The following is a 144,179-nucleotide window of genomic DNA, read 5'->3' as shown; positions in this document are numbered from 1 at the left end:
GGACAGTGAAGCCCCCGGAGGTGGATGTGGGGGGCACATACTGTCTCCATATTAATGTCTATGGATGTAGATGAGGACAGAGAAGCCCCCGGAGGAGGATGTGGGGGGCACATACTTTCTCCATATTAATGTCTATGGATGTAGATGAGGACAGAGAAGCCCCCGGAGGTGGATGTGGGGGGCACATACTATCTCCATATTAATGTCTATGGATGTAGATGAGGACAGAGAAGCCCCCGGAGGTGGATGTGGGGGGCACATACTGTCTCCATATTAATGTCTATGGATGTAGATGAGGACAGAGAAGCCCCCGGAGGTGGATGTGAGGGGCACATACTTTCTCCATATTAATGTCTATGGATGTAGATGAGGACAGAGAAGCCCCCGGAGGTGGATGTGGGGGGCACATACTGTCTCCATATTAATGTCTATGGATGTAGATGAGGACAGAGAAGCCCCCGGAGGAGGATGTGAGGGGCACATACTTTCTCCATATTAATGTCTATGGATGTAGATGAGGACAGAGAAGCCCCCGGAGGTGGATGTGAGGGGCACATACTTTCTCCATATTAATGTCTATGGATGTAGATGAGGACAGAGAAGCCCCCGGAGGTGGATGTGGGGGGCACATACTTTCTCCATATTAATGTCTATGGATGTAGATGAGGACAGAGAAGCCCCCGGAGGTGGATGTGGGGGGCACATACTTTCTCCATATTAATGTCTATGGATGTAGATGAGGACAGTGAAGCCCCCGGAGGTGGATGTGAGGGGCACATACTTTCTCCATATTAATGTCTATGGATGTAGATGAGGACAGTGAAGCCCCCGGAGGAGGATGTGGGGGGCACATACTTTCTCCATATTAATGTCTATGGATGTAGATGAGGACAGAGAAGCCCCCGGAGGTGGATGTGGGGGGCACATACTTTCTCCATATTAATGTCTATGGATGTAGATGAGGACAGAGAAGCCCCCGGAGGAGGATGTGGGGGGCACATACTTTCTCCATATTAATGTCTATGGATGTAGATGAGGACAGTGAAGCCCCCGGAGGAGGATGTGGGGGGCACATACTTTCTCCATATTAATGTCTATGGATGTAGATGAGGACAGAGAAGCCCCCGGAGGAGGATGTGGGGGGCACATACTTTCTCCATATTAATGTCTATGGATGTAGATGAGGACAGAGAAGCCCCCGGAGGAGGATGTGGGGGGCACATACTTTCTCCATATTAATGTCTATGGATGTAGATGAGGACAGAGAAGCCCCCGGAGGAGGATGTGGGGGGCACATACTTTCTCCATATTAATGTCTATGGATGTAGATGAGGACAGTGAAGCCCCCGGAGGAGGATGTGGGGGGCACATACTTTCTCCATATTAATGTCTATGGATGTAGATGAGGACAGTGAAGCCCCCGGAGGAGGATGTGGGGGGCACATACTTTCTCCATATTAATGTCTATGGATGTAGATGAGGACAGTGAAGCCCCCGGAGGAGGATGTGGGGGGCACATACTTTCTCCATATTAATGTCTATGGAGGTAGATGAGGACAGTGAAGCCCCCGGAGGAGGATGTGGGGGGCACATACTTTCTCCATATTAATGTCTATGGATGTAGATGAGGACAGAGAAGCCCCCGGAGGAGGATGTGGGGGGCACATACTTTCTCCATATTAATGTCTATGGATGTAGATGAGGACAGTGAAGCCCCCGGAGGAGGATGTGGGGGGCACATACTTTCTCCATATTAATGTCTATGGATGTAGATGAGGACAGTGAAGCCCCCGGAGGAGGATGTGGGGGGCACATACTGTCTCCATATTAATGTCTATGGATGTAGATGAGGACAGTGAAGCCCCCGGAGGAGGATGTGGGGGGCACATACTTTCTCCATATTAATGTCTATGGATGTAGATGAGGACAGAGAAGCCCCCGGAGGAGGATGTGGGGGGCACATACTTTCTCCATATTAATGTCTATGGATGTAGATGAGGACAGTGAAGCCCCCGGAGGAGGATGTGGGGGGCACATACTGTCTCCATATTAATGTCTATGGATGTAGATGAGGACAGTGAAGCCCCCGGAGGAGGATGTGGGGGGCACATACTTTCTCCATATTAATATCTATGGATGTAGATGAGGACAGTGAAGCCCCCGGAGGAGGATGTGGGGGGCACATACTGTCTCCATATTAATGTCTATGGATGTAGATGAGGACAGTGAAGCCCCCGGAGGAGGATGTGGGGGGCACATACTTTCTCCATATTAATGTCTATGGATGTAGATGAGGACAGTGAAGCCCCCGGAGGAGGATGTGGGGGGCACATACTGTCTCCATATTAATGTCTATGGATGTAGATGAGGACAGTGAAGCCCCCGGAGGAGGATGTGGGGGGCACATACTTTCTCCATATTAATATCTATGGATGTAGATGAGGACAGTGAAGCCCCCGGAGGAGGATGTGGGGGGCACATACTGTCTCCATATTAATGTCTATGGATGTAGATGAGGATAGTGAAGCCCCCGGAGGAGGATGTGGGGGGCATATACTTTCTCCATATTAATGTCTATGGATGTAGATGAGGACAGAGAAGCCCCCGGAGGTGGATGTGGGGGGCACATACTTTCTCCATATTAATGTCTATGGATGTAGATGAGGACAGTGAAGCCCCCGGAGGTGGATGTGGGGGGCACATACTGTCTCCATATTAATGTCTATAGATGTAGATGAGGACAGAGAAGCCCCCGGAGGAGGATGTGGGGGGCACATACTGTCTCCATATTAATGTCTATGGATGTAGATGAGGACAGAGAAGCCCCCGGAGGAGGATGTGGGGGGCACATACTGTCTCCATATTAATGTCTATGGATGTAGATGAGGACAGTGAAGCCCCCGGAGGTGGATGTGTGGGGCACATACTTTCTCCATATTAATGTCTATGGATGTAGATGAGGACAGTGAAGCCCCCGGAGGAGGATGTGGGGGGCACATACTTTCTCCATATTAATGTCTATGGATGTAGATGAGGACAGTGAAGCCCCCGGAGGTGGATGTGAGGGGCACATACTGTCTCCATATTAATGTCTATGGATGTAGATGAGGACAGAGAAGCCCCCGGAGGTGGATGTGGGGGGCACATACTTTCTCCATGTTAATGTCTATGGATGTAGATGAGGACAGTGAAGCCCCCGGAGGAGGATGTGGGGGGCACATACTTTCTCCATATTAATGTCTATGGATGTAGATGAGGACAGTGAAGCCCCCGGAGGAGGATGTGGGGGGCACATACTGTCTCCATATTAATGTCTATGGATGTAGATGAGGACAGTGAAGCCCCAGGAGGAGGATGTGGGGGGCACATACATTCTCCATATTAATGTCTATGGAGATGTAGATGAGGACAGTGAAGCCCCCGGAGGTGGATGTGGGGGGCACATACTGTCTCCATATTAATGTCTATGGATGTAGATGAGGACAGAGAAGCCCCCGGAGGAGGATGTGGGGGGCACATACATTCTCCATATTAATGTCTATGGAGATGTAGATGAGGACAGTGAAGCCCCCGGAGGTGGATGTGAGGGGCACATACTGTCTCCATATTAATGTCTATGGATGTAGATGAGGACAGAGAAGCCCCCGGAGGAGGATGTGGGGGGCACATACTGTCTCCATATTAATGTCTATGGATGTAGATGAGGACAGAGAAGCCCCCGGAGGTGGATGTGGGGGGCACATACTGTCTCCATATTAATGTCTATGGATGTAGATGAGGACAGTGAAGCCCCAGGAGGAGGATGTGGGGGGCACATACTGTCTCCATATTAATGTCTATGGATGTAGATGAGGACAGAGAAGCCCCCGGAGGAGGATGTGGGGGGCACATACATTCTCCATATTAATGTCTATGGAGATGTAGATGAGGACAGTGAAGCCCCCGGAGGAGGATGTGGGGGGCACATACTGTCTCCATATTAATGTCTATGGATGTAGATGAGGACAGAGAAGCCCCCGGAGGTGGATGTGGGGGGCACATACTGTCTCCATATTAATGTCTATGGATGTAGATGAGGACAGTGAAGCCCCAGGAGGAGGATGTGGGGGGCACATACTGTCTCCATATTAATGTCTATGGATGTAGATGAGGACAGAGAAGCCCCCGGAGGAGGATGTGGGGGGCACATACATTCTCCATATTAATGTCTATGGAGATGTAGATGAGGACAGTGAAGCCCCCGGAGGTGGATGTGGGGGGCACATACTTTCTCCATATTAATGTCTATGGATGTAGATGAGGACAGTGAAGCCCCAGGAGGAGGATGTGGGGGGCACATACTGTCTCCATATTAATGTCTATGGATGTAGATGAGGACAGAGAAGCCCCCGGAGGAGGATGTGGGGGGCACATACATTCTCCATATTAATGTCTATGGAGATGTAGATGAGGACAGTGAAGCCCCCGGAGGTGGATGTGGGGGGCACATACTTTCTCCATATTAATGTCTATGGATGTAGATGAGGACAGAGAAGCCCCCGGAGGAGGATGTGGGGGGCACATACTGTCTCCATATTAATGTCTATGGATGTAGATGAGGACAGTGAAGCCCCCGGAGGTGGATGTGGGGGGCACATACTTTCTCCATATTAATGTCTATGGATGTAGATGAGGACAGTGAAGCCCCCGGAGGTGGATGTGGGGGGCACATACTTTCTCCATATTAATGTCTATGGATGTAGATGAGGACAGTGAAGCCCCCGGTGGAGGATGTGGGGGGCACATACTGTCTCCATATTAATGTCTATGGATGTAGATGAGGACAGAGAAGCCCCCGGAGGAGGATGTGGGGGGCACATACTGTCTCCATATTAATGTCTATGGATGTAGATGAGGACAGAGAAGCCCCCGGAGGAGGATGTGGGGGGCACATACTTTCTCCATATTAATGTCTATGGATGTAGATGGGGACAGAGAAGCCCCCGGAGGAGGATGTGGGGGGCACATACTTTCTCCATATTAATGTCTATGGATGTAGATGAGGACAGTGAAGCCCCCGGAGGTGGATGTGGGGGGCACATACTTTCTCCATATTAATGTCTATGGATGTAGATGGGGACAGAGAAGCCCCCGGAGGTGGATGTGGGGGGCACATACTTTCTCCATATTAATGTCTATGGATGTAGATGAGGACAGTGAAGCCCCCGGAGGTGGATGTGGGGGGCACATACTGTCTCCATATTAATGTCTATGGATGTAGATGAGGACAGTGAAGCCCCCGGAGGAGGATGTGGGGGGCACATACTTTCTCCATATTAATGTCTATGGATGTAGATGAGGACAGAGAAGCCCCCGGAGGAGGATGTGGGGGGCACATACTTTCTCCATATTAATGTCTATGGATGTAGATGGGGACAGAGAAGCCCCCGGAGGAGGATGTGGGGGGCACATACTGTCTCCATATTAATGTCTATGGATGTAGATGAGGACAGTGAAGCCCCCGGAGGTGGATGTGGGGGGCACATACTTTCTCCATATTAATGTCTATGGATGTAGATGAGGACAGTGAAGCCCCCGGAGGTGGATGTGGGGGGCACATACTTTCTCCATATTAATGTCTATGGATGTAGATGAGGACAGAGAAGCCCCCGGAGGTGGATGTGGGGGGCACATACTGTCTCCATATTAATGTCTATGGATGTAGATGAGGACAGTGAAGCCCCCGGAGGTGGATGTGGGGGGCACATACTTTCTCCATATTAATGTCTATGGATGTAGATGAGGACAGTGATGCCCCCGGAGGTGGATGTGGGGGGCACATACTTTCTCCATATTAATGTCTATGGATGTAGATGAGGACAGAGAAGCCCCCGGAGGAGGATGTGGGGGGCACATACTTTCTCCATATTAATGTCTATGGATGTAGATGAGGACAGTGAAGCCCCCGGAGGTGGATGTGGGGGGCACATACTTTCTCCATATTAATGTCTATGGATGTAGATGAGGACAGAGAAGCCCCCGGAGGAGGATGTGGGGGGCACATACTGTCTCCATATTAATGTCTATGGAGATGTAGATGAGGACAGTGAAGCCCCCGGAGGAGGATGTGGGGGGCACATACTTCCTCCATATTAATGTCTATGGAGATGTAGATGAGGACAGTGAAGCCCCCGGAGGAGGATGTGGGGGGCACATACTGTCTCCATATTAATGTCTATGGATGTAGATGAGGACAGAGAAGCCCCCGGAGGAGGATGTGGGGGGCACATACTTTCTCCATATTAATGTCTATGGATGTAGATGAGGACAGTGAAGCCCCCGGAGGAGGATGTGGGGGGCACATACTGTCTCCATATTAATGTCTATGGATGTAGATGAGGACAGAGAAGCCCCCGGAGGAGGATGTGGGGGGCACATACTTTCTCCATATTAATGTCTATGGATGTAGATGAGGACAGTGAAGCCCCCGGAGGAGGATGTGGGGGGCACACACTTTCTCCATATTAATGTCTATGGATGTAGATGAGGACAGTGAAGCCCCCCGGAGGAGGATGTGGGGGGCACATACTTTCTCCATATTAATGTCTATGGATGTAGATGAGGACAGAGAAGCCCCCGGAGGAGGATGTGGGGGGCACATACTTTCTCCATATTAATGTCTATGGATGTAGATGAGGACAGTGAAGCCCCCGGAGGAGGATGTGGGGGGCACATACTGTCTCCATATTAATGTCTATGGATGTAGATGAGGACAGAGAAGCCCCCGGAGGAGGATGTGGGGGGCACATACTTTCTCCATATTAATGTCTATGGATGTAGATGAGGACAGTGAAGCCCCCGGAGGAGGATGTGGGGGGCACATACTGTCTCCATATTAATGTCTATGGATGTAGATGAGGACAGAGAAGCCCCCGGAGGTGGATGTGGGGGGCACATACTTTCTCCATATTAATGTCTATGGATGTAGATGAGGACAGTGAAGCCCCCGGAGGTGGATGTGGGGGGCACATACTGTCTCCATATTAATGTCTATGGATGTAGATGAGGACAGAGAAGCCCCCGGAGGAGGATGTGGGGGGCACATACTGTCTCCATATTAATGTCTATGGATGTAGATGAGGACAGTGAAGCCCCCGGAGGAGGATGTGGGGGGCACATACTGTCGCCATATTAATGTCTATGGATGTAGATGAGGACAGAGAAGCCCCCGGAGGTGGATGTGGGGGGCACATACTGTCTCCATATTAATGTCTATGGAGGTAGATGAGGACAGAGAAGCCCCCGGAGGAGGATGTGGGGGGCACATACTGTCTCCATATTAATGTCTATGGATGTAGATGAGGACAGAGAAGCCCCCGGAGGTGGATGTGGGGGGCACATACTTTCTCCATATTAATGTCTATGGATGTAGATGAGGACAGAGAAGCCCCCGGAGGAGGATGTGGGGGGCACATACTGTCTCCATATTAATGTCTATGGATGTAGATGAGGACAGAGAAGCCCCCGGAGGAGGATGTGGAGGGCACATACTGTCTCCATATTAATGTCTATGGATGTAGATGAGGACAGAGAAGCCCCCGGAGGTGGATGTGGGGGGCACATACTTTCTCCATATTAATGTCTATGGAGGTAGATGAGGACAGAGAAGCCCCCGGAGGTGGATGTGGGGGGCACATACTTTCTCCATATTAATGTCTATGGATGTAGATGAGGACAGTGAAGCCCCCGGAGGTGGATGTGGGGGGCACATACTGTCTCCATATTAATGTCTATGGAGATGTAGATGAGGACAGTGAAGCCCCCGGAGGTGGATGTGGGGGGCACATACTTTCTCCATATTAATGTCTATGGATGTAGATGAGGACAGAGAAGCCCCCGGAGGAGGATGTGGGGGGCACATACTTTCTCCATATTAATGTCTATGGAGATGTAGATGAGGACAGTGAAGCCCCCGGAGGTGGATGTGGGGGGCACATACTTTCTCCATATTAATGTCTATGGAGGTAGATGAGGACAGTGAAGCCCCCGGAGGAGGATGTGGGGGGCACATACTGTCTCCATATTAATGTCTATGGATGTAGATGAGGACAGTGAAGCCCCCGGAGGAGGATGTGGGGGGCACATACTGTCTCCATATTAATGTCTATGGATGTAGATGAGGACAGAGAAGCCCCCGGAGGAGGATGTGGGGGGCACATACTGTCTCCATATTAATGTCTATGGATGTAGATGAGGACAGTGAAGCCCCCGGAGGAGGATGTGGGGGGCACATACTGTCTCCATATTAATGTCTATGGATGTAGATGAGGACAGAGAAGCCCCCGGAGGAGGATGTGGGGGGCACATACTTTCTCCATATTAATGTCTATGGATGTAGATGAGGACAGTGAAGCCCCCGGAGGAGGATGTGGGGGGCACATACTGTCTCCATATTAATGTCTATAGATGTAGATGAGGACAGTGAAGCCCCCGGAGGAGGATGTGGGGGGCACATACTTTCTCCATATTAATGTCTATGGGTGTAGATGAGGACAGTGAAGCCCCCGGAGGAGGATGTGGGGGGCACATACTTTCTCCATATTAATGTCTATGGATGTAGATGAGGACAGAGAAGCCCCCGGAGGAGGATGTGGGGGGCACATACTTTCTCCATATTAATGTCTATGGATGTAGAGGACAGAGAAGCCCCCGGAGGAGGATGTGGGGGGCACATACTTTCTCCATATTAATGTCTATGGATGTAGATGAGGACAGTGAAGCCCCCGGAGGTGGATGTGGGGGGCACATACTGTCTCCATATTAATGTCTATGGATGTAGATGAGGACAGTGAAGCCCCCGGAGGTGGATGTGGGGGGCACATACTTTCTCCATATTAATGTCTATGGATGTAGATGAGGACAGTGAAGCCCCCGGAGGAGGATGTGGGGGGCACATACTGTCTCCATATTAATGTCTATGGATGTAGATGAGGACAGTGAAGCCCCCGGAGGAGGATGTGGGGGGCACATACTTTCTCCATATTAATGTCTATGGATGTAGATGAGGACAGAGAAGCCCCTGGAGGAGGATGTGGGGGGCACATACTGTCTCCATATTAATGTCTATAGATGTAGATGAGGACAGAGAAGCCCCCGGAGGAGGATGTGGGGGGCACATACTTTCTCCATATTAATGTCTATGGATGTAGATGAGGACAGTGAAGCCCCCGGAGGAGGATGTGGGGGCACATACTTTCTCCATATTAATGTCTATGGATGTAGATGAGGACAGTGAAGCCCCCGGAGGAGGATGTGGGGGGCACATACTGTCTCCATATTAATGTCTATGGATGTAGATGAGGACAGTGAAGCCCCCGGAGGAGGATGTGGGGGGCACATACTTTCTCCATATTAATGTCTATGGATGTAGAGGACAGAGAAGCCCCCGGAGGAGGATGTGGGGGGCACATACTGTCTCCATATTAATGTCTATGGATGTAGATGAGGACAGTGAAGCCCCCGGAGGTGGATGTGGGGGCACATACTTTCTCCATATTAATGTCTATGGATGTAGATGAGGACAGAGAAGCCCCCGGAGGTGGATGTGGGGGGCACATACTTTCTCCATATTAATGTCTATGGATGTAGATGAGGACAGTGAAGCCCCCGGAGGAGGATGTGGGGGGCACATACTGTCTCCATATTAATGTCTATAGATGTAGATGAGGACAGTGAAGCCCCCGGAGGAGGATGTGGGGGGCACATACTTTCTCCATATTAATGTCTATGGGTGTAGATGAGGACAGTGAAGCCCCCGGAGGAGGATGTGGGGGGCACATACTTTCTCCATATTAATGTCTATGGATGTAGATGAGGACAGAGAAGCCCCCGGAGGAGGATGTGGGGGGCACATACTTTCTCCATATTAATGTCTATGGATGTAGATGAGGACAGTGAAGCCCCCGGAGGAGGATGTGGGGGGCACATACTGTCTCCATATTAATGTCTATGGATGTAGATGAGGACAGTGAAGCCCCCGGAGGAGGATGTGGGGGGCACATACTTTCTCCATATTAATGTCTATGGATGTAGAGGACAGAGAAGCCCCCGGAGGAGGATGTGGGGGCACATACTTTCTCCATATTAATGTCTATGGATGTAGATGAGGACAGAGAAGCCCCTGGAGGAGGATGTGGGGGGCACATACTGTCTCCATATTAATGTCTATAGATGTAGATGAGGACAGAGAAGCCCCCGGAGGAGGATGTGGGGGGCACATACTTTCTCCATATTAATGTCTATGGATGTAGATGAGGACAGTGAAGCCCCCGGAGGAGGATGTGGGGGCACATACTTTCTCCATATTAATGTCTATGGATGTAGATGAGGACAGTGAAGCCCCCGGAGGTGGATGTGGGGGGCACATACTGTCTCCATATTAATGTCTATGGATGTAGATGAGGACAGTGAAGCCCCCGGAGGAGGATGTGGGGGGCACATACTGTCTCCATATTAATGTCTATGGATGTAGATGAGGACAGAGAAGCCCCCGGAGGAGGATGTGGGGGGCACATACTTTCTCCATATTAATGTCTATGGATGTAGATGAGGACAGAGAAGCCCCCGGAGGAGGATGTGGGGGGCACATACTTTCTCCATATTAATGTCTATGGATGTAGATGAGGTCAGAGAAGCCCCCGGAGGAGGATGTGTGGGGCACATACTTTCTCCATATTAATTTATATGGATGTACATGAGGACAGTGAAGCCCCCGGAGGTGGATGTGGGGGTCACATACTTTCTCCATATTAATGTCTATGGATGTAGATGAGGACAGAGAAGCCCCCGGAGGTGGATGTGGGGGGCACATACTTTCTCCATATTAATGTCTATGGATGTAGATGAGGACAGTGAAGCCCCCGGAGGTGGATGTGGGGGGCACATACTTTCTCCATATTAATGTCTATGGATGTAGATGAGGACAGTGAAGCCCCCGGAGGTGGATGTGGGGGGCACATACTTTCTCCATATTAATGTCTATGGATGTAGATGAGGACAGAGAAGCCCCCGGAGGAGGATGTGGGGGGCACATACTGTCTCCATATTAATGTCTATGGATGTAGATGAGGACAGAGAAGCCCCCGGAGGAGGATGTGGGGGGCACATACTGTCTCCATATTAATGTCTATGGATGTAGATGAGGACAGTGAAGCCCCCGGAGGTGGATGTGGGGGGCACATACTTTCTCCATATTAATGTCTATGGATGTAGATGAGGACAGTGAAGCCCCCGGAGGTGGATGTGGGGGGCACATACTTTCTCCATATTAATGTCTATGGATGTAGATGAGGACAGAGAAGCCCCCGGAGGAGGATGTGGGGGGCACATACTGTCTCCATATTAATGTCTATGGAGATGTAGATGAGGACAGTGAAGCCCCCGGAGGAGGATGTGGGGGGCACATACTTCCTCCATATTAATGTCTATGGAGATGTAGATGAGGACAGTGAAGCCCCCGGAGGAGGATGTGGGGGGCACATACTGTCTCCATATTAATGTCTATGGATGTAGATGAGGACAGAGAAGCCCCCGGAGGAGGATGTGGGGGGCACATACTTTCTCCATATTAATGTCTATGGATGTAGATGAGGACAGTGAAGCCCCCGGAGGAGGATGTGGGGGGCACATACTGTCTCCATATTAATGTCTATGGATGTAGATGAGGACAGAGAAGCCCCCGGAGGAGGATGTGGGGGGCACATACTTTCTCCATATTAATGTCTATGAATGTAGATGAGGACAGAGAAGCCCCCGGAGGAGGATGTGGGGGGCACATACTTTCTCCATATTAATGTCTATGGATGTAGATGAGGACAGTGAAGCCCCCGGAGGAGGATGTGGGGGGCACATACTGTCTCCATATTAATGTCTATGGATGTAGATGAGGACAGAGAAGCCCCCGGAGGAGGATGTGGGGGGCACATACTTTCTCCATATTAATGTCTATGGATGTAGATGAGGACAGTGAAGCCCCCGGAGGAGGATGTGGGGGGCACATACTGTCTCCATATTAATGTCTATGGATGTAGATGAGGACAGAGAAGCCCCCGGAGGTGGATGTGGGGGGCACATACTTTCTCCATATTAATGTCTATGGATGTAGATGAGGACAGTGAAGCCCCCGGAGGTGGATGTGGGGGGCACATACTGTCTCCATATTAATGTCTATGGATGTAGATGAGGACAGAGAAGCCCCCGGAGGAGGATGTGGGGGGCACATACTGTCTCCATATTAATGTCTATGGATGTAGATGAGGACAGTGAAGCCCCCGGAGGAGGATGTGGGGGGCACATACTGTCACCATATTAATGTCTATGGATGTAGATGAGGACAGAGAAGCCCCCGGAGGAGGATGTGGGGGGCACATACTTTCTCCATATTAATGTCTATGGATGTAGATGAGGACAGTGAAGCCCCCGGAGGTGGATGTGGGGGGCACATACTTTCTCCATATTAATGTCTATGGATGTAGATGAGGACAGTGAAGCCCCCGGAGGAGGATGTGGGGGGCACATACTGTCACCATATTAATGTCTATGGATGTAGATGAGGACAGAGAAGCCCCCGGAGGTGGATGTGGGGGGCACATACTGTCTCCATATTAATGTCTATGGAGGTAGATGAGGACAGAGAAGCCCCCGGAGGAGGATGTGGGGGGCACATACTGTCTCCATATTAATGTCTATGGATGTAGATGAGGACAGAGAAGCCCCCGGAGGTGGATGTGGGGGGCACATACTTTCTCCATATTAATGTCTATGGATGTAGATGAGGACAGAGAAGCCCCCGGAGGAGGATGTGGGGGGCACATACTGTCTCCATATTAATGTCTATGGATGTAGATGAGGACAGAGAAGCCCCCGGAGGAGGATGTGGAGGGCACATACTGTCTCCATATTAATGTCTATGGATGTAGATGAGGACAGAGAAGCCCCCGGAGGTGGATGTGGGGGGCACATACTTTCTCCATATTAATGTCTATGGATGTAGATAAGGACAGAGAAGCCCCCGGAGGTGGATGTGGGGGGCACATACTTTCTCCATATTAATGTCTATGGATGTAGATGAGGACAGTGAAGCCCCCGGAGGTGGATGTGGGGGGCACATACTGTCTCCATATTAATGTCTATGGAGATGTAGATGAGGACAGTGAAGCCCCCGGAGGTGGATGTGGGGGGCACATACTTTCTCCATATTAATGTCTATAGATGTAGATGAGGACAGTGAAGCCCCCGGAGGAGGATGTGGGGGGCACATACTTTCTCCATATTAATGTCTATGGATGTAGATGAGGACAGAGAAGCCCCCGGAGGAGGATGTGGGGGGCACATACTTTCTCCATATTAATGTCTATGGAGATGTAGATGAGGACAGTGAAGCCCCCGGAGGTGGATGTGGGGGGCACATACTTTCTCCATATTAATGTCTATAGATGTAGATGAGGACAGTGAAGCCCCCGGAGGAGGATGTGGGGGGCACATACTTTCTCCATATTAATGTCTATGGATGTAGATGAGGACAGAGAAGCCCCCGGAGGAGGATGTGGGGGGCACATACTTTCTCCATATTAATGTCTATAGATGTAGATGAGGACAGTGAAGCCCCCGGAGGTGGATGTGGGGGGCACATACTTTCTCCATATTAATGTCTATGGAGGTAGATGAGGACAGTGAAGCCCCCGGAGGTGGATGTGGGGGGCACATACTTTCTCCATATTAATGTCTATGGAGGTAGATGAGGACAGTGAAGCCCCCGGAGGAGGATGTGGGGGGCACATACTGTCTCCATATTAATGTCTATGGATGTAGATGAGGACAGAGAAGCCCCCGGAGGAGGATGTGGGGGGCACATACTGTCTCCATATTAATGTCTATGGATGTAGATGAGGACAGAGAAGCCCCCGGAGGAGGATGTGGGGGGCACATACTTTCTCCATATTAATGTCTATGGATGTAGATGAGGACAGTGAAGCCCCCGGAGGAGGATGTGGGGGGCACATACTGTCTCCATATTAATGTCTATGGATGTAGATGAGGACAGTGAAGCCCCCGGAGGAGGATGTGGGGGGCACATACTTTCTCCATATTAATGTCTATGGATGTAGATGAGGACAGTGAAGCCCCCGGAGGAGGATGTGGGGGGCACATACTGTCTCCATATTAATGTCTATGGATGTAGATGAGGACAGAGAAGCCCCCGGAGGAGGATGTGGGGGGCACATACTTTCTCCATATTAATGTCTATGGATGTAGATGAGGACAGTGAAGCCCCCGGAGGAGGATGTGGGGGGCACATACTTTCTCCATATTAATGTCTATGGATGTAGATGAGGACAGTGAAGCCCCCGGAGGAGGATGTGGGGGGCACATACTGTCTCCATATTAATGTCTATAGATGTAGATGAGGACAGTGAAGCCCCCGGAGGAGGATGTGGGGGGCACATACTTTCTCCATATTAATGTCTATGGGTGTAGATGAGGACAGTGAAGCCCCCGGAGGAGGATGTGGGGGGCACATACTTTCTCCATATTAATGTCTATGGATGTAGATGAGGACAGAGAAGCCCCCGGAGGAGGATGTGGGGGGCACATACTTTCTCCATATTAATGTCTATGGATGTAGAGGACAGAGAAGCCCCCGGAGGAGGATGTGGGGGCACATACTTTCTCCATATTAATGTCTATGGATGTAGATGAGGACAGTGAAGCCCCCGGAGGTGGATGTGGGGGGCACATACTGTCTCCATATTAATGTCTATGGATGTAGATGAGGACAGTGAAGCCCCCGGAGGTGGATGTGGGGGGCACATACTTTCTCCATATTAATGTCTATGGATGTAGATGAGGACAGTGAAGCCCCCGGAGGAGGATGTGGGGGGCACATACTGTCTCCATATTAATGTCTATGGATGTAGATGAGGACAGTGAAGCCCCCGGAGGAGGATGTGGGGGGCACATACTTTCTCCATATTAATGTCTATGGATGTAGATGAGGACAGAGAAGCCCCTGGAGGAGGATGTGGGGGGCACATACTGTCTCCATATTAATGTCTATAGATGTAGATGAGGACAGAGAAGCCCCCGGAGGAGGATGTGGGGGGCACATACTGTCTCCATATTAATGTCTATAGATGTAGATGAGGACAGAGAAGCCCCCGGAGGAGGATGTGGGGGGCACATACTTTCTCCATATTAATGTCTATGGATGTAGATGAGGACAGTGAAGCCCCCGGAGGAGGATGTGGGGGCACATACTTTCTCCATATTAATGTCTATGGATGTAGATGAGGACAGTGAAGCCCCCGGAGGAGGATGTGGGGGGCACATACTGTCTCCATATTAATGTCTATGGATGTAGATGAGGACAGTGAAGCCCCCGGAGGAGGATGTGGGGGGCACATACTTTCTCCATATTAATGTCTATGGATGTAGAGGACAGAGAAGCCCCCGGAGGAGGATGTGGGGGGCACATACTGTCTCCATATTAATGTCTATGGATGTAGATGAGGACAGTGAAGCCCCCGGAGGTGGATGTGGGGGCACATACTTTCTCCATATTAATGTCTATGGATGTAGATGAGGACAGAGAAGCCCCCGGAGGTGGATGTGGGGGGCACATACTTTCTCCATATTAATGTCTATGGATGTAGATGAGGACAGTGAAGCCCCCGGAGGAGGATGTGGGGGGCACATACTGTCTCCATATTAATGTCTATAGATGTAGATGAGGACAGTGAAGCCCCCGGAGGAGGATGTGGGGGGCACATACTTTCTCCATATTAATGTCTATGGGTGTAGATGAGGACAGTGAAGCCCCCGGAGGAGGATGTGGGGGGCACATACTTTCTCCATATTAATGTCTATGGATGTAGATGAGGACAGAGAAGCCCCCGGAGGAGGATGTGGGGGGCACATACTTTCTCCATATTAATGTCTATGGATGTAGATGAGGACAGTGAAGCCCCCGGAGGAGGATGTGGGGGGCACATACTGTCTCCATATTAATGTCTATGGATGTAGATGAGGACAGTGAAGCCCCCGGAGGAGGATGTGGGGGGCACATACTTTCTCCATATTAATGTCTATGGATGTAGAGGACAGAGAAGCCCCCGGAGGAGGATGTGGGGGCACATACTTTCTCCATATTAATGTCTATGGATGTAGATGAGGACAGAGAAGCCCCTGGAGGAGGATGTGGGGGGCACATACTGTCTCCATATTAATGTCTATAGATGTAGATGAGGACAGAGAAGCCCCCGGAGGAGGATGTGGGGGGCACATACTTTCTCCATATTAATGTCTATGGATGTAGATGAGGACAGTGAAGCCCCCGGAGGAGGATGTGGGGGCACATACTTTCTCCATATTAATGTCTATGGATGTAGATGAGGACAGTGAAGCCCCCGGAGGTGGATGTGGGGGGCACATACTGTCTCCATATTAATGTCTATGGATGTAGATGAGGACAGTGAAGCCCCCGGAGGAGGATGTGGGGGGCACATACTTTCTCCATATTAATGTCTATGGATGTAGAGGACAGAGAAGCCCCCGGAGGAGGATGTGGGGGCACATACTTTCTCCATATTAATGTCTATGGATGTAGATGAGGACAGTGAAGCCCCCGGAGGAGGATGTGGGGGGCACATACTGTCTCCATATTAATGTCTATGGATGTAGATGAGGACAGAGAAGCCCCCGGAGGAGGATGTGGGGGGCACATACTTTCTCCATATTAATGTCTATGGATGTAGATGAGGACAGAGAAGCCCCCGGAGGAGGATGTGGGGGGCACATACTTTCTCCATATTAATGTCTATGGATGTAGATGAGGTCAGAGAAGCCCCCGGAGGAGGATGTGGGGGGCACATACTTTCTCCATATTAATTTATATGGATGTACATGAGGACAGTGAAGCCCCCGGAGGTGGATGTGGGGGTCACATACTTTCTCCATATTAATGTCTATGGATGTAGATGAGGACAGTGAAGCCCCCGGAGGAGGATGTGGGGGGCACATACTTTCTCCATATTAATGTCTATGGATGTAGATGAGGACAGAGAAGCCCCCGGAGGTGGATGTGGGGGGCACATACTTTCTCCATATTAATGTCTATGGATGTAGATGAGGACAGAGAAGCCCCCGGAGGTGGATGTGGGGGGCACATACTGTCTCCATATTAATGTCTATGGATGTAGATGAGGACAGAGAAGCCCCCGGAGGTGGATGTGGGGGGCACATACTTGTATTATTGTTACATGTCAAAGGTGCAACCAGTTTTGACAGCATAAAAACTGTACACGGAGTCACACATGAAACCTTCAAAGATGCGGCATTAGCTCTTGGCTTACTATTTGATGATAGTCTGTGGAGAAATACATTACTTGATGCCAGTATTCTCAACATGCCAGCAGAGCTACGTGACATGTTTGCCTACATTTGTATTTTTGGTCCTCCAGCTAAACCTCGGGACTTATGGGATGAATTTAAGGAACACTTTGTAGAAGACTACTGCCATGCATACCACTCCGACACTCTGGAGTGTGTCAATTGTGAAGGCTATGCTATGACAGATGTCCAACATGTTCTTAAAGCTCATGGCAAAACTTATATTGATTTTAATTTGCCACGTCCAGTCAAGAAACAACACCTCCTCCCACAGTATGATAAAGATTATGAGTTATCAGCAGCTGCTGAAATGAAAGCTACTCTAAATGAGGACCAACTTTTTGCTTTTGATGCTATCACTCAAGCTTTAGAAGACACTAATTCTACAGCAAAGTGTTTTTTCCTTGATGGTCCTGGTGGCAGCGGAAAAACGTACCTATATCATCTATTCCTACATCAGCTAAGAGGACAAGGAGACATTGTGTCACCTGCTGCCACTACTGGAATTGCCGCCAACTTGCTACAAGGTGGACGAACCATTCATTCTCTTTATGGGATTCCAATTCCTGTGAATGAAACATCTGTTTCCAGGATTAAGAATGATACCGATGCAGCAAAAGATTTGCACAGCACTAAACTTTTTATTATTGATGAGTGCACAATGCTATCCAAATATGCATTGCATGTCATTGATAGAGTTTTACGTGATGTCATGACTAGGGTTGAGCGACCTTGACTTTTTTAGGGTCGAGCCGGGTTTCGCGAAACCCGACTATCTCAAAAGTCGAGTCGAGTGAAATCGGCCGATTATGGCGAAAAGTCGAGGATCGACCGTGTTAAATATTAATTATTCTTATTTTTATTCTGTATCGAGCACATGGTTTCTTGCTGACACTATCAAAAGCTATTTCTGTGTATGTAGCTCAGAGTATAAGTTAACTCCATATACAGAAGACACGTGATCAGTGTTGAACATATATAAACGTCTCTTAGGAGGGGGTGGGGGCTTTTTGTCACGTGGGACGGTCACCTCCCTTCCTTCACCATCATTCTCCATGGACATGGGACAAGACACGAGGAACAACAGCTGTTAGCTACTCCATGCCATGATGACTTCAGACTTCACACAGACAGATGACTTTTACCATTCTACCTTTTAAAGATGAGTAACAGGAGAAGCGCTGATATCTACACATGGACACTCTGTTTGTAATTGTTTCATCTACCTTTTATGTTTTTGCTGCGATGGTGGATAACTTAATAAACCACTATACTTTCGTCAGAATATCATGACATTTTTCTTTTAAGAATAACGCACCTGGTTAAGTCTTGATTAGATATTTTTGCTCAATAACGATTTTTAACATTGGCCTAGCCAGCCAGTTTTGATTTTTTGTGCTATTTTTGCGTGAATTTCCTTCTTCTTGCACACGGGGGAAGACAGAAGAGTTCCGCTAGATTGTGCAAGTATTCAGGAATTCCACTTCAAAACTTCAAGTCACAAAGAACTCATACAAGAACCTACGAATTACGAAGACTTTAACAGGTGTCAGACGGATTGACAGCAAGCACTGGTAGTGCTGAAGATAGATGTGCTAAAAATAGCCGTGCTGAAGTCCGGAGCCCAGCGTTGTAAAAGCAAAGGGATTACAAGCTGAGATTTCAAGGTAAGACAAATGGATTTGATAAATTCATATGCTAAATCAAGTCAGATAGAATTTGTAAGTTTGTACGGATCTAGCTTAGAAATATTTTGGTCTAATTTATTTCAAGAATGTATAATCGAGAATTTGAAATTAGATTCTAAGCTAATATCTAGGAAAAAAAAAAAAAGAGCAACTGAAAAATATTTTACATATGGTGTATGTATTTAATGAGTTTGTCATAGAGAAGTCCAAAAAAGACAGTGTAGAAAGAATTTCTAAGGAAATGGAAATTAATGATGTTCCCAAGATTGACTGTAATGAGAAGAGTGAGGAAGATGTGACACACGTGTGTGTGGCCAACCAAGGTGACATTGACGTGTCACATGATGAAAAACAAGGTGGAGGAAGTGTAGGAGAAAATGACAAAGATGATCTACGAGGGACAGATGTACCATTGCCATTAAAAATAGACGACTGAGAGGCCCAACTCCAAACTAAATCTAAAAAAATCTTGCTAAAATTATGCAAAATCAAATCTATGAAGTACGAAGAAAATTACATATTTGTTACAAACCCTATGAAAAGATTCAGGAGTCTATCAAAGAAATTCCTCTGAAAGGGTTAAATGCTGAAGGCTCAGATCTCTCTGAGATGTCGGAAATTGACAGATGGAAGCAGGTGAGTATCCCAGGGGGAGCTCAGTTGAACACTCCATTAACACAGCTCTTCAAAGAGTCCATAGGGTTAAAGTTACATTTTGGGATAGGAATTGGCTAAAAATGTAATTATATATTATGATGAGTTATACAATGTATTATTTATTAATGTAATTATTTTATTCAATATAATTCTGCAGTTACATATATTAATATAATATACAGTAAATACTGTAGAATATTTGTATAAATAGAGATTATATTAACTGCATTTTTTTATATATATATAGTGAAATAATTAAAATTTACTCTAGTAATAATATTTAGAATTATATTTTAATACATTTATTAAGTATATACATATGTATAAGACATTTACATTATTTTGTTTTTAAATAAATATGAAATTAACCTTTATCCTTCATTTTCCCTTAGAATTTTACTTTCAAAGCGAGGATTGAACAAAAAATACCTGTTTCATGAATTTACGTCTTATTCACACAGGAAGCTATATTAACTGCATGATATATATATATATATTTAACACTTAAAAATAAATAATATATCTAATAACCTAAAAATGTGTGTACTACATGTTTTTCTGTAACATTATGTTTTTTTCCACTGCATGGTGCATGACGTGACAGCTGTGAGTTAAGGAATATCATATAGCCTTGTTTTTTAATTTTAGGAATTTTCCTCAGCCTTTACATGCAAATGGATTCCTGTACCGAAATAGCATTGGAACATTCATCTCGGGTTTCTTGTAAATGGAGGAGTCTTTTCTATAGGTTAAAACATAGTGTTAGATAATATTTGGGGAATATTCAAAGGAATATTAGAATACTAAATTTAATAGATTACAATGCGCATTGATTGATAATTAGGATACAATATTTTGGGTTAATATACATGTTTTTTATTTTTTGTATGTGAAATATACATTGTGAACGTCTATGTGTGTCACCGTCTGAGTGACAGATGACAGAAGTGCATGGGCAGCTGCTAAGAGTGAACCTAATGCTAAGTGTGTAATGCAAGAGTGACCAGAGCGTGGTATGTGGAATGTGGAATGTGTATGCACAGTTTGACAGAGGCCTCAGTCATGATTCATGGTATGTCAAAAAAAAAAAAAAAAAAAACAACAACTTTGTGTTTAATTTAATAATAGCATTCAGTTAAATTATTAGAATATTAAGATATATTTAAATATTATTATTCAACATATATTTCTTTAGTTATTATTATTTAATAAGTACAATAACACATCAATATGGTTTATCAAGAAAACCTACATTTAGAATAACATTTCCCAAATGACAATTTTTTTCATATTCAGTGTTTTTTTATGGTTACATAGATGAGTACACATCTTCAAACAAATATATGACACAAGTTGTATGACAGTTATAAAAATAATGATTTTTCACTTGGGTTTTTACAAATTAATTTTTTCATAAAATAATATTTTTTGATATTAAGGGGGAAATGTGTTTTTGATCTTGATCACATCATCACATTTCATCAATACCTCTTCTTTACACATTTTAATAAAGAAATATTAATAAGGTATTATTGGGTACAATAACAATAAATATTATAAAAGTCATTTTTTTCCTCTAATGAAGGGTATTATATGCAAAGCTGCATAATTTCAATATTTTGGTAATCCAAGGTTATGACAACATCTACATGAGGAAGTATTAACCCCTTTACCCCCAAGGGTGGTTTGCACGTTAATGACCGGGCCAATTTTTACAATTCTGACCACTGTCCCTTTATGAGGTTATAACTCTGGAACGCTTCAATGGATCCTGGTGATTCTGACATTGTTTTCTCGTGACATATTGTACTTCATGACAATGGTAAAAATTATTTGATAGTACCTGCGTTTATTTGTGAAAAAAACGGAAATTTGGCGAAAATTATGAAAATTTCGCAATTTTCCAACTTTGAATTTTTATGCAATTAAATCACAGAGATATGTCACACAAAATACTTAATAAATAACATTTCCCACATGTCTACTTTACATCAGCACAATTTTGGAAACAAAATTTTTTTTTGTTAGGGAGTTATAAGGGTTAAAAGTTGACCAGCAATTTCTCATTTCTACAACACCATTTTATTTTAGGGACCACATCTCATTTGAAGTCATTTTGAGGGGTCTATATGATAGAAAATACCCAAGTGTGACACCATTCTAAAAACTACACCCCTCAAGGTGCTCAAAACCATATTCAAGAAGTTTATTAACCCTTCTGGTGCTTCACAGGAATTTTTTGAATGTTTAAATAAAAATGAACATTTAACTTTTTTTCACAAAAAATTTAATTCAGCTCCAATTTGTTTTATTTTACCAAGGGTAACAGGAGAAAATGGACCCCAAACATTGTTGTACAATTTGTCCTGAGTATGCCAATACCCCACATGTGGGGGTAAACCACTGTTTGGGCGCATGGCAGAGCTCGGAAGCGAAGGAGTGCCATTTGACTTTCAATGCAAAATTGACTGGAATTGAGATGGGACGCCATGTTTCGTTTGGAGAGCCCCTGATGTGGCTAAACATTGAAACCCCCCACAAGTGACACCATTTTGGAAAGTAGACCCCCTAAGGAACTTATCTAGAGGTGTGGTGAGCACTTTGACCCAACAAGTGCTTCACAGAAGTTTATAATGCAGAACCATAAAAATAAAAAATCATATTTTTTCACAAAAATTATCTTTTCGCCCCCAATTTTTTATTTTCCCAAGGGTAAGAGAAGAAATTGGACCCCAAAATTTGTTGTACAATTTGTCCTGAGTCCGCTGATAGCCCATATGTGGGGGTAAACCACTGTTTGGGCGGATGGGAGAGCTCGGAAGGGAAGGAGCGCCGTTTGACTTTTCAATGCAAAATTGACAGGAATTGAGATGGGACCTCATGTTGCGTTTGAAGAGCCACTGATGTGCCTAAACATTGAAACCCCCCACAAGTGACACCATTTTGGAAAGTAGACCCCCTAAGGAACTTATCTAGAGGTGTGGTGAGCACTTTGACCCACCAAGTGCTTCACAGAAGTTTATAATGTAGAACCGTAAAAATAAAAAATCATATTTTTTCACAAAAATTATCTTTTTGCCCCCAATTTTTTATTTTCCCAAGGGTAAGTGAAGAAATTGGACCCCAAAACTTGTTGTACAATTTGTCCTGAGTACGCTGATACCCCATATGTGGGGGTAAACCACTGTTTGGGTGGATGGGAGAGCTCGGAAGGGAAGGAGCGCCGTTTGACTTTTCAAAGCAAAATTGACAGGAATTGAGATGGGACGCCATGTTGCGTTTGAAGAGCCACTGATGTGCCTAAACATTGAAACCCCCCACAAATGACACCATTTTGGAAAGTAGACCCCCTAAGGAACTTATCTAGAGGTGTGGTGAGCACTTTGACCCACCAAGTGCTTCACAGAAGTTTATAATGCAGAGCCGTAAAAATAAAACAAAATTTTTTTCCCACAAAAATTATTTTTTTAGCCCCCAGTTTTGTATTTTCCTGAGGGTAACAGGAGAAATTGGACCCCAAAATTTGTTGCCCAATTTGTCCTGAGTGCGATGATACCCCATATGTGGGGGGAACCACTGTTTGGGCACATGGGAGGGCTCAGAAGGGAAGGAGTGCCATTTGAATGCAGACTTAGATGGAATGGTCTGCAGGTGTCACATTGCGTTTGCAGAGCCCCTAATGTACCTAAACAGTAGAAACCCCCCACAAGTGACACCATTTTGGAAAGTAGACCCCCTTAGGAACTTATCTAGATGTGTGCTGAGCGCTTTGACCCACCAAGGGCTTCACAGAAGTTTATAATGGAGAGCCATAAAAATAAAACAAAAATTTTTTCCCACAAAAATTATTTTTAGCCCCCAGTTTTGTATTTTCCCGAGGGTAACAGGAGAAATTCGACCCCACAATTTGTTGTCCAATTTGTCCTGAGTGCGCTGATACCCCATATGTGGGGGGGAACCACTGTTTGGGCGCATGGGAGGGCTCGGAAGGGAAGGAGCGCCATTTGGAATGAGGACTTAGATGGAATGGTCTGCAGGTGTCACATTGCATTTGCAGAGCCCCTAATGTACCTAAACAGTAGAAACCTCCCACAAGTAACATAGTAACATAGTAACATAGTTAGTAAGGCCGAAAAAAGACATTTGTCCATCCAGTTCAGCCTATATTCCATCATAATAAATACCCAGATCTACGTCCTTCTACAGAACCTAATAATTGTATGATACAATATTGTTCTGCTCCAGGAAGACATCCAGGCCTCTCTTGAACCCCTCGACTGAGTTCGCCATCACCACCTCCTCAGGCAAGCAATTCCAGATTCTCACTGCCCTAACAGTAAAGAATCCTCTTCTATGTTGGTGGAAAAACCTTCTCTCCTCCAGACGCAAAGAATGCCCCCTTGTGCCCGTCACCTTCCTTGGTATAAACAGATCCTCAGCGAGATATTTGTATTGTCCCCTTATATACTTATACATGGTTATTAGATCGCCCCTCAGTCGTCTTTTTTCTAGACTAAATAATCCTAATTTCGCTAATCTATCTGGGTATTGTAGTTCTCCCATCCCCTTTATTAATTTTGTTGCCCTCCTTTGTACTCTCTCTAGTTCCATTATATCCTTCCTGAGCACCGGTGCCCAAAACTGGACACAGTGACACCATTTTGGAAACTAGACCCCCTAAGGAACTCATCTAGATGTGTTGTGATAGCTTTGAACCCCCAAGTGTTTCACTACAGTTTGTAACGCAGAGCCGTGAAAATTAAAAAAAAAAATCTTTCCCCCCAAAATTATTTTTTAGCCCCCAGTTTTGTATTTTCCCGAGGGTAAGAGGAGAAATTCGACCCCAAAAGTTGTTGTCCAATTTGTCCTGAGTACGCTGATACCCCGTATGTTGGGGGAAACCACCGTTTGAGCGCATGGCAGAGCTCGGAAGGGAAGGTGCGCCATTTGGAATGCAGACTTAGATGGAATGGTCTGCAGACGTCACATTGCATTTGCAGAACCCCTAATGTACCTAAACAGTAGAAACCCCCCACAAGTGACCCCATATTGGAAACTAGACCCCCCAGGGAACTAATCTAGATGTGTTGTGAGAACTTTGAACCCCCAAGTGTTTCACTACAGTTTATAACGCAGAGCCGTGAAAATAAATAATCTTTTTTTTTCCCACAAAAAATATGTTTTAGCCCCGAGTTTTGTATTTTCCCAAGGGTAACAGGAGAAATTGGACCCCAAAAGTTGTTGTCCTATTTGTCCTGAGTACGCTGATACCCCATATGTTGGGGTAAACCCCTGTTTGGGCACACGGGAGAGCTCGGAAGGGAAGAAGCACTGTTTTACTTTTTCAACGCAGAATTGGCTGGAATTGAGATCGGACGCCATGTCGCGTTTGGAGAGCCCCTGATGTGCCTAAACAGTGGAAACCCCCCAATTATAACTGAAACCCTAATCCAAACACATCCCTAACCCTAATCCCAACAGTAACCCTAACCACACCTCTAACCCTGACACACCCCTAACCCTAATCCCAACCCTATTCCCAACCGTAAATGTAATCTAAACCCTAACTGTAACTTTAGCCCCAACCCAAACTGTAGCCCTAGCCCTAACCCTAGCCCTAACCCTAACCCTAGCCCTAGCCCTAACCCTAGCCCTAACCCTAGCCCTAACCCTAACCCTAGCCCTAACCCTAACCCTAGCCCTAACCCTAGCCCTAACCCTAGCCCTAACCCTAGCCCTAACCCTAACCCTAGCCCTAACCCTAGCCCTAACCCTAGCCCTAACCCTAGCCCTAACCCTAACCCTAGCCCTAACCCTAGCCCTAACCCTAGCCCTAACCCTAGCCCTAGCCCTAACCCTAGCCCTAACTCTAACCCTAGCCCTAATGGGAAAATGGAAATAAATACATTTTTTAAATTTTTCCCTAACTAAGGGGGTGATGAAGGGGGGTTTGATTTACTTTTATAGCGGGTTTTTTAGCGGATTTTTATGATTGGCAGCCGTCACACACTGAAAGACGCTTTTTATTGCAAAAAATATTTTTTGCGTTACCACATTTTGAGAGCTATAATTTTTCTATATTTTGGTCCACAGAGTCATGTGAGGTCTTGTTTTTTGCGGGACGAGTTGATGTTTTTATTGGTAACATTTTCGGGCACGTGACATTTTTTAATCGCTTTTTATTCCGATTTTTGTGAGGCAGAATGACCAAAAACCAGCTATTCATGAATTTCTTTTGGGGGAGGCGTTTATACCGTTCCGCGTTTGGTAAAATTGATGAAGCAGTTTTATTCTTCGGGTCAGTACGATTACAGCGATACCTCATTTATATCATTTTTTTATGTTTTGGCGCTTTTATACGATAAAAACTATTTTATAGAAAAAATAATTATTTTTGCATCACTTTATTCTCAGGACTATAACTTTTTTATTTTTTTGCTGATGATGCTGTATGGCGGCTCGTTTTTTGCGGGACAAGATGACGCTTTCAGCGGTACCATGGTTAGTTATATCTGTCTTTTTGATCACGTGTTATTCCACTTTTTGTTTGGCGATATGATAATAAAGCGTTGTTTTTTGCCTCGTTTTTTTTTTTTTTTTCTTACGGTGTTTACTGAAGGGGTTAACTAGTGGGCCAGTTTTATAGGTCGGGCCGTTACGGACGCGGCGATACTAAATATGTGTACTTTTATTGTTTTTTTTTTATTATTTAGATAAAGAAATGTATTTATGGGAATAATATTTTTTTTTTTTTTTCATTATTTTGGAATATTTTTTTTTATTTTTTTTACACATTTGAAATTTTTTTTTTTTACTTTTTTACTTTGTCCCAGGGGGGGACATCACAGATCAGTGATCTGACAGTTTGCACAGCACTCTGTCAGATCACTGATCTGATAGGAGTGCAGGCTGCTTCACAGTGCCTGCTCTGAGCAGGCTCTGTGAAGCCACCTCCCTCCCTGGAGGACCCGGATCCGTGGCCATCTTGGATCCGGGGCTGGAGGGAGCAGGGAGGGAGGTGAGACCCTCGCAGCAACGCGATCACATCGCGTTGCTGCGGGGGGCTCAGGGAAGCCCGCAGGGAGCCCCCTCCCTGTGCGGTGCTTCCCTGTACCGCCGGCACATCGCGATCATCTTTGATCGCGGTGTGCCGGGGGTTAATGTGCCGGGGGCGGTCCGTGACCGCTCCTGGCACATAGTGCCGGATGTCAGCTGCGATAAACAGCTGACACCCGGCCGCGATCGGCGGCGCTCCCCCCGTGAGCGCTGCCGATCGCATATGACGTACTATTGCGTCCTTGGGAAGTAAAGCCCACCCCACATGGACGCAATGGTACGTCTAATGGCAGAAAGGGGTTAAGGGAATGTATTACTGAGACATAATCTCAGCATTTGTCATCAACATATAAAGGCCTTATTCTTATTTTTATTCTCATTTTTGTTTTTAATTTTTCATTTTTTTTCATCAACAATTTTTATTTTATTTTTCATTCTTATTTTTCATCAAGGAAAAATCAATATTTAATAGAGTAATGTCTACAAGCATATTGCTTTATCAAATATAATGATCATATGGTTTCATTATATAAGAAATGTTTCAATCCTGAGTTAAATACAACAATTCTTTCACTCATTCATTCATTTATTCATATATATATTCTTATTTTGGTTCATGGCTATACATACTTACATATTATTGGTCTACTGAACATAAATTAATAAAGTTTTAATACTAAATATCAGCACTTGTTACATAAAAGACACACTGACATCTATGGGTTCAAAAAGAAATTACACCTATGACATAAAAATGTCCAATCACATGAAGAATATGGTTAATAATATACTATCATTTATTATTATTATTTTATTTTCCAAATATAAATTCCATTTTAATATCATTTAATAATTATATGGATATTATTGATTGCTATGGTATGCTGTGATATTATAAGTTAGGGAAATTACCAGATTTGGTATAGAATAGGGAATGAAGACTTCAATCAAGATACTAAAGACGTTAATAAAGATTTTATATTTTTCTAAATTCAATTGATTCTTAAAAGTTACAAGAAGGAAAGCCGTTATCCAGAAGTTCCACAAGGTAACAATGCTATGATTTCTGAGTAATAATAGACTGTGTCAAATACAATTCATGTCACCATTCACAACTACAGCATCCATCACTGACAACTGAGTACAGTATCAAAGATGAACAGTGTTATTACGTTCCAGTGGTTTCCTATCACCTATAAGACTTCCATGAAAGCTGGTGAACACTCAGGTAATTGTCAGGACGCTACAACCCTGACATGTGTCCTGTGCACTAAGGACTGGTTATGGTGCTATGTTTGGCAAGGAAGAGTCAATGTAACCCTTGCTGTGCTGACCAAAGACGTCACACCTGTCCCAAGACCAATGCGGACGATATGAGGATTCCAGATGATTTCCAAGGCGAGCCAATGTAAGTCCAGGTCTCTAAAAGTGACACTGCACAGATATTAAAGCTACATTTCATCTATGAACTTTGTTTTCTTATCAACATTTGAATTTATGGACTTTGATTGACACATGACACACAGTCTCTACATATCTACATGCTATCATCTATTTCAAAAGACATATTAAAGATTGTTTAAAAGAACCAAGAAGACATCAATATGAAGACCAGATGACATCAGACCTGAGATGCTTCAAGTAGATATAGGGAAGTATAATTATATATTTTATATGAATATTAGTCACGGCCTACCATAACATGAATTTACATATCATTGAGAACATATAACAATATTATTATTGATATTATTTATTACATCATTTTGCCAAAGAAGAAAGAAGATTTTATTAATATTTTAATTTGAGGGTTCCAATCAATGTCTGTCACCCTCAAAAGGGGGAATTGTTAAATATTAATTATTCTTATTTTTATTCTGTATCGAGCACATGGTTTCTTGCTGACACTATCAAAAGCTATTTCTGTGTATGTAGCTCAGAGTATAAGTTAACTCCATATACAGAAGACACGTGATCAGTGTTGAACATATATAAACGTCTCTTAGGAGGGTGGGGGGCTCTTTGTCACGTGGGACGGTCACCTCCCTTCCTTCACCATCATTCTCCATGGACATGGGACAAGACACGAGGAACAACAGCTGTTAGCTACTCCATGCCATGATGACTTCAGACTTCACACAGACAGATGACTTCTACCTTTTAAAGATGAGTAACAGGAGAAGCGCTGATATCTACACATGGACACTCTGTTTGTAATTGTTTCATCTACCTTTTATGTTTTTGCTGCGATGGTGGATAACTCAATAAACCACTATACTTTCGTCAGAATATCATGACATTTTTCTTTTAAGAATAACGCACCTGGTTAAGTCTTGATTAGATATTTTTGCTCAATAACGATTTTTAACAGACCGAAACACGAAACCCAATGCAAATCCAATGGGAATTTTTTTTTTTTTTTTTTCTTTTCTCTCTCTCTCTCTCCACGCCCCTAAGACCTATGTCATCACTCTGCCCACGCCCCTTCATTGGCTGAAAAAAATGGCGCCAAGCGCGTCATACGAAACGCGACTTTGGCGCGAAAGTCGCGTACCGCATGGCCGACCCCACACAGGGATCGGGTCGGGTTTCATGAAATCCGACTTTGCCAAAAGTCGGCGACTTTTGAAAATGAACGATCCGTTTCGCTCAACCCTAGTCATGACAACAAATGTAGCTCACAAAGAAAAAACACCGTTTGGAGGTAAAGTGATTGTTTTTGGAGGCGACTTTAGACAATGTCTTCCTGTCATCCCTCATGTGACAAGAACTGATGTTGTAGAGAGCTGTATAAAATATTCACAACACTGGCAACATTTTACTCGCCTGCCACTTATTAACAACATGCGCTCCATTGATCCTCACTACAGCAGTTGGTGGCTTCAACTGGGAAATGGTGAACTATCTAATGAACATAACCTTGGAGATGATGTCATTGAAATTCCTCCAGACATGGTATGTACTGGCTCTTTAATAATTTAAATTTTTGGAGATAATCTTTGTATTGATGTGAATGACACCGAAAGTATAAATACAGCTGCATCTCGTGCAATTTTATGTCCAAAAAATGAGGACGTTGAGAAAGTCAATTCCCAAGTCATGGATTTATTGATAGGTGACTATACTGAATATATCAGTGATGATTCCATCGATCCTGATGAAGCTGATGACCTCGATCAATACCCACTTGAGTTTTTGAATTCACTAACACCAACTGGTATGCCTTCACATCGGCTGAAACTTAAAATTGGCACCATTGTCATGTTATTACGTAATGTGAACACGAACAAAGGTCTCTGCAATGGTACGCGGCTCATTGTCACTGCCTTACATGCCAATATCATACTGGCGAAAGTAATTAGTGGGTCAGCAGCAGGAAATGTGGTATTCATTCCACGAATTGATTTGTGTCCATCAGAGACTGGATTACCTTTTAAATTAAGACGGAGACAATTTCCCATCAAGCCCGCATTTGCAATGACCATAAATAAATCTCAAGGCCAGACCCTCCATCGAGTTGGCATTTATCTACCAGAACCTGCTTTTGCCCGTGGTCAATTGTATGTTGCTTTTTCCAGGGTGAAGCAATGTTGCAATGTGAGGGTTAAAGTGGTTAATACACCACTTCAAGGACAATTATTGGCTGATAGTACTAAAGTCTTCACACGTAATATTGTGTGCAAAAATATTTTAGTTTAAACTTAATTTTCTTTTCTTTCATTATTCAGTTTTTCTAATAACATAGACAGCAATAGGCAAATTCTATGTGTAGAGATAAGGAAAAAAAAAAAAAAATGAGTGTAGCCATAGACATATAGATTTTAAGTACTTATGTAGGAAATACGTATATAACATACGTACTCATTAGCATATAGGGTTAATAACTCTATATCATATCTACATAAATTTAGAAATATGATATATCAATGCATATTTTTATAGGTAAGTAGAAGACACATTAAGTACAAGATGTAAGATGTGTATCCTTCAAATGCCTGTATTTGGTGATAGGAACCTGTATTTGAAGCTCCAGCAAGTATAGCTGCTGACAGATTTCATTTTGTTTTTAAAAAGGGTGAGGTTTTTGTGAACAGGTAAGAGACGGGTGGGATGGCTGTTCACACACATCTCTATCTCCAGGTGTGTTCTGTACATAGAAATAGATATATAGATAGGTACATTTTTAGATAGATAGGGAAAGAATAGAGATTTTGCTTTCACATCAACATTTTTCTGCTATTTGGAGAATTTATGGTGGAAAAAATGGGTATTATACCTACCGATAATTGGGTTTCCAGGAGTCCATCCTGACAGCACGCTGGAGGACGTCCTCCTCCTCCTTGCAGGGACAGGAAACACAACACGAGAGGTTAAAAGGTCCCACTCCACCCCCTTTCCCTCAGTGATTTGACAAGTACCACACCAAGGATAGGTATACTTTGCAAAAAGAAAAATTTTTTATTTACCAACATATACAGCATATGAAAATAGAAACCATTGGGGGGGAAATAACAGTGCTGTCAGGATGGACTCCTGGAAACCGAATTATCGGTAGGTATAATACCCATTTTCCAGGACGTCCCCCTGACAGCACGCTGGAGAATACCAAAGAAACCTCCTCTAGGGTGGGACGACTGCATGGAGAACTTTTCTCCCAAAAGACGTTTGATGGGCTGCTAACACATCCAATTTATAATGCCTGCAGAAAGTATCTACTCTGGCCCATGTAGCTGCTTTACAAATCTGATCTAGGGATGCCCCTGCCCGTTCGGCCCATGAAGCCGAAACCGCTCTAGTAGAATGTGCTTTAATCCCTACTGGACAATCTACCCCTTCTGATAAGTAGGCTTTTGAGATTATAGACGTGATCCATCTCGCTATTGAAGTTTTGGAAGCTTTTTTACCTCTATTTTTACCCCCGAACAAAATGAACAGATTAGAATCCTTTCTCCAAGAACTAGTGGCTTCTAGATAGTCTAAGACCGCCTGTCTGACATCTAGGGAGTGTGACGCCTGTTCTTTCTCATTGGAAGGGTTGTCACAAAAAGAGGGTAAGATTATCTCCTGATCTCGATTTTTTGCAGACGCTATCTTGGGAATAAAGGTTGGATCTAATTTTAGTATTATATGGTCTTCTCGGACCTGAAGGTAAGGGTCTTTAACTGAAAGAGCCTGAATCTCGCCTATGCGTTTAGCTGTTGTAATTGCTACTAAAAAGGCTGTTTTCCAGGTACGTAGAGAAATAGGCATGCCTTTTCTAAGAGTATAGGGATCTTTACATAGGGCCCTGAGAACTAAATTTAAATCCCAAGAAGGAACTAGTTGTCTCAAGGTGGGACGTAATCTCTGGGTGGCCTTCACAAATCTAATTATCCACGGGTGGGAGGCCAATGGATAATCCAAGAAGGTACTAAGAGCTGAAATCTGAACCTTAAGAGTACTTGGACTAAGCCCCCTGTCAAAACCAGATTGTAGAAAATTCAAGACTCTAGGAACATCCAAGGCTCCCGACATCCCGACCGACCTGCCACTTTCTGTACAAAACTTCTTCCAAATCTTGTGGTAGATGGCTATAGTCACAGGTTTCCTGCTAGCCTGGATGGTTGAAATTACTTTATCAGACAGACCTTTGGCTTTTAACATGTCCCTCTCAGGATCCATGCCGATAGATGTAATCTCTCCGGGAGTTGATGTAATACCGGCCCCTGATGGATGATGTCCTTCCATAACGGGAGTCTGATAGGATCTTCCAACGTCATGGTTCCCAACAGTGGAAACCAACTTCTTCTTGGCCAGTATGGCACAATTGTTATTACTGTTGCTCGATCCTCTTGAATTTTTCTGAGCACAACTGGGATAAGTGCTATTGGAGGAAAAGCATAAGACAGAGGTTCGTTCCATGTCTGACTCAGAGCGTCGACCGCTTCCGGAAAGTCTGAGGGGTTGAGGGAATAAAATCTGGGAACCTTCAAATTTTTTCTTGTGGCGAACAAGTCTATCCCGGGAGTTCCCCAACGATGGCATAGAATTTGAAAGATTCCTTGATTCAGTTCCCACTCTGTTGGAGAAACATTTCTTCTGCTCAGGTAATCGGCTAGAATATTTTGAGATCCCTCTAGATGTACCGCTGTTATTGACAGGATCGTGTTTTCTGACCAGGTAAAAATTCTTCGTGCTAGATCTTGAAGATGCTTGTGTCTGGAACCTCCCTGATGTCTCAAAAAAGATACTGCTGTTACGTTGTCCGATAGTATCTTTACGTGTCTGTTCCTTAAACGGAGACGATTTCTTCTGAGAGCTTCCCAGACTGCATACAATTCTCTGTAGTTTGAAGACATCCGACTGATCTCTTCTGGCCACTCCCCTTGGAAAAAACTTCCTTCCAAGTGAGCTCCCCATCCCCACTGACTTGCGTCCGTGGTGACTACCACACAAGGAGTAGCAATCCAAGGAACACCCACTCTTAGGTTGTGGTCTTGAGTCCACCATAGTAACGACTTTCTTACACTTATTGATACTCGTATCTTTCTGTCCAGGGATGAGCGACGACGATCCCATACCTTGAGAACTTGTTCCTGTAGTAGCCTTGAGTGTGCCTGAGCCCACCTGACACAAGGGATGCAAGCTGTCATCTTCCCCAAAATCTTCATGGCTGACCTTATTGTAACCGGACCTTTTAGGAATTCTAATATCATCTTCTTTATCGAGATCCGCTTGTTTTCTGGCAAAAAGGATTGTCTGTTTGTAGAGTCCAGGAGTACTCCCAGAAATATTTTTCGGGATTCTGGTTTTAGATGTGACTTTTCCCGGTTTACCACCCATCCTAGGTGTTCCAATACCGATACGACCCGATCTCTGTGTCTTAGTAGTATGTCTTCCGTTCTTGCCACTACGAGAAAATCGTCTAAGTATGGAACTATAGTTATGCCTTGGTTTCTTAGGTAAGCCACCACCTCTGCTACCAACTTCGTGAAAATCCTTGGAGCCGATGCTAGACCAAAGGGAAGACATTGAAACTGGAAGTGGCAGGTTTGGTCCGGGAATCTCACCGAGAACCTCAGCAGATCCTGAGATGAGGGATGTATTGGAACCTGATAATACGCACTCTTCAGGTCAAGAGTGCACATCATCGAGTCTTTGCTTATCAGATGAACAGTTGACCTTATGGACTCCATCCTGAATCTCTTGTACCTTACATACAAATTTAGAGGTTTTAAGTTTATTATCGTACGGGATTCTCCTGACACTTTTGGGATTGAAAACAGAGACGAATAGTGACCTGAGCCTATTTCGGAAGAGGGAACCCGAATTATGACCTGGGAGTTGAATAGCTTTTGAAGGTCTGAGTACATAGGAGAATTTGTGGCTACCACCGTTGGAGCAATACATCTCTGTGGTACGCGGGAACTTAGTTCTATTTTGTAACCCTCTGCAATTATAGATAGTACATAACTTGTCTGAAATCAGACTCTAAGGTTCTAGAAAAAGACTTAATCTCCCGCCTATCCTTATGGCGTCATTGTCTTCTCGATCTATAACTTGAACCAAAAAGGGAACTTCTTCCCTTCCTGTTCTGAGAAAAGGAACCTCTGAAGGACCCTCTGCTAGGTCTCCATTGATCTCTATACTCAGGCTGCCTGCGGGGGGGAGGGGAAGGAGGGAAAGGTCTCTTCCGAAAGGGCAGAAACTTTTTAGGTTTATCTTCAGGGAAACCTTTTTTATTATCTGAAGCAGATTTCAAAATGTCATCCAGAGCCTGGCCAAATATTCTGGAACCCGTAAAAGGAATGGCGCATAACTTATTTTTTGATGCGTTATACCCCGACCAAGATCTAAGCCAAATGGCCCTACGGGTCGCATTTGACAAAGAACTATTTCTGGCTGCAAATCTAACTGACTCAGCTGAAGTGTCTGCCATGAAAGCCGTGGCTGACTTTATGATAGGCAAGGAGGCAATTATATCTGCCCGCGGAGTTTTGTTAATTAAATGTTCTTCTAATTGTTCCATCCATAGAAACATGGATCTTGCTACTGACGTAGCTGCGATGTTAGTCTTTATCAGAGCTGCTGAGGTTTCCCAAGCTCGACGTAACAGGATATCTGCCTTGCGATCCATAGCATCCTTGAGACTCGAAGAATCCTCAAAGGGGATGGATGTCTTCTTTGTAACCTTAGCTATGGGCACATCTACTTTCGGAATCTCTTCCCAAATCTTGATTTCTTCAGGGTTAAATGGTAGACGGTTTTTAAATTCACGTGACATCACCAATTTTCGCTCCGCATCCTTCCACTCTTGAGCAATCATCAGACGAATGTGTTCGCTCACCGGAAATACAGTCTGTTCCTGATGTGTGAGACCTCCAAACATCTGGTCTTGTCGCGATCTCAGTCGTGGCTCTTCCTTTATCTGCATAGTATCTCTTACAGCTTGAACCAGCTGCTCCGTGTCCTCAACTGGAAAATAGTACTTTCTTCCTTGCTCTTGCTCTTCCCTTGGCAATTCTCCTTCTTCTTGATCAGAATTTCTAATTTCCAATTCTTCTTCTGAAGAGCCGTACAGGTCCCTCTGGTCTGGATCACTTCTGAGTCTCTTACGGGCCGGGCCCGGACTGGACGGACCGCCCTGAGACATAGATGCCAAAGAATTCTGGACCTCTTCCCGGATTAGGCTTCTCATTTCTGATAATAACGAAGGTTGTTCTTCTCTGACTATTTTAGAGATACAAGAGGTACAGAGAGCTTTATTGTACGCCTCTGGGAGCTTCATACTACTGTCGGGGTCGTCACGACAATACCCTTCATCCACCAGTCATTCCAAATCAGAATAAAAGCATGTTGGTACCGGATAAGAATGAGTCAGACACAATGCTGGTTCAAACTCATTGCATGCTCGTGTGTAACGTCACAGCAACAACTGAACTTTATTTCCTAAAACACAATATTACATGGTCCATTGGGGGAAGGTGTGCAGAGGGCGGGGTTAGGCGGGGGTTAAGCAATGTATCTAGTATTCAGTCCTTCTGATTGGCTCTGACATCATCTGATGAATCTTTCTTTGTCCACATCTTGTTAAGTTTCGAATTCCAGAAAAATGATACTTGTCCTTCTGGAATGTGCAACTTGTTCCTTCAGCCTGAAAGTGGGGCAAAGGTGAATACTGGCAGCCATCTTAAATACAATTAAATTTGCATTGGCAAGCGAAGGGGAAAAACTTATTGTTTCACAGCATAAGAATATATAAAAGTACAAAAGTGTATAAAGACATATATTTTTACCTTGACAATCCCCCCTAAACACTAAGTTTTTCCCTAAAAAGAAAGATCCTTTGAGACTGTCCATGTGATGGGGAAAGGGGAGGTGGATTTCTTCATCCAGACACCTCAGAAGCTCTCCCCTTGTGAGAGGCCTCCAGGCAGCTGAACCCTTCACTAGCTTCACATGGAGTTCTCCCGCTGTCCCTAAACTAACTCTCTTTGCATCATCTGAGAGTAGTGGGTTTTGTCTATCTTCTTGAGGGGGACATACTTGGGGATCTCCCCTGGATCAGTGCCATCGTACTCTAGTGGGTCTACTTCTTGGTTGAGGAAGGTGCCAGTCGGAGTTGCCTCAGTGATAACCTTTTTATACAGGGGAATAACACAACAGAGGATTATCGATCCAACTACAAGAAAAGCAATCAGTATTAGACAAGCTTGTTGAAGGAATCCTTTGAGCCCACCCAACCAACCGGAAAAGAAAGATGTGTCTACTCCAGCATTAGTTTTTAATTCTGCTGCTAACCCATTTATCTTTTTAAGAGCTATCATGGTCTTTCCATTTACCCCAGAGTTCTGAGGGATATAGGTACAACACTCCTCTCCCACCATCCCACAGACTCTTCCTTCCTCAGCTAAGATCATATCAAGGGATAGTCTGTTTTGGAGGGTCATTCTAGTATTAGGGCTCAATTCCTCAACTATACCCTGGAAAGCATCACAGGTGAAATTGACAAACCTTTGTTCACTGTAATATATGTAATTGATCCCATCAACATTTTTATTAATCTGCACTTGTGGATTAAAGAAGCAAAGCCAGCATAAATCTGGTTCTGGGCTTTAAATTGGTCAGGCACCCCCCTTGGCACTCCAATAGCATCGACATATACCAATGGATCTTCTTCATAACTCATGTGGAGCTGATCGAGACTTCTCCTCTTTCTGGTATATTCATCAGGTGTCTCCGGATCCCAAGGTAAAATCTTGAACTGCATGGCTAGTTTAACAAGGGTGCATTGACCTATCCAGGTATTAGGCAACCTAGGATGGAGCTTACCATCTCCACATAACCAATAAATGTCGTACATATACTGTGTATGATTATCTAGCAAGTCAGTATCTAGGGAACTGTTCCCTTTGCAGAAACCTGTCTCGAAGACCCCTACTGGTGTACCTGTAGTGTCGTGGGAATTATAGCAGGTATAATTATCAGCTAATACGGTTATCCCCCCTGGGACCTTTAGTTTGGGTTCTTCATGAATTAGTGGGACATAATCTGAGCAATCAGTGGACTTTAGACCCTTCAACAGATTCATAACACAGGCAGTGGTATTGTCATCAGGAAAAAAACAATGCATATGTGTATAGATGTGTATTCGCTGCAGCACAAGCAATACATCCTACAGAGATATTCTGGACTCGTACATTGTATCTTACTAACCATAAATTTGTCCTTGGGGCTGTTTGTGTTTCTATGGAGAAAACTTCTTGCCAACTAAGACCTGGAATGGGGATTACTTCGTTAACTATATTTTGCAAACGTTCACCTGGGCCTGTTTTAGCTGTATTGGTAACGGGGGCCTTGGTTGGTCTGAAGCTAATATCCTGGAGCTGTATATGGCTTAAATTCCCATAGTATCCGATACTATTAAACACATTATGAAAATATCTTCCCAGCACAATTGTTATCTCTGGTAACACATATATAATACTGGATAATTCCCTCTACCACCCGCTGAGTCTCGGGGCACTTGACTACATCGCAGAAATCAAATCTCCAGATATTTACCGGGGCCATTAGATTTACCCAGAGAATAGTGGCACCGGAATTCTTATTTACAATAGGGGCCGAGGAGGTAGGGGTGAGGATGGCCCCCAGCCTCAGGACCAAAAACAACAGCAACATTTTCCTTCGATCATCACTATGAGTAAGCGCTGGTCCGGTCTCTTTTACAGTATGAAGCGTGGATTCAGGTGCTCTTTCCTTCAAGTTTTATTGACATAGCTTTTCACGACCATAAGACCACCAGGCTTCAAATTGTGACAAATATCGGTTTCTGTTGAATCTGGAAGGGAAAAAGAAACTAAAACATGGGTGTTAGCAACATTTTTACTAAGCTGAATAACATATTGAACAGCACGGTAAGTTTCTTCTGACAACTACTGAGACTGAAAATTTACAACTGAGAACCTAGCACCAAACAATATCTCATATGGGGACAGGCCATGTTTTGCCTTAGGGGTAGTACGAATGTGTAAGAGCCCTGGCCATGGAGCCGTAGTCTCCTGCATCACTTTGGTCAATTGTCCCTTCAGTGTACCATTCAGCCTCTTAACTTTCCTACTGGATTGTGGATAGTATGGAGGGCTACAGTGGATCCAAGCATTGTCAGAACCTCCTGATACACATGAGAAGGAAAGGCCGGGTCTTGGTCACTTTCAACAACTTCTGGAACACCATATCTGCATATAACTTCCATCACCAGTTTCTTTGCTGTGGTCTTTGTAGTCTCGTTGGTAACGGGGAATGCTTCTGGCCAAGGGGAGAGCTTTTGGCCAATTGGAGAACATATCGACAACCACCAGACAATATTCATACCTTCCAGACTTCGGCAACGTGATGAGGTCCACCTGGAGCCTTTGGAAAGGATAGTCGGGCTTAGCAAGATACTTCGGGGGTACACGTTGAAGTTGACCGGGATTGCAGATCTGACAGATACCTCGATATGTGGGCCCATGCGCCCACGTGGCAATAGCAGGGTACATCCGCTTAGGGAGACACACAAGTTGGTCCTTTTTCCAGCGACCATTGTCCATACGTGCTCCATCAGCTTTCCACTGCTTCACTTCTTCCTTTGGAGATATTCTCTGCATCGTCATTAAGCGGTCTTGCGGGGTCCGGCAGAAAACCTCAGTCTGGCATAGATCATCAGGTTCCTGTAGAGTCAGTGTTTCTTGTAACTGTTTACGCTGAGAGCGTGTGGTCACCATAGCTGGTATGGTCAGTTCAACGGGTAGGAGAGCAGTGGCTTTTGCTTGCATATCCGCACAGGCGTTACCAACAGTCTGTGGCCTGTTCCATAGTACCGTGCTCCCTAACTTTGATAATGGCCACCTGGGTAGGTAATTCGATTGAGTCCATGAGGGTTTTAACAGCTTCAACATTCTTCACTGAGTCCCGGAGTAGTAACAAATCCTCGATTGGTCCATAGAGCTCCGAAATCATGAGCAATACCAAATGCATACTGTGAGTCCGTGTATATTAGCCCGCCTGTCTTTGGCTTGTGCTGACAGGGAGGGAGGGAGTGCAGCTCCGTGCACTACAGTGTCTTCCGTAGTAACAGCGTATCCTGTGTGGAGTCTGCCAAAATCATCAGCATATCTTGAACAGTCTTTCAGGGCTTTGTAGAGAAATTGCATTATGCGGGATGTGTCCGGTATCTACTGACAACAATAAGTACATAGTCCAAGGAAACGCTGGAGCTCAGTCTCATCCTTTGTAGCTGACGGCTATTTTTCTTTCTTCTGTGAGGTGTCTGGCACCCTGAAGGAGACAGTGACCCAAAAATATCACTTGACCAAGGCAGAACCGAAGTTTCAAGGCCGAAACCCGACAGTTCAGATCTGCCAGATACTTGCGAAAACTAACAGTGGCAACAATGGCTTCCTGCTCTGTCTGTGCACACAACAAAAAAAAAAAAAAAAAAAATTACCCACATACTGAAGCAGCATAACATAAGGATATTCTAACTGCCAGGGTTAGAGACACTATCCCCCCTATTTTTTTTTTTTTTTTTTATAACACATCTCATTATACTCATCTACATAGGGGTTATATAACATAAATACCATCTGACCATCATCTTGGCTCACCAACTCTCTAGGTATGCTCAGGTGCACTTATACGTCCATCATATTATCTTTGTCTGTAAATTGGGAAAGGTTTGTTCTCAGGGTCAGCCAATTATTTTAGCGTAGCTAGCTAGTCAGAGGGCTTTCAGGAATAATACTCCTGTATCTGTCTTACACTACCTGATGTGGTTGGTTCTCTGGCGGTGGGGGTGACTAGATGACCGGTTGGGGGTGACATGACATGCTGGTCTACAGCTCCTTCCCAAAAGGATTACTGTCAGCCTACTCCCAAAGTTAATGTCCCCACTACCCACAATCCTGTGTCAGCTTTTTATATCACTACATGTGATCTTATCTGGACAGGAATCAGTGTAATTCACTTAGATTGGGTTGCAGCACAGATTATACAAGTATTTCTCCAGTCTGGGTTTGTCTGACCGCAATATTTACAAATCCATCTGTCTTGTCTTGGTCTGAAAATCAACATGGCGAGAGAGATTTCCAGACACAGGGTTAAAATGAATATTGGAATATGAGACTAGATTTGTGTAAGGGAGGGGGGAGCTGGAGCTGAAGTCTTCTGCTTCTTGGGCCACTGATAAGGAAGCGAGCTGCGAGTTGTGTCCTTGAAGCTGCGAGGGGAGGGGGACTAGAGAGCGAGTGAAGATCGCTGCAGCTGCTGATACAGACTGGGTTAAGTTCTTCTGGAAACTTTGGCCCCCCTTTCTCTGGCCGGCAGCACAAAGAGGAGAAGTCAGAAAAACAATTTGCGCAGGGGTTCACCCCTCCCATCGGCTTTAAACACAGAAATAAGAATTTACAGCATTCCTCAACACAAAATAAAACAATAACACATCTATTTGACTCCCCCCTCCCATGGGGTGTTTTGGAAAACCACAGTGACCGAATACAGCAATTCTCAGACTCAATTAATTTCTACAAAACCTTCACACAATTCATATACCAAAACACCTTAGAAAAACCAATGATTGAGGTATTTTATAGCCAAACACGGGCTCTGCATCTCTTTCCTCTCCATCAACCTTTTTGCTCGTTCTTTAAATTTTGCGCAACTCGCAGATGAGCTTGCACTTGTTCTAACAGTCCTTTCTCTTTCAACATTCTTGACTACCTTCTTGCCCTCCCGTGACTCCACTATTGTCTTGACTTCCACAGCATCCTCATCTAACCTGTGGGGCACGGACTTCTTCTTTAAGAGACGTAACATGACTCACAGAATACTACGCCCTTCTGCAGTAGGCCGCTGACAGCGACAGCAACACTTGTGTCCTAACACGGAGCCTCGTGCTCCACGTGTTATGAATAAAGAGCCTCGCGCTCAATATTTTTCCCTAACCTGAACACCAGTGATTACAGTCTGCCCTGTCACGATATTCTAAACGTTGGGAGGCTGTCTCCTAGTGAGAGCCCTCCACTGTGTTTCTGGTGGTCCCCCTCTTGGGACGTCTTAATTACCGATATGTGCAAGTGTGTGCAAGTATTTCTGGTGGTCCCCCTCTTGGGACGTCTTAATTACCGATATGTGCAAGTGTGTGCAAGTGTTTCTGGTGGTCCCCCTCTTGGGACGTCTTAATTACCGATGTATGTGCGTGCAATATCACAGAGGCTACGTCTCCTATCCCAATCCACAAACTTCTCAATCTTTCACTCTATCACTACTAGGCAACAGTCACGGGTAGGGTGGTTGAATGGAGTACAATGACCGGTGGAGGAGGTGTGGTGTACACGAGGACGCGCAGAGTGCGACGTCTCTCAGTTGCTGGTTCGAAGCGTGGCATGGGATCGCGCTCGGTCTCACCACTCGACCGGTCACTCCCCAGACCCAAGGAGACCACAGACTAACCAATAATGGCTGAAACACTAGCAAGTGTGACACATACATAGTATGTGATCTCCACTTACCGTGTTTGGAGGGTGATCAGTCCTCGAGGTCAGCCACTACGGGTGTCGTCCACGGACGTCCAGGCATGGGTCCAGGGGGTCTCGGATCGCGGGCCACGCCCCACGTTGGTTGCGCCAAATTGTCGGGGTCGTCACGACAATACCCTTCATCCACCAGTCATTCCAAATCAGAATCAAAGCATGTTGGTACCGGATAAGAATGAGTCAGACACAATGCTGGTTCAAACTCATTGCATGCTCGTGTGTAACGTCACAGCAACAACTGAACTTTATTTCCTAAAACACAATATTACATGGTCCATTGGGGGAAGGTGTGCAGAGGGCGGGGTTAGGCGGGGGTTAAGCAATGTATCTAGTATTCAGTCCTGATTGGCTCTGACATCATCTGATGAATCTTTCTTTGTCCACATCTTGTTAAGTTTCGAATTCCAGAAAAATGTTACTTGTCCTTCTGGAATGTGCAACTTGTTCCTTCAGCCTGAAAGTGGGGCAAAGGTGAATACTGGCAGCCATCTTAAATACAATTAAATTTGCATTGGCAAGCGAAGGGGAAAAACTTATTGTTTCACAGCATAAGAATATATAAAAGTACAAAAGTGTATAAAGACATATATTTTTACCTTGACACTACATACGGAGCACCTCTTAGATTTTGAAGATGCCTTTCCAGTCTTCTTTGACAGAGGAAGGGAAGTCTGGGTAGTCTCCTTATCCTAAATATAAGCATAGGCACTGCTCAGTGTACTGCAGATGAGTATGTTACTTTGTGCTCTGCGCACTTACCCCCGCTTCCTCACTTCTGACCTCCATATCTTCTGTTGAGAGATACACAGAGTAAGTGTGTAATCTCTATCAATCACATAAAGGATATAGCAGCTTCTGCTGCACTCACCCTTTGTCTCCGGCATCCGAAACGGTTCAATATGCTGGCCGGTTCGGACTATCCGTGTCTCGCCGCCACCTCTGTACAATCAAGGATTGCGCCTTCTCCTCTTTCCCATAGAGGAATGCAGGGCGCCCCATTGCAGTACCTCCGGTCTTACATACATGCTTCCGCGTTCCACCTGGTGGAACGCACGCCGAATGCGTACCTCCCCCCGGATGTGACGTCACCTTACCTTACGACGCCCCCGGAAGTACTGCCTGCGTCCTACTCCCGCGTTCCACCTCGTGGAACGCAACAGTCACCGGACCTCTCTGACATGCGGCGCCTCTTGCTGGTCTGGCGCCCGAGCCGAGAGCCTCCCACCGGGAGGAAGCGGCTCTTACCCAGGAGCTCGTCCGCTCAACTGGTCTCTGGACAGAGGGACTCCCCACCGGGAAGTTTCTGCCTTGGGCCATCCTCGCGGGGAAAAGATATTGGCACCGCCGCACGATCCCCCGGGCCCTCCGGACTTGGTAAGCTTCACGCTGCGCTGCTCTCGTGTGTCCCTCCATGCAGGGACAGGAAAAACACTGAGGGAAAGGGGGTGGAGTGGGACCTTTTAACCTCTCGTGTTGTGTTTCCTGTCCCTGCAAGGAGGAGGAGGACGTCCTCCAGCGTGCTGTCAGGGGGACGTCCTGGAAAAGGCTATTTCTGCACTTCCTGCCTAAGGGCTGACCCACGCCACTCTTGCTGTTAGTTGCATGCAATGTATACGGAATTTGTACTTCACTTGCGGCAGGTGCAGCACATGTGGTTTCTGCTGTTTTCGCCACAAAATCTCCACTTACCAGTGTTTTTGTTGTGGCTGCATTTAATGCAATTGCCGAAGCCGCGTTTGCTGCATTTACTGCAAGTTAACTCCAAGCTTCATACATTGCATGGCACTTGCTGAAAGTGTGTTGTAGGTCAGTTCTTTGGTGCCAAGTGTGGAAGTTGTATTGTTTTTAACATTACTTCTGCAAATATCAGAAACATGCAGATGTGAAAGAGGTCTGAGTATTAAGAAATAGGAATCAGTTAGTTAGGACCCATCAGTTCAAAGGCTACCGTGATGTGGTTGATGGGCATGCTTATATTAGCCCATCGGTGTACTACGAACGTTGATTTCTTAAATTTTACACTTCTGTAAAAATAAACACAAAAAATTTGGGTACACAAAAAGGCTTTTATTTCTGTTGTACCTATTAGAATTATTTAAAATGAAGGCTTAGCTAAGCCCAAGAGATGATTAAAAACGTTTCATACCAACCCATCAGATGTAAAATTACTGTGAAAATACCTGATGGGCACACAAGTATGCGCCAGTATGGGTACTAAGAGCCTTTCCACATAATAATGAAATATTTTAAAATGTCATAGAACATACCAATATACATAGTTATTGATACATATTATTTATTATTTACATTATTGTTCTTAAGCAAAGAACCGTTGTTGTGGCATTTGCCACAACACGCAAAGTTGTCGTCTGATGTCTTTCATCCCTCCCCTCATAAGCATGTTCATGGATCCTGTGTAACTGTACCTTAAATAACAAGAATTGTCAAGAGCTGGTGAGTGCAGCCATTTTTTGTTCTTTCTTACTATTATTTATTAATTGTATTATTCTTACATTTGAATAAATAAAGTATATATGGATTCTAGACTCCCGATTCTTTAGAATCGGGCTGCCATCTAGTATACAGGTCCTTCTCAAAAAATTAGCATATAGTGTTAAATTTCATTATTTACCATAATGTAAAGATTACAATTAAACTTTCATATATTATAGATTCATTATCCACCAACTGAAATTTGTCAGGTCTTTTATTGTTTTAATACTGATGATTTTGGCATACAACTCCTGATAACCCAAAAAACCTGTCTCAATAAATTAGCATATTTCACCCATCCAATCAAATAAAAGTGTTTTTTAATAACAAACAAAAAAACCAACAAATAATAATGTTCAGTTATGCACTCAATACTTGGTGGGGAATCCTTTGGCAGAAATGACTGCTTCAATGCGGCGTGGCATGGAGGCAATCAGCCTGTGACACTGCTGAGAGGTTATGGAGGCCCAGGATGCTTCAATAGCGGCCTTAAGCTCATCCAGAGTGTTGGGTCTTGCGTCTCTCAACTTTCTCTTCACAATATCCCACAGACTCTCTATGGGGTTCAGGTCAGGAGAGTTGGCAGGCCAATTGAGCACAGTAATACCATGGTCAGTAAACCATTTACCAGTGGTTTTGGCACTGTGAGCAGGTGCCAGGTCGTGCTGAAAAATGAAATCTTCATCTCCATAAAGCATTTCAGCCGATGGAAGCATGAAGTGCTCCAAAATCTCCTGATAGCTAGCTGCATTGACCCTGCCCTTGATGAAACACAGTGGACCAACACCAGCAGCTGACATGGCACCCCACACCATCACTGACTGTGGGTACTTGACACTGGACTTCAGGCATTTTGGCATTTCCTTCTCCCCAGTCTTCCTCCAGACTCTGGCACCTTGATTTCCGAATGACATGCAAAATTTGTAATCATTACATTATGGTAAATAATGAAATTTAACACTATATGCTAATTTTTTGAGAAAGACCTGTAATATAAGGGTCTCTGCCTCTACAGCATGCTGCTCTCATGTGGGGGAGCAGATTCCATTTAAATAACTGTTGTCGCTGGTGTCCAGAGTCCTGTAGCTGCGGAGCTGAGCTGGTGATTGCACCTTGTATGCAGCAGCAAGTACAGGCAATAGCAGCTCCTCTGTGTTCTCCCTGTGGCCCCAAATCTGCAACACACTGAGCACCGGACGGGAAGATGAAGATCACTGCAGGGTGAGAACAGAGGCGGCCGAGGCTGTGTGCACCTGTAACAGCACGGAGGTGAACCGCTGCCCCCTGTCTGTGGTGTGTGAGCATTACACCGACCACTGTGACCGGGAACTGCCTCCGATTCACATCTCACACTGCCCCCTGGTGGAAGAGCGAGAGTGTAGTGAAATATGGAGATGTATGACCAGCAGTAACTTAGCATCTGTCCTAGGCTGCAGCTCTTCACAAAGGTAACCTGTGTTATCCTGAGAAAAAGACAGCCTTCCTAGTCTCACCCCAGGGGGAATCTCCTGAACACACAAGTGGAAACATTTCACACCCTCTGACTCTTGAACAGACATGCCAATTGCAGCATCACACTATTTACTATGAAAAAGGTCACACAAATAGGATCAAAGAAAAATAACGTATTCATTGGTAAATAGCCAGGATCCAGTCACACACCAGAGATTAGAATATTAATCCGAGAGGCTGGTCTAGAAATCTGACCTCCAGGGTGACTCTATAAATTAGGCCTTTACACATAGAAACACGTTCACAGACTGAGGGGCAGCCGAGCTGATGTGAGCCATTGCATATTCACCCCCCTCTGGGAGCAGAATGCCAGACTGCAAAGTTTAGATATTTCTGTAAGTTTTCTCCCTTTATTTTTCTGTTTTGCATATTTGTATGTCACATTTTATTTCCATATTTTTATTGTAAGCACTGTACCTTTTCTATTAAAGCTTAAAACTTTAATAAGTCTGAACCTTGTATGCTCTAAAGAATCCATAGCCTTAACCCCTTAATGACCGCCAATACGCCTTTTAACTGACCTAAGAGAATATTCTCCCCATACAGATGACAATCCAGCAGCTGTCGGCTGTACACTATAGCTGACAACTTGCTGTATCAGCCATGATCAGTGTTTGCACCGTCCAAATCTGTTTAACCCCTTAGATGCTGCTGTCAATAGTGACTACTTCATTATAAATGGTTAACAGAGTGTGGGGGCTTCTTCTTTATCCCAATTGGTGCCCTCAGATCATGATTTTGTGGTCTTGATGTTTGCGATGGCAATTCATGACCAAATAGCGGCCTTAGAGTCTGACGGCTGTAGTAATCTGTTTAGAAGTTAGTGACATTTAGGTGGTAAAAATACACATTTTCATTTCTGTCATGTCACTTTGCATTAATTCCTGTAAAGCACCTGAAGGGTTAATAAACTACCTGACAGCAGTTTTCAATATGTTTAGGGGTGCTGTTTTTAAAATGGTATCACGTTTGGGGGTTTCCCAATATATGGGACCCCTAAAGTCACTTCAAACATGGATAAGTCCCTAAAAAAATAAATGTGGTAAATTTATTTGAAAAAATGAAAAATTGCTGCTACATTTTTAAACCTCCTAAAATGCTAACAAAATAAAATAACATTTTACAAATGGTGCTGATGTAAAGCAGACATGTGGGAAATGTTATTTGTTAATGGTTTGCTGTTGTATGACTATCTGGATTAAAGGGATAATCATTCAAATTTAGAAAATTGCTAATTTTTTAACATTTTTCTCAAATTTTTTATATTTTTTATAAATAAACAAAAAATGTTGAACTAAATTTACCATCATCATAAAGTATAATGTGTCACGAAAAAACAATCTCAAAATCACTGGGATTTGTTGAAGCGTTGCAGAGTTATTACCACATAAAGTGACACTGGTCAGATTTCAAAAATTTGGCTCCGTCACTAAGGGGTTAAAGTGTGTGATCCATATGATTGGCAAATAGCAGTAGTAATATTTCCAGGACTCATCGCCCGTGTGTTCGGTGAATAGTGGTAGCGTGTATGAGCGGGTGTGTGGCCTGGGTCGGTGAATGGTGGCAGCAGCGTGTATGAGCGGGTGTGTGGTCTGGGTCGGTGAATGGTGGCAGCAGCGTGTATGAGCGGGTGTGTGGCCTGGGTCGGTGAATGGTGGCAGCGTGTATGAGCGGGTGTGTGGCCTGGGTCGGTGAGTGGTGGCAGCGTGTATGAGCGGGTGTGTGGCCTGGGTCGGTGAGTGGTGGCAGCGTGTATGAGCGGGTGTGTGGCCTGGGTCGGTGAGTGGTGGCAGCGTGTATGAGCGGGTGTGTGGCCTGGGTCGGTGAGTGGTGGCAGCGTGTATGAGCGGGTGTGTGGCCTGGGTCGGTGAATGGTGGCAGCAGCGTGTATGAGCGGGTGTGTGGCCTGGGTCGGTGAATGGTGGCAGCAGCGTGTATGAGCGGGGGTGTGGTCTGGGTCGGTGAGTGGTGGCAGCGTGTATGAGCGGGTGTGTGGCCTGGGTCGGTGAGTGGTGGCAGCGTGTATGAGCGGGTGTGTGGTCTGGGTCGGTGAATGGTGGCAGCAGCGTGTATGAGCGGGTGTGTGGTCTGGGTCGGTGAATGGTGGCAGCAGCGTGTATGAGCGGGTGTGTGGCCTGGGTCGGTGAATGGTGGCAGCAGCGTGTATGAGCGGGGGTGTGGTCTGGGTCGGTGAGTGGTGGCAGCGTGTATGAGCGGGTGTGTGGCCTGGGTCGGTGAGTGGTGGCAGCGTGTATGAGCGGGTGTGTGGCCTGGGTCGGTGAATGGTGGCAGCAGCGTGTATGAGCGGGTGTGTGGCCTGGGTCGGTGAATGGTGGCAGCAGCGTGTATGAGCGGGGGTGTGGTCTGGGTCGGTGAGTGGTGGCAGCGTGTATGAGCGGGTGTGTGGCCTGGGTCGGTGAGTGGTGGCAGCGTGTATGAGCGGGTGTGTGGTCTGGGTCGGTGAATGGTGGCAGCAGCGTGTATGAGCGGGTGTGTGGCCTGGGTCGGTGAATGGTGGCAGCAGCGTGTATGAGCGGGTGTGTGGCCTGGGTCGGTGAATGGTGGCAGCAGCGTGTATGAGCGGGTGTGTGGCCTGGGTCGGTGAATGGTGGCAGCAGCGTGTATGAGCGGGGGTGTGGTCTGGGTCGGTGAGTGGTGGCAGCGTGTATGAGCGGGTGTGTGGCCTGGGTCGGTGAGTGGTGGCAGCGTGTATGAGCGGGTGTGTGGTCTGGGTCGGTGAATGGTGGCAGCAGCGTGTATGAGCGGGTGTGTGGCCTGGGTCGGTGAATGGTGGCAGCAGCGTGTATGAGCGGGTGTGTGGCCTGGGTCGGTGAATGGTGGCAGCAGCGTGTATGAGCGGGTGTGTGGCCTGGGTCGGTGAATGGTGGCAGCAGCGTGTATGAGCGGGGGTGTGGTCTGGGTCGGTGAGTGGTGGCAGCGTGTATGAGCGGGTGTGTGGCCTGGGTCGGTGAGTGGTGGCAGCGTGTATGAGCGGGTGTGTGGTCTGGGTCGGTGAATGGTGGCAGCAGCGTGTATGAGCGGGTGTGTGGCCTGGGTCGGTGAATGGTGGCAGCAGCGTGTATGAGCGGGTGTGTGGCCTGGGTCGGTGAATGGTGGCAGCGTGTATGAGCGGGGGTGTGGCCTGGGTCGGTGAGTGGTGGCAGCGTGTATGAGCGGGTGTGTGGCCTGGGTCGGTGAATGGTGGCAGCAGCGTGTATGAGCGGGGGTGTGGTCTGGGTCGGTGAATGGTGGCAGCGTGTATGAGCGGGGGTGTGGCCTGGGTCGGTGAGTGGTGGCAGCGTGTATGAGCGGGTGTGTGGCCTGGGTCGGTGAATGGTGGCAGCAGCGTGTATGAGCGGGTGTGTGGCCTGGGTCGGTGAATGGTGGCAGCAGCGTGTATGAGCGGGGGTGTGGTCTGGGTCGGTGAGTGGTGGCAGCGTGTATGAGCGGGTGTGTGGCCTGGGTCGGTGAGTGGTGGCAGCGTGTATGAGCGGGTGTGTGGTCTGGGTCGGTGAATGGTGGCAGCAGCGTGTATGAGCGGGTGTGTGGCCTGGGTCGGTGAATGGTGGCAGCAGCGTGTATGAGCGGGTGTGTGGCCTGGGTCGGTGAATGGTGGCAGCAGCGTGTATGAGCGGGTGTGTGGCCTGGGTCGGTGAATGGTGGCAGCAGCGTGTATGAGCGGGGGTGTGGTCTGGGTCGGTGAGTGGTGGCAGCGTGTATGAGCGGGTGTGTGGCCTGGGTCGGTGAGTGGTGGCAGCGTGTATGAGCGGGTGTGTGGTCTGGGTCGGTGAATGGTGGCAGCAGCGTGTATGAGCGGGTGTGTGGCCTGGGTCGGTGAATGGTGGCAGCAGCGTGTATGAGCGGGTGTGTGGCCTGGGTCGGTGAATGGTGGCAGCAGCGTGTATGAGCGGGGGTGTGGTCTGGGTCGGTGAGTGGTGGCAGCGTGTATGAGCGGGTGTGTGGTCTGGGTCGGTGAGTGGTGGCAGCGTGTATGAGCGGGTGTGTGGCCTGGGTCGGTGAATGGTGGCAGCAGCGTGTATGAGCGGGTGTGTGGTCTGGGTCGGTGAGTGGTGGCAGCGTGTATGAGCGGGTGTGTGGCCTGGGTCGGTGAATGGTGGCAGCAGCGTGTATGAGCGGGGGTGTGGTCTGGGTCGGTGAGTGGTGGCAGCGTGTATGAGCGGGTGTGTGGCCTGGGTCGGTGAATGGTGGCAGCAGCGTGTATGAGCGGGGGTGTGGTCTGGGTCGGTGAGTGGTGGCAGCAGCGTGTATGAGCGGGTGTGTGGCCTGGGTCGGTGAGTGGTGGCAGCGTGTATGAGCGGGTGTGTGGCCTGGGTCGGTGAATGGTGGCAGCAGCGTGTATGAGCGGGTGTGTGGCCTGGGTCGGTGAATGGTGGCAGCAGCGTGTATGAGCGGGTGTGTGGCCTGGGTCGGTGAATGGTGGCAGCAGCGTGTATGAGCGGGTGTGTGGCCTGGGTCGGTGTGTGGTTTATGCTCCCATTACAGCATAGGACAGAGGTTGAATGCTGGACTGAGTGAGAGATAGATTAACCCTTGCAGGCGCAACCCCAAGTCACATGCTGAGAAGCGGGTACGTGACAAAGAGGATGACACGTTCTGTATGACGACACACCACTGCTCCACAGAACAGGCTGAGACAAAACCAGCAGAGTCATCTCAGTACAGAGGGCCAGACATTAGCAAGAGCTATAGTATATTGACTACTTGCATAGGACTTCAGGTGACATATACTACATTATCTGTACTCGGAGAGTTATCACTGTTATCTGTGGTGTTACATAGGACTGCAGGTGACATCTACTACATTATCTGTACTCAGAGAGTTATCACTGTGTTATTTGTGGTGTTACATAGGACTGCAGGTGACATCTACTACATTATCTGTACTCGGAGAGTTATCACTGTTATTTGTGGTGTTACATAGGACTGCAGGTGACATCTACTACATTATCTGTACTCGGAGAGTTATCACTGTTATTTGTGGTGTTACATAGGACTGCAGGTGACATCTACTACATTATCTGTACTCGGAGAGTTATCACTGTTATCTGTGGTGTTACATAGGACTGCAGGTGACATCTACTACATTATCTGTACTCGGAGAGTTATCACTGTTATCTGTGGTGTTACATAGGACTGCAGGGGACGTCTACTATATTATCTGTACTCGGAGAGTTATCACTGTTATTTGTGGTGTTACATAGGACTGCAGGTTAGCACAGCAGTGTCATGTGATCACACAGGCAGGATCTCGCAGTGTAACGACAGCTTTATTATTTTTTACAAATGAACACGGCCGCGGTTTGTGCAGAATCACACACAGATCATGGAGGACGGCGGCTCCTGCTCTACGCTACATGTCCAGTGCGGTCACTGCTACACAGTCCTATTACACAGTCTTTACTTCTCCTGGGAACAGTGCACAGAGAAAGGTACTGCAGGGGAGGGGCCAAATCTGCAGGGGAAGGGCCAAATCTGCAGGGGAGGGGCCAAATCTGCAGGGGAAGGGCCAAATCTGCAGGGGAGGGGCCAAATCTGCAGGGGAAGGGCCAGGACAAGAGAAATTGTTCATTCCTGAAATACTGCGAGTAGCCCCTCAGGATGTAGTGATTATATTACATACAATGCTAGATTGCACTCCAGTCACCTCCAGAGCTGCACTCACTATTCTGCTGTTACATCGTGTCTTATCCTCCAGTCACAGCCGGAGCTGCAGTCACCATTCTGCTGATTTCGGTCACCTCTCCCTCCGGTGATGGCGGCGCTCGCTCTGCTGCAGCCTGGGCGGCTCTCTCCACATCACCTATCATACACAGAAGCTGTGAGCTCCTGCAGCTCTGGCTGTGACTGGAGTAGAGGACAGATGCAGGGGGCCGGCCTGTGAGCAGCAACTATAATAGAGGGGATGAGAGGTCTGTAATAAAGTGCAGCGGAGACCCTCACAGCAGGAAATCTCAGATTCATAATTAAAGGGACAGTCCACTGTGATCCGGTCGCCTGTAGGACCTCAGCAGTAGGTGTAGTGAGCACAAGCTCCGCCCCCAAACAGAAGCCCCTCCCTTAGTCAATGGCCGCCTCTGTCCAGGCCATGATGGGGTCAGTTTTCCACAGCATTGACCACTGTCAGTGATTCGCCCCTTTAGGGCATTTGGGGGGTCACATACTTTCTCCATCATTCGCTCAGCGTTCATCATGTTTCATTTTAGTATTAAAAACTGAAAATCGTGCGATAAAAGGTTTCCTATAGTCCAGGAACCAGGAGGGAAATAAAGTGCAGTGCCTCCTCCGCAGGGTGCAGCCCCCACACTAGAGGCGCGGGGGTACTGGGGCCATCACATGGCGGGAAAGGACGGCAGCAGCTCAGAGGCAGGGTTCCTTATAAACCTCGGGGGTGTGGCGGTGCCTGTCAACCAATGACAACGCAGCGATCCTGCAGCCAGTGATGGGGGACGGTCTGTTCTGTGAGCTGACGGCGAAGGATGCCGGTCCGGGCGCAGCTCCGTGCAGTGCGTCCGCGCAGGGAAGGCGCCTTTCACCAGTGTAGTCCTGCGGCAGAGGGGTCATCAGTGTTACAGTCAGTGCAAAGTAGGCGGAGTTCATGGAGATTAGATCCTCCCAGAGTCCAGCTCTGTCAATGAGGGGGGAGGAGCGGGAGGCAGAGACGTTACCCTGCAGCGCCGGCTGCAGTAACCATGGCACCACACGTATGTGCTGGCCTCCTCCAACAGCGGACATGCTCATCACACGGGGTAACATCCCCTCCTCACCCTCCCAGGGCCACACGTTCTGCCCTCATCCCCCCCAGGGTCGGAGCGGAGCACACAGAGCAGACTGTGCGAGCACACGGATGTAGCGAACACAGAACATATAACAGCAGGCGGCGTCTGTGCAAACATGGAGCCCCGACACTGTGCTGACACGGGCCACTGCTGCCCACTCCTTATTGCCTCGGCAGGCGGGGGGCAGGACCCCCTCCGGGACGCTAGTCACAGATGATGAAGGTTCGGGGCGAGTACCAGCAGCATCTTCCCTCCAGCCGCCACCATCACTGGTGGATCTCGTTCTCGATCAGACTGTCCTCACACGACTGGAACTCTGCGTCCTGCGTGGTGTCGCCGTGGATCATCTCCTCGTCCTGGGATCCCTGCTCCGTGTCCTCGCTGTCACCCGCCGGGTCACTGTCTGCAGCCGAGTCCTGCAGGACCTGCGCAATGTACTTCTGTAGGGAGAGAGGGGCGCAGTCAGAGGGGCGGGGCCAAGGAGGCAGATTGGGTGATGGGCGGGGCCAATACTGGGGATTATGATTAAGAGGCGTGGCCAGGGATGCAGATTGGGTGAGGGGTGTGGCCAATAAAGAGTAAAAGGTTTGGTGAATAATATGGATTGTGCAAGGGGTGTGGCCAATACTGGGAATTACGATTAAGAGGCCAGGGATGCAGGCTGTATTGGGCGCGGGGGACGACTCACCGCTGACTTCTGGGAGGGGGCGTTGGATGAGGGGCGGCCATTCTGAGTCCCGTCCACAGCGTTCACCTCCGTGTGATCGATCTGGTAAAGGACAGTCACATTAGGAACAGACACAGAGGAGCCGAATGCAGTGCCACCTGCGGCCCAGGAGGAGGCGCCATTACTCTCACCCGGTAGTTGTGAGCGCTCAGGTACTTGAAGTGTCCGAAACAGACGTGTGACAAGCAGATGACGATGGTGATCACCAGGACGACGAAGGTGAACATGGAGGTGGGCGCCAGGAACCCTGCAGGACACAAAACGAAGGGTTACCTGCAGGAGAGGGCCGCCACCATTACTGAGACCGCTCTCCAGGACAGCACCGCATCTCGCCACTCACCGGTCCGGACCGTGGAGAAGAACAGCAGCCAGAAGAGGCAGAGGATCGGCGCCGCCACCACCTGGCTCACCGCCGCAGAGTGGATCTTCTTGTCCAGCTTGGCGGGCAGGTAGGCGTAGTACAGGTTGTAACGGTCCACCAGGTGCTTCAGCAGCATGTACATGAGACCTGCGCCGAGGGGACAAGTGAGAGAGGTGGAGGAGACCGGGAAAGAGAGAGCAGAGGCAGGGGAGGGGGAGCCACAGGGACAGAGAGGAGCCGCAGGGACAGAGAGGAGAGCCCGGGGGAAGGGGGAGCCGCAGGGACAGAGAGGAGAGCCCGGGGGAAGGGGGAGCCGCAGGGACAGAGAGGAGAGCCCGGGGGGAGGGGGAGCCGCAGGGACAGAGAGGAGAGCCCGGGGGAAGGGGGAGCCGCAGGGACAGAGAGGAGCCGCAGGGACAGAGAGGAGAGCCCGGGGGGAGGGGGAGGCGCAGGGACAGAGAGGAGAGCCCAGGGGGAAGGGGGAGCCGCAGGGACAGAGAGGAGCCGCAGGGACAGAGAGGAGAGCCCGGGGGGGAGGGGAGCCGCAGGGACAGAGAGGAGAGCCCGGGGGAAGGGGGAGGCGCAGGGACAGAGAGGAGAGCCCGGGGGGAGGGGGAGGCGCAGGGACAGAGAGGAGAGCCCGGGGGGAGGGGGAGGCGCAGGGACAGAGAGGAGAGCCCAGGGGGAAGGGGGAGCCGCAGGGACAGAGAGGAGAGCCCGGGGGGGGAGGGGAGCCGCAGGGACAGAGAGGAGAGCCCGGGGGGAGGGGGAGGCGCAGGGACAGAGAGGAGAGCCCGGGGGAAGGGGGAGGCGCAGGGACAGAGAGGAGAGCCCGGGGGGAAGGGGGAGCCGCAGGGACAGAGAGGAGAGCCCGGGGGGGAAGGGAGCCGCAGGGACAGAGAGGAGAGCCCGGGGGAAGGGGGAGCCGCAGGGACAGAGAGGAGAGCCCGGGGGGGAAGGGAGCCGCAGGGACAGAGAGGAGAGCCCGGGGGAAGGGGGAGCCGCAGGGACAGAGAGGAGAGCCCGGGGGGGAAGGGAGCCGCAGGGACAGAGAGGAGAGCCCGGGGGGAGGGGGAGGCGCAGGGACAGAGAGGAGAGCCCAGGGGGAAGGGGGAGCCGCAGGGACAGAGAGGAGAGCCCGGGGGGAAGGGGGAGCCGCAGGGACAGAGAGGAGAGCCCGGGGGGAGGGGGAGGCGCAGGGACAGAGAGGAGAGCCCAGGGGGAAGGGGGAGCCGCAGGGACAGAGAGGAGAGCCCGGGGGGAGGGGGAGGCGCAGGGACAGAGAGGAGAGCCCGGGGGGAGGGGGAGGCGCAGGGACAGAGAGGAGAGCCCGGGGGGAGGGGGAGGCGCAGGGACAGAGAGGAGAGCCCGGGGGGGGGGGGGGGGGGGGGGAAGGGGGAGCCGCAGGGACAGAGAGGAGGGCCCGGGGGAAGGGGGAGCCGCAGGGACAGAGAGGAGAGCCCGGGGGGGGAGGGGAGCCGCAGGGACAGAGAGCAAAGCCAGAGGGGAAGGGGGAGCTGCAGGGACAGAGAGCAGAGCCCGGGGGGGGGGGGGGGGAGGGGGGCGATGGAATGGCCCATTATATAGTGAATGGATGGGGGGGAGCGATGGGACGGCCCATTATATAGTGAATGGATGGGGGGAGCGATGGGACGGCCCATTATATAGTGAGCGAATGGAGGGCTATGGGACGGCTAATTAGAAAGTGAATTCATGAGAGGGTTCTGGGACGGCCCATTTAATAGTGAGTGGATGGGGGGCGATGGGACGGCCCATTAGACAGTGACTGGATGGGGGGGAGGTCAGCCCAGCTCACCACACAATTTACTCACCGAACGGCACGATGATGGGACATGTGATGCTATAGGTCATCACCACAGTGAATATACACATCATCCAGGCGTACGCCGCGCCAAACTGAAACTCATAAGCCTGGTGCTGGGGGCGAGAAGTGCAAATTATAGGATTCTGATCACATGACTGCAAGAAAGCCCAGGAGACTACCCCTGACCTTCTGACCCCAGCATGGCCCCTCCCACAAAGCACACTGGCTCCTCCCATATAGCTCACCCGCTTGACGTTTTTTCGCTCTGCAGCAGAGCGTGCCAGACACAGGCGGATCATGTACATCAGCAGACCTGGGATGCGGAGAAGGTCCATGGCGTTACCAATGAAGGCCGAGGCAATGACGTAGTTGACGAAGAACGCGCCGTTATCTGGGAGGAACACGCACCTGACAGGGACAAGAGTCTGAGCACGCGGGGGATCGGCGGGCGCTCGACCACGACGGCCTCACCCTCCCACGCACGTCACTTACTCAAACCTGATGGCCGCCTCTGCCAGGAACCTCTGATCAAAGAGCCAACGGAAGAACAGGTCCAGGCTGAACGGGAGACAGGACAGGAGTTAACGGCAGCTGCCGGGAGGACACAAGACGGCGGCCGCTCCGGAGCCAGGACCTACCTGCTGAGCCCCAGCGATGGGAGCAGCAGCACCATGAAGATGAGGAAGGTGTAACACTTGTGCATGGTCGTCCGGTTCTCACCCGACCTGGAAGGAGAGAAGCAGTGAGAAGATAATGGCGGACAGCCGCGCTGCCAATTCTGCAGTCACCCGCTGTACCTGGTCCAGTGCGCCTCGAAGAAGGCCGAATAATAGACGATGGTGGGGAGCAGAGCGGAGAACGCCCACAGTAACAGGGTGGGGAAGAACTGGGTGATGATGGGATTCTGCAGAAAGGAAAGCACAAGATCAGCGCCGGGGACGCCGGCTGCCTGCGCCGCACGCACCAGGAGCGGCACACACTCACGTTCAGATACTCCACAGGTTTGGTGACATTGAACTTGTCCATGGTGGTGATGATGATGGCCGGGGTGGTGAGGAAGAAGAGGAGGAGAAAGAGGATGACATTGATGATCAGGCAGCGGATCCACCATACGAAGCCGCGGGTGGAGAGGTGCTCCCTGCGGACAAGAAAGACAAGTCCCATGACCCGCTGTGAACGACCGATCAACCAACCCCTCACAGACACCACCAATACGAGACGTCCCCCGCCACCACTTACCTTGCCACATGCCCCCTCTAAGTGGCCCCTAACCAACTAGCAAAGTCAAGATGGATCACGTGACACTTCCCTTGAGTTCTGACTCCTCAGCTGTATATTCAAGGAGTCCAGGGGGCGGGGCTTCCTACTTTGCCTGAGTGGCACTAGAGGAAAGCATGATGCCGGGTCAATTCCACCTGACTAATGTTTGCCCTGAAGAGAAGACCTCAAGTATGAACAGCCCAGGACAAGGACCCTTGAGTTTCACATCCAGCGCCAGAACTGCTGCTCTCTGAAATGGTTCCATTCCCTACATAAACATGTCGTACGGCCCACCTCCTCCAGGCCCGGCCATACTCACCAGTAGATGTTCTGGGGGTCCGGGGCGTAGGACACCGTCCAGTGCTGGACATGCAGAGCGTCGCTGCAGGAGGAGAATTTGGGTTCCCCCCGACAGCTGCAGCCGTGACATTTACAGGCATTGAAATCCTTCAGGATCCTGCAGGAAGAAATAAAGTGAGGAGGGGCCCCAAGGAGCCAGGCAGAGGGCCCCCAGGAGCCAGGCAGAGGGCCCCCAGGAGCCACGCAGAGGGCCCCCAGGAGCCAGGCAGAGGGCCCCCAGGAGCCAGGCAGAGGGCCCCCAGGAGCCAGGCAGAGGGCCCCCAGGAGCCAGGCAGAGGGCCCCCAGGAGCCAGGCAGAGGGCCCCCAGGAGCCACGCAGAGGGCCCCCAGGAGCCACGCAGAGGGCCCCCAGGAGCCAGGCAGAGGGCCCCCAGGAGCCAGGCAGAGGGCCCCCAGGAGCCAGGCAGAGGGCCCCCAGGAGCCAGGCAGAGGGCCCCCAGGAGCCAGGCAGAGGGCCCCCAGGAGCCAGGCAGAGGGCCCCCAGGAGCCAGGCAGAGGGCCCCCAGGAGCCAGGCAGAGGGCCCCCAGGAGCCACGCAGAGGGCCCCCAGGAGCCACTCGTATTCAGAGAAGACATTAGGATCTACCGGGCAGGGCCGAGCTGAGGCCACAGCTCCTAGATGATTGATCATGGAGTGGGGGTCCCTGATAACGGGGGCCGATACATGTACATCGCACTTACAGGGCAGTGATGGCCTCATTGTGAAAGGTGACGAAGGCCATCCCCAGGGGCTTCTCGTTGACCTTTTCCTTCTCCTTCTTGTATTCTTCCTTCAGACGCTGCTCCAACGTTGTGTAGTATTCAATGGCCTCCACCTGCAGGAGACGACGGGACGCCATAAACTGGTGCGGACATAGCTAATGTGCACCCCAAAGTAAGGAGAACACCGGAGGAAGGGTCACATGGGGGAGGGACTAGGCAGTGATCGAGAGTGCTGCAGAGAGCACCGGAGGAAGGGTCACATGGGGGAGGGACTAGGCAGTGATCGAGAGTGCTGCAGAGGTCCCAGGAGGAAGGGTCACATGGGGGAGGGACTAGGCAGTGATCGAGAGTGCTGCAGAGGTCCCAGGAGGAAGGGTCACATGGGGGAGGGACTAGGCAGTGATCGAGAGTGCTGCAGAGAGCACCGGAGGAAGGGTCACATGGGGGAGGGACTAGGCAGTGATCGAGAGTGCTGCAGAGAGCACCGGAGGAAGGGTCACATGGGGGAGGGACTAGGCAGTGATCGAGAGTGCTGCAGAGAGCCCAGGAGGAAGGGTCACATGGGGGAGGGACTAGGCAGTGATCGAGAGTGCTGCAGAGAGCCCCGGAGGAAGGGTCACATGGGGGAGGGACTAGGCAGTGATCGAGAGTGCTGCAGAGAGCACCGGAGGAAGGGTCACATGGGGGAGGGACTACGCAGTGATCGAGAGTGCTGCAGAGAGCACAGGAGGAAGGGTCACATTGGGGAGAGACTAGGCAGTGATCGAGAGTGCTGCAGAGAGCACCGGAGGAAGGGTCACATGGGGGAGGGACTAGGCAGTGATCGAGAGTGCTGCAGAGAGCCCAGGAGGAAGGGTCACATGGGGGAGGGACTAGGCAGTGATCGAGAGTGCTGCAGAGAGCACCGGAGGAAGGGTCACATGGGGGAGGGAATAGGCAGTGATCGAGAGTGCTGCAGAGAGCACAGGAGGAAGGGTCACATTGGGGAGAGACTAGGCAGTGATCGAGAGTGCTGCAGAGAGCACCGGAGGAAGGGTCACATGGGGGAGGGACCAGGCAGTGATCGAGAGTGCTGCAGAGAGCACCGGAGGAAGGGTCACATGGGGGAGGGACTACGCAGTGATCGAGAGTGCTGCAGAGAGCACAGGAGGAAGGGTCACATTGGGGAGAGACTAGGCAGTGATCGAGAGTGCTGCAGAGAGCACCGGAGGAAGGGTCACATGGGGGAGGAACTAGGCAGTGATCAAAAGTGCTGCAGAGAGCACCGGAGGAAGGGTCACATGGGGGAGGAACTAGGCAGTGATCAAAAGTGCTGCAGAGAGCACCGGAGGAAGGGTCACATGGGGAGGGACTAGGCAGTGATCGAGAGTGCTGCAGAGAGCACCGGAGGAAGGGTCACATGGTGGAGGAACTAGGCAGTGATCGAGAGTGCCGCAGAGAGCACCGGAGGAAGGGTCACATGGGGAGGGACTAGACAGTGATCGAGAGTGCCGCAGAGAGCACCGGAGGAAGGGTCACATGGGGGAGGGACTAGGCAGTGATCGACAGTGCAGCAGAGAGCACCGGAGGAAGGGTCATTAGGGGGAGGGACTAGGCAGTGATCGACAGTGCAGCAGAGAGCACCGGAGGAAGGGTCACATGGGGGAGGGAATAGGCAGTGATTCGACAGTGCTGCAGAGAGCACCGGAGGAAGGGTCATTAGGGGGAGGGACTAGGCAGTGATCGACAGTGCTGCAGAGAGCACCGGAGGAAGGGTCACATGGGGGAGGGACTAGGCAGTGATCGAGAGTGCTGCAGAGAGCACCGGAGGAAGGGTCACATGGGGGAGGGACTAGGCAGTGATCGAGAGTGCCGCAGAGAGCACCGGAGGAAGGGTCACATGGGGGAGGGACTAGGCAGTGATCGAGAGTGCCGCAGAGAGCACCGGAGGAAGGGTCACATGGGGGAGGGACTAGGCAGTGATCGAGAGTGCCGCAGAGAGCACCGGAGGAAGGGTCACATGGGGGAGGGACTAGGCAGTGATCGACAGTGCAGCAGAGAGCACCGGAGGAAGGGTCACATGGGGGAGGGACTAGGCAGTGATCGAGAGTGCAGCAGAGAGCACCGGAGGAAGGGTCACATGGGGGAGGGACTAGGCAGTGATCGAGAGTGCCGCAGAGAGCACCGGAGGAAGGGTCACATGGGGGAGGGACTAGGCAGTGATCGACAGTGCAGCAGAGAGCACCGGAGGAAGGGTCACATGGGGGAGGGACTAGGCAGTGATCGAGAGTGCAGCAGAGAGCACAGAAGGAAGGGTCACATGGGGGAGGGACTAGGCAGTGATCGAGAGTGCTGCAGAGAGCACCGGAGGAAGGGTCACAGTAGGTCTAGACTCGCAAAGTCACATTAACCACAGCACCTCACCTGCTCACAGCCTTTGATCACACAGCAGCACAGGTGACCGCATGGTTTGGGGTTGATGAAGGATGTGATGTTCTCTCGGCTTAGCAGGTTATTAAAGTACAAGCGGCCGCGCTCTGCTTTCTTCCTGCGGTAACCAAGAAAAAAAATGTAAATTTGGGTCAACTATGGAGTCACAGTATGAAAAATACCTGGAACGAACGAGGAGGGCGCCAGCCACAGAGGGAAAGCGAGCGGCCAGGCGCCAGCCACAGAACGAGAGCGAGCGGCCGGCCGGGCGCCAGCCACAGAACGAGAGGCCAACCAGGCGCCAGCCACAGAGGGAGAGCGAACGGCCGGGCGCCAGCCACAGAGGGAGAGCGAGCGGCCACAGAGGGAGAGTGAGCGGCCGGCCGGGCGCCAGCCACAGAACGAGCGGCCGGCCGGGCGCCAGCCACAGAACGAGAACGAGCGGCCGGCCGGGCGCCAGCCACAGAGGGAGAGCGAGCGGCCGGCAGGCAGAAACAAGTGAGTGACAGAGGGAGAACGGGCAATAGAGAGGGGAACAGTCATAGAAATCTGGGGAAGGTGTGAGATATTAGGGGTAGGAATCCCCTGATACAGGGGACCCAGCGTCCAGGTCTCTGCTGCCTCCTGACTGGCCGGCGTAGAGTAGATCCACTGGAGATGTCGCAGTCTCAGGAATTTTACCTCTCTGCATCCAGGAACATCAGTCTGGCCACGTCATAACACGGCCGGGCCTCCAGGACAGTGCAGTTCGTGTACGCCTCTCTACAAGAGACAAGCGTGATCGCACACAATAGTCACTGAGGAAAGTGCCTTCAACAGAGACCCCCAACAGATCCAGAGCGCAGCACCCCAGACCAACACCCCCCCTCTCACAAGAGACAGACAACTTACTCAAAATGTTTCTTGATTTTCTCTGGTTCGGCGTACTTGGATATCCCGTTAATGAAGAGCGTGCGCTTTACCTGTAGACAAGAGCGTAGAGAGGCATGTAAGCAGAACTCTGCGGTCACATAAGGAGAGGACAGTGCCTCCTAGCGGTGCGAGGGACCGGAGGGCTCCCCCCGGCCGAGCATGGGGTAGGCAAGAGGAGTCGGGGTTCAGATGCCCCTCCTGGGTCCATGTGATGAAAAGCAGAGCGTGCAGCGAGCGGAGGGCTACGTTACCAAGTCGTCCTCCTTGTAGCGCATCTTGGACGTGTGCCGCCTCATGCTGTAAACCGTGAGCAGCAGATACAGGAAAGCGAAGGTGGTGTGCAGCCAGAGCAGGTTATTTCTGAGAGAGAAAGACACCGGTCACGAGCGAGACACACGGACACCAGGGAGCAAGAGCAGTAATACAGTGTGCGTGACGGACGACCACCAGGAGACATTATACAGGGCGCGTGACGGACGACCACCAGGAGACATTATACAGGGCGCGTGACGGACGACCACCAGGAGACGTCACTATACAAGGCGCGTGACGGACGACCACCAGGAGACATTATACAGGGCGCGTGACGGACGACCACCAGGAGACATTATACAGGGCGCGTGACGGACGTCCACCAGGAGACATTATACAGGGCGCGTGACGGACGACCACCAGGAGACGTCACTATACAAGGCGCGTGACGGACGACCACCAGGAGACATTATACAGGGCGCGTGACGGACGACCACCAGGAGACGTCACTATACAAGGCGCGTGACGGACGACCACCAGGAGACATTATACAGGGCGCGTGACGGACGACCACCAGGAGACGTCACTATACAAGGCGCGTGACGGACGACCACCAGGAGACATTATACAAGGCGCGTGACGGACGACCACCAGGAGACGTCACTATACAGGGCGCGTGACGGACGACCACCAGGAGACATTATACAGGGCGCGTGACGGACGACCACCAGGAGACATTATACAGGGCGCGTGACGGATGACCACCAGGAGACATTATACAGGGCGCGTGACGGACGACCACCAGGAGACATTATACAGGGCGCGTGACGGACGACCACCAGGAGACATTATACAGGGCGCGTGACGGACGACCACCAGGAGACATTATACAGGGCGCGTGACGGACGACCACCAGGAGACATTATACAGGGCGCGTGACGGACGTCCACCAGGAGACATTATACAGGGCGCGTGACGGACGACCACCAGGAGACATTATACAGGGCGCGTGACGGACGACCACCAGGAGACATTATACAGGGCGCGTGACGGATGACCAGCAGGAGACATCACTATACAGGGCGCGTGACGGACGACCACCAGGAGACATTATACAGGGCGCGTGACGGACGACCACCAGGAGACATTATACAGGGCGCGTGACGGACGACCACCAGGAGACGTCACTATACAAGGCGCGTGACGGACGACCACCAGGAGACATTATACAGGGCGCGTGACGGACGACCACCAGGAGACATTATACAGGGCGCGTGACGGACGACCACCAGGAGACGTCACTATACAAGGCGCGTGACGGACGACCACCAGGAGACATTATACAGGGCGCGTGACGGACGACCACCAGGAGACGTCACTATACAAGGCGCGTGACGGACGACCACCAGGAGACATTATACAGGGCGCGTGACGGACGACCACCAGGAGACATTATACAGGGCGCGTGACGGACGACCACCAGGAGACGTCACTATACAGGGCGCGTGACGGACGACCACCAGGAGACATTATACAGGGCGTGTGACGGACGACCACCAGGAGACGTCACTATACAGGGCGCGTGATGGACAACCACCAGGAGACATTATACAAGGCGCGTGACGGACGACCACCAGGAGACGTCACTATACAGGGCGCGTGACGGATGACCACCAGGAGACATTATACAGGGCGCGTGACGGACGACCACCAGGAGACATTATACAGGGCGCGTGACGGACGACCACCAGGAGACATTATACAGGGCGCGTGACGGACGACCACCAGGAGACATTATACAGGGCGCGTGACGGATGACCAGCAGGAGACATCACTATACAGGGCGCGTGATGGACAACCACCAGGAGACATTATACAGGGCGCGTGACGGATGACCAGCAGGAGACATCACTATACAGGGCGTGTGACGGACGTCCACCAGGAGACATTATACAGGGCGCGTGACGGACGACCACCAGGAGACGTCACTATACAAGGCGCGTGACGGACGACCACCAGGAGACATTATACAAGGCGCGTGACGGACGACCACCAGGAGACGTCACTATACAGGGCGCGTGACGGACGACCACCAGGAGACATTATACAGGGCGCGTGACGGACGACCACCAGGAGACATTATACAGGGCGCGTGACGGATGACCAGCAGGAGACATCACTATACAGGGCGCGTGATGGACAACCACCAGGAGACATTATACAGGGCGCGTGACGGATGACCAGCAGGAGACATCACTATACAGGGCGTGTGACGGACGTCCACCAGGAGACATTATACAGGGCGCGTGACGGACGACCACCAGGAGACGTCACTATACAAGGCGCGTGACGGACGACCACCAGGAGACATTATACAAGGCGCGTGACGGACGACCACCAGGAGACGTCACTATACAGGGCGCGTGACGGACGACCACCAGGAGACATTATACAGGGCGCGTGACGGACGACCACCAGGAGACATTATACAGGGCGCGTGACGGATGACCAGCAGGAGACGTCACTATACAGGGCGCGTGACGGACGACCACCAGGAGACATTATACAGGGCGCGTGACGGACGACCACCAGGAGACATTATACAAGGCGCGTGACGGACGACCACCAGGAGACGTCACTATACAGGGCGCGTGACGGATGACCACCAGGAGACATTATACAGGGCGCGTGACGGACGACCACCAGGAGACATTATACAGGGCGCGTGACGGACGACCACCAGGAGACATTATACAGGGCGCGTGACGGACGACCACCAGGAGACATTATACAGGGCGCGTGACGGACGACCACCAGGAGACATTATACAGGGCGCGTGACGGACGACCACCAGGAGACATTATACAGGGCGCGTGACGGATGACCAGCAGGAGACATCACTATACAGGGCGCGTGACGGACGACCACCAGGAGACATTATACAGGGCGCGTGACGGATGACCAGCAGGAGACATTATACAGTGCTGTGCATAAGTCTAAGGCAGGGATGGAATAAATGCTGCAGAGGCAGAAGATCCAGGGAATAGAAGGGTTAACAGACTATCGTCATCAATTTACAAAATACAAAGTGACCGAAGAAGAGAAACTTAAATCCCATCAGTCACCAGCCGCCACTGATAAAAACAACCGTTTTCCAGGAGTGATCCCTATAATGGCTGACCAGGTAAATTCTATTTGCAGCATTTGGATAGAGACTCTCCATTATTTCTCCTGATGAAGGGGACTGTGAAAGCTGCAAATATTTTCCTGGTCAGCCGATAAAGCCATCACTCATGGAATACGGCTGTCTCTCGGACATATCAGTGGTGACGTGGACTTTTCTGGGTCTCTCGGTAACACCAGAGCTTTTTTTTATTCTACACTTCTGTTTATGAAGTTTGTTCCTCTAACATTTTTTCCCCACAACTGCCTAAAACTTTTGCACAGCGCTGAACACTCAAGTGACAGACAATGATACGAGTCTCACCTGGAGTTCAGGTTGGCGATTGTCGTCCTCCCGAAGCTATAGGCGTTGTTTTCTGTCAGAGAAAAAAGAAAACAAAAAAGTTAATGGATATAGATGCGGACTGGACGAACCCGCAAGCTTGCAGGCGTGCTTTACCGACCGTATATAGCGTATGGATAAAAAATAACCTTTATTTGGTATAATCTAAAAAGCCTATGATCACAGAAGTAATCTCCCCAGGATCACATTCCTACACCAGGGTCGGGTATGAGGTGAATGGTGAGAGCAGAACGGCTGGCGATGGCAGAACCAAACAAGCGGTGAGATCCACCCAAATATATGGTTTCTCTATTTACTGAGTTGTATGCATCGCAGCGTTCCGGACCCAATAAACCACCATCATTAACCCTGTAATCAGCCACAACTGAACCCAGCAGGGAACACTCATATATAGCAAAATGAGTTATAGGCATCCCGGTCAAATATGTTGGTGATTTATAATGTAGTTTTTGTGGCATCTAGAAATGTTTTAAAGGGAACCTGTCACCCCCGTTTTTTGAGATTGAGCTATAAATACTGTTAAATAGGGCCTGCGCTGTGTGTTCCTATAGTGTATGTAGTGTACCCCGAGTTTGCATCTCGGCTTTGGGAAAATGGCCGCCGCGATCTCTAATGCGCACGCGCGGCATCCCGCGGCCATTTTCCTGAAGCCCCGTGCAGCAGAGCACTCGATCTGCGCACGCGCGGCCCCAGGAAGATGGCCGCCCCCACCGATGCAAGGGATTACAGCGCAGATCGCGCGCTGCTTGTTCACCACTACGCCACCAACGTAAAGCTGAGGAAGAACCAGCGATGTCACCACGCCCTCCCGACCTGATTGACAGGCGAAAACGGCGACTTTGGTAAGTTATTTCTCAGCATACATGGGGAATCGGGGTACACTACATACACTATAGGAACACACAGCGCAGGCCCTATTTAACAGTATTTATAGCTCAATCTCAAAAAACGGGGTGACAGGTTCCCTTTAATATAGATTTCTATATTGCACTGACGCTAATCCTATATCCAGTATCCATAAGTACCATGTGTTTAGATGTGATGTGATTTTGATAAACACTTTGATTATATAGTCACCTTTCTTGTTTCCAATATTGTTAGAAAGGCAGCAAAGAAATACATCACTCCTGGTACAAATATACAAGGTTGTTAAGATCTATTTGGGGTACACCCGTAGTCTTATACCTACACCTCGGTATAACATTGTTAGCCCATTTTTTTGTGATCCTGGGGAGATTACTTCTGTGATCATAGGGTAACTATAGGAGGTTTGGCTGGGATTTGGCACATAGTCAGTGCTGTTTAGGATCTGTTACCTGTTGTTAGTTTTTGTCTTGTTTCCCCATTCTGTGTAGGTAATAGGGCACTGAGCACATAAGGTTTCCATTTGTTCTTTATGTCCCCCTTTTTTTTCTTTTGATTTACGTGCCATATTGGCTTTTTAGATTATACCAAATAAAGGTTATTTTTTATCCATACGCTATATACGGTATCAATTTCTATTTGGATAATACACCACGCTTATTATATATGTGCTTTACCGACGCCTGGTGCCAAGAGCGCAAGAAACCTCGATCGACAGAGTGGAGTGGAGTCAGGCCGACGTCTAACCCGGAAGGACTCTTGGATGGTGCAATGAATCCACCAGGCTAACATGGCCGATGAAATGGCTAAACCCTTCCTGTAACCGTCAGGAAGCCCAAATAAGGTGTCCAACCTTTGGATGGACGCCGTGCATGGTACGTACCTGCTCAGATCACTCACTTCTTCCAGAATATGGAGAACCCATCCCTCCCATTTGTCCAGATCAAAAAAAAAAAAAAGGAGTCTACTGTAAGACTCCCAGGACCTTCTTTTTTCGAGCGTGTGCAGTTTGCGCTGCCCTTCGAACTTACAGCGCAGGTGCCGGGGACGTTCATGAAGGAAATGGAGGCGGCGCCCGGAGGCCCTGAGGAGTTTGTGTCGGGCGGGGGGAGACATGCCCCGCTGACAAAATAGAGGTATGAGGGACAAATTATAAAAACTATTATTTCAGCGTTGGCAGGGACCCCAACTAAAAGAGCCACCTTGACAAAGTGCAGCATTAGTGCAGCACAAGGTGGCTCCTTCAGTTAAAAACGCCTAGGGGGGTCAGGTTCCTTTTAAAGGTCCCAAAGATCTAGTGGTATGTGAAAGGGAAGGACCACATGTGAAAACTCCCTGCTTGCAGTTTCGTTGCAATAAGTCAGAAAAAGTACTAGCTCCGCCTACCTAACGTGGTCCGTGCGGATCTCCCAGGACCACTGCGGGACCTCTTGCTTCTCTCGGAAGTAGGGGAAAGGGGGGGGTTATGGAAACTGGTACCACGGAAGAACCAGAGCATTCACTGCGATGGCTTTTGGATCTCGAGGCCGAACCATGAACATTGGCGTTCAGTCTGGACGCCATCTGATCTACATCTGGAGTGCCCCAGTGAACGCAGATCTGATGGAAGACTTCCGGGAGAAGTTCCCACTCACTTGAGGCGCGACCCTGATGGCTGAGGAAGTCTACCGCCCAGAGATCTACTCCTGGGATGTGTACTGCCGAGATCACCGAATGATAGATCTCGGCACATCAAAGAATGTGACGTACCTCGTCCATGCTGCCTGACCGAGGGTACCTGCTAGATGATTGACGTATGGCACAGCCGTGGCATTATCCAATTGAATTCGGATGGGGTGACCCGCCAGAAGGCAGAGGACCTGCTGTAGGACTAGCCGTACCGTTCAGATCCCCTGAACAAAGATCGGGAGAAGAAGGCTGGTATCGGTAGTCACTAATAATCATTGAACCGGGAGGAACTCCCCTGGATGAGGAAGAAGCTCGGACACTGTCCTCTGAAAGCCTGTTTGACCTACAGAAAACGAACGGAGCGAAGAAAACAGCTTCCATTGCTGTCACCTTTTTTTCCTCATGAACCTCCCAGCAAATCGAATGGAATGAGTGATCAAGTAAGGGAGTTCTGAGTTGAAGGGCCACGGCCTTGTCTCAAGGGAGAAATACCAACGCTCTGGAAGTGTCCAGGATCATCCTCAAAAAGGATATCAGCTGGGCTGGAAAAGAGGAAAAACCTGTCTAGATGAAGCTGCCAGCCCAGGAGAGAGAGGGTATAGCAATTGATATAGACGACTCAGCGTAGTCTTGGAGGAGCGGCTAGAAAGTCTATCGGATAAGGGCAGGACGACCACGCCTCTAGGGTGCAAGAGGAACATGACGGCCGCCATGACCCTTGCGAACACTCAGTGTGCAGTAGCAAGGCCGAAGGACAAGGTCGTGACTTGAAAATGTTGCGAATGGAAAAATGAAGGAAATTCTGAAGAGGGGAAAATAGGAATGTGAAGGTAAGAGTCCCGAATGTTGGTGGATGCCAGAAAATCCACCCTTTTTCCGTTGAAGTAATGGCTGAGCGGAGGAACTCCATCCGAAGAAGGAGGACCATGCCCAGCTTGGTAAAAGTTTGAGGTCCAGGATCAGTCTTATTTTTCGGTCCCTCTTTTTGGAACCAAGATCCCTTAGATCTAGTCCGTCCTGAACAATTCTTCCACTGCTGGTTGGGTCTATAGCAAACATGTGATCCTAGGGAGTGATGTCAGAGGCTTTTTGAACGCAGAGTACGCTTCCATACTCAGCCATAATGCCCTTCTGGGTGTAATGGCATTTGCTGCTGACAGCACCGCGCAACTAGCTGCATCCGAGAGGCTTGAACCAGCTAGTCTCCCGCTCAAGAAATTTTGATTGACCAGCTGTACTGTCTTCAGGAAAAGGTTACTGATGAGAATCAAAGTAGTTAAGGTGTCCGACCAGGAGACCACTACTCGAGCAACCCATGCGGTGGCTAAGGAAGGGTAGAGCACTCAACCAGAGGATGCAAGACGGACCGAACCAGATTTGCTATCTGACAGTCCATTGTAATTTTAATTGATGACCCATCGGGCAGGAATACTGGTAGACAAACCACAGGAGGCTCTACCCGGTTAATCTGCCAAGTGGCAGAATGTGCGGCTGCAGCCAGAAGGTCAGGAAAAGCTGTTTCTTGCTACCTCCGCTCTCTTTTGACAGTGCAGAGTTAAAATGATGAACCCTCGATCCACCGCTAAGTGTCCCCCAATGAGGCGAAGGAGAAAATCCAGATTTCGCAACAACCACAAGACGGATTTCATCCGCAGGTATCGGTGTAATCAGTATGATGGTGCCGACCTGACACTGTCTGTAGTTATTAAGTAAAAAAAGAAATACGAGCAGCTCACCCATGCCCTAGGTGGTTGGAGGCACGAGATCCATAGGACAAGATGTAATCACATGTGGGCGAAACGAGGGGCTGATCCTTGACAGAGAACGCATGTGCGTTTGAAACGCGTTGCTACCATGCTGTCATTTTACTGATTTTTGAACATATTTTTTGCACCTCCTATCTACTAAATTTTTGGCAAAAAATTCTGGAAGCTGGATCAACCCCTCTTTTCGTCCACATGTAGTTACTGAGCACAATCCTGCCGACAGGTCACTTTAAACATAAAATGATATCCTCCAGTGGAGGTGGGACGGCCTCGTATCCCCTCTACATCCTCTAGTGGAGGTGGGACGGCCTCGTATCCCCTCTACATCCTCCAGTGGAGGTGGGACGGCCTTGTATCCCCTCTACATCCTCCAGTGGAGGTGGGACGGCCTCCTATCCCCTCTATATCCTCCACTGGAGGTGGGACGGCCTCTTATCCCCTCTACATCCTCCACTGGAGGTGGGACGGCCTCTTATCCCCTCTACATCCTCCAGTGGAGGTGGGACGGCCTTGTATCCCCTCTACATCCTCCAGTGGAGGTGGGACGGCCTTGTATCCCCTCTACATCCTCCAGTGGAGGTGGGACGGCCTTGTATCCCCTCTACATCCTCCAGTGGAGGTGGGACGGCCTCCTATCCCCTCTATATCCTCCACTGGAGGTGGGACGGCCTCTTATCCCCTCTACATCCTCCAGTGGAGGTGGGACGGCCTCCTATCCCCTCTACATCCTCCAGTGGAGGTGGGACGGCCTCCTATCCCCTCTATATCCTCCACTGGAGGTGGGACGGCCTCTTATCCCCTCTACATCCTCCAGTGGAGGTGGGACGGCCTTGTATCCCCTCTACATCCTCCAGTGGAGGTGGGACGGCCTTGTATCCCCTCTACATCCTCCAGTGGAGGTGGGACGGCCTTGTATCCCCTCTACATCCTCCAGTGGAGGTGGGACGGCCTCCTATCCCCTCTATATCCTCCACTGGAGGTGGGACGGCCTCTTATCCCCTCTACATCCTCCAGTGGAGGTGGGACGGCCTCCTATCCCCTCTACATCCTCCAGTGGAGGTGGGACGGCCTCCTATCCCCTCTATATCCTCCACTGGAGGTGGGACGGCCTCTTATCCCCTCTACATCCTCCAGTGGAGGTGGGACGGCCTCCTATCCCCTCTACATCCTCCAGTGGAGGTGGGACGGCCTCCTATCCCCTCTATATCCTCCACTGGAGGTGGGACGGCCTCGTATCCCCTCTACATCCTCCAGTGGAGGTGAGACGGCCTCGTATCTCCTCTATATCCTCCACTGGAGGTGGGACGGCCTCGTATCCCCCCTACATCCTCCAGTGGAGGCGGGACGGCCTCGTATCCCCTCTACATCCTCCAGTGGAGGTGGGACGGCCTTGTATCCTCTCTACATCCTCTAGTGGAGAAGGGACGGCCTTGTATCCTCTCTACATCCTCCAGTGGAGGTGGGACGGCCTCCTATCCCCTCTACATCCTCCAGTGGAGGTGGGACGGCCTCCTATCCCCTCTATATCCTCCACTGGAGGTGGGACGGCCTCGTATCCCCTCTACATCCTCCAGTGGAGGTGGGACGGCCTCCTATCCAGTCTACATCCTCCAGTTGAGGTGGGACGGCCTCTTATCTCCTCTACATCCTCCAGTGGAGTTGGGACGGCCTCGTATCCCCTCTACATCCTCCAGTGGAGAAGGGACGGCCTTGTATCCCCCCTACATCCTCCAGTGGAGGTGGGACGGCCTCGTATCCCCTCTACATCCTCCAGTGGAGGTGGGACGGCCTTGTATCCTCTCTACATCCTCTAGTAGAGGTGGACGGCCTCATATCCTCTGTCTTCCAGGTGGTATAGCTCTGTATCCAGCGCTGCAGAGGATTGCACCATCTCAGAGGACAGCTTTATAAAGTCCTCACCGAGAAGGTCTCCTGAGAAGTTGACAGGAAGAACGATGCCGACAGACAAGACTCCGACCACCACCAGCAGACCGATGATGTGCCGCTGGAAGGACAAGTAATGGACGGCATCGGCTCCGCACTTCTCCCGGATCTCATCATCCCTGGTGGAGACACAAGACAGGCGATCAGACCAAGGTAAATAACCACTTCCCCCAACAGACTACTACCCCAATCATACAACACCTCTACACAAAACATTCTGTGTCATGGTGTCACCTATAACCTCATGACCTGTCTATGAAGACATCTATGCCCCCATATCTGGGGCAGAGGGGTTGGCTTGGGACACCCCAAAGGGAAGACCCCCCACCTACTGATATTTGGAGAGCCCTTTTAAAGAGCTGCCCCACTGCCAGCAGTGATCACTGGCCAATCCACCATTCCTGGGTTCCCCCTCCCCCGGTATCAGGAGTGTAATCTGCAGATTTCTGGATTAGAGAGAAGAGAACTCACTTGATCCTGAAGATGGCGGTCAGCCAGGAGCAGAATCCCTGCAAGGACGACAAGACAGGTGTTACTGAGGGTCCATGATACGGAGGAAGACCCCAAAACAAGGTGTTACTGAGGGTACAATAGATGGGGAAAGACCCCAAGACAAGACAAGGTGTTCCTGCCAGGGATATATATGTGTGTGCAGTCCACCTTTCTGTACCCCAGACTCAGCATGCGGAGGGTGGGCTCTGCGAAGCCCGAATACAGAGGCTGTGGCCTGGAGTGACCACTACGCAGGTTGGTGCTGGTATATTGGGGCACAGCCTGGTACTAACCCTCGATGTGCAGCATCAGCGAGCCACCATACTGTCATGTCACACCATTATTTGATGGGTGCCAGCTGTATGGTATCCAGGGCGGTGGAGTCGACGTCGATGTCCATTTTGGTGGAGTCGGAGTCATAATAAAATAGACAGAGTCCGACCCCTAACATGTATAATATGCTGGATGCAGTACTACACTGCAGGATGGAATGGATATTTTTTCAGGATTTGGGGAAGTTATGAAATGTTTTATAAATGTCTGTTCTATAACTGATCTGAGGATCTCGGCTTTTAGTGGAGATGAATCTGTGCTGCACTTTTTGCACATGCTCAGTAGCAAAGCTGTTCTACAGATCAGAGCACAAAGCCACTGGTTAGGAACGTCTGCAGCGCGGCACTCATCACAAGAACTGCTAGTGTGAACAGGAGGCAAGTGCTTCTTACACAGGTCTAAACTTGCCGGGGGCAGAGGCGCCGGACACGCCGGGGGCAGAGGCGCCGGACACGCCGGGGGCAGAGGCGCCGGACACGCCGGGGGCAGAGGCGCCGGACACGCCGGGGGCAGAGGCGCCGGACACGCCGGGGGCAGAGGCGCCGGACACGCCGGGGGCAGAGGCGCCGGACACGCCGGGGGCAGGACTGGAGACATGGGCAGAAAGTACATACGGGGCATGATTGGAGACAGATCGTGCAGGATGGATACGATGGAGACTGATGGGGAGATCATATGGGTCAGGATGGATACTCATGAGGGCAGTATAATAATAATAATAATGATGATGAAAGACTTCACCTAGAGACGTCACTGGTGAGTCAGTGTTACCTATACACTGACACTATACACTGTATACTATATACAGAGCTCCTGGGCACAATGTCACCATTGTATTACCTCTACACAGACACTGCATACTAAGTACAGATCTCCTGTGAATCCTAGCACTTATGTTGATAGTATTGTGTTTTTTTTTGTTTTTTTCTTCCTAACTGAAGGGTAAATTGACTAGATCAATGGATGTTTGACAGGTTATAGTTTCACACAGCAACTATTTTTCTGGAATAATCTGGTTCAGGTATATGATGACCCCATCACATGACCGGGGGGCCCATAGTGTCTGAACAGCCCAGGGACCTGGCTACCCTTAATCCACCCCTGCACCAGAGCCCCACATTTCCCGCAATGCTATCTAAATACCTGGCTTATTGCATCACAATGATGATTAAAGGGAACCTGTCACCCCGGTTTTTCAGTACGAGATAAAAATACTGTTAAATAGGGCCTGAGCTGTGCGTTACTATAGTGTATTTTGTGTACCCTGATTTCACCCCTAAGCTGCCGAAATAACTTACCAAAGTCGCCGTTTTTGCCTGTCAATCAGGCTGGTCAGGTCAGATGGGCGTGGCGACATCGCTGGTTCTTCCTCCAGATCTTGCATATATTTCCGTTGGTGGCGTAGTGGTTTGCGCATGCCCATCTTCTGAATCCACTGGGCAGGAGAAGAAAAAACGCGCGATCGGCGCTATTTCCCTGGTGATGTGTGGGGGCGGCCATCTTCCTGAGGCCGCGCGTGTGCATATGGAGTCCTCTGCTGCCCGGGGCTTCATTAAAATGGCCGTGGTATGCCGCGCGTGCGCAGATGGAGATCGCGGCGGCCATTTTCCTGAAGTTGAGATGCGAACTCGGCTTCAGGAAAATGGCCGCCGCGATCTCCATCTGCGCACGCGCGGCATACCGCAGCCATTTTCCTGAAGCCCCGGGCAGCAGAGGAGACCATATGCGCACACGCGGCCTCAGGAAGATGGCCGCCCCCACAGATCACCAGGGAAATAGCGCCGATCGCGCGTTTTTTCTTCTCCTGCCCAGTGGATTCAGAAGATGGGTATGCGCAAACCACTACGCCACCAACGGAAATATATGCAAGATCTGGGGGAAGAACCAGCGATGTCGCCACGCCCATCTGACCTGACCAGCCTGATTGACAGGCAAAAACGGCGACTTTGGTAAGTTATTTCGGCAGCTTAGGGGTGAAATCAGGGTACACAAAATACACTATAGTAACGCACAGCTCAGGCCCTATTTAACAGTAATTTTATCTCGTACTGAAAAACCGGGGTGACAGGTTCCCTTTAAAAGCCTGATGTCACCATTTTACTAGAGTAAATGTGTCACTTACACATGGGCCACGTATGAGGGAGTCAGAGTCACAGAAATTGAGGAGTCGGAGTTTTGGCTTACCGACTCCACAGCCCTGATAACACCAGGATCAGAGGTAACTCCAATCCTGGCCATTAGCCCCTTAGATGCCATGGTCAACGCTTGAGGCGCTGTGACGCCGCCATCATTGTACTCACGTTATCTCTCTGGTCGAAGTCCACGGAGCTGGAGACGGACGTAAGGCGCTCGTACCTGTCATGGCTGTCGGAGTGCATCGCGGAGGCCACGCTATGGAGGGAGAGGAGGCTCATTATAGACAAGGAGATGAATCAAGAGAGGCCAGAAGAGACACTAGTTGGAGGAAGGGTTAATCATCACTCAAAAGAGCAGGCGATGCCTTTCTCATGCAAAATGCGGAGGCACCTGGCCCACCAAACCCAAGACCACCACACCAAGGTCAGAGGCACTGATGGCTCTCCCCTCAACAGTGGAACTACAACCTCCAGCATCTGCTGGGAATAAATCCACAGGCTGCAGACTGGTCTCATGATGGGACGGGCGCTCCAGAGAGAGTAAGAGACAGAGCCGGCATGCATCAGAGTGTTAGAGAGGACAGAGAGCCTTGGCCAGGATCCCCCGGTATTAGGGAGGACAGAGAGCCTCCGCCAGGATCCCCCGGTATTAGGGAGGACAAAGAGCCTCCGCCATGATCCCAGATATTAGAGAGGACAGAGAGCCTCCGCCATGATCCCAGATATTAGAGAGGACAGAGAGCCTCCGCCATGATCCCAGATATTAGAGAGGACAGAGAGCCTCCGCCAGGACCCCAGATATTAGAGAGGACACACAACACACAGGACATACTATTCCCGCTCCTCCTGGAATCGAAGCCGATGGCGCTGCCTGAAAGGGGCGACAAACAGAACCACACACTAAGTACAGGAAAACATAGGGTGCCCCTACTGGGGAGAGTATGAGGACAACTCGCGAGCAAGTCGCCTGACCATATAACCAGCACCTATAGTACATGGGAAGCTCTGAAGCCGCTCGGTACAATATTGTACAGTTTGCAGCTGCTGAAGAACCTCTTCTGTACACTGCACATGTCAGGCAGTCAATGATGAAGGCAATCGGAAAGAGAATCACCACTCAATTCCTGATGTCCAAATCCTGAACTTATCCATCAGAGCGGGGGCACAACGGCGACCAGGTACACACACGTGGTCAAAATTGTTGGCCCCCCTCGTTTAATGACAGAGACACCCACAATGGTCACAGAAGTAACTTGAACCTGACAAAAGTAATAATAAATAAAAGATCTATGATATGAACAAATAAAAGTCAGACATTGCTTTTCAGCCATGCTTCCACAGAATTAATAAAATAAACCTTGTCACGATAATGTATAAAATGGAGTATGATTTTTCATTTTCCCTGTTATCATGCACGCTGTGGGCTCTGACCCCCTCTTCTCTCTTTGCTTCTGCTGTGTGTGTGTGAATCCTAAACCTCTCATTCCCTCCCACCACAAGAATGTTTACGACCTCTGTAGCTGCAATAGACAATTCTCCCATCTAGCACCAGCTGAAACTGGTCTAGTCTCTCTCAAAAGACATGACGTTCTTTGTTCTATTATAGTAAGATATTGAGCCACCGATTTGGGCTAGAAAAATAAGGAGTACATATTGCGAATTCCCATCGGTAGATCTGTCAATCACTGTAAGCGCGAGCAGCTTAACACAACGAGTACAAAGTGCAGATTTCTCCGGAACCGTGTGGACCAACTAGTCCGAGTGCGGAATCATTAGAAAGCAAATTTTAATTTAAGAGGAATGATGGGTGTGCTGTGACTCTGCCATGTTCTGAAGCCAAGATATGAGAATTATAAGTATTGTTGGTACAATCTGTAACTTTGAGGAGAGGGGAGGGTGCAGGCAAACCAGCCCCTCTAGTGATGTCACAGGCCTGCAGGTATAAGTTACTGCACTCAACCTAGCCTTCATTCTTGCCTGGGATTTCACTACAGAAAGACCTCCTGATGCACTGGGATATTTGGCTCTGCCTACCGGCATGTTTAGCTGAAATGATCAAAGCAAATGTGAGTTTTATCTTTCTTTAGTCCATGTTTTTTTTATAATTGCTGTACATACTTTAAATTGTCTCATATTGTAAAATCTTGATATACCTTTTATAAACACTGCCTTATCTTTTTATGGAGTAAAAGTTATAATATTTACTAGTTTTGTTCCCTTGCTCTAAATGTACCCCAAGTCTTCTGAAGTTAATTATGCTACTAATTTGGGTTGGCTCGAACCCCTCTCTGTGAGAAATCTGAGCTGGTGGCAGCGAAGTGTGTTCTGGGCTAGGTGGGTACAGCTGGCAGCGACGGAACACGATTTTCTAAGCTATTGTCTGGCTGTGGCCTGAGCATTTATAATTCCCTCACTGCAGCATGCCTGCTAGCCAGTCCACAGTGAAGCGGCCCATCCGACGACTAATTATCCCAGGTGCAGTTCCCTGACTGACCTGAGGGTAAGGGGGCGCCAGAGAGCTGCAAGTTCCGAAGCAGAACTGGAAATGCGGGATATACATAAATCCCTGCAGTTCATGATATTGTAGCAGCAGTGGGAGAACTAATATAAGCCCCTGCAGTAAATTGATAGGTCAATAGCCTTGTGTGTGTTTTCATCACATTGTAGCAGTGGTGGGATAACTAAGATAAGCCCCCCTGCACATGTGATAGCCGTGTGCTCGTCAAAGGTCACCCCTGATCCGAGACATATTGGTGTCGGCACGATGGGAAACCTCATGAAATCGGCTGTGTGCACGCACCCTCAGTCCTGTACCGCCCACTATGCGTCTGTTGTGTGCACACACCCTCAGTCCTGTACCGTCCACTATGCATCTGCTGTGTGCACACACCCTCAGTACTGTACCGTCCACTATGCGTCTGCTGTGTGCACACACCCTCAGTCCTGTACCGTCCACTATGCGTCTGCTGTGTGCACACACCCTCAGTCCTGTACCGTCCACTATGCGTCTGCTGTGTGCACACACCCTCAGTCCTGTACCGTCCACTATGCGTCTGTGTGTAGACACCCACAGTCCCGTACCGTCCACTATGCATCAGCTGTGTGCACACACCCTCAGTAGTGTATCGTCCATTATATGCACACACCCTCAGTCCTGTAATCATTCCCTCCTGTATATGATCAGCCACCATACAGTCAGTGAATGGACCCACCTGTCCGCGTCAGTGACCAGTGCCAGCCGTCCGTAGTCCCACGCCACCTTCCTCAGAATGGAGAAGACAAAGAGCAGAGCCTGGAGGAGACATGTAGACATACTCATTGAGGACATCCTGACTTTAGGACACGTGGGGGCATCATGGCTGGCGGGGGTCCTCCTCTAATAGTGATAGGCAAACCCCTGGATGTTCAGGTTCGGCTAAACGGTAAAAAAAGAAAGTGTGGGGACCCCTCTATTCGTGATAACCAGCCATGATGAAACAGCTGAGGGTTGCAGCTCCCAGCTGTCAGTTTTGCCTAGCTGCTTCTCAAAAATATAGTGGAACCCACTTTTTTTTTTTTAATATTTATTTTGAGCTCCAGCTGTTGAATTCTCCCATCAGCAGCTCCTGTTCTCGCTGTTATTAGCGGCAGCAGGAGGCAGCTGAAGGGAGTAGTAGTCCCATCAGCCGACGTAAGTGACCGGAGATCAACTTTTACCTACAATTACAGCTGCGGATTCGTGCCGTCATTTGGCAGCGTGGGAACCACGGCAAGGATTTTACCGCCGATCAGAGGCAGCGTTTGTTGTGCCGTCATGTAGATGACACCGTGACCGAGGGCGCAGCAGCCCTCCTCATCTCTCTACACGACCCCTGATGCCCTCACCCGGCCCGTGGACACAAGACCTCAGTAGCCGGACACCTTATGGGGGCACTGGACACATGAATCCCCTGCACTGAGCCCCCCGGAGGTACTCACCAGAAAGCACATGAAGTCCAGCGCCAGAACGGTGGGCACTCCTCCGAACGGCAGGCCCTGCAGTACGGTGCTGCGGATGCGGGCGCTGTAGCAATAGTCCTTGGTGGAGACATTGTTACAGGCAGGTCCACTGCAGGAGGTGGTGGCTGTGGTGCCCATAGAGGCCAGCGTGCCAAGGAAGAAGGGGGTCATGGCTGCTTCATCATTCTCCAGTCTGCAAGGAAACAAAGCAGATAATCAGCCGAGACTGAAACACCGAAACCCGGCAACACCACGTGCAGCATCAGAGCAGACGCCGTACTGCCCCACATCATGTGTACAGACGCCGTACTGCCCCACATCATGTGTACAGACGCCGTACTGCCCCACATCATGTGTACAGACGCCGTACTGCCCCACATCATGTGTACAGACGCCGTACTGCCCCACATCAGGTGCAGACGCCGTACTGCCCCACATCATGTGCAGACGCCGTACTGCCCCCACATCATGTGTACAGACGCCATACTGCCCCCACATCATGTGCGGACGCCGTACTGCCCCCACATCATGTGTACAGACGCCATACTGCCCCACATCATGTGTACAGACGCCGTACTGCCCCACATCATGTGTACAGACGCCGTACTGCCCCACATCATGTGCACAGACGCCGTACTGCCCCACATCATGTGCACAGACGCCGTACTGCCCCACATCATGTGCACAGACGCCGTACTGTCCCACATCATGTGCACAGACGCCGTACTGCCCCACATCATGTGCACAGACGCCGTACTGCCCCACATCATGTGCAGACGCCGTACTGCCCCACATCATGTGCACAGACGCCGTACTGCCCCACATCATGTGCACAGACGCCGTACTGCCCCACATCATGTGCACAGACGCCGTACTGCCCCACATCATGTGCACAGACGCCGTACTGCCCCACATCATGTGCACAGACGCCGTACTGCCCCACATCATGTGCACAGACGCCGTACTGCCCCCACATGATGTGCACAGACGCCGTACTGCCCCCACATCATGTGCACAGACGCCGCACTGCCCCACATCATGTGCACAGACACCGTACTGCCCCACATCATGTGCACAGATGCCGTACTGCCCCACATCATGTGCCCCAATCACTAAGAAAGGACTCTGTACGGCCCCCACATTATAGACCATAGACTGAGTATTGCGCATTCATCATGTACCTCCTTCACTAAGCGCAGACCCCATACTCTATGTATTTGTACCGCAGGGTGGGGGAACTCTACAGGTTGCAATACTGAAGTTATGCCCCCTCTTGCCTCTGCCATGGAAGGATATCAGTGCACATCAGTCAGACATATCTCAGTATGGGGAGGTCACAGACACCAGGTGTGTGATGACGGATCACCGGCAGTGTATCCGAGGTATGGTGGGTATGAGCAGTGCTGGACAGTGCCAGCTATTATAGTCTTATGACCTGCAGCACATTGCACCTCCCGCTCCCTGCAGCACACTGCCCCTCCCGCTCCCTGCAGCACACTGCACCTCCCGCCCCCTGCAGCACACTGCCCCTCCCGCCCCCTGCAGCACACTGCACCTCCCGCCCCCTGCAGCACACTGCACCTCCCGCCCCCTGCAGCACACTGCACCTCCCGCCCCCTGCAGCACACTGCACCTCCCGCCCCCTGCAGCACACTGCACCTCTTCCCCACAGATCCAAGATGATACAGTGAGAGTTATATACAAAAAACCTTCCCACTCCAAGTGAGAAGGTGAAGTGCAGCGGCGATACACAAGGGAAAACAGTCACAATATGATGACAAGAAACAGTTTGTAGTGACCTATTAGCTGAAGTGATGTGCCCTAATCTAAGGGTCCTAGAGGCAGGCCTCTCACAGAGAACCTCAGGGGGAGGAGACCTGGAGGAGGGCCTCTCAGAGAACCTCAGGGGGAGTAGGAGTCCTGGAGGAGGGCCTCTCGGAGAGAACCTCAGGGGGAGTAGGAGTCCTGGAGGAGGGCCTCTCGGAGAGAACCTCAGGGGGAGTAGGAGACCTGGAGGAGGGCCTCTCAGAGAACCTCAGGGGGAGTAGGAGACCTGGAGGAGGGCCTCTCAGAGAACCTCAGGGGGAGTAGGAGTCCTGGAGGAGGGCCTCTCGGAGAACCTCAGGGGGAGTAGGAGTCCTGGAGGAGGGCCTCTCGGAGAGAACCTCTCGGAGAGAACATCAGGGGGAGTAGGAGACCTGGAGGGCGGCCTCTCAGAGAGAACCTCAGGGGGAGTAGGAGACCTGGAGGAGGGCCTCTCGGAGAACCTCAGGGGGAGTAGGAGTCCTGGAGGAGGGCCTCTCGGAGAGAACATCAGGGGGAGTAGGAGACCTGGAGGAGGGCCTCTCAGAGAGAACCTCAGGGGGAGTAGGAGTCCTGGAGGAGGGCCTCTCGGAGAACCTCAGGGGGAGTAGGAGTCCTGGAGGAGGGCCTCTCGGAGGGCCTCTCAGAGAGAACCTCAGGGGGAGTAGGAGACCTGGAGGAGGGCCTCTCACAGAGAACCTCAGGGAGAGTAGGAGTCCTGGAGGAGGGCCTCTCGGAGAACCTCAGGGGGAGTAGGAGTCCTGGAGGAGGGCCTCTCGGAGAGAACCTCTCGGAGAGAACATCAGGGGGAGTAGGAGACCTGGAGGAGGGCCTCTCAGAGAGAACCTCAGGGGGAGTAGGAGACCTGGAGGAGGGCCTCTCAGAGAACCTCAGGGGGAGTAGGAGTCCTGGAGGAGGGCCTCTCGGAGAGAACCTCTCGGAGAGAACCTCAGGGGGAGGAGAAGACCTGGAGGAGGGCCTCTCAGAGAGAACCTCAGGGGGAGTAGGAGACCTGGAGGAGGGCCTCTCAGAGAGAACATCAGGGGAGTAGGAGACCTGGAGGAGGGCCTCTCAGAGAGAACCTCAGGGGGAGTAGGAGACCTGGAGGAGGGCCTCTCAGAGAAACTCAGGGGGAGTAGGAGACCTGGAGGAGGGCCTCTCAGAGAACCTCAGGGGGAGTAGGAGTCCTGGAGGAGGGCCTCTCAGAGATAACCTCAGGGGAAGTAGGAGACCTGGAGGAGGGCCTCTCAGAGAACCTCAGGGGGAGTAGGAGTCCTGGAGGAGGGCCTCTCGGAGAACCTCAGGGGGAGTATGAGTCCTGGAGGAGGGCCTCTCACAGAGAACCTCAGGGGGAGTAGGAGACCTGGAGGAGGTCCTCTCAGAGAGAACCTCAGGGGGAGTAGGAGACCAGGAGGAGGGCCTCTCAGAGAACCTCAGGGGGAGTAGGAGTCCTGGAGGAGGGCCTCTCGGAGAACCTCAGGGGGAGTAGGAGTTTTGGAGGAGGGCCTCTCAGAGAGAACCTCAGGGGGAGTAGGAGACCTGGAGGAGGACCTCTCAGAGAGAACATCAGTGGGAGTAGGAGACCTGGAGGAGGGCCTCTCAGAGAGAACCTCAGGGGGAGTAGGAGACCTGGAGGAGGGCCTCTCAGAGAGAACCTCAGGGGGAGTAGGAGACCTGGAGGAGGGCCTCTCGGAGAGAACCTCTCGGAGAGAACATCAGGGGGAGTAGGAGACCTGGAGGAGGGCCTCTCAGAGAGAACCTCAGGGGGAGTAGGAGACCTGGAGGAGGGCCTCTCAGAGAACCTCAGGGGGAGTAGGAGACCTGGAGGAGGGCCTCTCAGAGAACCTCAGGGGGAGTAGGAGTCCTGGAGGAGGGCCTCTCGGAGAACCTCAGGGGGAGTAGGAGTCCTGGAGGAGGGCCTCTCGGAGAGAACCTCTCGGAGAGAACATCAGGGGGAGTAGGAGACCTGGAGGGCGGCCTCTCAGAGAGAACCTCAGGGGGAGTAGGAGACCTGGAGGAGGGCCTCTCGGAGAACCTCAGGGGGAGTAGGAGTCCTGGAGGAGGGCCTCTCGGAGAGAACATCAGGGGGAGTAGGAGACCTGGAGGAGGGCCTCTCAGAGAGAACCTCAGGGGGAGTAGGAGTCCTGGAGGAGGGCCTCTCGGAGAACCTCAGGGGGAGTAGGAGTCCTGGAGGAGGGCCTCTCGGAGGGCCTCTCAGAGAGAACCTCAGGGGGAGTAGGAGACCTGGAGGAGGGCCTCTCACAGAGAACCTCAGGGAGAGTAGGAGTCCTGGAGGAGGGCCTCTCGGAGAACCTCAGGGGGAGTAGGAGTCCTGGAGGAGGGCCTCTCGGAGAGAACCTCTCGGAGAGAACATCAGGGGGAGTAGGAGACCTGGAGGAGGGCCTCTCAGAGAGAACCTCAGGGGGAGTAGGAGACCTGGAGGAGGGCCTCTCAGAGAACCTCAGGGGGAGTAGGAGTCCTGGAGGAGGGCCTCTCGGAGAGAACCTTTCGGAGAGAACATCAGAGGGAGTAGGAGACCTGGAGGAGGGCTTCTCAGAGAGAACCTCAGGGGGAGGAGAAGACCTGGAGGAGGGCCTCTCAGAGAGAACCTCAGGGGGAGTAGGAGACCTGGAGGAGGGCCTCTCAGAGAGAACATCAGGGGAGTAGGAGACCTGGAGGAGGGCCTCTCAGAGAGAACCTCAGGGGGAGTAGGAGACCTGGAGGAGGGCCTCTCAGAGAAACTCAGGGGGAGTAGGAGACCTGGAGGAGGGCCTCTCAGAGAACCTCAGGGGGAGTAGGAGTCCTGGAGGAGGGCCTCTCAGAGATAACCTCAGGGGAAGTAGGAGACCTGGAGGAGGGCCTCTCAGAGAACCTCAGGGGGAGTAGGAGTCCTGGAGGAGGGCCTCTCGGAGAACCTCAGGGGGAGTATGAGTCCTGGAGGAGGGCCTCTCACAGAGAACCTCAGGGGGAGTAGGAGACCTGGAGGAGGTCCTCTCAGAGAGAACCTCAGGGGGAGTAGGAGACCAGGAGGAGGGCCTCTCAGAGAACCTCAGGGGGAGTAGGAGTCCTGGAGGAGGGCCTCTCGGAGAACCTCAGGGGGAGTAGGAGTTTTGGAGGAGGGCCTCTCAGAGAGAACCTCAGGGGGAGTAGGAGACCTGGAGGAGGACCTCTCAGAGAGAACATCAGGGGGAGTAGGAGACCTGGAGGAGGGCCTCTCAGAGAGAACCTCAGGGGGAGTAGGAGACCTGGAGGAGGGCCTCTCAGAGAGAACCTCAGGGGGAGTAGGAGACCTGGAGGAGGGCCTCTCGGAGAGAACCTCTCGGAGAGAACATCAGGGGGAGTAGGAGACCTGGAGGAGGGCCTCTCAGAGAGAACCTCAGGGGGAGTAGGAGACCTGGAGGAGGGCTTCTCAGAGAGAACCTCAGGGGGAGGAGAAGACCTGGAGGAGGGCCTCTCAGAGAGAACCTCAGGGGGAGTAGGAGACCTGGAGGAGGGCCTCTCAGAGAGAACATCAGTGGGAGTAGGAGACCTGGAGGAGGGCCTCTCAGAGAGAACATCAGTGGGAGTAGGAGACCTGGAGGAGGGCCTCTCAGAGAGAACCTCAGGGGGAGTAGGAGACCTGGAGGAGGGCCTCTCAGAGAGAACCTCAGGGGAAGTAGGAGACCTGGAGGAGGGCCTCTCGGAGAGAACCTCTCGGAGAGAACATCAGGGGGAGTAGGAGACCTGGAGGAGGGCTTCTCCGAGAGAACCTCAGGGGGAGGAGAAGACCTGGAGGAGGGCCTCTCAGAGAGAACATCAGTGGGAGTAGGAGACCTGGAGGAGGGCCTCTCAGAGAGAACCTCAGGGGGAGCAGGAGACCTGGAGGAGGGCCTCTCAGAGAGAACCTCAGGGGGAGTAGGAGACCTGGAGGAGGGCCTCTCGGAGAGAACCTCTCGGAGAGAACATCAGGGGGAGTAGGAGACCTGGAGGAGGGCTTCTCCGAGAGAACCTCAGGGGGAGGAGAAGACCTGGAGGAGGGCCTCTCAGAGAGAACCTCAGGGGGAGTAGGAGTCCTGGAGGAGGGCCTCTCAGAGAGAACATGGAGAGGAGGGGGATGCAGGAAGGGTCTTGGAGGAGGGAATGTCAAAGAGAACATGGAATAGAGGGGGTGGAGGAAGGGTCCTGGAGGTGGACCTCTCAGAGGACCTTTGGGGGGGGGGGGGTAGAGTCCTGTACGAGGGCCTCAGAAAGCATATGGAGAGAATGAACCTGTGAATTACAGGTGGTGGGCATAGCAGAGCACCCCTTAGGGATGAGGGCAGGAGGCTCGGTGAGAGGGCCTGGGGGGCAGAAGGCTGTTTGTCCAGGGTTCTTTATGTCCTGACGGGTCACCTTGTAGGGATCTTCTCTGCTGGTGAAGATTTAGGAGGATGAGAGCAGATAAGCGCTGATACAGCAGGGGATATTCATCATCGTGCAGGAGGCAGACATGTACGACAAGTGTTTGTATAGATGGGGGCTACATATAGGGACAGCAGGGGGAGAACACAGGCTCTGCGCACACAGTGAGGGGTCCCTTTACCAGCTGCTGTGTAATCAGACAGTCCTGATGCTGCACATCTGTGTTCAAACTTTTGCTCTGTACTGTGCACGTCATGGTTGGGAAGTGCTCCCCGCCATTTGCAGTATATACACTTATATACTGATATGACAGCTGACACCCGCCACTCACCGCAGCAGCGGCATCAACACCTCCCCCGGGCAGTTTAACCCCCTAAATGCTGCGACTGATATTGATTGCTGCATTTAGAAGGCAGGCAGCGGGACGGATCATTCTCTGCGCCACAAGAGAAAGTCCCACAGACGGAAGAAATAAAAAAAAAAATATTGTAAAAAGATTACGAAAAAAATAAATTACATATATTCAGAATTTTTTCATCATAAAAATTAAGCACACATTTGGCATCGCGGCGTCCGAGACGACCTATAAACCAGTCCCACTAGTTAACCCCTTCAGTGAACAATGTAAAAGAAAGAAAAAAAATATGAGGCAAAACACGCCGCTGTGTCATCATACCACTGAACAAAAAGCAATAATAATAATAATCTTTTATTTTTATATAGCGCTAACATATTCCGCAGCGCTTTACAGTTTTGCACACATTATCATCACTGTCCCCGATCACAATCTAGAATCCCTATCAGTATGTCTTTGGAATGTGGGAGGAAACCGGAGAGCCCGGAGGAAACCCACGCAAACACGGAGAGAACATACAAACTCTTTGCAGATGTTGTCCTGGGTGGGATTAGAACCCAGGACCCCAGCGCTGCAAGGCTGCTGTGCTAACCACTGAGCCACCGTGCTGCCCATAAAAAGACAAGTGTAAATAACTTGTCCCACAAAACACAAACCACCTTACAGCTCCACCAGCGGGAAAATAAAAGCTATAGCTCTCAGAATAAAGCCATGCAAAAATTAGTTTTCTATAGAAGTTTTTATTGTGCAAAAAGAGCCAAAATATAAATATATATATTAGTATCACTACCATCGTACTGACCCGAAGAATAAAGCTGCCTTATCAATTTTAATCACATGCGGAACAAATTTCATCTCACAATGTGGTGATGCAAAAACTTATTTACAACAAAGTGTCTTTTAGTGTGTGACAGCAGCCAAACATAGAAACCTGATAAATAAAAACTATTCTTCACCTGCTGTTGATTGTTTTCATTCTGCCTCCCAATGATCCCAGTAAGGCTCGGTGCACATTTATCCTGCGCTCTGCGCTGAGCGCTTACACCGGGGTTTCTGTGAACACGTGATTCAGACCGAACCCCCGGCAGAAGATCTTATAAGACAACAGTGGATGCGGCCTTCTGTCCGAACACGAGATGACCGGCACCTGCATCGTGTGGCACCGGAGTCAGGGCGTGCACAGACAGCACTACGGTGCCATTTTATTGAAGATACTGTGTGTGAATTTGCAGACAGTGTCTTCAACAAAAAGACGCCAAACATCATGGGATGCGCACACGTCGACTCTGGCGCCATTTTATTGAAGCATACTACAACGTCATCATAGCAGATGAAGTACACTACTTCAATAAAATGGCGTAGGAGTCAACACGTGCGCATTCCGGGAGCTCCATCGCCATTTTATTGAAGACACTGTATAAAAGTAGCAATAAATTGCTCACTACCCGGCCTTAGAACGGGCTCCATAACTAGCTCCCAATAATGAGGCAGAGGGAGGCACTGTGGACCCGTCTGGCCTGTGATCCGGCAGGGTCCGTGTTTTTAGGATTGCATAAAAGCGCGGTCAGACAGTTTTGCGCACTTCTGAAAAGAAGGACACCGCTGAACAGAGGCCAGATGGAGTCCAGAGTAACTCTGCTGCCTCATTGTAGTGAATGGATCCCTCCTCGAGGGTTTCATCAGAATCACGTCATTTGGAAATAAAGATGCAAATTGCCTCTAAAGAGAAAATAAAAGAGGACTTGAGCTCTATAGCGCCACCTGTTGGAAGTAGCGACCCCACAAGTCACCATCAACCCTTTAACGAGACTTGCAATATGAGGAGATAAAGATGGATACCCAAAGTAGAGCGCCGGATAAATGTGATCCCAAACGTTACGTAAAATGGTCCCAATAAGGTCTATCTGTTAATGGAAATATAGGGGGCTTCCACGTCACTGGTAGCACAAAGGCTCTGGAAAAACCAGGTGGCTCCTCGCCTCCCAGAAGAAATCCAGAGAATTCTGTGCTCCAAAATCCAAATGCCCCCTCCCTTCTGAGCCCCAGTGTGCCCAAACCACAGATAGCGCCCACATGTTTGGCATATCTGAAAGGGATGAGAGTCCGACTAATTTACGGGTGCGTGCCTCATGAAGCATGAGCTGGACATAACGCATCGGTCACTCCAACGCACCGGTCGCTCCAACGCACCGGCGGTCGCTCCAACGCACCGGCGGTCGCTCCAACGCACCGGCGGTCGCTCCAACGCACCGGCGGTCGCTCCAACGCACCGGCGGTCGCTCCAACGCACCGGTCGCTGCAAGGCGTAGGTCGCTGCAATGCACCAGTCGCTGCAATGCACCAGTCGCTGCAACGCACCAGTCACTGCAACGCACCAGTCACTGCAACGCACCAGTCACTGCAACGCACCAGTCACTGCAACGCAAATTTTCAATTTTCACTCTTTACTTTTTCTTGTCCAAAGTCGAATACCAAAACGTCACACCTTCCTTTCTGAGCCCTGCTGTGCACCCAAACAGTAGTTTTCTTCCCACATATAGGGTGTCAGTGTACCAAGGAGAAATAGAACACCACATTTTGGGGTCCGTTTTCTCCTGTCACACTTGTGAAATAAAAAAAAAAAAAAATGGTCTAAAGTAGAATTTGTGAAAAAAAAACCCTTACATGTTCATTTTTTCTTCCACATTGCTCCAATTCCTGTGAAGCACCTGAAGAGTTAAATAAACTTCTGGAATGTGGTTGAGCATATTGAGGGGTGCAAATTTTAGAATGGGGTCACTTTTGGGTATTTTCTGTCATATAGACCCCTCAAAGTCACTTCAAGTGATGTGGTCCCTAAAAAAAAAATGGTTTTGCAAATAAGAAATTGCTGGTCAAGTTTTAACAAAAAAAAAATAATGTTTAAAAAAATTGTGCTGATGTAAAGTAGACATGTGGGAAATGTTATTTATTAATTTTCTGTGACATGACTCTCTGGTTTACAGGGAACCTGTGATCAGGATTGTGCTCAGTGACTACAGACAGTGTCAGGTCGGCGCCGTTATACTGATTACACTGATACCTGTGATCAGGATTGTGCTCAGTGACTACAGACAATGTCAGGTCGGTGCCGTTATACTGATTACACTGATACCTGTGATCAGGATTGTGCTCAGTGACTACAGACAGTGTCAGGTCGGCGCCGTTATACTGATTACACTGATACCTGTGATCAGACAGTGTCAGGTCGGTGCCGTTATACTGATTACACTGATACCTGTGATCAGGATTGTGCTCAGTGACTACAGAGTGTCAGGTCGGTGCCGTTATACTGATTACACTGATACCTGTGATCACGATTGTGGTCAGTGACTACAGACAGTGTCAGGTCGGCGCCGTTATACTGATTACACTGATACCTGTGATCAGGATTGTGCTCAGTGACTACAGACAGTGTCAGGTCGGCGCCGTTATACTGATTACACTGATACCTGTGATCAGGATTGTGCTCAGTGACTACAGACAGTGTCAGGTCAGTGCTGTTATACTTATTACACTGATACCTGTGATCAGGATTGTGCTCAGTGACTACAGACAGTGTCAGGTCAGTGCCGTTATACTGATTACACTGATGCCTGTGATCAAGATTGTGCTCAGTGACTACAGACAGTGTCAGGTCGGCGCCGTTATACTGATTACAGTGATACCTGGAGATGAAATCCGTCTTGTGGTTGTTGTTTAATCTTTATTTTCAGGTAATGGTATGCTCGTGCTCTGGAGCGGTGTGTGTGGTGTTTATTGTGGTGCTCTCATTAGGTATCACAATCTAGATTGCCTATCATATGCTTTTGGAGTGCGAGGAAGCCGGAGGAAACACACACAAACTTGGGGAGAACTTACAAACTCCTTGCAGATGTGGTCATGGTGGGATTTGAACCCAGGACCCCAGCGCTGTAAAGCAACAGTGCTAACCACTGAGCCACCATACAGTGCTAACCACTGAGCCACCGTGCAGTCCTACATCACATACATAGAAGACACAGACTGCTGTATACGCATCACATAGGAGAGACTGCAGTATACAGACTCACCCAGACCCTGGAGGTGCCATGAAGGTGCACAGCTGCGATGGTGGAACGTGCTCCCACACAATGTCCTGGCATCGGCCCTTGTCTAGTCCTATGCGCAGCGACATTCAGTATAGCATGCGGCGGGCGCACGCACAGGCCTCTGCCTATGGGGTTGTGCACTGCGGTCCTGTGGAAATCTGTGTTGGATGCATCCATGTCAGGCTGAGGGTCGGGCACCCCGGAGTTAGGGCCTGAAAACCTGCCCGGATCTATTCCTCCTTGTTTGTTACAATGAATCAGTGCGAATGAAAAAAAAAAAAACAACAAAAAAACACACTTGAAAATAAAGAAGTACTGAAAAAAAAAAGTTTCATAAAGTAGGATCTCAGCAGATTAGGTGGAAAAATTCTAGTGACAAATTCTGTTTAATCTGAGGGCAGCATATGAAGAGACAAAGACCCGGATGGGTCACTTACTGGGCTGTTTTCTGTAGTTTTATCAGCAGGAGATAATCACTAGAGGACTAGTAAACCTGCTGCTATGCAGTCCTCCATATTCATGAGTCCTGTATAACCCCGACCAATCACTGTTTGCCAGCTTTCTGCCTATGCAGTGTACAGAGAGAGGTTCCAATCAGTGAAGGGGGCATGGTTACACAGAATTGGTAGATTTGTAGCCGATAAAACAGGGATTTATCAAAATTGAAGCAAGGAGCCCAGTGAGTGACATTGCTGGAATCGAAGATGTAAAAGCAGAAACTTGGGGACACATTCCCTTTAAGCATTTATGCTGGGAAAGTTTCTGCGGTATTCATTAAACATGAATGTACGAATGGCGGTATCAATTGGAAAATCAGTATAAGCAGAGGATGGAAACGTGCAGCAGGTGCGGCTCCTCCAGCCCACGGAAAATAAGAAACAAAATCCACGTATTCATTTATAGCGACTGGTGGACGCAGCTCTACGAAGGCAGAAACCACACCAGGCTTACAACTCATCAATCACCGCCCTCACGCAGGAACCCCGGACCCCCGACCCACCACACTATGAAGTGCTGAGTGTCACTGCACAGGCTCAGACCGTCTGCTGACAGCGAGAAAGACGCTGTGGTCACTGGACGCCTGTCAGCAGATGACACTGGGTGAAAGAGCGACGGAAAAAAGCCCGATCACAGCAGAAGTACCGGAGACAAACACACGATGCCAATCACCAAGACAATCACACACCGATAAGAAAGCCATTACACACAGGACAAGCTCACCGGCCACCGATAATCCTCCTCTATAGAGACATTACACACAGGACAAGCTCACCGGCCACCGATAATCCTCCTCTATAGAGCCATTACATACAGGACACAAGCTCACCGGCCACCGATAATCCTCCTCTATAGAGACATTACATACAGGACACAAGCTCACCGGCCACCGATAATCCTCCTCTATAGAGACATTACATACAGGACACAAGCTCACCGGCCACCGATAATCCTCCTCTATAGAGCCATTACATACAGGACACAAGCTCACCGGCCACCGATAATCCTCCTCTATAGAGACATTACACACAGGACAAGCTCACCGGCCACCGATAATCCTCCTCTATAGAGACATTACATACAGGACACAAGCTCACCGGCCACCGATAATCCTCCTCTATAGAGCCATTACACACAGGACAAGCTCACCGGCCACCGATAATCCTCCTCTATAGAGACATTACATACAGGACACAAGCTCACCGGCCACCGATAATCCTCCTCTATAGAGACATTACACACAGGACAAGCTCACCGGCCACCGATAATCCTCCTCTATAGAGACATTACACACAGGACAAGCTCACCGGCCACCGATAATCCTCCTCTATAGAGCCATTACATACAGGACAAGCTCACCGGCCACCGATAATCCTCCTCTATAGAGACATTACATACAGGACACAAGCTCACCGGCCACCGATAATCCTCCTCTATAGAGCCATTACATACAGGACACAAGCTCACCGGCCACCGATAATCCTCCTCTATAGAGACATTACATACAGGACACAAGCTCACCGGCCACCGATAATCCTCCTCTATAGAGCCATTACACACAGGACAAGCTCACCGGCCACCGATAATCCTCCTCTATAGAGACATTACATACAGGACACAAGCTCACCGGCCACCGATAATCCTCCTCTATAGAGCCATTACACACAGGACAAGCTCACCGGCCACCGATAATCCTCCTCTATAGAGACATTACATACAGGACACAAGCTCACCGGCCACCGATAATCCTCCTCTATAGAGCCATTACACACAGGACAAGCTCACCGGCCACCGATAATCCTCCTCTATAGAGACATTACACACAGGACAAGCTCACCGGCCACCGATAATCCTCCTCTATAGAGCCATTACATACAGGACAAGCTCACCGGCCACCGATAATCCTCCTCTATAGAGACATTACATACAGGACACAAGCTCACCGGCCACCGATAATCCTCCTCTATAGAGCCATTACACACAGGACACAAGCTCACCGGCCACCGATAATCCTCCTCTATAGAGCCATTACATACAGGACAAGCTCACCGGTCACCGATAATCCTCCTCTATAGAGCCATTACACACAGGACACAAGCTCACCGGCCACCGATAATCCTCCTCTATAGAGACATTACACACAGGACACAAGCTCACCGGCCACCGATAATCCTCCTCTATAGAGCCATTACATGCAGGACACAAGCTCACCGGCCACCGATAATCCTCCTCTATAGAGACATTACATAAAGGACACAAGCTCACCGGCCACCGATAATCCTCCTCTATAGAGCCATTACATGCAGGACACAAGCTCACCGGCCACCGATAATCCTCCTCTATAGAGCCATTACACACAGGACAAGCTCACCGGCCACCGATAATCCTCCTCTATAGAGCCATTACATGCAGGACAAGCTCACCGGCCACCGATAATCCTCCTCTATAGAGACATTACACACAGGACAAGCTCACCGGCCACCGATAATCCTCCTCTATAGAGCCATTACATGCAGGACAAGCTCACCGGCCACCGATAATCCTCCTCTATAGAGACATTACATACAGGACACAAGCTCACCGGCCACCGATAATCCTCCTCTATAGAGACATTACACACAGGACACAAGCTCACCGGCCACCGATAATCCTCCTCTATAGAGACATTACACACAGGACACAAGCTCACCGGCCACCGATAATCCTCCTCTATAGAGCCATTACATACAGGACACAAGCTCACCGGCCACCGATAATCCTCCTCTATAGAGCCATTACACACAGGACAAGCTCACCGGCCACCGATAATCCTCCTCTATAGAGCCATTACACACAGGACACAAGCTCACCGGCCACCGATAATCCTCCTCTATAGAGACATTACATACAGGACACAAGCTCACCGGCCACCGATAATCCTCCTCTATAGAGCCATTACATAGAGGACACAAGCTCACCGGCCACCGATAATCCTCCTCTATAGAGACATTACATACAGGACACAAGCTCACCGGCCATTAATAATCCTCCCTCTATAGAGCCATTACATACAGGACACAAGCTCACCGGCCACCGATAATCCTCCCTCTATAGAGCCATTACACACAGGACACAAGCTCACCGGCCACCGATAATCCTCCTCTATAGAGACATTACACACAGGACACAAGCTCACCGGCCACCGATAATCCTCCTCTATAGAGCCATTACATACAGGACACAAGCTCACCGGTCACCGATAATCCTCCTCTATAGAGACATTACACACAGGACACAAGCTCACCGGCCACCGATAATCCTCCCTCTATGGAGCCATTACACACAGGACACAAGCTCACCGGCCACCGATAATCCTCCTCTATAGAGCCATTACATACAGGACACAAGCTCACCGGCCACCGATAATCCTCCTCTATAGAGCCATTACATACAGGACACAAGCTCACCGGCCACCGATAATCCTCCTCTATAGAGCCATTACATACAGGACACAAGCTCACCGGCCACCGATAATCCTCCTCTATAGAGCCATTACACACAGGACACAAGCTCACCGGCCACCGATAATCCTCCTCTATAGAGCCATTACACACAGGACACAAGCTCACCGGCCACCGATAATCCTCCTCTATAGAGCCATTACATACAGGACACAAGCTCACCGGCCACCGATAATCCTCCTCTATAGAGCCATTACACACAGGACACAAGCTCACCGGCCACCGATAATCCTCCTCTATAGAGCCATTACACGCAGGACACAAGCTCACCGGCCACCGATAATCCTCCTCTATAGAGCCATTACATGCAGGACACAAGCTCACCGGCCACCGATAATCCTCCCACTATAGAGCCATTACATACAGGACACAAGCTCACCGGCCACCGATAATCCTCCTCTAGAGAGCCATTACATACAGGACACAAGCTCACCAGCCACCGATAATCCTCCTCTATAGAGCCATTACATACAGGACAAGCTCACCGGCCACCGATAATCCTCCTCTATAGAGACATTACACACAAGCTCACCGGCCACCGATAATCCTCCTCTATAGAGACATTACATACAGGACACAAGCTCACCGGCCACCGATAATCCTCCTCTATAGAGACATTACATACAGGACACAAGCTCACCGGCCACCGATAATCCTCCTCTATAGAGCCATTACATACAGGACACAAGCTCACCGGCAACCGATAATCCTCCTCTATAGAGCCATTACATACAGGACACAAGCTCACCGGCAACCGATAATCCTCCTCTATAGAGCCATTACATACAGGACACAAGCTCACCGGCCACTAATAATCCTCCTCTATAGAGCCATTACATACAGGACACAAGCTCACCGGCCACCGATAATCCTCCCTCTATAGAGCCATTACATACAGGACACAAGCTCACCGGCCACCGATAATCCTCCTCTATAGAGCCATTACATACAGGACACAAGCTCACCGGCCACCGATAATCCTCCCTCTATAGAGCCATTACATACAGGACAAGCTCACCGGCCACCGATAATCCTCCTCTATAGAGCCATTACATAGAGGACACAAGCTCACCGGCCACCGATAATCCTCCTCTATAGAGACATTACATACAGGACACAAGCTCACCGGCCACCGATAATCCTCCTCTATAGAGCCATTACATACAGGACAAGCTCACCGGCCACCGATAATCCTCCTCTATAGAGCCATTACACACAGGACACAAGCTCACCGGCCACCGATAATCCTCCTCTATAGAGACATTACATACAGGACACAAGCTCACCGGCCACCGATAATCCTCCTCTATAGAGCCATTACATACAGGACAAGCTCACCGGCCACCGATAATCCTCCTCTATAGAGCCATTACATAGAGGACACAAGCTCACCGGCCACCGATAATCCTCTATAGAGCCATTACACACAGGACACAAGCTCACCGGCCACCGATAATCCTCCTCTATAGAGCCATTACATACAGGACACAAGCTCACCGGCCACCGATAATCCTCCTCTATAGAGACATTACACACAGGACAAGCTCACCGGCCACCGATAATCCTCCTCTATAGAGACATTACACACAGGACAAGCTCACCGGCCACCGATAATCCTCCTCTATAGAGCCATTACATACAGGACACAAGCTCACCGGTCACCGATAATCCTCCTCTATAGAGCCATTACACACAGGACACAAGCTCACCGGCCACCGATAATCCTCCTCTATAGAGACATTACATACAGGACACAAGCTCACCGGCCATTAATAATCCTCCCTCTATAGAGCCATTACATACAGGACACAAGCTCACCGGCCACCGATAATCCTCCCTCTATAGAGCCATTACACACAGGACACAAGCTCACCGGCCACCGATAATCCTCCTCTATAGAGACATTACACACAGGACACAAGCTCACCGGCCACCGATAATCCTCCTCTATAGAGCCATTACATACAGGACACAAGCTCACCGGTCACCGATAATCCTCCTCTATAGAGACATTACACACAGGACACAAGCTCACCGGCCACCGATAATCCTCCCTCTATGGAGCCATTACACACAGGACACAAGCTCACCGGCCACCGATAATCCTCCTCTATAGAGCCATTACATACAGGACACAAGCTCACCGGCCACCGATAATCCTCCTCTATAGAGCCATTACATACAGGACACAAGCTCACCGGCCACCGATAATCCTCCTCTATAGAGCCATTACATACAGGACACAAGCTCACCGGCCACCGATAATCCTCCTCTATAGAGCCATTACACACAGGACACAAGCTCACCGGCCACCGATAATCCTCCTCTATAGAGCCATTACACACAGGACACAAGCTCACCGGCCACCGATAATCCTCCTCTATAGAGCCATTACATACAGGACACAAGCTCACCGGCCACCGATAATCCTCCTCTATAGAGCCATTACACACAGGACACAAGCTCACCGGCCACCGATAATCCTCCTCTATAGAGCCATTACACGCAGGACACAAGCTCACCGGCCACCGATAATCCTCCTCTATAGAGCCATTACATGCAGGACACAAGCTCACCGGCCACCGATAATCCTCCCACTATAGAGCCATTACATACAGGACACAAGCTCACCGGCCACCGATAATCCTCCTCTAGAGAGCCATTACATACAGGACACAAGCTCACCAGCCACCGATAATCCTCCTCTATAGAGCCATTACATACAGGACAAGCTCACCGGCCACCGATAATCCTCCTCTATAGAGACATTACACACAAGCTCACCGGCCACCGATAATCCTCCTCTATAGAGACATTACATACAGGACACAAGCTCACCGGCCACCGATAATCCTCCTCTATAGAGACATTACATACAGGACACAAGCTCACCGGCCACCGATAATCCTCCTCTATAGAGCCATTACATACAGGACACAAGCTCACCGGCAACCGATAATCCTCCTCTATAGAGCCATTACATACAGGACACAAGCTCACCGGCAACCGATAATCCTCCTCTATAGAGCCATTACATACAGGACACAAGCTCACCGGCCACTAATAATCCTCCTCTATAGAGCCATTACATACAGGACACAAGCTCACCGGCCACCGATAATCCTCCCTCTATAGAGCCATTACATACAGGACACAAGCTCACCGGCCACCGATAATCCTCCTCTATAGAGCCATTACATACAGGACACAAGCTCACCGGCCACCGATAATCCTCCCTCTATAGAGCCATTACATACAGGACAAGCTCACCGGCCACCGATAATCCTCCTCTATAGAGCCATTACATAGAGGACACAAGCTCACCGGCCACCGATAATCCTCCTCTATAGAGACATTACATACAGGACACAAGCTCACCGGCCACCGATAATCCTCCTCTATAGAGCCATTACATACAGGACAAGCTCACCGGCCACCGATAATCCTCCTCTATAGAGCCATTACACACAGGACACAAGCTCACCGGCCACCGATAATCCTCCTCTATAGAGACATTACATACAGGACACAAGCTCACCGGCCACCGATAATCCTCCTCTATAGAGCCATTACATACAGGACAAGCTCACCGGCCACCGATAATCCTCCTCTATAGAGCCATTACATAGAGGACACAAGCTCACCGGCCACCGATAATCCTCTATAGAGCCATTACACACAGGACACAAGCTCACCGGCCACCGATAATCCTCCTCTATAGAGCCATTACATACAGGACACAAGCTCACCGGCCACCGATAATCCTCCTCTATAGAGCCATTACACACAGGACACAAGCTCACCGGCCACCGATAATCCTCCTCTATAGAGCCATTACACGCAGGACACAAGCTCACCGGCCACCGATAATCCTCCTCTATAGAGCCATTACATACAGGACACAAGCTCACCGGCCACCGATAATCCTCCTCTATAGAGACATTACATACAGGACACAAGCTCACCGGCCACCGATAATCCTCCTCTATAGAGACATTACATACAGGACACAAGCTCACCGGCCACCGATAATCCTCCTCTATAGAGCCATTACATACAGGACACAAGCTCACCGGCCACTAATAATCCTCCTCTATAGAGCCATTACATACAGGACACAAGCTCACCGGCCACCGATAATCCTCCTCTATAGAGCCATTACATACAGGACACAAGCTCACCGGCCACCGATAATCCTCCCTCTATAGAGCGCCATTATGTACAGTTGTGCTCAAAAGTTTACACACCCCGGCAGAATTTTTGCTTTCTTAGTCTTTTTTTCAGAGAATATGGATAACACCAAAACTTTTAACTTTTTTCCACTCATGGTCAGTGGTTGGGTGAAGTCATTTATTGTCACTACTGTGTTTTCTCTTTTTAGATCATATTGACAACCCAAAACATCCAAATGACCCTGATCAGAAGTTCACATCCCCCATTTCTTAATACCGTGTGTTGCCCCCTCTAACATCAATGACAGCTTGAAGTCTTTTGTGGTAGTTGTGGATGAGGTTCTTTATTTTCTCAGATGGTAAAGCTGCCCACTCTACTTGGCATAAAGCCTCCAGTTCCTGTAAATTCCTGGGCTGTCTAGCATGAACTGCGCGCTTGAGATCTCCCCAGAGTGGCTCAATGATACTGAGGTCAGGAGACTGAGATGGCCACTCCAGAACCTTCACTTTGTTCTGCTGTAGCCAATCACAGGACGACTTGGCCTTGTGTTTTGGATCGTTGTTATGTCAGGGCTGTTGATTGCAAATTTCCCTCCAGTATTTGCGGATAGCGTTCTGCATTCATCTTTCTTTCAACTTTGACCACGTTTCCTGTGCCTTTGTAGCTCACACATCCCCAAAACATCAGCGATCCACCTCCATGCTTTACAGTAGGAATGGTGTTCCTTTCATCATAGGCCTTGTTGACCTCTCTCCAAATGTACAGTTTATGGTTGTGGCCAAAAAGTTCAATTTTGGTCTCATCGCTCCAAATTACCTTGTTCCAGAAGTTTTGAGGCTTGTCTCTGTGCTGTTTTGCGTATTGTATTTGAGATACTTTGTGGCATTTGCGCAGTAATGGCTTTCTTCTGGCGACTCGACCATGCAGCCCATTTTTCTTCAAGTGCCTCCTTATTGTGCATCTTGGGACAGCCACACCGCTAGTTTTCAGAGAGTCCTGTATTTCAGCTACTGTTATTTGTGGGTTTTTCTTTGCATCCCGAACAATTTTCCTGGCTGTTGTGGACATTTTTGTTGTTCTACCTGACCGTGGTTTTGTTTTTACAGAGCCCCTGATTTTCCATTTGTTAATCACAGTGTGAACGCTGCTGACTGGCATTATCAATTCCTTGGATATCTTTTTGTATCCCTTTCCTGCTTTATACAGTTCAACTACCTTTTCCCGTAGATCCGTTGACAATTCTTTTGCTTTCCCCATGACTCACAATCCAGAAACGTCAGTGGCTGGATGAAAGATGCAAGAGTCAGTCTGGACCCCAGAAACTCACTCAGCTTTTATGCACACACTGATTACAAGCAAACAGGTCACAGGTGAGGATGTTACCTTTAGTAGCCATTCACACCCATTTGTGACAACTTCTGTGCATGTTATCAGGCCAAAATCACCAGGGTGTGTGAACTTTTGATCAGGGTCATTTGGATGTTTTGAGTTGTCATGATGTAAAAATAGAAAACACAGTAGTCTGACAATAAATGGCTTCACCCAACCACTGACCATGAGTGGAGAAAGCCTATATGCACACGTTGTAGATTTCTGTGCAGATTTTTCTGCTCAGCGATTGAAAAATCCGCAGGTAAAATGCACTGCGTTTTACCTGTGGATTTTCAGCGTTTTTTGTGCCGATTCCACCTGCAGTTTTACCACCTGCGGATACCTATAGAGGAGGAGGTGTAAAATCTGAGGAATCCACACAAAGAATTGTGTGCAGAAAATACAACGCAGCGTTTCCGCGGGGTATTTTCCGCAGCATGTGCACTGCGGATTTTGTTTTCCATAGGTCTATATGGTACTGTAAACAGGATGGAAAACTGCTGCGAATCTGCAGCGTCAAATCCGCCACGTGTGCACATAGCCTAAAAGTTTTGGTGTTATCATTTACCGGTATATCCTCTGAAAAAAAGCCAAGAAAACAAAAATTCTGCCGGGGTGTGTAAACTAATAATAATCTTTATTTATATAGTGCCAACATATTCCGCGGTGCTTTACAGTTTAACAATTTGAAACACAACAGTCATAAGTAACAACGTTAACAATCCAATAAGTAAAGCGAAATAAGACGTCTGCGGAGATCTCTGACATGTTCGTCCTCTGCACTCGTCACTCACCAGGGACAGTGGCTGACGGCGGCTCGCTGTGATAGATGGCTGCAGCCCTGCCCCCACTGCTCTGCCTGCGAGGACAAGACGCTTCCTACATTCCGGGAAGATCTAAGTGCCAACTGCATCTTGTGAGAGCCCCTGGCAGCTGCCCCATCCTGGCACATCACATCCTCCAGCTAATGGCACCCGGCATTCTGTCTGCAACATAAACTGGTGAACAAGGGAACACACAGCGATTGCGGGAGATCAGTGACCGCGAGTGACCTGTGCCCCAGAACCGCCGCCACCTCCACGACACAGCGCCACACCAGCTCGTCACACCAGCTCGCTGCTGCCCGCGGTATGCAGAGCTCAGAGCTGGAACAACCACATTTTTTTGCTCATTTCAGTATAAAGCCAAGAGAAACCTCTGGGAAAACACAGACACTTCCACCCACCACTATCCACGCACCACTATCCACGCACCACTATCCACGCACCACTATCCACGCACCACTATCCACGCACCACTATCCACCAGAACCTGCTCCCGAGATCTCAGGTGACTTAGGAGGAAGGAATCTGATTTCAGGGAACCCTGGTGAGCAGCACCTGAGAGCTCTCAGCATTCCAGCGCACGCAGCAGCTGCCCCCTCAGCAGTCCCACGACACATCTATATATATAATTGTCTAAGGGTCACTTCCATCTGTCTGTCTGTCCTTCTGTCACGGTTATTCATTCGCTGATTGGTCTTGGCAGCTGCCTGTCATGGCTGCTGCGACTAATCAGCGACGGCCACAGTCCGATTAGTCCCTCTCCTGCACTCACTGCCCGGCGCCCGCTCCGTAATCCCCTCCACTCACCGCTCACACAGGGTTAATGGCAGCGGTAACGGCCCGCGGTGTAACGCACTCCGTTACCGCTGCCATTAACCCTGTGTGTCCCCAACTATTTACTATTGATGCTGCCTATGCGGCATCAATAGTAAAAATAGGTCATGTTAAAAATAATAATAAAAACAAAAACCTGCTATACTCACCATCCGCTGCCTTTCCCGCTCCTCGCCGCGCTCCCGGGACCGCTCCATTGCAAGCGGCAGCTTCCGCTCTCGTCCCAGGGCTGGTGTGCGACAAGGACCTGCCGTGACGTCATCATAGGTCCTGCTCACACCAGCCCTGGGACGGGAAGCTGCCGCTTGCAATGGAGCGGTCCCGGGAGCGCGGCGAGGAGCGGGAAAGGCGGCGGATGGTGAGTATAGCAGGACTACAACGTGCTATAGGTGAGCATATGTGTATTTATTTTTTTAAGCCTCTATACTACGTGCCTCTGTGCTGGGCAATATACTACGTGGCTCTGCTATATACTAGGTGGACATGCATATTCTAGAATACCCGATGCGTTAGAATCAGGCCACCATCTAGTTGTATCCATAAGAAGAGAGCACAAACCAAGCACCCAAGCCGGTAACCACGGCGATAACTGAACCGACTGACAAAAACATGACAAATAAGAGACAGCGAACAGCCCCGGCCAACTAGAGGCGCCACTCTACAGGAGGCCACTGAGGGGACCACAGACACAGATCTGCTCCACTGACCATCGCTGACTGACACCGTGTGTGTGGGGGGGGGGGCTCCGCTGACTGACACCGTGTGTGGGGGGGGGGGGGCTCCGCTGACTGACACCGTGTGGGGGGGGGGGGCTCCGCTGACTGACACCGTGGGGGGGGGGGGCGGCTCCGCTGACTGACACCGTGTGGGGGGGGTGGGGGCTCCGCTGACTGACACCGTGTGTGTGGGGGGGGGGGGGCTCCGCTGACTGACACCGTGTGGGGGGGGGGGGGGGGGGGCTCCGCTGACTGACACCGTGGGGGGGGGGGGGCGGCTCCGCTGACTGACACCGTGTGTGGGGGGGGCGCTCCACTGACTGACACCGTGTGTGGGGGGGGCTCCGCTGACTGACACCGTGGGGGGGGGGGCTCCGCTGACTGACACCGTGGGGGGGGGGCTCCGCTGACTGACACCGTGGGGGGGGGGCTCCGCTGACTGACACCGTGTGTGTGGGGGCTCCGCTGACTGACACCGTGAGGGGGGGGGCTCCGCTGACTGACACCGTGAGGGGGGGGGCTCCGCTGACTGACACCGTGGGGGGGGGGGCTCCGCTGACTGACACCGTGGGGGGGGGCGCTCCACTGACTGACACCGTGTGGGGGGGGCTCCGCTGACTGACACCGTGTGGGGGCTCCGCTGACTCACACCGTGGGGGGGGGCTTCGCTGATTGACACCGTGGGGGGGGGCTCCGCTGACTGACACCGTGGGGGGGGGGGGCGCTCCACTGACTGACACCGTGTGGGGGGGGCTCCGCTGACTGACACCGTGGGGGGGGGGCTCCGCTGACTGACACCGTGAGGGGGGGGGCTCCGCTGACTGACACCGTGGGGGGGGGGGCTCCGCTGACTGACACCGTGGGGGGGGGGGCGCTCCACTGACTGACACCGTGTGGGGGGGGCTCCGCTGACTCACACCGTGGGGGGGGGGCTTCGCTGATTGACACCGTGGGGGGGGCTCCGCTGACTGACACCGTGGGGGGGGGGCGCTCCACTGACTGACACCGTGTGGGGGGGGCTCCGCTGACTGACACCGTGGGGGGGGGGGGGGGCACCGCTGACTGACACCGTGTGGGGGGGGCTCCGCTGACTGACACCGTGTGGGGGGGGCTCCACTGACTGACACCGTGGGGGGGGGGGCCTCCGCTGACTGACACCGTGGGGGGGGGGCTCCGCTGACTGACGCCGTGTGGGGGGGGCTCCACTGACTGACACCGTGGGGGGGGGGGCCTCCGCTGACTGACACCGTGTGGGGGGGGCTCCGCTGACTGACACCGTGGGGGGGGGGGGGGCACCGCTGACTGACACCGTGTGGGGGGGGCTCCGCTGACTGACACCGTGTGGGGGGGGCTCCACTGACTGACACCGTGGGGGGGGGGGCCTCCGCTGACTGACACCGTGGGGGGGGGGGGCTCCGCTGACTGACACCGTGGTGGGGGGGGGCTCCGCTGACTGACACCGTGTGGGGGGGGGGGGGGGGGGCTCCGCTGACTGACACCGTGGGGGGGGCTCCGCTGACTGACACCGTGTGGGGGGGGGGCTCCGCTGACTGACACCGTGTGGGGGGGGGGGCTCCGCTGACTGATACCGTGGGGGGGCTCCGCTGACTGACACCGTGTGGGGGGGGGCTCCGCTGACTGACACCGTGTGGGGGGGGGGCTCCGCTGACTGACACCGTGTGTGGGGGGGGGGCTCCGCTGACTGATACCGTGGGGGGGGCTCCGCTGACTGACACCGTGTGGGGGGGGGGCTCCGCTGACTGACACCGTGGGGGGGGGGCTCCGCTGACTGACACCGTGGGGGGGGGGGGCTCCGCTGACTGACACCGTGTGGGGGGGGGGCTCCGCTGACTGATACCGTGGGGGGGGCTCCGCTGACTGACACCGTGTGGGGGGGGGGGGGCTCCGCTGACTGACACCGTGTGGGGGGGGGGCTCCGCTGACTGATACCGTGGGGGGGGCTCCGCTGACTGACACCGTGTGGGGGGGGGGCTCCGCTGACTGACACCGTGTGGGGGGGGGGCTCCGCTGACTGATACCGTGGGGGGGGCTCCGCTGACTGACACCGTGTGGGGGGGGGCTCCGCTGACTGACACCGTGTGGGGGGGGGCTCCGCTGACTGACACCGTGGGGGGGGGGGGGCTCCGCTGACTGACACCGTGTGGGGGGGGGCTCCGCTGACTGACACCGTGTGGGGGGGGGCTCCGCTGACTGACACCGTGTGGGGGGGGGCTCCGCTGACTGACACCGTGGGGGGGGGGCTCCGCTGACTGACACCGTGTGGGGGGGGGGGGCTCCGCTGACTGACACCGTGGGGGGGGGGGCTCCGCTGACTGACACCGTGTGGGGGGGGGGGGCTCCGCTGACTGACACCGTGTGGGGGGGGCTCCACTGACTGACACCGTGGGGGGGGGGGCCTCCGCTGACTGACACCGTGGGGGGGGGGGGCTCCGCTGACTGACACCGTGGTGGGGGGGGGGCTCCGCTGACTGACACCGTGTGGGGGGGGGGGGGGGGGGGCTCCGCTGACTGACACCGTGGGGGGGGCTCCGCTGACTGACACCGTGTGGGGGGGGGGCTCCGCTGACTGACACCGTGTGGGGGGGGGGGCTCCGCTGACTGATACCGTGGGGGGGCTCCGCTGACTGACACCGTGTGGGGGGGGGGCTCCGCTGACTGACACCGTGTGGGGGGGGGGGGCTCCGCTGACTGATACCGTGGGGGGGGCTCCGCTGACTGACACCGTGTGGGGGGGGGGCTCCGCTGACTGACACCGTGGGGGGGGGGGGCTCCGCTGACTGACACCGTGGGGGGGGGGGGGCTCCGCTGACTGACACCGTGTGGGGGGGGGGGCTCCGCTGACTGATACCGTGGGGGGGGCTCCGCTGACTGACACCGTGTGGGGGGGGGGGGGCTCCGCTGACTGACACCGTGTGGGGGGGGGGCTCCGCTGACTGATACCGTGGGGGGGGCTCCGCTGACTGACACCGTGTGGGGGGGGGCTCCGCTGACTGACACCGTGTGGGGGGGGCTCCGCTGACTGACACCGTGTGGGGGGGGGCTCCGCTGACTGACACCGTGGGGGGGGGGCTCCGCTGACTGACACCGTGTGGGGGGGGGGGGCTCCGCTGACTGACACCGTGGGGGGGGGGCTCCGCTGACTGACACCGTGTGGGGGGGGGGGCTCCGCTGACTGACACCGTGGGGGGGGGGGGGCTCCGCTGACTGACACCGTGGGGGTGGGGGAGGCTCTCCGCTGACTGAGACCGTGGGGGGGCGCTCCGCTGACTGACACCGTGACATTAGAGCCGGCGATGTCTCCCCGGGTCCCGGCCGCGGGGCTCACACTCCGTCACCGCACCCAGACCGGCAGCCGTGTACAGCGGGGCCGGCAGCTCCTCCGCACTCACCCGCCGCCGCTGCTGCTGCTGGGCCTCCGCCGGCTCTCAGCTCCCCAGCCCGGGGACCAACACAATGCAGGTGGGAGGTAGAGTCCGTGACGTCACCCACAGTCTCCTCCCACCTCTGCGGCCTGCGCGTAGGGCGGGGCCAAGCTGCGTCATGACGTCAATACAGAGCGCAGATGTTTGGTCTTCAACAACAAATAACTTTATTTATAAAACCTGACAGGTGCAGAACGGTAACCATGGAGACAAGACTATAAGCTGAGGCATCACATAGAAACCAGAAGAAATGCTGGGACTTATCGTCCTAAAGCTGCGGCTACTCAGAGCCATTGTCACTGGCCACAGCCCGAATGGGAATGTAGCCGAACAGCGCCCCCAGCGGGCAGGAGAGTGGACGTCCGCGCCACACAGCTCGAACCACGTCCGCCCTCCACGGCTCTCACCACCGTCCACGGCTCTCACCACGGTCCGCCCTCCACGGCTCTCACCACCGTCCGCGGCTCTCACCACCGTCCGCAGCTCTCACCACCGTCCGCCCTCCACGGCTCTCACCACCGTCCGCCCTCCATGGCTCTCACCACCGTCCGCCCTCCATGGCTCTCACCACCGTCCGCGGCTCTCACCACCGTCCGCCCTCCATGGCTCTCACCACCGTCCTCGGCTCTCACCACCGTCCGCGGCTCTCACCACCGTCCGCCCTCCACGGCTCTCACCACCGTCCGCGGCTCTCACCACCGTCCGCCCTCCACGGCTCTCACCACCGTCCGCCCTCCATGGCTCTCACCACCGTCCGCGGCTCTCACCACCGTCCGCCCTCCATGGCTCTCACCACCGTCCGCGGCTCTCACCACCGTCCGCGGCTCTCACCACCGTCCGCCCTCCATGGCTCTCACCACCGTCCGCGGCTCTCACCACCGTCCGCCCTCCACGGCTCTCACCACCGTCCTCGGCTCTCACCACCGTCCGCGGCTCTCACCACCGTCCGCCCTCCATGGCTCTCACCACCGTCCTCGGCTCTCACCACCGTCCTCAGCTCTCACCATCGTCCTCGGCTCTCACCACCGTCCGCCCTCCACGGCTCTCACCACCGTCTGCCCTCCACGGCTCTCACCACCATCCGCCCTCCACGGCTCTCACCACCGTCCTCGGCTCTCACCACCGTCCGCAGCTCTCACCACCGTCCGCCCTCCATGGCTCTCACCACCGTCCGCGGCTTTCACCACCGTCCGCGGCTCTCACCACCGTCCTCGGCTCTCACCACCGTCTGCCCTCCACGGCTCTCACCACTGTCCACGCCTCTCACCACCGTCCGCCCTCCACGGCTCTCACCACCGTCCTCGGCTCTCACCACCGTCCGCAGCTCTCACCACCGTCCGCCCTCCACGGCTCTCACCACCGTCCGCCCTCCATGGCTCTCACCACCGTCCGCGGCTCTCACCACCGTCCGCCCTCCACGGCTCTCACCACCGTCCGCGGCTCTCACCACCGTCCTCGGCTCTCACCACCGTCCGCCCTCCACGGCTCTCACCACCGTCTGCCCTCCACGGCTCTCACCACTGTCCACGGCTCTCACCACCGTCCGCCCTCCATGGCTCTCACCACCGTCCGCGGCTCTCACCACCGTCCGCCCTCCACGGCTCTCACCACCGTCCTCGGCTCTCACCACCGTCCGCGGCTCTCACCACCGTCCGCCCTCCATGGCTCTCACCACCGTCCTCGGCTCTCACCACCGTCCTCAGCTCTCACCATCGTCCTCGGCTCTCACCACCGTCCGCCCTCCACGGCTCTCACCACCGTCTGCCCTCCACGGCTCTCACCACCATCCGCCCTCCACGGCTCTCACCACCGTCCTCGGCTCTCACCACCGTCCGCAGCTCTCACCACCGTCCGCCCTCCATGGCTCTCACCACCGTCCGCGGCTTTCACCACCGTCCGCGGCTCTCACCACCGTCCTCGGCTCTCACCACCGTCTGCCCTCCACGGCTCTCACCACTGTCCACGCCTCTCACCACCGTCCGCCCTCCACGGCTCTCACCACCGTCCTCGGCTCTCACCACCGTCCGCAGCTCTCACCACCGTCCGCCCTCCACGGCTCTCACCACCGTCCGCCCTCCATGGCTCTCACCACCGTCCGCGGCTCTCACCACCGTCCGCCCTCCACGGCTCTCACCACCGTCCGCGGCTCTCACCACCGTCCTCGGCTCTCACCACCGTCCGCCCTCCACGGCTCTCACCACCGTCTGCCCTCCACGGCTCTCACCACTGTCCACGGCTCTCACCACCGTCCGCCCTCCACGGCTCTCACCACCGTCCGCGGCTCTCACCACCGTCCACCCTCCACGGCTCTCACCACCATCCACATTTCTCACCACCGTCCACCCTCCACATCTCTCACCACGTTCCACATTTCTCACCACCGTCCGCCCTCCACTGTCCAGCCTCCACGGTTCTCACCACCATCCACATTTCTCACCACTATCCAGCCTCCACGGCTCTCACCACCATCCACATTTCTCACCACCGTCCGCCCTCCACTGTCCAGCCTCCACGGCTCTCACCACGGTCCACATTTCTCACCACTGTCCAGCCTCCACAACTCTCACCACCATATACATTGCCTACCAGACACCGCACCTGTGGAGACATGGGTGGAGGGGGTCAGCGAGCACTCTCGTCCGCTAGTTGAAACCTCATCGACCAGGGATTGTCCCTCCGAACGCCCACTTTCCTTTTACTGTTGGCATAAGGCTACTCAGACAACACCGGGTGAGGGTAACACAGTGTGGCAATGCTTTATTGAACCACAAAACAGGCACATAACACATAGAACAGTCCGGGCACCGTACCCAAGTTGGTGCACATTACATGACTCATGGGGATAATGGCTCCTGTGACTTCAGAGCTCCCAGGGCCGACTACCCCATTTGTGGCACGCACCGAGAGGAGGTAACGACAAGTGTAGGAAGATGACAGTCCATTCAAGGTACAAGGCCAGGTGACCGGAGGGTCACAACTAGAGTTGAGTGAATTTGTTCAGATTTGGGTCCGAATACGATCGGCAGCAAATATTATTTTTTCAATATTCGCCGAACACAGACGAACGTCATTAGAGTCAATGGGAGTAGAAATTATCGAATATGTTCGGAACCGATCATCAAACATAAATTTGGCACGAATAGGGTACCAATATGGCACGAATGTGGCAAATTCAGATTCGGCAACCGATTCTGAACATATTCGCTCAACTCTAGTCACAACCTGTCTTCTCTGAACATCTCCATGGAGCCAGGCAACCGGAGGGTCTCATGCCTGGCTTCCTCCAAACGTATCCATGGTTCAGCAATGGTCAGTTGAGCAGATCTGTATTCTTACAGCCAGGGCTGAGGTCCTCTAAGCTGCCATCCTGTAGAATGACAAATCTGTCCCTTGTGATTGAGCCATTATGTCTTAGCTGCTGTCCTGTACAGAATCTCTCGTTCTTTGGATGTCTGGGCTGCATATCTGTCTCATGTTAGAGGCATATTACCTCTTTTTATAGTTAAGTGTCCTTCAAGCCAAAATTCACAGATAGAGGGGAAAAATGGTGATAAGATCGACTTACATTGTTTGATTATTTAATCTATCTAGTTTTTCCTATGTTTTGCGAGTCAACAAACTGCATGGCCTGGACAATGTGTAGTCAACATACCAGCAAACCCTGCATGAAAAAGGAGTCAAAAATTGTGAATCTTGACCAACTGAAGAAAAAAAGTATACATTCAAAGGTCATCATATAGATAAGTCAATGGCTCCTGGCTTACTGAAAATAGACGTCTGATTAATTAAGATAAAAGGCTGTGTAGTCACAACACCCATATACAGCGCCTACCAGAGGCCGCCCCATATACAGCGCCTACCAGAGGCCGCCCCATGTACAGCGCCTACCAGAGGCCGCCCCATGTACAGCGCCTACCAGAGGCCGCCCCATGTACAGCGCCTACCAGAGGCCGCCCCATGTACAGCGCCTACCAGAGGCCGCCCCATGTACAGCGCCTACCAGAGGCCGCCCCATGTACAGCGCCTACCAGAGGCCGCCCCATGTACAGCGCCTACCAGAGGCCGCCCCATGTACAGCGCCTACCAGAGGCCGCCCCATGTACAGCGCCTACCAGAGGCCGCCCCATGTACAGCGCCTACCAGAGGCCGCCCCATGTACAGCGCCTACCAGAGGCCGCCCCATATACAGCGTCTACCAGAGGCCGCCCCATATACAGCTCCTACCAGACGCCGCCCCGTATACAGCTCCTACCAGAGACCGCCCCGTATACAGCGCCTACCAGAGGCCGCCCCGTATACAGCGCCTACCAGAGGCCGCCCCATATACAGCTCCTACCAGAGGCCGCCCCATATACAGCGTCTACCAGAGGCCGCCCCATATACAGCGTCTACCAGAGGCCGCCCCATATACAGCTCCTACCAGAGGCCGCCCCATATACAGCTCCTACCAGAGGCCGCCCCATATACAGCTCCTACCAGAGGCCGCCCCATATACAGCGTCTACCAGAGGCCGCCCCATATACAGCTCCTACCAGAGGCCGCCCCATATACAGCGTCTACCAGAGGCCGCCCCATATACAGCGTCTACCAGAGGCCGCCCCATATACAGCGTCTACCAGAGGCCGCCCCATATACAGCGTCTACCAGAGGCCGCCCCATATACAGCTCCTACCAGAGGCCGCCTCATATACAGCGTCTACCGGAGGCCGCCCCATATACAGCGTCTACCAGAGGCCGCCCCATATACAGCTCCTACCAGAGGCCGCCTGTCACGATATGGTATGAAATATCATAAGTAGTTCTCTTGCTAGCCTGCGTGGGCTAAGCCCCCCTTCTTGGAGTAACAGTTTGTAGCTGCCAATTCCTGGCTTTCCTTCTCAGAGAGTGTGGGGTGTTTTATGGCCGAACGGAATTTACGACCGGCATTTCCTGTGTAAGCTCTTGTTCAGCTATCAGTGAAGTAGAAACTTCAATGATCCATGAAAGATTCTTTGTTTAGTTTTTGTTAGATATTAGGCAAACGATTTAAGCTAGAAATACGAAAATATCTATTCTTATCCTCACTCGGTGTATCTACCCATCCCTTGAAACTCGGGCTTCTAACTCCGTCTGGTAAAGAAGTAGGGTTTTCTCTGTAAATATGTATCCCAGATATGACATATTTGATCTCATTAGAATGCTCACGTTAATCCGAGATGAATGATAGGTTTGGTCTGACTCTGTCATGTGTTGTAGCGAAGTTATAGCAAGTAGATAAATTTAAGATTGAAGTACTCAGAATGTAGAGAGAGAGGAGGGTCTGGATAAGCCAGCCCTTCTGTGATGTCAAAGCCTTAAGGTATTAAGTTGTGGCAGGCTCCCCAGCTCAGTCTCTCTGCTGGATTTCTTCTTCTGGACTTCTTGTCTTCTCCTGGAAGAGCCCTGCTCACGTCCTAATGAGCTGGGACATATGGAAAACTCAACTAGCCTGCTTGCCTGTCATGCTTTGAACATGTAAGTGTTGCTTTTTCTCATTTATTCCCTTTATGTTATAATTACCCTGGTACATATTTGCAATTGTCTCATTTGTAACATCTTTATAAACTATTTTTGATAAAGCACTGCCTAATTATTTTTATGGGATATAATATTTCATATTAGTTCGTTCATCCATGCTCTAAACGTACCCTGTCTCTTGAAGAGAATTACGCTGTGTTGGGTTAGCTTCGGACCCGTTTAATCGAAGCTGGTGGCAGCGAGAAGTGTGCAGACTTTTAGGTTATGTTGTAGCGGCTGCGGCGTTAATAATTATTGTTCCTGCCTGAGTGGGAGTAGTTATCGCGTCGCTGCAGCGTGCCCAATAGCCAGTACATAGCAGGCAGCCTTTCTGGCGACTAATTACCCAGGGTGCAGTACCTAATCTGACCTGAGAGTAAGGGGGCGCCAGAGAGCTGCAAGTGTTAAGTGGAACTGTAAGCGGGATATACATAAATCCCTGCAGTTCGTGGTATATAGAAAAGCAGTGGGATACCTAGAATAAGCCCCTGCTGTAAGCAAGAGGTCAATAGCCTTGTGTGTGGGTTTTCATCACATCGTGGAGTGGAGGGATAACTAAGATAAGCCCCCCTACACATGTGATAGCCGTCTGTTGGCCTAAAGTCACCTCAATCCGTGACGTAGGGGTCACGGTCACGGTGGGAATCCTGACCCATTGGTGACAGCGGTCAGGTGAATCGTGACACCGCCCCATATACAGCGTCTACCAGAGGCCGCCCCATATACAGCGTCTACCAGAGGCCGCCCCATATACAGCTCCTACCAGAGGCCGCCCCATATACAGCGTCTACCAGAGGCCGCCCCATATACAGCTCCTACCAGAGTCCGCCCCATATACAGCGTCTACCAGAGGCCGCCCCATATACAGCTCCTACCAGAGGCCGCCCCATATACAGCTCCTACCAGAGGCCGCCCCATATACAGCTCCTACCAGAGGCCGCCCCATATACAGCTCCTACCAGAGGCCGCCCCATATACAGCTCCTACCAGAGGCCGCCCCATATACAGCTCCTACCAGAGGCCGCCCCATATACAGCTCCTACCAGAGGCCGCCCCATATACAGCGTCTACCAGAGGCCGCCCCATATACAGCTCCTACCAGAGGCCGCCCCATATACAGCTCCTACCAGAGGCCGCCCCATATACAGCGTCTACCAGAGGCCGCCCCATATACAGCGTCTACCAGAGGCCGCCCCATATACAGCGCCTACCAGAGGCCGCTCCATATACAGCTCCTACCAGAGGCCGCTCCATATACAGCTCCTACCAGAGGCCGCTCCATATACAGCTCCTACCAGAGGCCGCTCCATATACAGCGTCTACCAGAGGCCGCCCCATATACAGCGTCTACCAGAGGCCGCCCCATATACAGCGTCTACCAGAGGCCGCCTCATATACAACTCCTACCAGAGGCCGCCCCATATACAGCGTATACCAGAGGCCGTCCCATATACAGCGTCTACCAGAGGCCGCCTCATATACAACTCCTACCAGAGGCCGCTCCATATACAGCGTCTACCAGAGGCCGCCCCATATACAGCGTCTACCAGAGGCCGCTCCATATACAGCGTCCACCAGAGGCCGCCCCATATACAGCGTCTACCAGAGGCCGCCTCATATACAACTCCTACCAGAGGCCGCCCCATATACAGCGTATACCAGAGGCCGTCCCATATACAGCGTCTACCAGAGGCCGCCTCATATACAACTCCTACCAGAGGCCGCTCCATATACAGCGTCTACCAGAGGCCGCTCCATATACAGCGTCTACCAGAGGCCGCTCCATATACAGCGTCTACCAGAGGCCGCCCCACATACAGCTCCTACCAGAGGCCGCTCCATTTACAGCGTCTACCAGAGGCCGCTCCATATACAGCGTCTACCAGAGGCCGCCCCATGTACAGCGCCTACCAGAGGCCGCTCCATATACAGCTCCTACCAGAGGCCGCGCCATATACAGCTCCTACCAGAGGCCGCCCCATATACAGCGTCTACCAGAGGCCGCCCCATATACAGCGTCTACCAGAGGCCGCCTCATATACAGCGTCTACCAGAGGCCGCCTCATATACAGCGTCTACCAGAGGCCGCCCCATATACAGCTCCTACCAGAGGCCGCCTCATATACAGCGTCTACCAGAGGCCGCCCCATATACAGCTCCTACCAGAGGCCGCCCCATATACAGCTCCTACCAGAGGCCGCCCCATATACAACTCCTACCAGAGGCCGCCCCATATACAGCGTCTACCAGAGGCCGCCCCATATACAGCTTCTACCAGAGGCCGCCCCATATACAGCGTCTACCAGAGGCCGCCTCATATACAACTCCTACCAGAGGCCGCCCCATATACAGCGTCTACCAGAGGCCGCCCCATATACAGCGTCTACCAGAGGCCGCCTCATATACAACTCCTACCAGAGGCCGCCCCATATACAGCGTCTACCAGAGGCCGCCTCATATACAACTCCTACCAGAGGCCGCCCCATATACAGCGTCTACCAGAGGCCGCCCCATATACAGCGTCTACCAGAGGCCGCCCCATATACAGCGTCTACCAGAGGCCGCCCCATATACAGCGTCTACCAGAGGCCGCCTCATATACAGCGTCTACCAGAGGCCGCCTCATATACAACTCCTACCAGAGGCCGCTCCATATACAGCATCTACCAGAGGCCGCTCCATATACAGCTCCTACCAGAGGCCGCCCCATATACAGCTCCTACCAGAGGCCGCCCCATATACAGCTCCTACCAGAGGCCGCCCCATATACAGCTCCTACCAGAGGCCGCTCCATATACAGCTCCTACCAGAGGCCGCTCCATATACAGCGTCTACCAGAGGCCGCCCCATATACAGCGTCTACCAGAGGCCGCCCCATATACAGCGTCTACCAGAGGCCGCCTCATATACAGCGTCTACCAGAGGCCGCCCCATATACAGCGTCTACCAGAGGCCGCCCCATATACAGCGTCTACCAGAGGCCGCCTCATATACAGCGTCTACCAGAGGCCGCCTCATATACAACTCCTACCAGAGGCCGCTCCATATACAGCGTCTACCAGAGGCCGCCCCATATACAGCGTCTACCAGAGGCCGCCCCATATACAGCGTCTACCAGAGGCCGCCCCATATACAGTGTCTACCAGAGGCCGCTCCATATACAGCGTCTACCAGAGGCCGCCCCATGTACAGCGCCTACCAGAGGCCGCTCCATATACAGCTCCTACCAGAGGCCGCTCCATATACAGCTCCTACCAGAGGCCGCTCCATATACAGCGTCTACCAGAGGCCGCCCCATATACAGCGTCTACCAGAGGCCGCCCCATATACAGCGTCTACCAGAGGCCGCCTCATATACAGCTCCTACCAGAGGCCGCCCCATATACAGCGTCTACCAGAGGCCGCCTCATATACAACTCCTACCAGAGGCCGCCCCATATACAGCGTCTACCAGAGGCCGCTCCATATACAGCGTCAACCAGAGGCCGCTCCATATACAGCGTCTACCAGAGGCCGCTCCATATACAGCGTCTACCAGAGGCCGCCCCATATACAGCGTCTACCAGAGGCCGCTCCATATACAGCGTCTACCAGAGGCCGCTCCATATACAGCTCCTACCAGAGGCCGCTCCATATACAGCGTCTACCAGAGGCCGCCCCATATACAGCGTCTACCAGAGGCCGCCCCATATACAGCGTCTACCAGAGGCCGCCCCATATACAGCTCCTACCAGAGGCCGCTCCATATACAGCTCCTACCAGAGGCCGCTCCATATACAGCATCTACCAGAGGCCGCCTCATATACAGCATCTACCAGAGGCCGCTCCATATACAGCGTCTACCAGAGGCCGCTCCATATACAGCATCTACCAGAGGCCGCTCCATATACAGCGTCTACCAGAGGCCGCTCCATATACAGCGTCTACCAGAGGCCGCCCCATATACAGCGTCTACCAGAGGCCGCCCCATATACAGCGTCTACCAGAGGCCGCCCCATATACAGCGTCTACCAGAGGCCGCTCCATATACAGCTCCTACCAGAGGCCGCCCCATATACAGCGTCTACCAGAGGCCGCTCCATATACAGCGTCTACCAGAGGCCGCTCCATATACAGCTCCTACCAGAGGCCGCCCCATATACAGCATCTACCAGAGGCCGCTCCATATACAGCGTCTACCAGAGGCCGCTCCATATACAGCATCTACCAGAGGCCGCTCCATATACAGCGTCTACCAGAGGCCGCTCCATATACAGCGTCTACCAGAGGCCGCCCCATATACAGCGTCTACCAGAGGCCGCCCCATATACAGCGTCTACCAGAGGCCGCCCCATATACAGCGTCTACCAGAGGCCGCCCCATATACAGCGTCTACCAGAGGCCGCCCCATATACAGCTCCTACCAGAGGCCGCCCCATATACAGCGCCTACCAGAGGCCGCCTCATATACAACTCCTACCAGAGGCCGCTCCATATACAGCGTTTACCAGAGGCCGCTCCATATACAGCTCCTACCAGAGGCCGCTCCATATACAGCGTCTACCAGAGGCCGCCCCATATACAGCGTCTACCAGAGGCCGCCCCATATACAGCTCCTACAAGAGGCCGCCCCATATACAGCTCCTACCAGAGGCCGCCCCATATACAGCGCCTACCAGAGGCCGCCTCATATACAACTCCTACCAGAGGCCGCTCCATATACAGCGTTTACCAGAGGCCGCTCCATATACAGCTCCTACCAGAGGCCGCCTCATATACAGCGTCTACCAGAGGCCGCCCCATATACAGCGTCTACCAGAGGCCGCCCCATATACAGCTCCTACCAGAGGCCGCCCCATATACAGCGTCTACCAGAGGCCGCCCCATATACAGCGTCTAACAGAGGCCGCCTCATATACAACTCCTACCAGAGGCCGCCCCATATACAGCGTCTACCAGAGGCCGCCCCATATACAGCGTCTACCAGAGGCCGCTCCATATACAGCGTCTACCAGAGGCCGCCCCATATACAGCTCCTACCAGAGGCCGCCCCATATACAGCGTCTACCAGAGGCCGCCCCATATACAGCGTCTACCAGAGGCCGCCTCATATACAGCTCCTACCAGAGGCCGCCCCATATACAGCGTCTACCAGAGGCCGCACCATATACAGCTCCTACCAGAGGCCGCCCCGTATACAGCTCCTACCAGAGGCCGCCCCGTATACAGCGTCTACCAGAGGCCGCCCCATATACAGCGTCTACCAGAGGCCGCTCCATATACAGCGTCTACCAGAGGCCGCCCCATATACAACTCCTACCAGAGGCCGCCCCATATACAGCGCCTACCAGAGGCCGCCCCATATACAGCTCCTACCAGAGGCCGCCCCATATACAGCTCCTACCAGAGGCCGCCCCATATACAGCTCCTACCAGAGGCCGCCCCATATACAGAGTCTACCATAGGCCGCCCCATATACAGCTCCTACCAGAGGCCGCCCCATATACAGCTCCTACCAGAGGCCGCCCCATATACAGCGTCTACCAGAGGCCGCCCCATATACAGCGTCTACCAGAGGCCGCCCCATATACAGCGTCTACCAGAGGCCGCCCCATATACAGCTCCTAGCAGAGGCCGCCTCATATACAGCATCTACCAGAGGCCGCCCCATATACAGCTCCTACCAGAGGCCGCCCCATATACAGCGTCTACCAGAGGCCGCCCCATATACAGCGTCTACAAGAGGCCGCCCCATATACAGCTCCTACCAGAGGCCGCCCCATACACAGCGTCTACCAGAGGCCGCCCCATATACAGCTCCTACCAGAGGCCGCCCCATATACAGCGTCTACCAGAGGCCGCCCCATATACAGCTCATACCAGAGGCCGCCTCATATACAGCGTCTACCAGAGGCCGCCCCATATACAGCGTCTACCAGAGGCCGCCCTATATACAGCGTTTACCAGAGGCCGCCTCATATACAACTCCTACCAGAGGCCGCTCCATATACAGCGTCTACCAGAGGCCGCTCCATATACAGCGTCTACCAGAGGCCGCCCCATATACAGCTCCTACCAGAGGCCGCCCCATATACAGCTCCTACCAGAGGCCGCCCCATATACAGCTCCTACCAGAGGCCGCCCCATATACAGCTCCTACCAGAGGCCGCCCCATATACAACTCCTACCAGAGGCCGCCCCATATACAGCGTCTACCAGAGGCCGCCTCATATACAACTCCTACCAGAGGCCGCCCCATATACAGCGTCTACCAGAGGCCGCCCCATATACAGCGTCTACCAGAGGCCGCCTCATATACAACTCCTACCAGAGGCCGCCCCATATACAGCTCCTACCAGAGGCCGCCCCATATACAGCGTCTACCAGGGGCTGCCCCATATACAGCGTCTACCAGAGGCCGCCCCATATACAGCTCCTACCAGAGGCCGCCCCATATACAGCGCCTACCAGAGGCCGCCCCATATACAGCGTCTACCAGAGGCCCCCCCATATACAGCTCCTACCAGAGGCCGCCCCATATACAGCGTCTACCAGAGGCCGCCCCATATACAGCTCCTACCAGAGGCCGCCCCATATACAGCGTCTACCAGAGGCCGCCCCATATACAGCGTCTACCAGAGGCCGCCTCATATACAGCTCCTACCAGAGGCCGCCCCATATACAGCGCCTACCAGAGGCCGCCCCATAGACAGCGTCTACCAGAGGCCGCCCCATATACAGCTCCTACCAGAGGCCGCCCCATATACAGCGCCTACCAGAGGCCGCCCCATATACAGCGTCTACCAGAGGCCGCCCCATATACAGCTCCTACCAGAGGCCGCCCCATATACAGCGCCTACCAGAGGCCGCCCCATATACAGCTCCTACCAGAGGCCGCCTCATATACAGCATCTACCAGAGGCCGCCCCATATACAGCTCCTACCAGAGGCCGCCCCATATACAGCGCCTACCAGAGGCCGCCCCATATACAGCGTCTACCAGAGGCCGCCCCATATACAGCTCCTAGCAGAGGCCGCCCCATATACAGCGTCTACCAGAGGCCGCCCCATATACAGCTCCTAGCAGAGGCCGCCCCATATACAGCTCCTAGCAGAGGCCGCCCCATATACAGCTCCTACCAGAGGCCGCCCCATATACAGCGTCTACCAGAGGCCGCCCCATATACAGCGTCTACCAGAGGCCGCCCCATATACAGCTCCTACCAGAGGCCGCCCCATATACAGCGCCTACCAGAGGCCGCCCCATATACAGCGTCTACCAGAGGCCGCCCCATATACAGCTCCTAGCAGAGGCCGCCCCATATACAGCTCCTAGCAGAGGCCGCCTCATATACAGCTCCTACCAGAGGCCGCCCCATATACAACTCCTACCAGAGGCCGCTCCATATACAGCGTCTACCAGAGGCCGCTCCATATACAGCTCCTACCAGAGGCTGCCCCATATACAGCACCTACCAGAGGCCGCCCCATATACAGCGTCTACCAGAGGCCGCCCCATATACAGCGTCTACCAGAGGCCGCCCCATATACAGCTCCTACCAGAGGCCGCCCCATATACAACTCCTACCAGAGGCCGCCCCATATACAGCTCCTACCAGAGGCCGCCCCATATACAGCATCTACCAGAGGCCGCCCCATATACAGCGTCTACCAGAGGCCGCCCCATATACAGCGTCTACCAGAGGCCGCCCCATATACAGCTCCTACCAAAGGCCGCCCCATATACAGCTCCTACCAGAGGCCGCCCCATATACAGCGTCTACCAGAGGCCGCCCCATATACAGCGTCTACCAGAGGCCGCCCCATATACAGCGTCTACCAGAGGCCGCCCCATATACAGCTCCTAGCAGAGGCCGCCTCATATACAGCTCCTACCAGAGGCCGCCCCATATACAGCTCCTAGCAGAGGCCGCCCCATATACAGCTCCTACCAGAGGCCGCCCCATATACAGCATCTACCAGAGGCCGCCCCATGTACAGCGTCTACCAGAGGCCGCCCCATATACAGCTCCTACCAGAGGCCGCCTCATATACAGCGTCTACCAGAGGCCTCCCCATATACAGCGTCTACCAGAGGCCGCCCCATGTACAGCGCCTACCAGAGGCCGCCCCATGTACAGCGCCTACCAGAGGCCGCCCCATATACAGCTCCTACCAGAGGCCACCCCATATACAGCTCCTACCAGAGGCCTCCCCATATACAGCGTATACCAGAGGCCGCCCCATGTACAGCGCCTACCAGAGGCCGCCCCGTATACAGCGCCTACCAGAGGCCGCCTCATATACAGCGTATACCAGAGGCCGCCCCATATACAGCTCCTACCAGAGGCCGCCCCATATACAGCTCCTACCAGAGGCCGCCCCATATACAGCTCCTACCAGAGGCCGCCCCATATACAGCGTCTACCAGAGGCCGCCTCATATACAGCGTCTACCAGAGGCCGCCCCATATACAGCGTCTACCAGAGGCCGCCCCATATACAGCGTCTACCAGAGGCCGCCTCATATACAGCATCTACCAGAGGCCGCCTCATATACAGCGTCTACCAGAGGCCGCCCCATATACAGCTCCTACCAGAGGCCGCCCCATATACAGCTCCTACCAGAGGCCGCTCCATATACAGCTCCTACCAGAGGCCGCCTCATATACAGCGTCTACCAGAGGCCGCCCCATATACAGCTCCTACCAGAGGCCGCCTCATATACAGCGTCTACCAGAGGCCGCCCCATATACAGCGTCTACCAGAGGCCGCCCCATATACAGCGTCTACCAGAGGCCGCCCCATATACAGCGTCTACCAGAGGCCGCCCCATATACAGCGTCTACCAGAGGCCGCCCCATATACAGCGTCTACCAGAGGCCGCCCCATATACAGCTCCTACCAGAGGCCGCCCCATATACAGCTCCTACCAGAGGCCGCCCCATATACAGCGTCTACCAGAGGCCGCCCCATATACAGCGTCTACCAGAGGCCGCCCCATATACAGCGTCTACCAGAGGCCGCCCCATATACAGCTCCTACCAGAGGCCGCCTCATATACAGCTCCTACCAGAGGCCGCCTCATATACAGCTCCTACCAGAGGCCGCTCCATATACAGCATCTACCAGAGGCCGCCCCATATACAGCTCCTACCAGAGGCCGCCCCATATACAGCTCCTACCAGAGGCCGCCTCATATACAGCTCCTACCAGAGGCCGCTCCATATACAGCATCTACCAGAGGCCGCCCCATATACAGCTCCTACCAGAGGCCGCCCCATATACAGCGTCTACCAGAGGCCGCCCCATATACAGCTCCTACCAGAGGCCGCCCCATATACAGCTCCTACCAGAGGCCGCTCCATATACAGCGTCTACCAGAGGCCGCCCCATATACAGCATCTACCAGAGGCCGCCCCATATACAGCTCCTACCAGAGGCCGTCCCATATACAGCGTCTACCAGAGGCCGCCTCATATACAGCGTCTACCAGAGGCCGCCCCATATACAGCATCTACCAGAGGCCGCCCCATATACAGCTCCTACCAGAGGCCGTCCCATATACAGCGTCTACCAGAGGCCGCCTCATATACAGCGTCTACCAGAGGCCGCCCCATATACAGCATCTACCAGAGGCCGCCCCATATACAGCGTCTACCAGAGGCCGCCCCATATACAGCGTCTACCAGAGGCCGCCCCATATACAGCTCCTACCAGAGGCCGCTCCATATACAGCGTCTACCAGAGGCCGCCCCATATACAGCGTCTACCAGAGGCCGCCTCATATACAGCGTCTACCAGAGGCCGCCCCATATACAACTCCTACCAGAGGCCGCCCCATATACAGCGTCTACCAGAGGCCGCCCCATATACAGCGTCTACCAGAGGCCGCCCCATATACAGCTCCTACCAGAGGCCGCCCCATATACAGCGTCTACCAGAGGCCGCCCCATGTACAGCGCCTACCAGAGGCCGCCCCATATACAGCGTCTACCAGAGGCCGCCCCATATACAGCGTCTACCAGAGGCCGCCCCATATACAGCTCCTACCAGAGGCCGCCCCATATACAGCGTCTACCAGAGGCCGCCCCATGTACAGCGCCTACCAGAGGCCGCCCCATATACAGCTCCTACCAGAGGCCGCCCCATATACAGCGTCTACCAGAGGCCGCCCCATATACAGCTCCTACCAGAGGCCGCCCCATATACAGCGTCTACCAGAGGCCGCCCCATATACAGCATCTACCAGAGGCCGCCCCATATACAGCGTCTACCAGAGGCCGCCCCATATACAGCGTCTACCAGAGGCCGCCCCATATACAGCGTCTACCAGAGGCCGCCCCATATACAGCTCCTACCAGAGGCCGCTCCATATACAGCGTCTACCAGAGGCCGCCCCATATACAGCGTCTACCAGAGGCCGCCTCATATACAGCGTCTACCAGAGGCCGCCCCATATACAACTCCTACCAGAGGCCGCCCCATATACAGCGTCTACCAGAGGCCGCCCCATATACAGCGTCTACCAGAGGCCGCCCCATATACAGCTCCTACCAGAGGCCGCCCCATATACAGCGTCTACCAGAGGCCGCCCCATATACAGCGTCTACCAGAGGCCGCCCCATATACAGCATCTACCAGAGGCCGCCTCATATACAGCGTCTACCAGAGGCCGCCCCATATACAGCGTCTACCAGAGGCCGCCCCATATACAGCATCTACCAGAGGCCGCCTCATATACAGCGTCTACCAGAGGCCGCCCCATATACAGCGTCTACCAGAGGCCGCCCCATATACAGCATCTACCAGAGGCCGCCCCGTATACAGCGTCTACCAGAGGCCGCCCCATATACAGCGTCTACCAGAGGCCGCCCCATATACAGCGTCTACCAGAGGCCGCCCCATATAAAGCTCCTACCAGAGGCCGCTCCATATACAGCGTGTGACAGACACTGCCCTCTAGCGTCTGTGTCCCCGAGCAGCAGGCGCGGCCCCGGCGCTGTGCACTGTAGCTGCACTAATGTCTGACAGGTCGGGGACGCGCCGGCGCTCGGAGAGTAAATACGCACGGAGGGACGCGAGAGCGGGCGCGTGCACGCACAGTCACGTGTTCCGACCCGTGTCCTCTATCCCCGGTGTCCGGTGTAGCAGAACGCGGTAAGCAGCGGCGGGGCCAGTGTAACTACAACTCCCAGCAGTGTCCGCTCTGTGCCTGCAGGCGGCGCATTGCTGGGAGGATGGAGGTTCTGGTGCTGCGGCGTCTCCTCATGTGTCCTCTCTCTACAGGGCGAGATGGCGGCGGCCATCAGGAGAGCGGTGACCGTGAGCTGGAGGACGAGCGCCCGGCACCTGAGGTGAGGACCCCCGAGTATAGCCCCCCCATAGCGGGGACCCAGTGTATAGCGCCCCACCCCCGAGCGCAGGGACCCAGTGTATAGCGCCCCATCCCCGAGCGCGGGGACCCAGTGTATAGCGCCCCACCCCCGAGCGCAGGGACCCAGTGTATAGCGCCCCATCCCCGAGCACAGGGACCCAGTTTATAGCGCCCCATCCCCGAGCACAGGGACCCAGTTTATAGCGTCCCACCCCCGAGCGCGGGGACCCAGTGTATAGCGCCCCATCCCCGAGCGCAGGGACCCAGTTTATAGCGCCCCATCCCCGAGCGCAGGGACCCAGTTTATAGCGCCCCATCCCCGAGCACAGGGACCCAGTTTATAGCGCCCCATCCCCGAGCGCAGGGACCCAGTTTATAGCGCCCCATCCCCGAGCGCGGGGACCCAGTGTATAGCGCCCCACCCCCGAGCACGGGGACCCAGTGTATAGCGCCCCACCCCCGAGCGCAGGGACCCAGTTTATAGCGCCCCATCCCCGAGCGCGGGGACCCAGTGTATAGCGCCCCATCCCCGAGCGCAGGGACCCAGTTTATAGCGCCCCATCCCCGAGCGCAGGGACCCAGTTTATAGCGCCCCATCCCCGAGCGCGGGGACCCAGTGTATAGCGCCTCATCCCCGAGCACGGGGACCCAGTGTATAGCGCCCCACCCCCGAGTGCAGGGACCCAGTGTATAGCGCCCCACCCCCGAGCGCAGGGACCCAGTTTATAGCGCCCCATCCCCGAGCGCAGGGACCCAGTTTATAGCGCCCCATCCCCGAGCGCGGGGACCCAGTGTATAGCGCCTCATCCCCGAGCACGGGGACCCAGTTTATAGCGCCCCATCCCCGAGCGCAGGGACCCAGTTTATAGCGTCCCACCCCCGAGCGCGGGGACCCAGTGTATAGCGCCTCATCCCCGAGCACGGGGACCCAGTGTATAGCGCCCCATCCCCGAGCGCAGGGACCCAGTTTATAGCGTCCCACCCCCGAGCGCGGGGACCCAGTGTATAGCGCCTCATCCCCGAGCACGGGGACCCAGTGTATAGCGCCCCACCCCCGAGCGCAGGGACCCAGTGTATAGCGCCTCATCCCCGAGCGCAGGGACCCAGTGTATAGCGCCCCACCCCCGAGTGCAGGGACCCAGTGTATAGCGCCCCACCCCCGAGTGCAGGGACCCAGTGTATAGCGCCCCACCCCCGAGCGCGGGGACCCAGTGTATAGCGCCCCACCCCCGAGTGCAGGGACCCAGTGTATAGCGCCCCACCCCCGAGCGCGGGGACCCAGTGTATAGCGCCCCATCCCCGAGCGCAGGGTCCCAGTGTATAGCGCCCCACCCCCGAGTGCAGGGACCCAGTGTATAGCGCCCCACCCCCGAGTGCAGGGACCCAGTGTATAGCGCCCCACCCCCGAGCGCGGGGACCCAGTGTATAGCGTCCCACCCCCGAGTGCAGGGACCCAGTGTATAGCGCCCCACCCCCGAGCGCGGGGACCCAGTGTATAGCGTCCCACCCCCGAGCGCAGGGACCCAGTGTATAGCGCCTCATCCCCGAGCGCAGGGACCCAGTGTATAGCGCCCCATCCCCGAGCGCAGGGACCCAGTGTATAGCGCCCCACCCCCGAGTGCAGGGACCCAGTGTATAGCGTCCCACCCCCGAGTGCAGGGACCCAGTGTATAGCGCCCCATCCCCGAGCGTGGAGTCCCAGTGTATAGCGCCCCACCCCCGAGCGTGGAGTCGCAGTGTATAGCGCCCCACCCCCGAGTGCAGGGACCCAGTGTATAGCGCCTCATCCCCGAGCGCAGGGACCCAGTGTATAGCGCACCATCCCCGAGCGCAGGGACCCAGTGTATAGCGCCCCATCCCCGAGCGCAGGGACCCAGTGTATAGCGCCCCACCCCCGAGTGCAGGGACCCAGTGTATAGCGCCCCACCCCCGAGCGCAGGGACCCAGTGTATAGCGTCCCATCCCCGAGCGCGGGGTCCCAGTGTATAGCGTCCCATCCCCGAGCGCAGGGACCCAGTGTATAGCGTCCCATCCCCGAGCGCAGGGACCCAGTGTATAGCGTCCCATCCCCGAGCGTGGGGTCCCAGTGTATAGCGTCCCATCCCCGAGCGCGGGGTCCCAGTGTATAGCGTCCCACCCCCGAGCACAGGGACCCAGTGTATAGCGTCCCATCCCCGAGCGTGGGGTCCCAGTGTATAGCGTCCCACCCCCGAGCGCGGGGACCCAGTGTATAGCGTCCCATCCCCGAGCGCGGGGACCCAGTGTATAGCGTCCCACCCCCGAGTGCAGGGACCCAGTGTATAGCGCCTCATCCCCGAGCGCAGGGACCCAGTGTATAGCGTCCCATCCCCGAGCGCGGGGACCCAGTGTATAGCGTCCCATCCCCGAGCGCGGGGTCCCAGTGTATAGCGTCCCATCCCCGAGCGCGGGGTCCCAGTGTATAGCGTCCCACCCCCGAGCACGGGGACCCAGTGTATAGCGTCCCATCCCCGAGCGTGGGGTCCCAGTGTATAGCGTCCCACCCCCGAGCGCGGGGACCCAGTGTATAGCGTCCCATCCCCGAGCGCGGGGACCCAGTGTATAGCGTCCCACCCCCGAGCGCAGGGACCCAGTGTATAGCGCCCCACCCCCGAGTGCGGGGACCCAGTGTATAGCGTCCCACCCCCGAGCGCGGGGACCCAGTGTATAGCGTCCCATCCCCGAGCGTGGGGTCCCAGTGTATAGCGCCCCATCCCCGAGCGCGGGGACCCAGTGTATAGCGCCCCATCCCCGAGCGTGGGGTCCCAGTGTATAGCGCCCCATCCCCGAGCGTGGGGTCCCAGTGTATAGCGCCCCATCCCCGAGCGCGGGGACCCAGTGTATAGCGCCCCATCCCCGAGCGCGGGGACCCAGTGTATAGCGCCTCATCCCCGAGCGTGGGGACCCAGTGTATAGCGCCTCATCCCCGAGCACGGGGTCCCAGTGTATAGCGCCCCATCTCCGAGTGCGGGGACCCAGTGTATAGCGCCCCATCCCCGAGCGCGGGGACCCAGTGTATAGCGGCCCACCCCCGAGCGTGGGGACCCCGAGTATAGCGCCCCATCCCTGAGCGTGGGGACCCCGAGTATAGCGCCCCATCCCCGAGCGTGGGGATCCAGAGTATAGCGCTTTCCTCAATTTATAGTTTCCTGCGTGTTCGGAGCTCCTTCCCCAATCGTCCTGCTGGTCGGTGACTATCTCGTATTTTGCTTCCAGCCTCTCCGCCCCGAGTGCCGCCATCCAGAAGCTGACCCGCGTGCGTGTGGTTGATAACAGTGCCCTGGGGACCTCCCCGTACCACCGTCCGCCGCGCTGCATCCACGTGTATAACAAGTCAGGGGTGGGGAAGGTCGGGGACACCATCCTGCTCGCCATCAAGGGGCAGAAGAAGAAGGCGCTCATCGTCGGCCAGAAGATGCCGGCCGCCTGCATGACGCCGCGCTTCGACTCCAACAATGTGGTGCTGATCGAGGACAATGGCAACCCCGTGGGCACCCGGATAAAGACCCCCATACCGGCCATGCTGCGGCGCGAGGATGGCAAGTACTCTAAAGTGCTGGCCATAGCCCAGACCTTACTGTGACCGGGTGATGGAGCCGCCCCGGAGCATGAAGACACGGACCCCGAGGACGAGCGGCGCCGGCACTGTGAACTCAGGACATCAATAATAAAGAGCAGCGGCTATTTCTACAGCTATGGCTCCGCCCCTTATTATATCCATAGACATCAATATGGAGGAAAGTATGTGCCCCCCACATCCACCTCCGGGGGCTTCTCTGTCCTCATCTACATCCATAGACATTAATATGGAGAAAGTATGTGCCCCCCACATCCACCTCCGGGGGCTTCTCTGTCCTCATCTACATCCATAGATATTAATATGGAGAAAGTATGTGCCCCCCACATCCACCTCCGGGGGCTTCTCTGTCCTCATCTACATCCATAGACATTAATATGGAGACAGTATGTGCCCCCCACATCCACCTCCGGGGGCTTCTCTGTCCTCATCTACATCCATAGACATTAATATGGAGAAAGTATGTGCCCCCCACATCCACTTCCGGGGGCTTCTCTGTCCTCATCTACATCCATAGACATTAATATGGAGACAGTATGTGCCCCCCACATCCTCCTCCGGGGGCTCCACTGTCCTCATCTACATCCATAGACATTAATATGGAGAAAGTATGTGCCCCCCACATCCTCCTCCGGGGGCTTCTCTGTCCTCATCTACATCCATAGACATTAATATGGAGAAAGTATGTGCCCCCCACATCCTCCTCCGGGGGCTTCTCTGTCCTCATCTACATCCATAGACATTAATATGGAGACAGTATGTGCCCCCCACATCCACCTCCGGGGGCTTCTCTGTCCTCATCTACATCCATAGACATTAATATGGAGACAGTATGTGCCCCCCACATCCACCTCCGGGGGCTTCTCTGTCCTCATCTACATCCATAGACATTAATATGGAGAAAGTATGTGCCCCCCACATCCACCTCCGGGGGCTTCTCTGTCCTCATCTACATCCATAGACATTAATATGGAGACAGTATGTGCCCCCCACATCCACCTCCGGGGGCTTCTCTGTCCTCATCTACATCCATAGACATTAATATGGAGAAAGTATGTGCCCCCCACATCCACTTCCGGGGGCTTCTCTGTCCTCATCTACATCCATAGACATTAATATGGAGACAGTATGTGCCCCCCACATCCTCCTCCGGGGGCTTCTCTGTCCTCATCTACATCCATAGACATTAATATGGAGAAAGTATGTGCCCCCCACATCCTCCTCCGGGGGCTCCACTGTCCTCATCTACATCCATAGACATTAATATGGAGAAAGTATGTGCCCCCCACATCCTCCTCCGGGGGCTTCTCTGTCCTCATCTACATCCATAGACATTAATATGGAGAAAGTATGTGCCCCCCACATCCTCCTCCGGGGGCTTCTCTGTCCTCATCTACATCCATAGACATTAATATGGAGAAATTATGTGCCCCCCACATCCACCTCCGGGGGCTTCTCTGTCCTCATCTACATCCATAGACATTAATATGGAGAAAGTATGTGCCCCCCACATCCTCCTCCGGGGGCTTCTCTGTCCTCATCTACATCCATAGACATTAATATGGAGAAAGTATGTGCCCCCCACATCCTCCTCCGGGGGCTTCACTGTCCTCATCTACATCCATAGACATTAATATGGAGAAAGTATGTGCCCCCCACATCCACCTCCGGGGGCTTCACTGTCCTCATCTACATCCATAGACATCAATATGGAGACAGTATGTGCCCCCCACATCCACCTCCGGGGGCTTCTCTGTCCTCTACATCCATAGATATTAATATGGAGAAAGTATGTGCCCCCCACATCCTCCTCCGGGGGCTTCTCTGTCCTCATCTACATCCATAGACATTAATATGGAGAAAGTATGTGCCCCCCACATCCACCTCCGGGGGCTTCACTGTCCTCATCTACATCCATAGACATTAATATGGAGACAGTATGTGCCCCCCACATCCTCCTCCGGGGGCTTCTCTGTCCTCACCTACATCCATAGACATTAATATGGAGACAGTATGTGCCCCCCACATCCACCTCCGGGGGCTTCTCTGTCCTCATCTACACCCATAGACATTAATATGGAGAAAGTATGTGCCCCCCACATCCTCCGGGGGCTTCACTGTCCTCATCTACATCCATAGACATTAATATGGAGACAGTATGTGCCCCCCACATCCTCCTCCGGGGGCTTCACTGTCCTCATCTACATCTATAGACATTAATATGGAGAAAGTATGTGCCCCCACATCCTCCTCCGGGGGCTTCACTGTCCTCCTCTACATCCATAGACATTAATATGGAGACAGTATGTGCCCCCCACATCCATCTCCGGGGGCTTCACTGTCCTCATCTACATCCATAGACATTAATATGGAGAAAGTATGTGCCCCCCACATCCACCTCCGGGGGCTTCTCTGTCCTCATCTACATCCATAGACATTAATATGGAGAAAGTATGTGCCCCCCACATCCACCTCCGGGGGCTTCACTGTCCTCACCTACATCCATAGACATTAATATGGAGAAAGTATGTGCCCCCCACATCCTCCTCCGGGGGCTTCTCTGTCCTCATCTACATCCATAGACATTAATATGGAGACAGTATGTGCCCCCCACATCCTCCTCCGGGGGCTTCACTGTCCTCATCTACATCCATAGACATTAATATGGAGACAGTATGTGCCCCCCACATCCTCCTCCGGGGGCTTCACTGTCCTTATCTATATCCATAGACATTAATATGGAGAAAGTATGTGCCCCCCACATCCTCCTCCGGGGGCTTCACTGTCCTCATCTACATCCATAGACATTAATATGGAGACAGTATGTGCCCCCCACATCCTCCTCCGGAGGCTTCACTGTCCTCATCTACATCCATAGACATTAATATGGAGACAGTATGTGCCCCCACATCCTCCTCCGGGGGCTTCACTGTCCTCATCTACATCCATAGACATTAATATGGAGACAGTATGTGCCCCCCACATCCTCCTCCGGGGGCTTCTCTGTCCTCATCTACATCTATAGACATTAATATGGAGAAAGTATGTGCCCCCACATCCTCCTCCGGGGGCTTCACTGTCCTCCTCTACATCCATAGACATTAATATGGAGACAGTATGTGCCCCCACATCCTCCTCCGGGGGCTTCTCTGTCCTCATCTACATCAATAGACATTAATATGGAGAAAGTATGTGCCCCCCACATCCATCTCCGGGGGCTTCACTGTCCTCATCTACATCCATAGACATTAATATGGAGACAGTATGTGCCCCCCACATCCACCTCCGGGGGCTTCTCTGTCCTCATCTACATCAATAGACATTAATATGGAGAAAGTATGTGCCCCCCACATCCTCCTCCGTGGGCTTCTCTGTCCTCCATCTACATCCATAGACATTAATATGGAGACAGTATGTGCCCCCCACATCCACCTCCGGGGGCTTCTCTGTCCTCATCTACATCCATAGACATTAATATGGAGACAGTATGTGCCCCCCACATCCACCTCCGGGGGCTTCTCTGTCCTCATCTACATCCATAGACATTAATATGGAGACAGTATGTGCCCCCCACATCCTCCTCCGGGGGCTTCACTGTCCTCATCTACATCTATAGACATTAATATGGAGAAAGTATGTGCCCCCCACATCCTCCTCCGGGGGCTTCTCTGTCCTCATCTACATCCATAGACATTAATATGGAGACAGTATGTGCCCCCCACATCCTCCTCCGGGGGCTTCACTGTCCTCATCTACATCCATAGACATTAATATGGAGACAGTATGTGCCCCCCACATCCATCTCCGGGGGCTTCTCTGTCCTCATCTACATCCATAGACATTAATATGGAGAAAGTATGTGCCCCCCACATCCACCTCCGGGGGCTTCTCTGTCCTCATCTACATCCATAGACATTAATATGGAGAAAGTATGTGCCCCCCACATCCACCTCCGGGGGCTTCTCTGTCCTCATCTACATCCATAGACATTAATATGGAGACAGTATGTGCCCCCCACATCCACCTCCGGGGGCTTCACTGTCCTCATCTACATCTATAGACATTAATATGGAGAAAGTATGTGCCCCCCACATCCTCCTCCGGGGGCTTCACTGTCCTCATCTACATCCATAGACATTAATATGGAGAAAGTATGTGCCCCCCACATCCTCCTCCGGGGGCTTCTCTGTCCTCATCTACATCCATAGACATTAATATGGAGAAAGTATGTGCCCCCCACATCCTCCTCCGGGGGCTTCTCTGTCCTCATCTACATCCATAGACATTAATATGGAGAAAGTATGAGCCCCCCACATCCTCCTCCGGGGGCTTCACTGTCCTCATCTACATCCATAGACATTAATATGGAGAAATTATGTGCCCCCCACATCCACCTCCGGGGGCTTCTCTGTCCTCATCTACATCCATAGACATTAATATGAAGAAAGTATGTGCCCCCCACATCCTCCTCCGGGGGCTTCTCTGTCCTCATCTACATCCATAGACATTAATATGGAGAAAGTATGTGCCCCCCACATCCTCCTCCGGGGGCTTCACTGTCCTCATCTACATCCATAGACATTAATATGGAGAAAGTATGTGCCCCCCACATCCACCTCCGGGGGCTTCACTGTCCTCATCTACATCCATAGACATCAATATGGAGACAGTATGTGCCCCCCACATCCTCCTCCAGGGGCTTCTCTGTCCTCTACATCCATAGATATTAATATGGAGAAAGTATGTGCCCACCACATCCACCTCCGGGGGCTTCTCTGTCCTCATCTACACCCATAGACATTAATATGGAGAAAGTATGTGCCCCCCACATCCTCCTCCGGGGGCTTCACTGTCCTCATCTACATCTATAGACATTAATATGGAGAAAGTATGTGCCCCCACATCCTCCTCCGGGGGGCTTCACTGTCCTCATCTACATCCATAGACATTAATATGGAGAAAGTATGTGCCCCCCACATCCTCCTCCGGGGGCTTCACTGTCCTCATCTACATCCATAGACATTAATATGGAGAAAGTATGTGCCCCCCACATCCTCCTCCGGGGGCTTCACTGTCCTCCTCTACATCCATAGACATTAATATGGAGACAGTATGTGCCCCCCACATCCATCTCCGGGGGCTTCACTGTCCTCATCTACATCCATAGACATTAATATGGAGAAAGTATGTGCCCCCCACATCCACCTCCGGGGGCTTTTCTGTCCTCATCTACATCCATAGACATTAATATGGAGAAAGTATGTGCCCCCCACATCCACCTCCGGGGGCTTCACTGTCCTCACCTACATCCATAGACATTAATATGGAGAAAGTATGTGCCCCCCACATCCACCTCCGGGGGCTTCACTGTCCTCATCTACATCCATAGACATTAATATGGAGACAGTATGTGCCCCCCACATCCTCCTCCGGGGGCTTCTCTGTCCTCATCTACATCCATAGACATTAATATGGAGAAAGTATGTGCCCCCCACATCCTCCTCCGGGGGCTTCTCTGTCCTCATCTACATCCATAGACATTAATATGGAGACAGTATGTGCCCCCCACATCCACCTCCGGGGGCTTCACTGTCCTCATCTACATCCATAGACATTAATATGGAGACAGTATGTGCCCCCCACATCCACCTCCGGGGGCTTCTCTGTCCTCTACATCCATAGACATTAATATGGAGACAGTATGTGCCCCCCACATCCTCCTCCGGGGGCTTCTCTGTCCTCATCTACATCCATAGACATTAATATGGAGAAAGTATGTGCCCCCCACATCCTCCTCCGGGGGCTTCACTGTCCTCATCTACATCCATAGACATTAATATGGAGACAGTATGTGCCCCCCACATCCTCCTCCGGGGGCTTCACTGTGCTCATCTACATCCATAGACATTAATATGGAGACAGTATGTGCCCCCCACATCCTCCTCCGGGGGCTTCACTGTCCTTATCTATATCCATAGACATTAATATGGAGAAAGTATGTGCCCCCCACATCCTCCTCCGGGGGCTTCACTGTCCTTATCTATATCCATAGACATTAATATGGAGAAAGTATGTGCCCCCCACATCCTCCTCCGGGGGCTTCACTGTCCTCATCTACATCCATAGACATTAATATGGAGACAGTATGTGCCCCCCACATCCTCCTCCGGGGGCTTCACTGTGCTCATCTACATCCATAGACATTAATATGGAGACAGTATGTGCCCCCCACATCCTCCTCCGGGGGCTTCACTGTCCTTATCTATATCCATAGACATTAATATGGAGAAAGTATGTGCCCCCCACATCCTCCTCCGGGGGCTTCACTGTCCTCATCTACATCCATAGACATTAATATGGAGACAGTATGTGCCCCCCACATCCTCCTCCGGGGGCTTCACTGTCCTCATCTACATCTATAGACATTAATATGGAGAAAGTATGTGCCCCCACATCCTCCTCCGGGGGCTTCACTGTCCTCCTCTACATCCATAGACATTAATATGGAGACAGTATGTGCCCCCCACATCCATCTCCGGGGGCTTCACTGTCCTCATCTACATCCATAGACATTAATATGGAGAAAGTATGTGCCCCCCACATCCACCTCCGGGGGCTTCTCTGTCCTCATCTACATCAATAGACATTAATATGGAGAAAGTATGTGCCCCCCACATCCTCCTCCGGGGGCTTCACTGTCCTCATCTACATCCATAGACATTAATATGGAGACAGTATGTGCCCCCCACATCCACCTCCGGGGGCTTCTCTGTCCTCATCTACATCCATAGACATTAATATGGAGACAGTATGTGCCCCCAACATCATCCTCCGGGGGCTTCACTGTCCTCATCTACATCTATAGACATTAATATGGAGAAAGTATGTGCCCCCCACATCCATCTCCGGGGGCTTCTCTGTCCTCATCTACATCCATAGACATTAATATGGAGAAAGTATGTGCCCCCCACATCCTCCTCCGGGGGCTTCACTGTCCTCATCTACATCCATAGACATTAATATGGAGACAGTATGTGCCCCCCACATCCACCTCCGGGGGCTTCTCTGTCCTCATCTACATCCATAGACATTAATATGGAGAAAGTATGTGCCCCCCACATCCACTTCCGGGGGCTTCTCTGTCCTCATCTACATCCATAGACATTAATATGGAGACAGTATGTGCCCCCCACATCCTCCTCCGGGGGCTCCACTGTCCTCATCTACATCCATAGACATTAATATGGAGACAGTATGTGCCCCCCACATCCTCCTCCGGGGGCTCCACTGTCCTCATCTACATCCATAGACATTAATATGGAGAAAGTATGTGCCCCCCACATCCTCCTCCGGGGGCTTCACTGTCCTCATCTACATCCATAGACATTAATATGGAGACAGTATGTGCCCCCCACATCCACCTCCGGGGGCTTCTCTGTCCTCATCTACATCCATAGACATTAATATGGAGAAAGTATGTGCCCCCCACATCCTCCTCCGGGGGCTTCTCTGTCCTCATCTACATCCATAGACATTAATATGGAGACAGTATGTGCCCCCCACATCCACTTCCGGGGGCTTCTCTGTCCTCATCTACATCCATAGACATTAATATGGAGACAGTATGTGCCCCCCACATCCTCCTCCGGGGGCTCCACTGTCCTCATCTACATCCATAGACATTAATATGGAGACAGTATGTGCCCCCCACATCCTCCTCCGGGGGCTTCACTGTCCTCATCTACATCCATAGACATTAATATGGAGAAAGTATGTGCCCCCACATCCTCCTCCGGGGGCTTCACTGTCCTCCTCTACATCCATAGACATTAATATGGAGACAGTATGTGCCCCCCACATCCATCTCCGGGGGCTTCACTGTCCTCATCTACATCCATAGACATTAATATGGAGAAAGTATGTGCCCCCCACATCCTCCTCCGGGGGCTCCACTGTCCTCATCTACATCCATAGACATTAATATGGAGACAGTATGTGCCCCCCACATCCATCTCCGGGGGCTTCACTGTCCTCATCTACATCCATAGACATTAATATGGAGACAGTATGTGCCCCCCACATCCTCCTCCGGGGGCTCCACTGTCCTCATCTACATCCATAGACATTAATATGGAGACAGTATGTGCCCCCCACATCCTCCTCCGGGGGCTTCACTGTCCTCATCTACATCTATAGACATTAATATGGAGAAAGTATGTGCCCCCACATCCTCCTCCGGGGGCTTCACTGTCCTCCTCTACATCCATAGACATTAATATGGAGACAGTATGTGCCCCCCACATCCATCTCCGGGGGCTTCACTGTCCTCATCTACATCCATAGACATTAATATGGAGAAAGTATGTGCCCCCCACATCCTCCTCCGGGGGCTTCACTGTCCTCATCTACATCCATAGACATTAATATGGAGACAGTATGTGCCCCCCACATCCATCTCCGGGGGCTTCACTGTCCTCATCTACATCCATAGACATTAATATGGAGAAAGTATGTGCCCCCCACATCCACCTCCGGGGGCTTCACTGTCCTCATCTACATCCATAGACATTAATATGGAGAAAGTATGTGCCCCCCACATCCTCCTCCGGGGGCTTCACTGTCCTCATCTACATCCATAGACATTAATATGGAGACAGTATGTGCCCCCCACATCCACCTCCGGGGGCTTCTCTGTCCTCATCTACATCCATAGACATTAATATGGAGACAGTATGTGCCCCCAACATCATCCTCCGGGGGCTTCACTGTCCTCATCTACATCTATAGACATTAATATGGAGAAAGTATGTGCCCCCTACATCCACCTCCGGGGGCTTCTCTGTCCTCATCTACATCCATAGACATTAATATGGAGACAGTATGTGCCCCCAACATCCACCTCCGGGGGCTTCACTGTCCTCATCTACATCTATAGACATTAATATGGAGAAAGTATGTGCCCCCCACATCCTCCTCCGGGGGCTTCACTGTCCTCATCTACATCCATAGACATTAATATGGAGAAAGTATGTGCCCCCCACATCCTCCTCCGGGGGCTTCTCTGTCCTCATCTACATCCATAGACATTAATATGGAGACAGTATGTGCCCCCCACATCCTCCTCCGGGGGCTTCACTGTCCTCATCTACATCTATAGACATTAATATGGAGAAAGTATGTGCCCCCCACATCCATCTCCGGGGGCTTCACTGTCCTCATCTACATCTATAGACATTAATATGGAGAAAGTATGTGCCCCCCACATCCACCTCCGGGGGCTTCACTGTCCTCATCTACATCTATAGACATTAATATGGAGAAAGTATGTGCCCCCCACATCCTCCTCCGGGGGCTTCACTGTCCTCATCTACATCCATAGACATTAATATGGAGAAAGTATGTGCCCCCCACATCCTCCTCCGGGGGCTTCACTGTCCTCATCTACATCTATAGACATTAATATGGAGAAAGTATGTGCCCCCCACATCCTCCTCCGGGGGCTTCACTGTCCTCATCTACATCTATAGACATTAATATGGAGAAAGTATGTGCCCCCCACATCCTCCTCCGGGGGCTTCACTGTCCTCATCTACATCCATAGACATTAATATGGAGACAGTATGTGCCCCCCACATCCTCCTCCGGGGGCTTCACTGTCCTCATCTACATCTATAGACATTAATATGGAGAAAGTATGTGCCCCCCACATCCATCTCCGGGGGCTTCACTGTCCTCATCTACATCTATAGACATTAATATGGAGAAAGTATGTGCCCCCCACATCCACCTCCGGGGGCTTCTCTGTCCTCATCTACATCCATAGACATTAATATGGAGACAGTATGTGCCCCCCACATCCTCCTCCGGGGGCTTCACTGTCCTCATCTACATCTATAGACATTAATATGGAGAAAGTATGTGCCCCCCACATCCATCTCCGGGGGCTTCACTGTCCTCATCTACATCCATAGACATTAATATGGAGAAAGTATGTGCCCCCCACATCCTCCTCCGGGGGCTTCTCTGTCCTCATCTACATCCATAGACATTAATATGGAGACAGTATGTGCCCCCCACATCCATCTCCGGGGGCTTCACTGTCCTCATCTACATCCATAGACATTAATATGGAGAAAGTATGTGCCCCCCACATCCTCCTCCGGGGGCTTCACTGTCCTCATCTACATCCATTGACATTAATATGGAGAAAGTATGTGCCCCCCCATCCTCCTCCGGGGGCTTCTCTGTCCTCATCTACATCCATAGACATTAATATGGAGAAAGTATGTGCCCCCCACATCCTCCTCCGGGGGCTTCACTGTCCTCATCTACATCCATAGACATTAATATGGAGAAAGTATGTGCCCCCCCATCCTCCTCCGGGGGCTTCTCTGTCCTCATCTACATCCATAGACATTAATATGGAGAAAGTATGTGCCCCCCACATCCTCCTCCGGGGGCTTCACTGTCCTCATCTACATCCATAGACATTAATATGGAGAAAGTATGTGCCCCCCACATCCACCTCCGGGGGCTTCACTGTCCTCATCTACATCCATAGACATTAATATGGAGACAGTATGTGCCCCCCACATCCTCCTCCGGGGGCTTCTCTGTCCTCATCTACATCCATAGACATTAATATGGAGAAAGTATGTGCCCCCCCACATCCTCCTCCGGGGGCTTCACTGTCCTCATCTACATCCATAGACATTAATATGGAGACAGTATGTGCCCCCCACATCCTCCTCCGGGGGCTTCTCTGTCCTCATCTACATCCATAGACATTAATATGGAGAAAGTATGTGCCCCCCACATCCTCCTCCGGGGGCTTCACTGTCCTCATCTACATCCATAGACATTAATATGGAGAAAGTATGTGCCCTCCACATCCACCTCCGGGGGCTTCACTGTCCTCATCTACATCCATAGACATTAATATGGAGAAAGTATGTGCCCCCCACATCCACCTCCGGGGGCTTCACTGTCCTCATCTACATCCATAGACATTAATATGGAGAAAGTATGTGCCCCCACATCCTCCTCCGGGGGCTTCTCTGTCCTCTACATCCATAGACATTAATATGGAGAAAGTATGTGCCCCCCACATCCTCCTCCGGGGGCTTCACTGTCCTCATCTACATCCATAGACATTAATATGGAGAAAGTATGTGCCCCCCACATCCACCTCCGGGGGCTTCACTGTCCTCATCTACATCCATAGACATTAATATGGAGAAAGTATGTGCCCCCCACATCCTCCTCCGGGGGCTTCTCTGTCCTCATCTACATCCATAGACATTAATATGGAGAAAGTATGTGCCCCCCACATCCTCCTCCGGGGGCTTCTCTGTCCTCATCTACATCCATAGACATTAATATGGAGAAAGTATGTGCCCCCCACATCCTCCTCCGGGGGCTTCTCTGTCCTCATCTACATCCATAGACATTAATATGGAGAAAGTATGTGCCCCCCACATCCTCCTCCGGGGGCTTCACTGTCCTCATCTACATCCATAGACATTAATATGGAGAAAGTATGTGCCCCCCACATCCTCCTCCGGGGGCTTCTCTGTCCTCATCTACATCCATAGACATTAATATGGAGAAAGTATGTGCCCCCCACATCCTCCTCCGGGGGCTTCTCTGTCCTCATCTACATCCATAGACATTAATATGGAGAAAGTATGTGCCCCCCACATCCACCTCCGGGGGCTTCACTGTCCTCATCTACATCCATAGACATTAATATGGAGAAAGTATGTGCCCCCCACATCCTCCTCCGGGGGCTTCACTGTCCTCATCTACATCCATAGACATTAATATGGAGAAAGTATGTGCCCCCCACATCCACCTCCAGGGGCTTCACTGTCCTCATCTACATCCATAGACATTAATATGGAGACAGTATGTGCCCCCCACATCCTCCTCCGGGGGCTTCACTGTCCTCATCTACATCCATAGACATTAATATGGAGAAAGTATGTGCCCCCCACATCCTCCTCCGGGGGCTTCACTGTCCTCATCTACATCCATAGACATTAATATGGAGAAAGTATGTGCCCCCCACATCCACCTCCGGGGGCTTCACTGTCCTCATCTACATCCATAGACATTAATATGGAGACAGTATGTGCCCCCCACATCCTCCTCCGGGGGCTTCTCTGTCCTCATCTACATCCATAGACATTAATATGGAGACAGTATGTGCCCCCCACATCCTCCTCCGGGGGCTTCACTGTCCTCATCTACATCCATAGACATTAATATGGAGAAAGTATGTGCCCCCCACATCCACCTCCGGGGGCTTCACTGTCCTCATCTACATCCATAGACATTAATATGGAGAAAGTATGTGCCCCCCACATCCTCCTCCGGGGGCTTCACTGTCCTCATCTACATCCATAGACATTAATATGGAGACAGTATGTGCCCCCCACATCCTCCTCCGGGGGCTTCTCTGTCCTCATCTACATCCATAGACATTAATATGGAGAAAGTATGTGCCCCCCACATCCTCCTCCGGGGGCTTCTCTGTCCTCATCTACATCCATAGACATTAATATGGAGAAAGTATGTGCCCCCCACATCCTCCTCCGGGGGCTTCACTGTCCTCATCTACATCCATAGACATTAATATGGAGAAAGTATGTGCCCCCCACATCCACCTCCGGGGGCTTCACTGTCCTCATCTACATCCATAGACATTAATATGGAGAAAGTATGTGCCCCCCACATCCTCCTCCGGGGGCTTCTCTGTCCTCATCTACATCCATAGACATTAATATGGAGAAAGTATGTGCCCCCCACATCCACCTCCGGGGGCTTCACTGTCCTCATCTACATCCATAGACATTAATATGGAGAAAGTATGTGCCCCCCACATCCTCCTCCGGGGGCTTCACTGTCCTCATCTACATCCATAGACATTAATATGGAGACAGTATGTGCCCCCCACATCCTCCTCCGGGGGCTTCTCTGTCCTCATCTACATCCATAGACATTAATATGGAGAAAGTATGTGCCCCCCACATCCTCCTCCGGGGGCTTCACTGTCCTCATCTACATCCATAGACATTAATATGGAGAAAGTATGTGCCCTCCACATCCACCTCCGGGGGCTTCACTGTCCTCATCTACATCCATAGACATTAATATGGAGAAAGTATGTGCCCCCCACATCCACCTCCGGGGGCTTCACTGTCCTCATCTACATCCATAGACATTAATATGGAGAAAGTATGTGCCCCCACATCCTCCTCCGGGGGCTTCTCTGTCCTCTACATCCATAGACATTAATATGGAGAAAGTATGTGCCCCCCACATCCTCCTCCGGGGGCTTCACTGTCCTCATCTACATCCATAGACATTAATATGGAGAAAGTATGTGCCCCCCACATCCACCTCCGGGGGCTTCACTGTCCTCATCTACATCCATAGACATTAATATGGAGACAGTATGTGCCCCCCACATCCTCCTCCGGGGGCTTCTCTGTCCTCATCTACATCCATAGACATTAATATGGAGAAAGTATGTGCCCCCCACATCCTCCTCCGGGGGCTTCTCTGTCCTCATCTACATCCATAGACATTAATATGGAGAAAGTATGTGCCCCCCACATCCTCCTCCGGGGGCTTCTCTGTCCTCATCTACATCCATAGACATTAATATGGAGAAAGTATGTGCCCCCCACATCCTCCTCCGGGGGCTTCACTGTCCTCATCTACATCCATAGACATTAATATGGAGAAAGTATGTGCCCCCCACATCCTCCTCCGGGGGCTTCTCTGTCCTCATCTACATCCATAGACATTAATATGGAGAAAGTATGTGCCCCCCACATCCTCCTCCGGGGGCTTCTCTGTCCTCATCTACATCCATAGACATTAATATGGAGAAAGTATGTGCCCCCCACATCCACCTCCGGGGGCTTCACTGTCCTCATCTACATCCATAGACATTAATATGGAGAAAGTATGTGCCCCCCACATCCACCTCCAGGGGCTTCACTGTCCTCATCTACATCCATAGACATTAATATGGAGACAGTATGTGCCCCCCACATCCTCCTCCGGGGGCTTCACTGTCCTCATCTACATCCATAGACATTAATATGGAGAAAGTATGTGCCCCCCACATCCTCCTCCGGGGGCTTCTCTGTCCTCATCTACATCCATAGACATTAATATGGAGACAGTATGTGCCCCCCACATCCTCCTCCGGGGGCTTCACTGTCCTCATCTACATCCATAGACATTAATATGGAGAAAGTATGTGCCCCCCACATCCACCTCCGGGGGCTTCACTGTCCTCATCTACATCCATAGACATTAATATGGAGAAAGTATGTGCCCCCCACATCCTCCTCCGGGGGCTTCTCTGTCCTCATCTACATCCATAGACATTAATATGGAGAAAGTATGTGCCCCCCACATCCACCTCCGGGGGCTTCTCTGTCCTCATCTACATCCATAGACATTAATATGGAGACAGTATGTGCCCCCCACATCCTCCTCCGGGGGCTTCACTGTCCTCATCTACATCCATAGACATTAATATGGAGAAAGTATGTGCCCCCCACATCCTCCTCCGGGGGCTTCACTGTCCTCATCTACATCCATAGACATTAATATGGAGAAAGTATGTGCCCCCCACATCCTCCTCCGGGGGCTTCTCTGTCCTCATCTACATCCATAGACATTAATATGGAGACAGTATGTGCCCCCCACATCCTCCTCCGGGGGCTTCACTGTCCTCATCTACATCCATAGACATTAATATGGAGAAAGTATGTGCCCCCCACATCCACCTCCGGGGGCTTCACTGTCCTCATCTACATCCATAGACATTAATATGGAGAAAGTATGTGCCCCCCACATCCACCTCCGGGGGCTTTTCTGTCCTCATCTACATCCATAGACATTAATATGGAGAAAGTATGTGCCCCCACATCCACCTCCGGGGGCTTCTCTATCCTCATCTACATCCATAGACATTAATATGGAGAAAGTATGTGCCCCCCACATCCTCCTCCGGGGGCTTCTCTATCCTCATCTACATCCATAGACATTAATATGGAGAAAGTATGTGCCCCCCACATCCTCCTCCGGGGGCTTCACTGTCCTCATCTACATCCATAGACATTAATATGGAGAAAGTATGTGCCCCCCACATCCTCCTCCGGGGGCTTCTCTATCCTCATCTACATCCATAGACATTAATATGGAGAAAGTATGTGCCCCCCACATCCTCCTCCGGGGGCTTCACTGTCCTCATCTACATCCATAGACATTAATATGGAGACAGTATGTGCCCCCCACATCCACCTCCGGGGGCTTCACTGTCCTCATCTACATCCATAGACATTAATATGGAGAAAGTATGTGCCCCCCACATCCTCCTCCGGGGGCTTCTCTGTACTCATCTACATCCATAGACATTAATATGGAGAAAGTATGTGCCCCCCACATCCTCCTCCGGGGGCTTCACTGTCCTCATCTACATCCATAGACATTAATATGGAGAAAGTATGTGCCCCCCACATCCTCCTCCGGGGGCTTCTCTGTACTCATCTACATCCATAGACATTAATATGGAGAAAGTATGTGCCCCCCACATCCTCCTCCGGGGGCTTCTCTGTACTCATCTACATCCATAGACATTAATATGGAGACAGTATGTGCCCCCCACATCCTCCTCCGGGGGCTTCACTGTCCTCATCTACATCCATAGACATTAATATGGAGACAGTATGTGCCCCCCACATCCACCTCCGGGGGCTTCACTGTCCTCATCTACATCCATAGACATTAATATGGAGAAAGTATGTTCCCCCCACATCCACCTCCGGGGGCTTCACTGTCCTCATCTACATCCATAGACATTAATATGGAGAAAGTATGTGCCCCCCACATCCTCCTCCGGGGGCTTCTCTGTCCTCATCTACATCCATAGACATTAATATGGAGAAAGTATGTGCCCCCCACATCCTCCTCCGGGGGCTTCTCTGTACTCATCTACATCCATAGACATTAATATGGAGACAGTATGTGCCCCCCACATCCACCTCCGGGGGCTTCACTGTCCTCATCTACATCCATAGACATTAATATGGAGAAAGTATGTTCCCCCCACATCCACCTCCGGGGGCTTCTCTGTACTCATCTACATCCATAGACATTAATATGGAGAAAGTATGTTCCCCCCACATCCTCCTCCGGGGGCTTCACTGTCCTCATCTACATCCATAGACATTAATATGGAGAAAGTATGTGCCCCCCACATCCTCCTCCGGGGACTTCACTGTCCTCATCTACATCCATAGACATTAATATGGAGAAAGTATGTGCCCCCCACATCCACCTCCGGGGGCTTCTCTGTCCTCATCTACATCCATAGACATTAATATGGAGACAGTATGTGCCCCCCACATCCTCCTCCGGGGGCTTCTCTGTCCTCATCTACATCCATAGACATTAATATGGAGACAGTATGTGCCCCCCACATCCACCTCCGGGGGCTTCACTGTCCTCATCTACATCCATTGACATTAATATGGAGAAAGTATGTGCCCCCCACATCCTCCTCCGGGGGCTTCTCTGTCCTCATCTACATCCATAGACATTAATATGGAGACAGTATGTGCCCCCCACATCCTCCTCCGGGGGCTTCTCTGTCCTCATCTACATCCATTGACATTAATATGGAGAAAGTATGTGCCCCCCACATCCTCCTCCGGGGGCTTCTCTGTCCTCATCTACATCCATAGACATTAATATGGAGAAAGTATGTGCCCCCCACATCCACCTCCGGGGGCTTCTCTGTCCTCATCTACATCCATAGACATTAATATGGAGAAAGTATGTGCCCCCCACATCCACCTCCGGGGGCTTCACTGTCCTCATCTACATCCATTGACATTAATATGGAGACAGTATGTGCCCCCCACATCCTCCTCCGGGGGCTTCACTGTCCTCATCTACATCCATAGACATTAATATGGAGAAAGTATGTGCCCCCCACATCCTCCTCCGGGGGCTTCTCTGTCCTCATCTACATCCATAGACATTAATATGGAGAAAGTATGTGCCCCCCACATCCTCCTCCGGGGGCTTCTCTGTCCTCATCTACATCCATAGACATTAATATGGAGAAAGTATGTGCCCCCCACATCCTCCTCCGGGGGCTTCACTGTCCTCATCTACATCCATAGACATTAATATGGAGAAAGTATGTGCCCCCCACATCCACCTCCGGGGGCTTCACTGTCCTCATCTACATCCATAGACATCAATATGGAGACAGTATGTGCCCCCCACATCCTCCTCCGGGGGCTTCTCTGTCCTCTACATCCATAGATATTAATATGGAGAAAGTATGTGCCCACCACATCCACCTCCGGGGGCTTCTCTGTCCTCATCTACACCCATAGACATTAATATGGAGAAAGTATGTGCCCCCCACATCCTCCTCCGGGGGCTTCACTGTCCTCATCTACATCTATAGACATTAATATGGAGAAAGTATGTGCCCACCACATCCACCTCCGGGGGCTTCTCTGTCCTCATCTACACCCATAGACATTAATATGGAGAAAGTATGTGCCCCCCACATCCTCCTCCGGGGGCTTCACTGTCCTCATCTACATCTATAGACATTAATATGGAGAAAGTATGTGCCCCCACATCCTCCTCCGGGGGGCTTCACTGTCCTCATCTACATCCATAGACATTAATATGGAGAAAGTATGTGCCCCCCACATCCTCCTCCGGGGGCTTCACTGTCCTCATCTACATCCATAGACATTAATATGGAGAAAGTATGTGCCCCCCACATCCTCCTCCGGGGGCTTCACTGTCCTCCTCTACATCCATAGACATTAATATGGAGACAGTATGTGCCCCCCACATCCATCTCCGGGGGCTTCACTGTCCTCATCTACATCCATAGACATTAATATGGAGAAAGTATGTGCCCCCCACATCCACCTCCGGGGGCTTCTCTGTCCTCATCTACATCCATAGACATTAATATGGAGAAAGTATGTGCCCCCCACATCCACCTCCGGGGGCTTCACTGTCCTCACCTACATCCATAGACATTAATATGGAGAAAGTATGTGCCCCCTACATCCTCCTCCGGGGGCTTCACTGTCCTCATCTACATCCATAGACATTAATATGGAGACAGTATGTGCCCCCCACATCCTCCTCCGGGGGCTTCACTGTCCTCATCTACATCCATAGACATTAATATGGAGAAAGTATGTGCCCCCCACATCCTCCTCCGGGGGCTTCTCTGTCCTCATCTACATCCATAGACATTAATATGGAGAAAGTATGTGCCCCCCACATCCTCCTCCGGGGGCTTCTCTGTCCTCATCTACATCCATAGACATTAATATGGAGACAGTATGTGCCCCCCACATCCACCTCCGGGGGCTTCACTGTCCTCATCTACATCCATAGACATTAATATGGAGACAGTATGTGCCCCCCACATCCACCTCCGGGGGCTTCTCTGTCCTCTACATCCATAGACATTAATATGGAGACAGTATGTGCCCCCCACATCCTCCTCCGGGGGCTTCACTGTCCTCATCTACATCCATAGACATTAATATGGAGACAGTATGTGCCCCCCACATCCTCCTCCGGGGGCTTCACTGTCCTCATCTACATCTATAGACATTAATATGGAGAAAGTATGTGCCCCCACATCCTCCTCCGGGGGCTTCACTGTCCTCCTCTACATCCATAGACATTAATATGGAGACAGTATGTGCCCCCCACATCCATCTCCGGGGGCTTCACTGTCCTCATCTACATCCATAGACATTAATATGGAGAAAGTATGTGCCCCCCACATCCACCTCCGGGGGCTTCTCTGTCCTCATCTACATCTATAGACATTAATATGGAGAAAGTATGTGCCCCCCACATCCATCTCCGGGGGCTTCTCTGTCCTCATCTACATCCATAGACATTAATATGGAGAAAGTATGTGCCCCCCACATCCTCCTCCGGGGGCTTCACTGTCCTCATCTACATCCATAGACATTAATATGGAGAAAGTATGTGCCCCCCACATCCACCTCCGGGGGCTTCTCTGTCCTCATCTACATCCATAGACATTAATATGGAGAAAGTATGTGCCCCCCACATCCACTTCCGGGGGCTTCTCTGTCCTCATCTACATCCATAGACATTAATATGGAGACAGTATGTGCCCCCCACATCCTCCTCCGGGGGCTCCACTGTCCTCATCTACATCCATAGACATTAATATGGAGACAGTATGTGCCCCCCACATCCTCCTCCGGGGGCTTCACTGTCCTCATCTACATCTATAGACATTAATATGGAGAAAGTATGTGCCCCCACATCCTCCTCCGGGGGCTTCACTGTCCTCCTCTACATCCATAGACATTAATATGGAGACAGTATGTGCCCCCCACATCCATCTCCGGGGGCTTCACTGTCCTCATCTACATCCATAGACATTAATATGGAGAA

At 51.8% G+C, this 144,179-nt stretch overlaps 3 protein-coding genes across 4 annotated transcripts; 2 read left to right on the top strand and 1 right to left on the bottom strand.

Moving 5' to 3' along the window:
- Positions 1–51,152: 51,152 nt before the first annotated feature.
- On the bottom strand, positions 51,153–104,276 carry TMEM63B (transmembrane protein 63B). 2 transcript variants are annotated; one of them, XM_069768262.1, is made up of 24 exons: positions 104,147–104,276; positions 78,174–78,387; positions 77,429–77,508; positions 75,049–75,087; positions 74,382–74,472; positions 71,728–71,765; positions 71,233–71,375; positions 64,976–65,027; positions 61,488–61,596; positions 61,216–61,286; positions 61,006–61,086; positions 60,319–60,442; positions 57,895–58,028; positions 57,173–57,310; positions 56,578–56,731; positions 56,391–56,497; positions 56,232–56,318; positions 56,086–56,151; positions 55,839–56,001; positions 55,601–55,706; positions 53,748–53,915; positions 53,539–53,654; positions 53,369–53,449; positions 51,153–53,120 (listed from the first exon to the last, which is right to left on the bottom strand). In XM_069768262.1, the coding sequence occupies exons 2-24, from the start codon at positions 78,363–78,365 to the stop codon at positions 52,947–52,949; spliced, it is 2,514 nt and encodes an 837-aa protein (XP_069624363.1). In that variant the 5' UTR covers positions 78,366–78,387; positions 104,147–104,276; the 3' UTR covers positions 51,153–52,946. The 2 variants fall into 2 exon arrangements, with proteins under 2 accessions (XP_069624363.1, XP_069624364.1); XM_069768263.1 differs by lacking the exon at positions 75,049–75,087.
- Positions 104,277–104,429: 153 nt separating this feature from the next.
- Positions 104,430–106,829, top strand: LOC138680830 (uncharacterized protein DKFZp434B061-like). Its single transcript, XM_069768070.1, has one exon. The coding sequence runs from the start codon at positions 104,430–104,432 to the stop codon at positions 106,827–106,829; it is 2,400 nt and encodes a 799-aa protein (XP_069624171.1).
- A 13,729-nt stretch (positions 106,830–120,558) lies between these two features.
- Positions 120,559–124,779, top strand: MRPL14 (mitochondrial ribosomal protein L14). The gene is made up of 3 exons (XM_069768261.1): positions 120,559–120,852; positions 120,982–121,049; positions 124,304–124,779. Exons 2-3 carry the CDS (start codon positions 120,988–120,990, stop codon positions 124,668–124,670), a joined length of 429 nt encoding a protein of 142 aa, XP_069624362.1. The 5' UTR covers positions 120,559–120,852; positions 120,982–120,987; the 3' UTR covers positions 124,671–124,779.
- The last annotated feature ends 19,400 nt before the right edge of the window (positions 124,780–144,179 follow it).

This window comes from Ranitomeya imitator, chromosome 5 (assembly GCF_032444005.1).
Source record: "Ranitomeya imitator isolate aRanImi1 chromosome 5, aRanImi1.pri, whole genome shotgun sequence".
Taxonomy (NCBI): Eukaryota; Metazoa; Chordata; class Amphibia; order Anura; family Dendrobatidae; genus Ranitomeya; species Ranitomeya imitator.
Note: the sequence above shows the minus strand (reverse complement) of the source record. Positions and strands in the feature narration are given on the sequence as shown.

Bases quoted from the DNA above. Each gene is read 5' to 3' on its own strand.
- TMEM63B (XM_069768262.1), bottom strand. From the start codon at position 78,365: ATGACCCCCTTCTTCCTTGGCACGCTGGCCTCTATGGGCACCACAGCC. The intron at 77,509-78,173 runs GTGAGTACCTCC...TGTCTCCTCCAG, and splicing joins TGGACTTCATGTGCTTTCTG to GCTCTGCTCTTTGTCTTCTC. The intron at 71,376-71,727 runs GTGAGTTCTCTT...TGTCTCCACCAG, and splicing joins ACCGCCATCTTCAGGATCAA to GGATGATGAGATCCGGGAGA.
- LOC138680830 (XM_069768070.1), top strand. From the start codon at position 104,430: ATGCTGGGACTTATCGTCCTAAAGCTGCGGCTACTCAGAGCCATTGTC.
- MRPL14 (XM_069768261.1), top strand. From the start codon at position 120,988: ATGGCGGCGGCCATCAGGAGAGCGGTGACCGTGAGCTGGAGGACGAGC. The intron at 121,050-124,303 runs GTGAGGACCCCC...TTTTGCTTCCAG, and splicing joins ACGAGCGCCCGGCACCTGAG to CCTCTCCGCCCCGAGTGCCG.